The 139,800-nt window shown below is 57.2% G+C and overlaps 5 protein-coding genes across 5 annotated transcripts in view; 3 read left to right on the forward strand and 2 right to left on the reverse strand.

Annotated features, from left to right (window-relative positions):
* The first annotated feature begins 17,071 nt into the window (after positions 1-17,071).
* On the forward strand, positions 17,072-42,046 carry STEAP3 (STEAP3 metalloreductase). The gene is made up of 6 exons (XM_029075780.2): positions 17,072-17,100; positions 30,900-30,950; positions 35,731-36,242; positions 38,356-38,883; positions 39,965-40,129; positions 41,684-42,046. The coding sequence occupies exons 2-6, from the start codon at positions 30,944-30,946 to the stop codon at positions 41,957-41,959; spliced, it is 1,488 nt and encodes a 495-aa protein (XP_028931613.1). The 5' UTR covers positions 17,072-17,100; positions 30,900-30,943; the 3' UTR covers positions 41,960-42,046.
* A 7,405-nt stretch (positions 42,047-49,451) lies between these two features.
* Positions 49,452-81,124, reverse strand: C1H2orf76 (chromosome 1 C2orf76 homolog). Its single transcript, XM_029076238.2, has 7 exons — positions 81,060-81,124; positions 79,449-79,604; positions 76,523-76,573; positions 60,489-60,526; positions 56,121-56,202; positions 51,436-51,545; positions 49,452-50,783 (listed from the first exon to the last, which is right to left on the reverse strand). Exons 2-6 carry the CDS (start codon positions 79,579-79,581, stop codon positions 51,469-51,471), a joined length of 381 nt encoding a protein of 126 aa, XP_028932071.1. The 5' UTR covers positions 79,582-79,604; positions 81,060-81,124; the 3' UTR covers positions 49,452-50,783; positions 51,436-51,468.
* A 293-nt stretch (positions 81,125-81,417) lies between these two features.
* Positions 81,418-90,849, forward strand: DBI (diazepam binding inhibitor, acyl-CoA binding protein). Its single transcript, XM_029080844.1, has 4 exons — positions 81,418-81,538; positions 85,531-85,648; positions 88,340-88,402; positions 90,673-90,849. The coding sequence occupies exons 1-4, from the start codon at positions 81,530-81,532 to the stop codon at positions 90,744-90,746; spliced, it is 264 nt and encodes an 87-aa protein (XP_028936677.1). The 5' UTR covers positions 81,418-81,529; the 3' UTR covers positions 90,747-90,849.
* A 15,426-nt stretch (positions 90,850-106,275) lies between these two features.
* Positions 106,276-109,201, forward strand: TMEM37 (transmembrane protein 37). The gene is made up of 2 exons (XM_029071243.1): positions 106,276-106,351; positions 108,466-109,201. The coding sequence occupies exons 1-2, from the start codon at positions 106,331-106,333 to the stop codon at positions 109,006-109,008; spliced, it is 564 nt and encodes a 187-aa protein (XP_028927076.1). The 5' UTR covers positions 106,276-106,330; the 3' UTR covers positions 109,009-109,201.
* A 1,384-nt stretch (positions 109,202-110,585) lies between these two features.
* Positions 110,586-139,800, reverse strand: part of SCTR (secretin receptor) — a 39,339-nt gene continuing 10,124 nt past the window's right edge. Inside the window, exons 3-13 of the mRNA XM_029063256.1 lie at positions 135,343-135,453; positions 133,598-133,704; positions 130,246-130,343; positions 128,781-128,913; positions 125,911-126,064; positions 124,685-124,745; positions 122,080-122,149; positions 120,044-120,135; positions 119,244-119,382; positions 112,292-112,333; positions 110,586-110,816 (exon numbers count right to left, since the gene is read on the reverse strand). Of these exons, the coding sequence (XP_028919089.1) occupies positions 110,586-110,816; positions 112,292-112,333; positions 119,244-119,382; positions 120,044-120,135; positions 122,080-122,149; positions 124,685-124,745; positions 125,911-126,064; positions 128,781-128,913; positions 130,246-130,343; positions 133,598-133,704; positions 135,343-135,453 (1,238 nt within the window). The remainder of the gene's footprint in view (positions 110,817-112,291; positions 112,334-119,243; positions 119,383-120,043; positions 120,136-122,079; positions 122,150-124,684; positions 124,746-125,910; positions 126,065-128,780; positions 128,914-130,245; positions 130,344-133,597; positions 133,705-135,342; positions 135,454-139,800) is intronic.

Consider the following 139,800-nt stretch of genomic DNA (forward strand, 5'->3'; position numbering starts at 1 on the left):
CCTCATCTGTCAAATGGGGATGAAGACTATGAGCCCCAAGTGGGACCACCTTATTACCTTGTATCGCCCCCCCCCCCCCAGCGCTTGCTTGGCACATAGTAAGCACTTAACAAATACCACCGTTGCAGAGCACTGTACTAAGCTCTTGGGAGAATACAATACAACAGAGTTGGTAGACATAATAATAATAATAATAACGCTGGTATTTGTTAAGTACCAACAAATACCAACATTATTATCAAGTGCTTACTATGTGCAGAGCACTGTTCTAAGCGCTGGGAGAGATACAGGGTCATCAGGTTGTCCCACGTGAGGCTCACAGTTAATCCCCATTTTCCAGATGAGGGAACTGAGGCCCGGAGAAGTGAACTGACGTGCCCACAGTCACACAGCTGACAAGTGGCACAGCGGGGATTCGAACCCATGACCTCTGACTCCCAAGCCCGGCCTCTTTCCACCGAGCCATGGACATCTTCCCTGTAAACAAGGAGCTGACAGTCTAGAGGGGGAGACAACTATTAAGGTAAATAATTGTAATAATTGATCATTGTGGTATTTGTTAAGTGCTTACTACGTCAGCGTAGCTCAGTGGAAAGAGCACGGGCTTTGGAGTCAGAGGTCATGAGTTCGAATCCCAGCTCTGCCACTTGTCAGCTGTGTGACCGTGGGCAAGTCACTTAACTTCTCTGTGCCTCAGTTACCTCCTCTGTAAAATGGGGATGAAGACTGTGAGCCCCACGTGGGACATCCTGATTCCCCTGTGTCTATCCCAGCGCTTAGAACAGTGCTCGGCACATAGTAAGCGCTTAACAGATACCAACATTATTACGTGCCAGGAACTTTACTGAGCGCTGGGGTAGGTACAAGGTAATCAGGTTGTTCCATGTGGGGCTCACACTCTCCATCCCCATTTTTTACAGACGAGGGAACTGAGGCCTAGAGAAGTGACTTCTCCAAGGTCACACGGCAGACAGGGAGCAGAGCTGGGATCGGAACCCAGGTCCTTTTTGCTCCATTCACTAGGCCATGCTCCTTCTCTCAATTCCGAATATGGACATAAAGAGCCAAGAGGCTGAGGGAGGGGTGAAAGAAAGCGAGCAAATCCAAGTGCTAAGAGGACACAGAAGGGAAAGAGAGAAGAAGAAATGAGGATTTAGCCGGGGAAGGCCTCTTGGAGGAGGTGAACCTTCAATAAGTTTCCACTGATCTGTCATCAGTGGACAAAGAGCAAACTCTTTTCACCCCATTCTGAGCTGCAGACACGAGTCGGGAAAGAAACCCGCGAATTCACTCCATCCTTCAGGACCGATAACCCGCCGTATCTGTCCCTTCGCCTCGGTCTGCTCTGCATATGATAAGTGCTCAGTACAGTGTTCTGCCTACACTAGATGATCAGGAGACTGCTCTGCCCAAAAGAAGCAGCGTGGCCTAATGGCCAGAGTCCGGGCCGGGGAGACCGAGGGACCTGGGTTCTAATCCCGGCTCCGCCACTTGTCTGCCGTGTGACGTTGGGCAAGTTCATTGATTCGTTCGTTCAGTTGTGTTCATTGAGCGCTTACTGTGTGCAGAGCGCTGTACTAAGTGCTTGGAAAGGACGGTTCGGCAACAGACAGAGACCATCCCTCGCCGGCAACGGGCTCACGGTCTAGAAGGGGGAGGCAGACAACAAAACAAAACAAGGAGACAGGCATCAATAAGTCACTTCACTTCTCGGGACCTCGATTTCTTTGTCTGTAAAATGGGGATTCAATCCCTGTTCTCCCTCCTGCTGAAACTATGAGCCCCAACCTATGATGCATCTACCCCAGTGCTTAGTACAGTGCTGGATATGTAGTAAGTGCTTAACAAATACCTTAGAAGAGTAGGAGGGGGAGAATAATAAAAATATACAAGGCATTTGTTAAACATTTATTATGGACCAGCCACCATTTCAAGTGCTGGGAAAGATATCCCGCCTCTGCCGCTCGTCAGCTGGGTGACTCTGGGCAAGTCACTTCACTTCTCTGTGCCTCAGTTCCCTCCTCTGTAAAATGGGGATGAAGCCTGCGAGCCTCACACGGGACAACCTGATGACCCTGTATCTACCCCAGCACTTAGAACAGTGCTCTGCACCTAGTGAGCACTTAACAGATACCAACATTATTATATAAGCTAATCGAGTTGGACACAGTCCCTGACCCACACGGGGCTCACACTCTTAATCCCAATTTTAGAGTTGAGGAGACTGAGGCACTGAGAGAAGTGAAGTGACTTGTCCAAGGTCACACAGCAGATAAGTGGCAGAGCTGGGTTAGCAACCCCCATTCCTTCTGACTCCCAGACCTGGGCTCTAGCCACTAGCCCACCCTGTTTATCCCTAGGCCCGTGTCCACCCCCACGAAATGATCCAGAGAAGAAATGTGTCTGCTTGTTGTTATACGGTGCTCCCCCAAGCGCTTAGTACAGTGCTCTGCCCACGGTCAGTGCTCAATAGATGCGATTGAATGAATGACCCACAGAAAAATCCAGATAACGAGGCAGACTGTATCTGCGGAGAGTGGCAGGGGGAGAATCACCCCAGAATTGTGTGCGCGTACAAGTGGATAGAGCTGGGTCCTGGGTCAGAAGATCCTGGGTTCTAATCCTGACTCTGCCACTTTTCTGCTGTGTGACCTTGAGCAAGTCACTTTACTTCTCTGTGCTTCAGTTCCCTCGTCTACCAAATGGCGATTGAGTCTGCGAGTCCCACATGGGACAGACACTGTGTCCAACCCGATTTGCTCGCATCCACCCCAGCGCTTAATACAGTGCCTGGCACATAGTAAGCACTTAACAAATACCACAATTACGATTCATTATTTTTATCCCTATTTCACTTACCACCCTCTCCCCGTCTCTCCCTCTCTGGGCCCCGCAGCCAGGCCGGAGCGAGGAGACGGCCTCTGGGGAGCAGCAGGGGCAGAGGCCGGGATGCCAGGGGCCCAGGACACCTGGGACCCAGGGGTGGCGGGGAAGGGGACCTCTCTCACGCCCCTTCCTCCTCAGGCCCCGTCAGGGGGATTAAGGGGCTCGATGGAGCACAACCGCTCAATACGGTTTTCCTCCTCCTCCAGTCAATGCGGCTCAGCTCTCCGGCTCCGCAAAAATCCCAAAATTCCCAGCCGGCCAGGAGGGAGGGAGGGGGGCTGGGTGGAGGGGAGCACAGGCAACCCACCCCCCACTCCTGCCTCCCTCCTTCTTCTCCCCTTCCTCTCCCATCCCTTCTTCTCTAGATAGAGCCCACGCCTGGGAGTCAGAAGGTCCTGGGTTCTCATTCCGACTCTGCCACTTTTCTGCTGTGTGACCTTGGACAAGTCACTTCACTTTTCTGGGCCTCGGTGTCCTCATCTGTAAAAATGGGGATTAAGACTGTGAGTCCCACGTGAGACAAGGACTGTGTCCCACCCGATTTGCTTGTATCCACCCCAGCACTTAGTAATAATAATGATAATTATGGTATTTGTTAAGTGCTTACTATGTGCAGAGCACTGTTCTAAGCCCTGGGGTAATCAGATTGTGCCACGTGGGCTCACATTTTTAAATCCCCATTTTTTACAGATGAGGTGACTGAGGCACAGAGAGGTTAAGTGACTTGCCCAAGCTCACATAGACAAGTGGAGGAGCAGGTCTTAGAACCCACGACTTCTGACTCCCAAGCCCATGCTCTTTCCATTGAGCCACACTGCTTCGCTGCTTCTAGTACAGCGCCCAGCACATAATAAGCTCTTAACAAATGCCTTTGTTATTATTATTCCCTCTCCTCTCCCCTCTCTTTCTCCTCCTTCTTCCCCTCCCCTTTTCTCCCTTACCTCCCCTCTTCTCCCGTCTCCTCCTCCCCTCCCTCCCCTCTCTCCCCTTTCCCCTCTCTTCCCCTCTTTTCCCTTTCCCTTCTCTCCCCTCTCTCCTCCCCCTCTCCCTACCCCTTTTCTCTCCCCATCTCCTCCCTTCCTCCCCTTTCTCTCCCCTCTCTCCCCCTCTCTTCCCTTCCCTCCCCTCTCTCCTTCTTCTCTCCCTACCCCTTTTCTCTCCCCCCCAACTCCCTCCCCCTTCTCTTCGCCTCCCTACTCCTTTTCTCCCCCTCTCCCCTTCCCTCTCTCCTCTTCTCTCTCCCTCTCCCCTTCTCTCTCCTCCTTCCCCTTCCCTCTCTCCTCTTCTCTCCCCTCTCTCCCCTTCCCTCTCTCCTCTTCTCTCCCCTCTCTCCCCTTCCCTCTCTCTTCTCTTTCCCTCTCTCTCCTTCCCCTTCCCTCTCTATTCCTCCTCTCCTCCTCTCCCCTTCCCTCTCTCCTCTTCTCTCCCCCTTTCCCTCCCTCCCCTTCTCTCTCCCTCTCCTCTTCTGTTCCCTCTCTCTCCCTTCCCTCTTTCCCCTCTCTCCCTCCTGCTTCTCTCCCCCTCCCCTTCTTCCCCTTCTCTCCCTTCTCTCCCTCTTTTCTCCTCCTCCCTCCTCTCCCCTCCACCTCTCCTCCTTTTTCCCCTCTCCTCCCTCCCCATCCTCTCCCCTTCCTCCCCCTCCTCTCTTTTTTGCTCCCTCTTCCCTTTCCCTTCTCTTTGCTCCCTTTCCTTTTCCTCCTCCTCCTTTTCCTGCTCCTCCTGCTCCTCCTCCTTCTCCTCCTCTCCTCCTCCTCTTCCTCCTTCTCCTCCTCCCTCCCTCTTTGTTCAGAGCAAGACGGGGTGGGAAAGGGAGAAAGGACTCTCCCACTTCCACCCGCCTCTCCTCTCTGCTTCCTGACTCTCCCCTCTCCACCCCCGACTCTCCTTGGGAGAGTATAACAGAGTTAACAGCGTGGCCTATTAGCTAGAGCCCGGGCCTGGGAGTCAGAAGGTCATGGATTCTAATTCTGACTCCACCACTTGTCTGCTGGGTGACCTTGGGCAAATCACTTCACTTCTCTGGTCCTCAGTTGTCTCGTCTGTAAAATGGGGACGGAGGCTGGTTGCCCTAAGTGGGACAGGGACTTTGTCCAACCGATTTGCTTGTATCCACCCCAGAGCTTAGCACAGTGTCTGGCGTATAGTATGCGCTTAACATACACCACAGTTATTATTATTTTTCTCTGTGCCTCAGTTCCCTCATCCGTAAAATGGGGATTAAGACTGTAGCCCCATGTGGGACAGGGACTGGATCCAACCTGATGACCTTGTATCTACCCCAGCACTAGTGCTTACTACAGTTTCTGGCACATAGTAATTACTTAATGAACACCACAGTTGTTATTACTACTACTATTATTATTATGTAGTGAATAGAGAATGACCCTGGGAGTCAGAAGGCCGCTTGTCAGCTGTGTGACTTTGGGCGAGTCACTTGACTTCTCTGGGCCTCAGTTCCCTCAACTGTAAAATGGGGATTAATGTTGGTATTTGTTAAGCGCTTACTATGTGCCGAGCACTGTTCTAAGCGCTGGGGTAGACATAGGGGAATCAGGTTGTCCCACGTGGGGCTCACAGTCTTCATCCCCATTTTACAGATGAGGGAACTGAGGCACAGAGAAGTGAAGTGACCTGCCCACAGTCACACAGCCGACAAGTGGCAGATCTGGGATTCGAACTCATGAGCCCTGACTCCGAAGCCCGTGCTCTTTCCACTGAGCCACGCTGATTAAGACTGAGAGCCCCACGTGGGACAACCTGATCACCTTGTATCCTCCCCGGTGCTTAGAACAGTGCTTGGCACATAGTGAGCGCTTAACAAATGTCATCATTCTTATGTTCTAATCCCAGCTCTGCCGCTTGTCTGCTGTGTGACCTAGGGCAAGTCACTTTGCTTCTCTGGGCCTCAATGACCTCATCTGTCAAATGGGGATTGAGACTGTGAGCCCCACATGGGACAGGGTCGGTATCCACCCCAGCGCTTAATACAGTGCCTGGCACACAGTAAGGGTTAACAAATACCAGAATTATTATTATTATTACTTAGCGGACACAATCCTTTCCCTCAAGGAGCTAACTGTGGAGACGTATACAAATAGTTCTCTGAGTCATTTAATTTCCATTCTACATATGAGGCCACTGGGGCCCAGAGAGGTGAAGTGACATGCCCAAGGTCACCCTGCAGGCAAATGGCAGAGCCGGGAGTAGAACCCGGGTCTCCCGGCTCCTCTTCCTCTGCTGTTTCTACTGGGACACGCTCCCTCTGAGTCCCCAAGAGAGGATGACGGGATTGAGGTGGACATTTTCTCTCCCCCTCAGCAGAAACTACTTCTCTGTGCCTCAGTTCCCTCACCTGTAAAATGGGGATGAAGGCTTTGAGCCCCACATGGGACAGGGACTGTGTCCAACCCGATTACCTCAGCGCTGAGTACAGTGCCTGGTACATAGTAAGTGCTGAATAAGTACCATAAAAAAGACACTATAAAAAGAAGATGAAAGATGGGTATCATTCCCACTGGACAAAACCAAAGCTCAGAAAGTCTCAGTGACTTACCCTAGGTCACACAGCACATCATTCGTGGAGCTGGTGGAGGGAGGGGACCCTAAAGTGTCTCTCCCTCACACATGTATGAAGGATCCAGGTAGCCCCACAGTGGTATCCGCGAAGCAGCGTGGCTCCGTGGAAAGAGCCGGGGCTTGGGAGTCAGAGGTCATGGGTTCGACTCCCCGCTCTGCCACTTGTCAGCTGTGTGACTGCGGGCAAGTCACTTCACTTCTCTGTGCCGCACTTACCTCATCTGTAAAATGGGGATTAACTGTGAGCCTCACGTGGGACAACCCCATTACCCTGAATCTACCCCAGCGCTTAGAACAGTGCAATGTACATAGTAAGCGCTTAACAAATAATTCTGGAGAAGCAGCTTGGCCCAGTGCCTAGAGCCCGGGGGTGGGACTCGGAAGGATCCGGGTTCATTCAATCGCATTTACTGAGTGTTTACTGGGTGCAGAGCGCTGTTCTAGCACCACCACTTGCCTGCCGTGTGGCCTTGGGCGAGTCGCTTTACTTCTCTGGTCCTCAGTTCCCTTGTCGTGAGCCCCACGGGGGACAGGGCCTGTGTCCGATCCCATTTGCTTGTATCCACTGCAGCGCTTAGTACAGTGTCTGGCACAAAGTAAGCACCCAACAAATACCAATTATTATTGTTATTATTCAGAGAGGACAAGAGTCGGTAGACACAATCCCTGGTCCTAAGGAGCTGACGGTAGCGATGTCGCTCGGTTGTGCCGGGGCACGCCGGGATCAGAACCTCCATCCGTTGCCACAGTGACCCCTTCAACTTCGGAAGCCCCCCGGTCCCATGTGGCACGTACGGGGGCGCCCGGACCCCCGGGTCCCTCGGGTCCCCCTTCCCTCACCCTCTGCTTGAGCGCGGGTCCCGGAGGCGGGTCGGTCTGGGCCCCGGGCTCCGAGCCGACCCCCTTCTGTCAGCCCGGGTTTGCGTCTCCTCGGGCCCGCGGCGGGCACAGGGCATCGGCACAGGGTCCCCGGTGCCCCCTGAGGTCGTCCCCTCTCCCTCGCCCCTCGGAAAAGCCGTCAGCCCCCCAGAGCGCTGGCCTGGATGGGGGGGACCCGGGCCCGGCCCTCTGCCCTGGGGGACTGGGGAGGACCAGTAGTAACCGGTTTGTTGTGCCCACCGCCCCCGGCCTTGCCTGGTCCTGGGACACCCAGCCCTGCCCAGCCAAACCTGACCAGGTGTCCAGACCCTACTCTGTCCCCCTGACCGGCCTCTGACCGACCCCCTGACTGGCCTCTCGCCTTCCCCCTCATTGCCACCTGACCTTCCCCTTGACCAGTCCTTGACCGACCCCTGACTGGCCCTGGACCTTCCCCCGACCTTCCCTCTGACCCACTCCAGACCAGGGCCCTGACCAGTCTCTGACCAATCTCACCTCTGACCGATCTCCTGACCAGCTCGGGACCAAAGCCCTTACTGGCCTCTGACCTTCCCCCTGATGAGCTCCTGATGGATCTCCTGACCGGCTTCTGACCGATCCCCTGACCAGGTTCTGAGCGACCCCCGGACCGGTCGCTGACAGACGCCCCCGCGACCGGCCCCTGACTGACCCCCCTGAGCAATCTCTGTCCGACCCTCTTGATCAGCCTCCGAATGATCCTCTGACCGACCCCCCGATTGACACCTGACCAAGCCCCTGACAGGCCTCTGACCGACCTCCTGACCAGGTCCTGACCGACCCCCTGACCGGCTCTTGACGGACCCTCCTGACCAGCTCCTGACCAACCCCTTGACTGGCCTCTGACTGACCCCCGACCAATCTGTCCAACTCCCTGACCAGCTCCTGACTGATTCCCTGACCAGACCCTGACTGACCCACTGTCCCTCCGCCGACCGTCCCCCTGACGGTGCCGGTTCTCCTCCGTCACGCTGTGGCCATGGGCCCGATGGACGGTCAGGAACAGCCGAATGTGTCTCCACACTCCTTGTATCCTTCTCACAGGGCCGGGCCCTCTGCCCGCTCTCCGTCACAGCCTGGAGACATCAGCGGTCACTATGTTAGAGGAGGAGCATGGTGTAGTGGGTAGTCAGAAGGACCTGGGTTCTAATCCCGGCTCTGCCGCTTGTCTGCTGTGTGACCTCGGGCAAGTCACTTTACTACTCTTTGCCTCAGTTCCCTCATCTGCAAAATGGGGATCGAGAGTGTCAGCCTCACGTGGGACAGGGACTGTGTCCAACCTGATTTGCTTGGATCCACCCCAGCACTTAGTACAGTGCCTGACATACAGTGAGCGCTTAAAAGATACCATAACTATTATTATTAATAATAATGTTAATAATCCCGACTCTGCCAGTTGCCTGCTGTGTGACCTTGGGCAAGTCACCGCTTAGTACAGTGCCTGGCACATAGTAAGCGCTTAACAAATACCATTAAAAAAAATAATCGTGAGCCCCATGTGCAACAGACTGTGTCCAGCCTGATTAGCTTCTATCTACTCCGGCGCTTAGTACAGTATCTGGCACTCAGTAAGCGCCCAACCAATATAATTAAATAAAACAAAATGAAACAAAAAAATGAGTGAGGAGATGAAGGACGTTAAAAATCTAGGTCACAGGGTGGGAGATTTCTCTCTCCATCCCTCAGGCTCTCGGCCTGCTCGGAACGAGGTGAAGAAGTTGGTCGTTGGTTCTCGGACCAACGAAGTCACGTGGGGAAACTCACGCCGCCGGGAAGACAGGACCGGATGTTGCTAAACTTTGGGGAAACCGAGGTTACGCGAAGGAACGAGACCGGACTCGGCTCAGCCGGGGGGTTAACCAGGATTTCGTCTTTTGAAGTCTCTATTGCCTCATGCTGGAAGCCGCCGAGGAGAAGGTTTTCCGGTTGAGGAATCGCTGTGTGTGGTGCCAGCCCTACCCGCCCCGTCTAATTGTTTTTACTGAGCGCTTACTGTGTGCAGAGCACTGTACTAAGCACCGGGGAGAATATCATAGAGTAAAACAGACACATTCCCCGCCCACAGTGAGCTTACAGTCTATATGGGGATTCGGACAAGAATAGAAATAAGTACATAAATGACAAGTTATGGACATAAGTGCTGTGGGTCTAGGAGGGGGGAGGCAGTGAGTCGTGTTCATTGAGCGCTTACTGTGTGCAGAGCACTATGCTAAGCGCCAGGAAGACCTGGGAGTCGGAAGGTCATGGGTTCCAATCCTGGCTCCACCACTTGCCTGCTGGGGGACCTTGGGAAAGTCACTTCACTTCTCTGCGCCTCGGTGACCTCACGGGGATGGAGACTGTGAGTCCGCAGTGGGACACAATGGGACAACCCAAGTTACTTGTATCCACCACAGAGCTTAGAAGGGGGCCTGGCACATAATAAGCACTTAATGAATACCATTATTATTATTATAAAATAATAAAACAGACACACTCCCTGCTCACAACGAGCTGACAGTCTAGAGGGGGAGACAGATATGAATATAAATAAATAAATCAGGGATGCGGACATATGTGGTGTGGGGCTGGGAATAGGGGGATGAAGAAAGGGAGTAAGTCAGGGTTTAGTCAGGGAAGACCTCTCTTGGCCTCTTGACCTCTTGCCCACCACAGCCCCATCCGGCCCGCCTAACCCTGCCCAGCCCCGTCCACCCTCCCCTTCCGTACCCTGTCTGGCCCTGCCCTCTCTGCCCGCTCTTATCCACCCCTACCCGACTCTGCCCAGCCCTGCCCCGTCCCACCTGCCCGGCCCTGTCTCGTCTGCCCACCGGGACCCGCCCAGCATGGCTCTGTCCACCCTGCCCGGCCCTGTCTGCCCTTTCCCACCTGCCCAGTGTGGCCCCATCGACCCAGCCCAGTCCCCCCTGCCCTTCCTGCCTGCTCCTACCCCCCCCCCACGCGTCCCTGCTCAGCCCGGTCCACTCTGCCCACCACCCCCACCCTGTCGGCCCCTGCCCACCCGGCCCGCCACACCTGCCCCGACTGCCCCGCATGGTCCTGCTCCCCCCCACCCTGCCCTGCCCATCACCGCCCTGCCCCACCTGGTCCTGCCCGACCCTGCTCGGCCCTGCCTGACCCTGCCCATTCCGCCCACCTGGCCCGGCCCTGACGACCCTGCCTGACTCTGCCCGCCCTCGCCCGGCCCTGTCTACCCTGTCCAACCCTGCCCGCCTTGCCCTTCTCTGACCGACCCTGCCCGGCTCTGCTCGTCCCTACCCGGCCCTGTCCAGCCCTGCCCCACCTTGCCTAGCCCAGCCCACCTCTGTCTGGCCCTGTCCACCCTCCCTGAACCTACCCAGTCTTTCCCGCCCGGCTCTGCCACCCTGAACGGTCCTGCCCAGCCCTGTCTGCCCTGCTTCCAGATCCTGCCCCTGCCCAGCCCTGTCTGCCTTGTCCATCCCTGCCCGGCCCTGCCCGGCCCTGTCATTCATTCAATCATATCTATTGAGCGCTGACTGTGTGCAGAGCGCTGTACTAAGCGCTTGGAATATACAATTAGGCAACGGAGACGACCCCTGCCCAACAATAATAATTTTGGCATTTGTTAAGCGCTTACTATGTGCAGAGCACCGTTCTAAGCGCTGGGGGAGATACAGGGGAATCAGGTTGTCCCACGTGAGGCTCACAGTCTTCATCCCCATTTTCCAGGTGAGGGAACTGAGGCCCAGAGAAGTGAAGTGACTCGCCCACAGTCACCCAGCTGACAAGGGGCAGAGCCGGGAGTCGAACCCATGACCTCTGACTCCCAAGCCCAGGCTCTTTCCACTGAGCCACGCTGCACGGGCTCCCAGTCTAAAAGAGCAAATAATGTTGGTATTTGTTAAGCGCTTACTATGTGCCAAAAGCCCTGGGGTAGATACAAGGTAATCGGGTTGTCCCCCGTGGGGCTCACAGTCTTCAGCCCCATTTTCCAGATGAGGGAACTGAGGCATAGAGAAGGGAAGCGACTCGCCCAAGGTCACCCAGCAAAGTGGCGGAGGTGGGATTCGAACCCATGACCTCTGACTCCCAAGCCCGGGCTCTTACCACTGAGCCATGCTCCTGTCGAGCTCTGCCCGGCTCTGCCGGACCCATCTCTGGCCTCCCTGCCCTGGCCACCCAGCCCACCCTGTCCCGCCCGAACTGCCCAGCTCTGCCCGACAACGACCATCCAGAGAAGCAGTGTGGCTCAGTGGAAAGAGCCCGGGCTTGGGAGTCAGAGGTCGTGGGTTCAAATCCCGTCTCCGCCACTTGTCTGCTGTGTGACCGTGGGCAAGTCACTTAACTTCTCTGGGCCTCGGTTACCTCATCTGTAGAAATGGGGATTAAAAAATGTGAGCCCCACGTGGGACAGTCTGATGACCCTGTATCTCCCCCAGCGCTTAGAACAGTGCTCTGCACATAGTAAGCGCTTAACAAATACCATAAATATCCCTGCCCGCCCCTGCCAGCCCTGTCCGGGATCAGATTTTCCAGGAAAAGGAAGAAGGTGGAGCTGCCAGCGAGTCCTGGGAAAACCCCTTCCCTTTCCCCTCCTCTCCCTCTTCCCACTGCTGCCTCTTCCTCCAGCTGACGTTGACCCGGCAAGTGTGTTGGGACTCAGTCACGGAGGACTGGCTGGAGGAGGCCGAGCAAGTGGACTGAAGCGGGGAGGGCTTCCAGGGGCGCGGGGGGACTGTGAGCAAGAATTGGGGGGCAAGGGGAAGGTGCCAGATTCGGGGCAGGGGGGTAGAGAAGCAGCATGGCTCAGTGGCAAGAGCCCGGGCTTGGGAACCAGAGGTCATGGGTTCGAATCCCCGCTCTGGGTGACTGCGGGCAAGTCACTTTACTTCTCTGGGCCTCAGTTCCCTCACCTGTAAAATGGGGATGAAGACTGTGAGCCTCACGTGGGACAACCTCACTACCCTGTTTCTCCCCCAGAGCTTAGAACAGTGCTCTGCACATAGGAAGCGCTTAACAAATACCAACATTATTATTATTATTAGAGAAGCAACATGGATCAGTGGAAAGAGCCCAGGCTTGGGAGTCAGAGGCCATGGGTTCGACTCCCGGCTCTGCCACTTGTCAGCTGTGTTACTTTGGGCGAGTCACTTCGCTTCTCTGTGCCTCAGTGACCTCATCTGTAAAATGGGATGAAGACTGGGAGCCCCATGTGGGACAACCTGATTACCTTGTATCCACCCCCCCCCCCCCAGCGCTTAGAAAAGTGCTCGGCACATAGTAAGTGCTTAACAAATGCCATCATTATTATTATTATTATTATTGGTGCTCCAGTGTCCCGTGTCCAGTGCTCAGAGCAGACACCAGAGCCAGACATCAGCGAGAAAGAGAGAGAGAAAAGGGCAGAGACAGTCAGAAGAGAGAAGCAGTGTGATTTAGTGGAAGGAGTACAGGTTTGGGAGTCAGAGGTCATGGGTTCTAATTCCGCCTCCGCCACTTGTCAGCTGTGTGACCTTGGGCAAGTCACTTCACTTCTCTGGGCCTCAGTTACCTCATCTGTAAAATGGGAATGAAGGCTGTAAGCCCCGGGTGGGACAATCTGATGATCTTGTTTCTACCCCAGTGTTTAGAACTGAGCTTGGCACATAGTAAGCGCTTAACAAATACCAACATTATTATTAAGAGAGAAAAGGAGAGGCACAGAGAAAGGCACAAAGAGGCAGAGAAAGAGGGAGAGGGAAAAAGGGGGACATAATAATAATAATAACAATAGTGATAGTATCTATTAAGTGCTTACTATGTGCCAAGCACTGTTCTAAGCACGGGGGTAGATAGAGGGTAATCAGGTTGTCCCACTTGGGGTTCACACTTTTAATCCCCATTTGACAGATGAGGGAACTGAAGCACAGAGAAGTTAAATGACTTGCCCAAGGTCTTGCCCAAGTGGCGGAGGCAGGATTAGAACCCTGACTCCCAAGCCCGAGCTCTTTCCACTAAACCACACCGCTTCTCTTAATAATAGTGACATGTGTTAAGCGCTCCCGATGTGCCAGGCACTGTTCTAAGCGCTGCGGTAGATGCAAGATCATCAGGTTGGGCACAGTCCACATCCCACAAGGGGCTCCCAGTCTTCATCCCCATTTTACAGAGGAGGTAACTGAGGCACAGAGAAGTGAAGTGACTTGCCCACAGTCACACAGCTGACAAGTAGCAGGGCTGGGATTCGAACCCATGACCTCTGACTCCCAAGCCTGGGTTCTTTCCACTCAGCCATGCTGCTTGGAATTCCCATTTCACAGCTGAGGAAGTGGAGGCCCAGGGGAGTGAAGCGACTGGCCGACCCGAGACAGAACTGGGATCAGCACCCACGTGCCCAGACTCCCGGGTCTGAGTTCCTTGTGGGCAAGGAACATGTCTACCTACTCTAATAATAATAATAATAATGTTGGTATTTGTTAAGCGCCCACTGTGTGCCGAGCACTGTTCTAAGCGCTGGGGGAGATACAGGGTCATCAGGTTGTCTCACGTGGGGCTCACAGTCTTCATCCCCATTTTCCAGATGAGGTCACTGAGCCACAGAGAAGTGAAGTGACACTAATAATAATTATGGTATTTGTGAAGCGCTTACTGCGTGCCGAGCACTGTTCTAAGCGCTGGGGGAGATACAGGGTCATCGGATTGTCCCACGTGGGGCTCACGTTTTTTAATCCCCATTTTTCCAGATGAGGTCACCGAGGCCCAGAGAAGGGAAGTGACTTGCCCACCGTCACCCAGCTGCCGAGTGGCAGAGCCGGGATTCGAAGTATCGAACCTCCCCCGGTGCTCAGTACGGTGCTCTGACACAGGAAACTCCCAGGAAGGGCCATCGATCACGCCGTGCTACTTCTCAGGGAGAGACAGAGAGACGAAGAGAGACTCTCTCGACCTCCCCCCACCCCCATCAACCTGGAAACCTTGCCCCCCACCCCCACCCCGCCACCCCTCCCCCACCGGCCTCTCTCGCGCCCCGATAAGACCCTCCGCTAGCTGCTCTGCCCGCTTCCTTATCTCCCAGAGACAGCAACCCCTTCCTCCGGCCCGGGCCCCAGCTGGAGTGGACAATCCCAGGGACCCAGAGCTGGAGGGGCCGGAGGGGCCGAGGGGTCACCGCGTCCAACACCCTGCCTCCGGCCAAGCAGCCGGGTGTGGGGTGGGAGGACGGGCCCTAACGTGGATACCGCCTGGAGCGAATATAATAATGTTGGTATTTGTTAAGCGCTGACTATGTGCAGAGCACTCTTCGAAGCGCTGGAGTAGAGACAGGGTCAGGTTGTCCCACGTGAGGCTCAGGGAACTGAGGCCCAGAGAAGTGAAGTGACTTGCCCACCGTCACACAGCTGACAAGCGGCAGAGCTGGGATTCGAACTCATGACCTCTGACTCCCAAGCCCGGGCTCTTGCCACTTCTCTGTGGGAAGCACTTAACAAATACCACCTATATTATTATTATTATTAATAGGAAAGGCCTGGGTTGGGGGGCTGGGGCAGGGGAGTACCAGGATATGGGGAAGCCTAAGAGTGGGGGTGCAGGCCAGGGTGTGGGGAGGCCCGGGGGGGCAGGTTGGGATGTGGGGGGGCGGGGGGGCAAGGGGGAAGAGGGGAGACCCCGCCTCTCGTTTCCCAAGCATTTAGTGTCTTGCTCTGCGCACAGAAAGGGCTCAATAAATACCATCGATAACTGATTGATTTCGAGATCAATTGGACTTGGACCAGCCCGGAGTAAGCGGGGGGGGGGGGGGGGGGACCCATCCGGAGCTGGAGGCGGGGAGGGGATGGGGAACCCTTCGGGGGTCGGGGGGTCGAGGGGGAGGGAGGGAGCTAAGGGGCCCCAAGCTCCAGCCCCGACAGCTTGGGCGGAAAACTCCCTTCCCTTCCCGTGCCTCAGTTTCCTCATCTGGAATGTCGGGATTCAAAATTGCCCGGCAGCGTGGCTTAGTGGAAAGAGCCCGGGCTTGGAAGTCAGAGGACGTGGGTTCGAATCCCGGCTCTGCCACTTGTCTGCTGGGTGACCTTAGGCAAGTCACTTCACTTCTCTGGGCCTCAGTGACCTCATCTGGAAAAGGGGGGATGAAGACTGGGAGCCTCACGTGGGACAACCTGATCACCTTGTATCTACCCCTGTGCTTAGAACAGCGCTTGGCACATAGTAAGCACTTAATAAATACCAACATTATTATTATTACTATTACAAGCAGATCAAGTTGGGCCCAGTCCCTGTCCCGTGTGGGGCTCCCAGACTCCCTCCCCATTTTCCAGGTGAGGGAACTGAGGCCCAGGGAAGCGACGTGGCCAAAGTCACGCAGCCCGGAGGCGGGATTAGAACCCACGACCTCTGACTCCCAATAATGTTGGTATTGGTTAAGCGCTTACTATGTGCCGAGCACTGTTCTAAGAGCCGGGGTAGATACAGGGTCATCAGTTCGTCCCTCGAGAGGCTCACAGTCTTAATCCCCATTTTACAGATGAGGTAACCGAGGCACCGAGAAGTTAAGTGACTTGCCCACGGTCACACAGCTGACAGGTGGCAGAGCCGGGATTAGAACCCGTGACCTCTGACTCCCAAGCCTGGCCTCTTTCCACCGGGCCACGCTGTTTCTCTATATGGCGGTAATAATAATAATAATAATGATGATGATGGGATTTGCTGAGCGCTTACTATGTGTGCAGCACTGTTCTAAGCGCTGGGGGGAAGCGAGGTGATCAGGTTGTCCCACGTGGGGCTCACAGTCTTCATCCCCATTTTCCAGATGAGGGAACTGAGGCTCAGAGAAGTGAAGTGGCTTGTCCAAGGTCACCCGGCAGACACGTGGTGGAGGCGGGATTAGAACCCACGACCTCTGACTCCCAAGCGCGGCCTCTTTCCACTGAGCCACGCCGCTTCTCCTACCGTCCTCTCATTCGTTCCATCGTATTTACGGAGCGCCCACTGGGGTGCAGAGGACTGTACTGAGCGCTTGGCACGGACAGAGTGGGCCACAGAGAGAGACGATGGCTGCCCAGGCGTTTGGTCCAGCGTTGTGCCCGCAGTGAGGGTCCAATAGGTGGGCTGGAATGAAAGTGGTGGGGACGGGGAGGAAGAGGCGGCGAGCGGGAGGCCCAGCGTGGCTCAGTGGAAAGAGCCCAGGCTTGGGAGTCAGAGGTCACGGGTTCGAATCCCGGCTCTGCCCCTTGTCAGCTGGGTGACTGTGGGCGAGTCACTTCACGTCTCTGGGCCTCAGTTCCCTCATCTGTCAAATGGGGATTAACTGGGAGCCTCACGTGGGACGACCCGATGACCCCCTATCTACCCCAGCGTTTAGAACAGTGCCCTGCACATAGTAAGCGATTAACAATAACTATTATCATTATTAAAGAGCCCGGGGTTGGGGAGTCCGAGGTCATGGGTTCGAATCCCGACCCTGCCACTTAGCTGTGTGACTGTGGGCCAGTCTGGTCACTTCTCTGGGCCTCAGTCATCTGTCAGAGGGGGATGAAGGCCGGGAGCCCCACGTGGGACAACCTGATGACCTTGTATCTCCCCCCAGCGCTTAGAACAGTGCCCCGCACATAGTAAGCGCTCAACAAATAGGAAGAGCAGGCCCGGGGGCGGAGGGCCGGGGGGGCGGAGCGGGGCCTGCCCGTTGTCGATTAGGGCGGGAGGGGCTCCGGGAGCCACGTGGTCCCCGCCGACCTCCCCCCGCCCCCCCCAGGCTCCGCCCGGGCCCGGCCCGGCCCGACCCTCCCCGCGGGACCCCAGGACAAGGTGAGAGGGGCTCCCGGAGCCCCCCGGGGAGCTCCCCCTGACTTCCTCCGGGCAGCCCCCCGGACTGACCCCTGCCCCCTCCCCAGGGATCCCCCCCGGACAGACCGCCCCCCTTTCCCCCGGACTTGTCCCTGTGACCCCCGGACTGCCCCCTGCCCCCTCCCCAGAGATCCCTCCCGGACAGACCCCCCTCTTTCCTCCGGACAGGCCCCTGTGACCCCCGGACAGACCCCTGCCCCCTTCCCAGAGATCCCCCCCTGGACAGACCACCCCTTTCCCCCGGACTTGTCCCCGTGACCCTCGGACAGACCCCTGCTCCCTCCCCAGAGATCCCCCCGGACAGACCCCCCCCCCGTCTTTCCTCCGGACAGACCCCTGTGACCCCCGGACAGACCGCCCCCCTTTCCCCCGGACTTGTCCCTGTGGCCCCCGGACAGACCCCTGGCCCCTCGCCAGAGATCCCCCCCGGACAGGCTCCCCTCTTTCCTCCGGACAGGCCCCTGTGACGCCCGGATAGACCCCTGCCCCCTTCCCAGAGATCTCCCCGGACAGACCGCCCCCCTTTCCCCCGGACTTGTCCCGGTGACCCCCGGACAGACCCCTGCCCCCTCCCCAGAGATCTCCCCCGGACAGACCCCGCCCCCCGTCTTTCCTTCGGACAGACCCCTGTGGCCCCCGGACAGACCCCTGGCCCCTCGCCAGAGATCCCCCCCGGACAGACTCCCCTCTTTCCCCCGGACTTGTCCCTGTGACCGCCGGACAGACCGCCCCCCTTTCCCCCGGACTTGTCCCTGTGACTCCCGGATAGACCCCTGCCCCCTTCCCAGAGATCCCCCCGGACAGACCCCCCACCTTTCCCCCGGATTTGTCCCTGTGACCCCCGAACAGCCCCCCCCACCTGACCCCTGTGACCCCCGGACAGACCCCCTCTTTCCCCCGGACTTGTCCCCGTGACCCCCAGGACCCCCCCCTTCCTCCGGACAGATCCCTCCCCCCTCCCCAGAGACCCCCCCCCCCCGCCCCCGCCAGACCCCCGGGACCCCCGGGACAGTGGGGAGGGGGGGACCTGGCGGGGGGACGGGGCCACGTGCGGCCCGAGGGGCCCGGGGCGACCCCCGCCCCTGTTCCGGGACCCTGAGAGGCAGAAGCCCCCGGGCTCTCACCCCGGCTCCGTCTGCCGGGTGACCCTGGGCAAGTCACTTCCCTGGGCCTCAGTTCCCCCATCCGTAAAGTGGGGGTTGAGACCGCGCTGCCCACGTGGGCCGGGGACCGGCCCCAACCCGATTAGCTTCTGTCTCCCCGAGCGCTCAGTACAGCGCCTGGCACACAGTGAAGCACTCAACAAATACCGTTATTATTATCATAATGTTGGTATTTGTTAAGCGCTTACTATGTGCAGAGCACTGGGGTAGATGCAGGGTAGTCAGGTTGTCCCACGTGGGCTCACAGTCTTCATCCCCATTTTCCAGATGAGGGAACTGAGGCCCAGAGAAGTGAAGTGACTTGCCCATTATGATGATTGGGGGGGCCCCCCTCCCTAGAGAAGCCATGGGACTCCCCCAGGTTTATGGGTGGGGGGGGCTCCCAGCTGTGATAATAATAATAATAATGGTATTTGTTAAGCGCTTACTCTGTGCCAAGCACTGTTCTTAGCACGGGGGAAGATCCGAGGTGATCAGCTTGTCCCACGTGGGGCTCACAGCCTTCATCCCCACTTTCCAGATGAGCTCACCGAGACCCAGAGAAGGGAAATAATGTTGGTATTTGTTAAGCGCTTACTAGGTGTACTATGTTCTAAGCGCTGGGGTAGATACAGGGGAATCAGGTTGTCTCATGTGAGGCTCACAGTTAATCCCCATTTTACAGATGATAATAATAATGTTGGTATTTGTTAAGCGCTTACTTGTGCCCAGCACTGTTCTAAGCGCTGGGGTAGACACAGGGGAATTGGGTTGTCCCACGTGGGGCTCACAGTCTTAATCCCCATTTTACAGACGAGGGAACTGAGGCACCGAGAAGTGAAGTGACTTGCCCAAAGTCACCCAGCTGGCAAGTGGCAGAGCTGGGGTTCGAACCCATGACCTCTGACTCCCCAACCCGTGCTCTTTCCAAAAGTCATAGAGCTGACAAGTGGGAGAGTCGGGATTAGAACCCACAACCTCTGACCCCCAAGTCCGGGCTCTTGCCACTAGTCAAGAGAAGCAGCGGGGCTCAGTGGAAAAAGCCTGGGCTTGGGAGTCAGAGGTCATGGGTTCGAATCCCAGCTCCGCCACTTGGCAGCTGTGTGACTTTGGGCCGAGTCACTTTGCTTCTCTGGGCCTCAGTTCCCTCCTCTGGAAAATGGGGATGAAGACCGGGAGCCCCACGAGGGACAACTCATCACCCTGTATCTGTCGCAGCGCTTAGAACGGTGCTTTGCACCTAGTAAGCGCTTAACAAATGCCAACATTATTATGAGGCCATGCTGCCTCCCTCTGGGGTCCGACCCCCGCCCCTCTCCATGGGGGTCTGCACCGGGGGCTTGGTGGGAGCGGGGAGGAAGCCCCCCCAGCCCTGGCTCTGAAAGCGACCCCCCCCCCGGGGGAGGCGAGGCCAGCGGGCGCCAGGAGGGAAGTTGCCCTGGCCGGACGACCCCTCCCCTTCCTTCCCACCCCACCCCATCCTGGACGGCAGCTCCGGGACCCCCTCCCTTCCCCCCCAATTCCCTCACGCCTCCCCCACTGCCCCCCGCTCCCCCCCTCCTCTCCCAGCCCCCCAAAAGCCCGGGGTCCCGCGGGGGCGAGGGGAGCGGTCCTCTCCCAGAGGACCAACCCGACCCCCTCCGCTCAGTCACTGATTTAGAGAAGCAGCGTGGCTTAGTGGAAAGAGCACGGGCTTGAGAGTCGGAGGTGGTGGGTTCGAATCCCGGCTCCACCACTTGTCAGCTGTGTGACCTTGGGCAAGTCACTTCACTTCTTTGTGCCTCAGTCACCTCATCTGTAAAAATGGGGATTAAAAACTGTGAGCCTCACGTGGGACAATCTGATGACCCTGTAGCTACCCCAGCGCTTAGAACAGTGCTCTGCACATAGAAAGCGCTTAACAAATACCATAATTATTATTATTATGAATTATAGTATTTGTTAAGCGCTTACTAGCGAAGCAGCGCGGCTCAGTGGAAAGGGCCCGGGCTGGGGAGTCAGAGGTCGTGGGTTCTAATGCCGGCTCCGCCGCTTGCCAGCTGGGTGACTCTGGGTAAGTCACTTTACTTCTCCGTGCCTCCGTGACCTCATCTGGAAAATGGGGATGAAGACTGGGAGCCCCACGTGGTTCATTCCAAGCGCTTAGTCCAGTGCTCTGCACATAGTAAGCGCTCAATAAATACTATTGAATGAATGACAACCTGATGACCTTGAATCCCCCACAGCGCTTAGAACAGTGCTTTGCACAGAGTAAGCGCTTAACAAATGCCAACACTATTATTAGAACAGTGCTCTGCACGGAGTAAGTGCTTAACAAATACCAACTTCATTATTATTATCTACCCCGGTGCTTAGTACAGTGCTAGGATAGAGCACTTAACAAATACGTTCTTTAAAAAAAAGAGGACCTGGGTTCTGATGCCGCCTCCCCCACTGGTCAGACAAGTCACTTCACTTAGAGAAGCAGCATGGCTGAGTGGAAAGAGCCCAGTCTTTGGAGTCAGAGGACGTGGGTTCGAATCCCGGCTCCACCGTTTGTCTGTTGTTTGACTTGGAGCACGTCACTTCACCTCTCTGTGCCTCAGTGACCTTATCTGTAAAATGGGGGTGAAGACTGTGAGTCCCACGTGGGACAACCTGATCACCTTGTATCTACCCCAGCGCACAGAACAGTGCTCTGCACATAGTAAGCGCTTAACACATACCGTTATTATTATTTTTCGGGAACTCAGTTCCCTCATCTGTAAAATGGGGATTGGGACTGTGAGCCCCACATGGGACAGGGACTGGGTCCCACCCGATTGGCTTGTACCCATCTCAGTGTTTAGTACAGTGCCCTGCACGTAGTAAATGCTTCACAGATACAACAATTATTATTATTTGTGCGACAGGGACTGTATGTGACTCGCTTATCTCGTCTTTATTCCCAGTGCTTAGCGCAGTGCTTGGGGCGCTATAAATGATTAACAAATGCCACAGTTATTACTATCTGATGAGTTCCTTGTGGGCAGGAAATGTGTCTGTCTGTGGGGCCAAGTGCTCAGTACAGTGCTTTGCACACAGTAAGTGCTCAATAAATACAATTGAATGAAGGAATTATCCTCCATCTACCTCAGCGGTGAACACAGTGCTCTGCACAGGATCTGCACTTAAAGCAGCTGGTAGGTGTATGTGATGGTGTTCTAGACGGTGAGCCCGGGGTGGGCAGGGATTGTCTCGATTTGTTGCTGAATTGTACTTCCCAAGCGCTCAGTACAGTGCTCCGCACGCAGTAAGCGTTCAGTAAATACGGTTGAATGAACCGTGTGCCGAGCCCCGTTCTAAGCGCTGGCATAGATACAGGGTCATCGGGTTGTCCCACGTGGGGCTCACGGCCTTACAGATTTTACAGATGAGGTAACCGAGGCCCAGAGAAATGGAGTGGCTTCCCAAGGTCACTGAGCCGACCAGCGGCTGGGGCGCGATTAGAACCCACGTCCTCTGCCTCCCCGGCCCGGGCTCTTGCCAGTAAGCCACGCCGTTTCTTGGAGTTGGCTTCCTAGCTCCGTGCGGGTGCGTGTTTGTGTATTTTTGGGTGTGTGTATAGCTGGGGAGGGGGGTGGCCGGGGCAGAGGGGCAGGATCGTAGCGGGCCCAGGGCGGGCGGGCATTGGGCTCGAGGCCCAGCGCACGGGGGTGCCAATGCCCGCCTAAACTGACGCGCTTGGGGAAATTAGAGAAGCAGCGTGGCTCGGTGGCAAGAGCCCGGGCTTTGGAGTCACAGTTCATGAGTTCGCATCCCAACCCTGCCACTCGTCAGCTGGGTGACTGTGGGCGAGTCACTTCACTTCTCTGGGCCTCAGTGACCTCATCTGGAAAATGGGGATTAAGACCGTGAGCCCCAGGTGGGCCATCCTGATTCCCGTGTCTACCCCAGCGCTTAGAACAGTGCTCGGCACCTAGTAAGCGCTTAACAAATACTTTCGTTGTTCAAATTGCTGGCGGGCGGAGGAGGAGGAGCAGGAGGAGGAAGAGGAAGACGTGGGCGGCGTTGACCCTCCTCATTGCTGGGGGACAAGGTTGAGGCGGCCCGGCCCTGCCCCGGCCCGGCCCTGCCTCTGCCCGCCAAGAAAGGAAGGTGGTTTCCCTCAGGCGGATCCACCCTCACCGGCCCGCTTTCTTGCGGGCACGCTGTGAGAAGCAGCGTGGCTCAGTGGCAAGAGCCCGGGCTGGGGAGTCAGAGGTCGTGGGTTCTAATCCCAGCTCTGCCACTTAGCTGGGTGACCGTGGGCGAGTCACTTCACTTCTCTGGGCTTCAGTGACCTCATCTGGAAAATGGGGATTAGCCGTGAGCCCCACTTGGGACAACCTTGATGACTCTGTATCTCCCCCAGTGCTCAGGACAGTGCTCGGCACATAGTCAGCGCTTAACAAATACCAACGTTATTATTATTATCGGCTGTGTGCCTTTGGGCAAGTCATTTGGCTTAGTGAAGAGAGCCCGGGCTTGGGAGTCAGAGGACGCGGGTTCTAATGCCGCCTCAGCCACCCGTCTGCTGTGTGACCTTGGGCAAGTCGCTTCGCTTCTTTGTGCCTCAGTTCCCTCATCTGTGGGGATTAAAACCGGGACAACATGTGGGGCAACCCGATGACCTTGTAGCCACCCCAGCACTTAGAACAGTGCTCAGCACATAGTAACCGCTTAATAAATACCATAATTTTTAATGATCATTACTATTATTAGAGAAGCAGCGTGGCTCGGTGGCAAGAGCCCGGGCTGGGAAGTCAGAGGTCGTGGGTTCTAATCCCGGCTCCGCCACTTATCAGCTGTGTGCCTTTGGGCATGTCGTTTGGCTTAGTGAAAAGAGCCCGGGTTTGGGAGTCAGAGATCAGGGGTTCTAATCCCGGCACCGCCACTTGTCCACTGGGTGACCTGGGGCGAGAAGTCACTTAACGTCTCTATGCCTCAGTTACCTCATCTGCAAAATGGAGATTAAAAATGTGAGCCCCATGAGGGACAACCTGATGACCTGGTATCTACTCCAGTGCTTAGAACAGTGCTTGGCACATAGTAAGCACTTAACAAATACCATCATCATTATTATTATTATTATCATTATTAATAACTTCTCTGCACCTCAGTTACCTCATCTGTAAAATGGGGATTAAATATTAACAATAATAATAATAATGAAGGTATTTGTTAAGCACTTAACTATGTGCCAGGCATTGCACTAAGACTGTGAGCCCCACGTGGGGCAACCTGATGACCTTGACCTGTTGACGTGGGACAACCTGATCTACCCCAGTGCTTAGAACATTGCTTGGCAGATAGTCAGCGCTGAACAACTCCCATCATCATTATTATTATCAGCTGTGTGACCTCGGGCAAGTCACTTCACAGCGTGGCTCAGTGGAAAGAGCCCGGGCTTTGGAGTCAGAGGTCACGAGTTCAAATCCCAGCTCTGCCACTTGTCAGCTGGGTGACTGTGGGCAAGTCACTTCACTTCTCTGTGCCTCAGTTAACTCATCTGTAAAATGGGGATGAAGACTGGGAGCCCCACGTGGGACCACCTGATTCCCCTGTGTCTACCCCAGCGCTTAGAACAGTGCTCTGCACATAGTAAGCGCTTAACAAATACCAACATTATTATTACTTCACTTCTCTGGGCCTCAGTCTCCTCATCTGTAAAATGGGGTTGAAGACCGCGAGCCCCCCCGTGGGACAACCTGATGACCTGTATCTACCCCAGCGTTTAGAATAGTGCTTGGTACATAGTCAGCGCTTAACAAATACCATCAGTATTATAACTGCGGGAAAAGAGAGAGGAGGAGGCGGGGATCGTTGACTCTCCTAGAGAGAAAAGGTTCATTAGACTGTAAGCCCGTCGATTAGACCGTAAGCCCGTCAAAGGGCAGGGACTGTCTCTATCTGTTACCGATTTGTCCTTTCCAAGCGCTTAGTACAGTGCTCTGCACATGGTAAGCGCTCAATAAATACTATTGAATGAATGAGGGCAGGGTGGTTTACCTCAGCCGGTGCCACGCTCTCGGGCCCGCTGTCCTGGGGAGCAGAGAGCGGGAGAAGAGAGAGGGAGAGGGAGGAAGAGGCGGGTGTCGGTGACTCTCCTCGTTGCTAGGGGTAAAAGGGTGATCTTGCCCTGCCCGTCCCCGAGCGAGGGTGGGTCACCTCGGCCGGCTCAAGGCTCCCGGGCCCGCTGTCCTGGGGAGCGGGGATGGGGAGAAAGGAGAGAGACAAAGGAGAGGAAAGAAGAAGTGGGACTCATTGACTCTGCTCACTCCTAGGGGGATAAGGTTATTATTTTTATGGTTATGGTATTTAAGTGCTTACTATGTGCCGCGCACCGTTCTAAGCGCTGGGGGAGATACCAGGTCATCAGGTTGTCCCACGTGGGGCTCACAATCTTCATCCCCGTTTTACAGATGAGGGAACTGAGGCTCAGACAATAATAATAATAATAATGCTGGTATTTGTTAATGCACTGTTCTAAGCACTGGGGGGAAACAAGGTGATCAGGTTGTCTCACGTGGGGCTCACAGTCTTAATCCCCATTTTACAGATGAGGTCACTGAGGATCAGAGAAGCTAAGTGGCTTGCCCAAGGTCACACAGCAGACAAGCGGCGGAGCCGGGATTAGAACCCACGTCCTCTGACTCCCGAGCCTGGACTCTTGCCACTGAGCCCCGCTGCCTCTCAGGTTGCTGTGGCCTTGCCCGGCCCTGCCCGCCATGAAGGGAGGACGGGTCACTTCAGCCCGGGTCCGTGCACCCAGGCCCGGGAAGAGGAGGCGGGAGCTGACGGTCCACTCTGTGCCGAGCACTGTGCCGAGTGCTTGAGAAAGTCCAGTGGACTTAGTAGACATAATCCCTGCTCTTAAATGCTTGGTACATAGTAGGTGCTAAACAAATGCCGTAATTATTATTAATAGTAATTACGGCATTTGAAAAGTGCTCACTATGTGCCAGGCACTGTACTCGATGCTGGGGTGGATCCAAGCAAATCAGGTTGGACGCAGTCCCCGTCCCACATGGGGCCGTCTCAGTCCCCATTTCACAGATGAGGTAAAAGAAGTAAAATGCGCAGGTCACACGGCAGACAAGTGGCAGAGGCAGAATTAGAACCCATGACCTTCTGACTCCCAGGCCTGGGCTCTACCCACTAGGCCGTGCCGCTTTCCTATAATAATCATGATAATACTAATGATGAGCTGACAATCTACCGTGTTACGAGGACTGCCCAGGGACTTGGGAGAGTCCGAAAGAGTTATCCGACCCAATCCCTGCGTGGTCTAATGGGTAGAGCCCGGGCCTGCGAGTCAGAAGGTCATGAGTTCTAATCCTGGCTCCACCCCTTGTCTGCTGGGTGACCTTGGGCTAGTCACTTCACTTCTCTGGGCCTCCGTTCCCTCATCTGGAAAATGAGGATTAAGACCGTGAGCCTGACGGGGACTGTATCCCACCCAACTCATATTTACCCCAGTGCTTAGAACAATGCCTAGCACAAAGCATTATTATTAATCCCTGTCATCAAGGAGTTGACAGTCTAGGGCGGGGAAGGGGAGCTCTAACAATAATAATAATAATATTTGTGGTTTTTGTTAAGCGCTTACTATGCGCCAAGCACTGTACTAAGCACTGGGATGGATCCAAGCAAATCGGGTTGGATACAGTCCCTGTCCCACGTGGGGCTCGCGGCCTAAATCCCCATTTTCCAGATGAGGGAACTGAGGCTCAGAGAAGTGAAGCGGCTGGTCCAAGGCCACACGGCAGACAAGTAAGTGGCGGAGCCGGGATTGGAACCCGTGACCTTCTGGCTCCCAGTAATTTCCAGACGGGAGGAAGTAATAGAGTTTAGGAGTTAAGTACACATGTTGCAAGGGTTTGTGTACGTAGGAGTGTGAAAGTCCTTAAGTGCTCAGAAGAAGAGGAAGTGCCGAAGCGCCGGCCGTTGGAAAGATCAAATGGGGAGAGGAGGAAACCACTTGGGAAAATCCCCTAGTCCCTCTAGGGAGAGGGGTGAATTGCCCGATCAATCAGTGGTATTTATTCATTCAATAGTATTTATTGAGCGCTTACCATGTGCAGAGCACTGTACTAAGCGCTTGGAATGTACAGTTCAGCAATGGATAGAGACAATCCCTGCCCAATGACGAATTGAGCACCTACTAATAATAATAATGTTGGTATTTGTTAAGCGCTTACTATGTGCCGAGCACTGTTCTAAGCGCTGGGGTAAACACAGGGGAATCAGGTTGTCCCACGTGGGGCTCACACTTAATCCCCATTTTACAGATGAGGGAACTGAGGCACAGAGAAGTGAAGTGACTTGCCCACAGTCACACAGCTGACAAGTGGCAGAGCTGGGATTCGAACTCATGAGCCCTGACTCCAAAGCCCGTGCTCTTCCCACTGCGCCACGCTGCTTCTTCAGCTACTAGGCGCAGAGCACTGTCCTAAGCGCTTGGGAGAATCCAACACCTCAGAATCAGCAGCCATGTTCCCCGCCCGTAACGAGTTTACAGTGGGTCAGTCGATTGTATTTATTGGGCGCTTACTCTGTGCAGAGCACTGTAGTAAGGGCCTGGGAGAGGCCAACAGAACAAGAAACAGATTCCTTGCCCACAGTGAGCTGACAGTCTAGGGGGATGGGAAGAAGAAGGGAGCACCCATCTGGAAGGAGCAGCAGATGGGAAGAGGGAGGGAGCAGCGGATGGGACGAGAGTGGGAGCACCAGATGTCAAAAAGGAGGGAGCAGCAGATGGGAAGAGAGTGGGAGCACCAGAGGGGAAACAAGTGGGAGCATCAGAGGGGAAGAAAGTGGGAGCACCAGATGGGAAGAAAATGGGAGCACCAGAGGGGAAGAAAGTGGGAGCATCAGAGGGGAAGAAAGTGGGAGCATCAGAGGGGAAGAGGGAGGGAGGGGGCCCCCTCCTCCCTCCCCGGCCGCCCTCCTCCTCCAGCCCGGCCCGCACGCTCCGTTCCTCTAACGCCAACCTTCCCGCTGTCCCTCGATCTCGCCCGTCCCGCCGCCGACCTCTTGCCTACGTCCTGCCTCTGGCCTGGAACCCCCTCCCTCCTCATATCGGACAGATCACTACTCTCTCCCTCTTCAAAGCCCTTCTGAAGACTCGCCTCCTCCAGGAGGCCTTCCCTAAGCCCCCCTTTTCCTCTTCTCCCGCTCCCTTCTGCTTCGCCCCGACTTGCTCCCTTTATCCATCCTCCCTCCCGGCCTAAACCCCACATGGTAGTTATCTGTAATTTATTAACTTACGTATATTAATGTCCGTTTCCCCCGCTAGACTGTGAGCTCATTGTAGACAGGGAAATGTGTCTGTGTGTTGATATAGTGAACCCTCCCAAGCGCTTAGTACAGTGCTTTGCACACGTTAAGCTCTCAATAAATACGATTGAATGAATGAAAGAGGGAGGGAGGACCAGGCCAGGGGGAGGATGGGGGTGAGTGGCCAGCGGTGGCTGGAGAGGAGCGAAGAGTGCAAGCTGGGGGGGTATGCGAGAAGGGTGCCTCGATCCATCTATCAGTGGTATTCGTTCATTCATTCAATCGCATTTATTGAGTGCTTTCCGTGTGCAGAGCACTGTACTAAGCGCTTGGGCGGGGACAAGAGAACAATAATCAGATCCATTCCCTGCCCACCACGATCTGACAGTCTAGAGATGAGCTGACTGAGCGCTTACTGTCCACAGAGCACTGTACTGAGCACTTGGAGAGTACATCAGAGTTAATAGACAAGATCCCTGCTCTCAAGGACCTGATAGTCTCCTATGTGGCGAACCACTGTACTGAACGCTTGGGAGAGGACAATAGCGTTAGTAGATATGATCCCTGCCCCTAATGAGCTGGACATCTATTTTTTTTTTTTTTAATGGGATTTTTTTTAAGGACTTACTATGTGCCAGGCACTGAACTAAAACTAACTCGCTTCCCCTCTTCAAAGCCCTCCTGACAGGTCACCTCCTCCAGGAGGCCTTCCCACACTGAGCCCTCCCATTCCCTCCGCTCCTCCTCCCCTCCCCATTCCCCCTCCTCCCGCCCTCTGCTCTTCCCCCTTCCCCTCCCCTCAGCACTGGGCATATTTGTATATATTATTTATTACTCTATTTATTTTGTTAATGATGTGTCTATCTCTATGATTCTATTTATCTTGATGATACTGACGCCGGACTAATGTTTTGTCTTGTTGTGTCTCCCCCGTTTAGACTGTGAGCCCGTTGTTGGGCAGGGATTGTCTCTATCTGTTGCGGGATTGTCCATTCCAAGCACTTAGTATAGTGCTCTGCACACAGTAAGCGCTCAATAAATACGATTGAATGAATGAATACTAAGTGCTGATGTAGATACAAGAGAATCCAGTTGGACACAGTCCCTCTCATTCATTCATTCAATCGTATTTATTGAGTGTTTACCGTGTGCTTACAGTCTTCATCCCCGTTTTACAGATGAGGGAACTGAGGCCCAGAGAAGTGAAGTGACTTGCCCAAGGTCACACAGCAGACAAATGGCGGAGCCGGGATTAGAACCCAGGTCCTTCTGGCTCCCAGGCTCCGTCTTTAGCCACCAGGCCATTCGGCTTATTGGGAGAGGACAGTAGAGTTGGTAGACATTCATTCATTCAGTAGTATTTATTGAGCGCTTACTATGTGCAGAGCACTCTACTAAGCGCTTGGAATGGACAATTCGGCAACAGATAGAGACAATCCCTGCCCACTGATGGTCTTACAGTCTAGTTGGGGGAGACAGGCAGACAAAAACAATAGCAATAAATAGAATCAAGGGGATGTACATGTCATTAACAAAATAAATAGGGTAATAAAAATCTATACAAATGAGCGGAGGAGCACCGGGCTGAGGGGAGGGGAAGGGAGAGGGGGAGGAGCAGAGGGAAAGGAGGGGAAAATGATCCTTGCCCTCAAGGAGCTCACAGTCTTGAGGGGGAGACAGACATAAATATAAACTACCAAAAGTCAGTCAATCAGTAGTTTTTTATCGAGCGCTTACTCTGTGCAGAGGACTGTACTAAGCGCTTGGGAGAGTCCAATAGAACAATATATCAGACCCATTCCCTGTCCACAGAGAGCTCACAGTCTTGATGGGGAGACAGACGTGAATAGAAATAAATAAAATGACAGAGATAATAATAATAATCTTGGTACTTGTTAAGCGCTTACTATGTGCAGAGCACTGTTCTAAGCGCTGGGGGAGACACAGGGGAATCAGGTTGTCCCACGTGGGGCTCCCAGTCTTCATCCCCATTTTACAGATGAGGTCACTGAGGCACAGAGAAGTTAAGTGACCTGCCCAGAGTCACACAGAGATGGACATAAGTGGTGTGGGGCCGGGATGGGGGGAATGAAGGGGGCAAGTCAGGGCGACGCAGAAGGGAGTGGGAGAAGAGGAAAGGCGGGCGCAGTCTGGGAAGGCAGCTTGGAGGAGATGGGCCTTCAGGAAGGCTTTGAAGGCGGGGAGAGTCATCGTCTGTGGGATTTGAGGAGGGAGGGCGTCCCGGGCCAGAGGCGGGATGTGGGCGAGAGGTCGGCACGGAGATAGACGAGACAGAGGCCCACTGAGAAGGTGACCAGTAGAGGAGAGGAGCGGAGCGTGCGGGCCGGGAGGAGGAGGAGAGCGGCCAGGGGAGGGAGGAGGGGCGACCTGACGTCCGGCTTGAAAGCCGACGGTGACCGGTTTTTGTTTGATGCGGAGGTGATCGGGCAACCCCTGCAGGGTCTTAAGGAGTGGGGACACTGAATGGTTTTGTAGAAAAGTGATCGGGGCGGCTGAGTGAAGTATGGAGCGGGGAGAGACAGGAGGCAGGGAGGTCGGCGAGGAGGCCGATACGGTCATCACGGCGGGGAGAGGAGAAGTGAGTGGATTAACGTGAGAGCAGTTTGGAGGGAGAGGAAAGGCGGATTTTAGCCACGTTGTGGAGGTCCTTATTGAAGGCCCATCTCCTCCAAAAGGCCTAAGCTCTCCTTTCCTCTTCTCCTGTCTTCTCCTGCTGAGTCCCATTCATGTCCATAGCTGTCATTTTATTTATCTGTATTGATGTCTGTCATCCCTTCATTCAGTCGTCTTTCTTGAGCGCTTACCGTGTGCGGAGCACTGTACTAAGCGCTTGGAATGGACAATTGGGCAACAGAGACAGTCCCTGCCCAATGACGGGCTCAAAGTCGAAAAAGAGGAGACAGCAAAACAAAACAAGTAGTCAGGCCTCCATACCATCAATACCATGTCTACCCGCTCACAACCGAAAGCGCGCTCTAGGCAAGGAATGCCACTTTTTATTGTTGTATCGTATTTTCCCAAGCGCTTAGTCCAGTGCTCTGCACCCAGTAAGCGCTCAGTAAACACGACTGAATGAATGAATGAGGTGGAACCGACAGGATTTACCGATTCGAGCCGGCAGCACCTTCTCATCGGCTCCTGCTTCAGGATCCGGGGTCCGGGCCGGGGCTCCTCTAGACGGTCAGCTCCTTGTGGGCAGGGAATGTGTCTGTTTATCGTTCTGTCGTCCTCTCCCAGATGCTTAGTACAGTGCTTTGAACACAGTAAGCGCTCGATAAAATGACCGGGGTCCCTGATGTGCCGCTTCCTCTGTTCCAGGTTTCCAGGCCCACCCCGGGACCTCCGTGAGCGTCGCAGCGGCCATGACAGGTGGGTGTCACCTCCCCCGGAGGACGCTAGGCCCGGCTTGCCCCCCGAGCCGGCCGCGTCGCCGGACAGTCGGACGGACGGACGGCTGCCGCCCGCCCCCACAAAGTCGGGGTACCCCACCCCCCGGCTCCCATCCCCCTCGGGCGCTCCGGACCTGCTTCTCCTCAAGTCCTGCCTTCCTCTCTTCTCTCCTTTCCTTTCTCCTCTCCATTTCCCCTCTCCCCTCCCTCCCCTTTACTTTTCTCCTCCTTCCCCTCTCCTTTTCCCCTTCCTACCCTCCTCGTCCTCTCTCCTCCTTGTAGCTCAGTGAGAAAATCATAGCCGTGGGAGTCAGGTCATGGGTTCTAATCCCGGCTCCGCCACATACCTGCTGTGTGACCTTTGGCAAGTCACTTCACTTCTCTGGGCCTCAGTTCCTTCACCTGTAAAATGGGATTAAGACCCATTTGAAGAGCCCTATGTGGGACAGGAACTGGCACATAGAACAGTGCTTGGCACACAGTAAGTGCTTAGAGAAGCGGCACGGCTTACTGGAAAGAGCACGGGCTTGGGAGTCAGAGGTCATGGGTTCGAATCCCAGCTCCGCCACTTGCCAGTTGCGTGACCTAGGGCAAGTTTACTTCACTTCTCTGTGTCTCAGTTACCTCATCTGTAAAAAAAAAAAAAAAAAGGGGATTAAAAAACGTGAGCCCCACGTGGGACAATCTGATTAGTTTAGAACAGTGCTCTGCACATAGTAAGCGCTTAACAAATACCATAATTATTATTATTAAGAAGTGCCATTATCATTATTCTCCCCTCCCCCCCGTTTTCTCTTCTCTCCTTCCTCTTCCCGCTCCTCATCCTCTCTTCTCTCCTTCCTCTTTCTCTGCTTCCTCTTTCTCCCCTCCTTGTGTCCTCTCCTCTTCCTCATTCTCTCTTCTCATTCATTCTTTCATTCAATCGTCTTTATTGAGCACCGACTGCGCAGTACTCTTGGGAAAGTCCATTACGGCAATAAAAAGAGACAATCCCTGCCCACATCAAGCTCACAGTCTGGGGGGCCCGGGGGAGACAGACATCAATACAAGTAAATAGACATCGATATAAATAAAACGACATATAGAGACATAAGTTCTGTGGTGGGAAGAGGAGGGAAGAGCAAAGGGAGCGAGTCAGGGGGACGCAGAAGGGAGGGGGAGATGAGGAAAAGGGGGGCTTAGTCTGGGAAGGCCTCTCGGAGGAGGTGGGCCTTCAGTAGGGCTTTGAAGGGCGGGGAGAGTCATCATCTGTGGGATTTGAGGAGGGAGGGGGTTCCGGGCCGGAGGCGGGACGTGGGCCGGGGGTCAGCGTCCGGACAGGCGAGCCGGAGGCCCGGGGAGGAGGTGAGCGGCGGCAGAGGAGCGGAGTGTGCGGCCCAGGATGGAGAAAGAGAGAAAGGAGGGGAGGGAGGAGGCGGCCAGGGGATGTAATTTCCTTGCTTCTGACTGAAAAACTAAAGGACATGTGTTTTGGGGGGCAAATGGTTGGAATAACTACAGAAAAGAAACATCCAAAACCATCAACCGCTAAGACTCACAGTACTTCTCCCCTTCCCCTTTCTCCCATCCTCATCCTCTCTTCTCCCCTTCTCTTTTCTCAGTCAGTCATTTGTATTTGAGCCCTTACTGTGTGCAGAGCACTGTACTAAGCGCTTGGGAAAGTGCAGTCTAAGAGGTACATTCCTTCCCTCCTTCTCCTCCTTCCCCTCCCTTGTCCTCTCCCCTTGCTACTCCCTTTTCCTCTCATCTCCTCCCCCGGCCCCGTTTTCCTCTCTGGGCCCCCCGGACACCTCCGATCGGTCACCCAGGTCCCCAGTCACCGCGCCTCGGTGGTCCCCCTGACCTGGCTGGGCCAGGGAGCCCCCCTGGGTGGAGTGGGAATTTCTCCTCTGAGCTTTGCCAGTTTCCCGTCGTGCCCCCCCTCTCCGGCGCGCTTATGTACACACGTGCACACACACGAGTACGCACCACCCACCCCACCCCCGCCTTTGGAAAGCCCCCAGTGTAGATGGGGCAGACAAGGTCCTGCCTCAAACCACCCCCTGGCAGAGAGGCGATGTCACCGTGCCCTGGCATGGGCCAGCCTCCAGTCCGACGCCCGGGCCCATGACCCTTGACCCCTACCCTCCCCGGTCCAACTGCGGCCGCTCTCATCGATCTCCGGGGTTTGTGGGGCATGGGTGAACTCCTTCCAGCCGGACGCCTGCCCGGCCCCAGCTCATGGCAGGCGGATGGTTGCCGGGGGGGTGGGCAGAGATCATTCGGTCAGTCGGTCGTATTTATTGAGCGCTTACTGTTTGCGAAGCACTGTGCTAAACACTTGGGAGAGGACAGTACAACAACAGACACATTCCCTGGCCACAGTAACGTACAGTACAGATGACGGTAATAACTGGAAATCATTTACAGTGCCCCCAAGCACTGGGAACAGAGACAAGATAAGCAGCGTGGCTCAGTGGAAAGAACCCTGGCTTGGGAGTCAGAGGACGTGGGTTCTAATCCCGGCTCCGCCGCTTGTAAGCCCGTCGATTAGGCCGTAAGCCCGTCAAACGGCAGGGACCGTCTCTATCTGTTGCCGACTTGTTCATTCCAAGCGCTTAGTACAGTGTTCTGCACATAGTAAGCGCTCAATAAATACTATTGAATAAATACTATTGCATGTCAGCTGTGTGACTTTGGGCGAGCCGCTTCACTTCTCTGGGCCTCAGTTCCCTCATCTATGAAATGGGGATTAAGACAGTGAACCCCACATGGGACAACCTGATTACTTTGTATCCACCCCGGCGCTTAGAACGGTGCTTGGCACATAATAAGCGCTTAACAAATACCATAATAATAATAATGATAAAAGTCAGACACAGTCCTGTCCCCCAAATGATAATCATTGTGGTGGTCTTTGTTAAGTACTTCCAAAGTGCAGGGCACTGTACTAATGTTGGTATTTGTTAAGCGCTTACTATGTGCAGAACACTGTTCTAAGCGCTGGGGTAGATACAGGGGAATCAGGTCGTCCCATGTGAGGCTCACAGTTAATCCCCATTTTACAGATGAGGTAACTGAGGCCCAGAGAAGTTAAGTGACTTGCCCACAGTCACCCAGCTGACAAGTGGCAGAGCTGGGATTCGAACCCATGACCTCTGACTCCCCAGCCCAGGCTCTATCCATTGAGCCACGCTGCTTCTCCAAGCACTGAGAGAGGTACAAGTCAGTCGGGTTGGACCCAGTCCCCGTCCCACGTGGGGCTCTCAGTCTCGATCCCCATTTTAGAGAGGAGGGAAATGAGGCCCAGAGAAGTCAAGTGACTTGCCCAGGGTCACCCAGCCCAGTGACGATCAGGTGGTGGAAGCAGCGGGGTTTTGAGGGGTGGGGGGCGGGTCCACAGCGTCTCCCCTGTTCCCGGCGGCGGGGCCCCTGGCCCAGCGGAGGAGAGGGGGACGGACACGGGGCCCACCCGCTGCCCGCCCCCTGGCATGGCCCGGGCCTGCTGAGGGGAGATGGGGGCGTTGGCTGGACTGGCGTTCCCGGGAGCGCAGATCAATCAAAGCCTCAGGCGGGGGCGGCGGCAGGGTCATTCATTCATTCAATCCTATTTATTGAGCGCTTACTGTGTGCAGAACACTGTACTAAGTGCTTGGAATGGACAATTCGGCAACAGATAAGAGACAATCCCTGCCCAACCACGGGTCTAAAAGGGTCCCTCACCCCTCCGGGGTCGTGGGGTTAGGGGGGCATGGAGAACCTCACCATTCACTTTATTTATATTGGTCTGTCTTTCTCCCCCTCTAGACTGTGAGCTCGTTATAATAATAATAACGTTGGTATTTGTTAAGCGATTACTATGTGCCGAGCACTGTTCTGAGCGCTGGGGTAGACACAGGGGAATCAGGTCGTCCCACGTGGGGCTCACAGTCTTCATCCCCATTTGACAGATGAGGTCACTGAGGCCCAGAGAAGTGAAGTGACTTGCCCACAGTCACACAGCTGACAAGTGGCCGAGCCGTTACGGATAGAGAATGTGCCCATTGATAGAGTGTACTCTCCCAAGCGCTTAGTATAGTGTTCCGCACACAATAAACGCTCAATAAATACAATTTGAATGAATGAAATAACCCCATTCCCTCGCCCCCTCCGACCTCACCTCGCTGCTGTCCTCCACCCGGCCCGCACGCTTGGCTCCTCAAGCGCCAACCTGCTCACTGTCCGTCTCGCCTATCATTCATTCAATAGTATTCATTGAGCGCTTACTCTGTGCAGAGCACTGTACTAAGCGCTAGGAATGGACAAATGGGTACCAGATAGAGACAGTCCCTGCCCTTTGACGGGCTCACGGTCTAATCGGGGGAGACGAGAACAATAGCAATAATAGCCTATCTCGCCGCTAACCTCTGGCCCGCGTCCTGCCTCTGGCCTGGAACGCCCTCCTTCCTCATAGCCGACAGACGAGGACTCTCCCTCACCCATCAAAGCCTTATCGAAGGCCCATCTCCTCCAAGAAGCCTTCCCTGACTGCACCCCCCCTTCTCTCGCTCCCTTTCTTCATCCCCCCTCCCAGCCCCGCTTATGTCCACGTCCCTCATTCATTTATTCATATTCCACGTCCGTCTCCCCCTCAAGACTGGAAGCTCATCGTGGGCGGGAGATGCGTCCGCCGATTTTTCTGTCGTGCTCTCCCAAGCGCCTAGTCCGGTGCCGTGCACGTAGCAAGCGCTCGATAAATCCGATCCGATGGCCACTGACCGCACGCCCGCTTCTCTCCGCAGCCGACGGGATGTCCGGAGACATGGCCAAGCCCCTGATCGGCCCGCCGGGCGAGGAGAGCGAGGCCGTCCTCCCGCCCCCCCGGTCCCCGCCCCCGGGCCGGGCGGTGGCCATCCTGGGCAGCGGGGACTTCGCCCGCTCGCTGGCCTCCCGCCTGGTGGGCTCGGGGTTCCGGGTGCTGGTGGGCAGCAGGAACCCCAAGCGCGTGGCGGGCCTCTTCCCGGAGGCGGCCTCGGTGGTCCCCCAGGCGGAGGCGGTGGGGCCGGCGGACGTGGTCTTCGTGGCCGTCTTCCGGGAGCATTACCGCACGCTGGGGCCCCTGGCCGCCCGGCTGGCCGGAAAGATCCTGGTGGACGTCAGCAACGCCGGCGAGCCGGGCGGGCCGGCGCCGGGCCCCGGCCAGTCCAACGCCGAGCACCTGGCCTCCCTCTTCCCCGCCAGCTTCGTCGTCAAGGGCTTCAACGGGCTGTCCGCCTGGACCCTGCAGCAGGGACCCCGGGACGGCAACAGGCAGGTACGTGACAGCCGTGGGACTGTACGCACTTCGTACGGTGCCCTGCGCCCCGTAAGCGCTCGATAAATACGACCCAACGGATGGGGTGGGGGGGTGTATTCGTGCGCCTGTGCTCCGGGGGCGGCTCCGCCACTTGTCTGCTGTGTCGGACTCTGGGAACGTCACTTGATTCATTCGTTCGTATTTACTGAGCGCTTACTGTGTGCACAGCACTGGTCTAAGCCCTTGGAAAGTACAGTTGGGCAACCGATGGAGACCATCCCCACCCAACGACGGGCTCACGGTCTAGAAGGGGGAGACAGACAACACTTCTCTGGGCCTCGGTTCCCTCATCTGGAAAATGGCGATTAAGACCGTGAGCCCCGCGTGGCCGATGACCTTTTCATGAATTCAGTCATTCGGTCGCATTTATTGAGCGCTTACTGTGTGCAGAGCACCGTACTAAGCGCTTGGAACGGACAATCCGGCCACAGAGAGAGACAATCCCTGCCCAGCGAGGGGCTCACAGTCTAAAAGGGGGAAACAGACAACAAAACAAAAGAAGCAGACAGGCATCAACACCAACAGAATAAATAGAGTCATCGATACATACATATCATTAATAAAATAGAGTCATAAATAATATATACACATAAAAACAAGTGCTGAGGGGACGGGAAGGGGGTAGAGCAGAGGGAGGGAGTCGGGGGAATGGGGAGGGGAGGAGGAGCGGAGGGAGAGGGAGGGCTCAGTGTGGGAAGGCCTCCCGGAGGAGGCGAGCTCTCGGGGGGGCTTTGAAGAGGGGAAGAGAGGGAGTCTGGCGGAGGTGAGGAGGGAGGGCGTCCCGGGACGGCGGGAGGACGCGGGCCGGGGGTCGGCGGCGGGACGGGCGAGAAGGAGGGAGGCCCGGGGGGGAGGCGAGCGGCGGCGGAGGAGCGGAGTGTGCCGGCTGGGACGGAGAAGGAGAGAAGAGAGGTGAGGTAGGAGGGAGCGAGGGGATGGACGGCTTTGAAGCCAAGAGTGAGGAGTTTTTGCTTCGTGTGAAGGTTGATAGGCAACCCCTGGAGGCTTTGGAGGAGGGGAGTGACAGGCCCGAGCGCTTCTGCAGACAGAAGATCCGGGCAGCGGGGAGAAGAAGTCGGGACTGGAGCGGGGAGAGGAAGGAGGATGGGAGATCAGAAAGGAGGCTTCCTTTCGCTATCTTGTACCTTCTATCTACCCCAGTGCTTTGGACAGTGCTTTGGAATATAGCCCTTAACAAATACCATAATAACAATAGGCATTCATTCAATAGTATTTATTGAGCGCTTACTCTGTGCAGAGCACTGTACTAAGCGCTTGAAATGGACAATTTGGCAACGGAGCAAGGGGGCTGCTAGCGGGAGGGGGGTCCGGGATATCCCCGGGAGGAGGGTCACCGGGAAGGGGGCCGGGAGGGGGAGAAGGGATGCCAGGGTGAGGGGTTGCTGGGGTGGGGGGGTCACCAGAGGGAGGGATCGCTGGGAGGGGGGATGCCAGGGGAAGGAGGTTCCCTGGGGCAGGGGTCACCGGGAGGGGAACCGCCAGGGGAAGGGGTCATGGTGGGAGGTGGTCCGCCAGGAGGAAGGGTCATCGGGAGGGGGGGATTATTATTATTATTATTGTTATTATTTGTATTTGTATTTGTTAAGCACTTACTATTTGCCAAGCACTGTTCTAATCGCTGGGGGGGGTTACAAGGTCATCGGGTTGTCCCACGTGGGGCTCGCGGTCTTCATCCCCATTTTACTCATGGGGTCGCTGAGGCCCAGAGAAGTGACGCGGCTCGCCCGAGGTCACGCAGCGGACAAGTGGCGGAGCCGGGATCGGAGCCCACGTCCTCTGCCTCCCAAGCCCGTGCCGGGGGGAGGGGGACCGCCAGGAGGAGGGCGCGCTGCCGGGGAGCGGTCCTCGAGAGAGGGGGTCACCAGGAGGGGGGCCGCCAGGGGGTGGGGCGCAGAGAGGCTCTCGGCCGGGGGGAGGCCGAGGGGACGGACCAAGCGCTGAGTCGGGCGCTCCGCGCGCAGTCAGCGCGCGACAAATACCATCGAATGACCCAACGGGTGGCCCGGCGTGACCGTCCGCCTTCCGGCCCCCCGGGCCGCCCCCCCCCCAGGTGCCGCTGTGCGGCGACCAGCCCGAGGCCAGGGCCCGCGTGGGCGAGCTGGCGAGGGCCATGGGGTTCTGGCCGGCGGAGGCGGGGCCGCTGTCGTCGGCCTGGGAGCTGGAGGCCCGCCCGCTGAGGCTGCTGCCCTCCTGGAGGCTGCCGGCCCGCCTGGCCCTGCTCCTCTTCCTCGCCTTCTACGCCTACAACGCGGTCCGCGACGTGCTGCATCCCTACCTGCGCCGGGGCCGCGACCGCCTCTACCTGCTGCCCCTGGCCCTGGTCAACACGTCGCTGCCCTGCGCGGCCCTGGTGCTGCTGGCGCTGGTCTACGCGCCCGGCCCGCTGGCGGCCGGCCTGCAGCTGCGGCGCGGCACCAAGTACCGGCCCTTCCCCGCCCCGCTGGACCGCTGGATGCGCCACCGCAAGCAGCTGGGCCTGCTGGCCTTCCTGGCCGCCGCCCTGCACGGCCTCTACAGCGCCTGCCTGCCCCTGCGCCGGGCCCACCGCTATCGCCTCATCGACGACGCCGTCCTGCAGGTGCCCGCCGGGCCGGGGGAAGGTGGGAGGGTCGCCTCGGGCCGGGGCCGCCCGGCCTCCGCGGCGCCCGTCCGCCCCCGCCTCGTCGTGCCGCCGTCCGACAGACCCGGCCCGATGGGCCCGGCCCTCCCGTAGGGGCCGGTGTCCCAGCTCCGGGAACGGCAGGCGTTCGGGCCTAGTTCTCGTGTGACGTTTGGCATTCCGGGCCCGGTCCTCCCATAATGAGAAGCAGCGGGGCTCGGTGGAAAGAGCCTGGCCTTGGGAACCAGAGGTCATGGGTTCTAGTCCCGGCTTCCCCACCCGTCAGCTGTGTGACCGTGGGCGAGTCACTTCACTTCTCTGGGCCTCAGTGACCTCATCTGGAAAATGGGGATGAAGACCGGGAGCCCCACGGGGGACAACCTGATGAGCCTGTATCTCCCCCGGCGCTTACAACGGTGCTCTGCACGTAGTAAGCGCTTAACAAATACCAACATTATTATTATCATTATTATTATTATTATTATTATTAATGGCCGGCGTGCCCAGCCCGGTCCTGCAATATCGGCTGGTACTGTGGGCCCGATCCTCCCATAACAGCCGGCATTTCCCCCCCGGTCCTCCCATAACAGTTGGCATTTCCAGCCCGGTCCTACCCTAGCGACTGGCATTCCCAGCCCGGGCCTCCGGTAACGGCCGGCGTTGCAGGCCCAATCCTCCCCAAATTGCCAATTTCCCCGGCCCGCCCCTCCCGTAACGGTTGGCGTTCCCGGCCCGTTCCGGGGTTCCTGGCCCGTTCCTCCCCAGTGGCCGGCGTTCCCGGCCCGGTCCTCCAGTAACGACCAGCGTTCCGGGCCCGGACCTCCCATGACGGTTGGCGTTCCCGACGGGGTCGTCCGGGCGTGAGGGCCGTCGTCATCTTCGTGTCATTCGTTCGATAGTATTTATTGAGCGTTTGCTATGTGCGGAGCGCTGTACTAAGCGCTCGGAATGGACGATTCAAGCGTCCAGTGGTCTGCGGCGCGGGCGGGCGGGTGGGCGGCCCCCGGTGGGGTGACCGTGTGCCCCCTGCCCACCCCCGCCCGCCTTCCCGTCCCCGCAGGTGGCATCCAACGTGAGCTCGGCCTGGAAGGAGGAGGAGGTGTGGCGGATGGAGATCTACCTGTCGCTGGGCATCCTGGCCCTCGGCCTGCTGTCGGTGCTGGCCGTCGCCTCGCTGCCCTCCGTCGCCGACTCCCTCAACTGGACCGAGTTCAGCTTCGTGCAGGTCGGGGGGCCCTGGGGGGCCGCGGGGGCCGGTCGAGGGGTTGAGCGCTCGGGACAGGGTCCCGCGCGCTTTATTCGTTCGCTGTCGGGTTTATCGAGCGCTTACCGGGTGCAGAGCACCGTACTGAGCGCTTGGGAGAGTCCAATCCAACGATAAAAGGACGCATTCCCCGCCCACAACCGGCCCACGGTCTAGACGCGGGGGAGGACCGGGGTGGACTCCCCTTTTTCCAAGGAGGAAACTGAGTCCCCAGAGGCCCGAAGGGACGTGCCCCCTGGAGGCCCCCGGCAGGCAAGTGGCAGGGGGCGGGATAATAATAATAATAATAATAATGTTGGTATTCGTTAAGGGCTTGTGCAGAGCACCGTTCTAAGCGCTGGGGGAGATACAGGGTCATCAGGTTGTCCCACGTGAGGCTCCCGGTCTTCATCCCCATTTTATAGAAGAGGGAACTGAGGCCCAGAGAAGTGAGGTGACTCGCCCACAGTCACCCAGCTGCCAAGTGGCAGAGCCGGGATTCGAACCCATGACCTCTGACTCCCAAGCCCGGGCTCTTTCCACTGAGCCACGCTGCTTCTGAGAATGAGAATGGGATGCGAAGCAGGGTGGCCTAGTGGGTAGTACCCGGGCCTGGGAGTCAGAAGGACCTGGGTTCTCATCCCGGCTCTGTCACTGGTCTGCCGTGTGTGACCCGGGGCCAGTCGCGTCACTTCCCTGGGCCTCAGTGATCTTATCTGTAAAATGGAGATTGAGCCCGGGTTTGGGAGTCAGAGGTCATGGATTCTAATCCCGGCTCCACCACTTGTCAGTCGTGGGACTTTGGGCAAGTCACTTCCCTTCTCTGAGCCTCAGTGGCCTCATCTGTCAAATGGGGATGAAGACCGTGAGCCCCACGAGGGACAGGGACCGTGTCCAACCCGATTTGCTTCGATCCGCCCTAGTGCTTAGCACAGTGCCCGGCTCATAGTAAGCACTTAGCAAATACCACAATTATTACTATTATTATTATCGATCCTACGTATTGAGAGTTTACCGTGGGCAGAGCTTTGGGGCAAGAGCCCGGGTTTGGGAGTCAGAGGTCATGGGTTCTAATCCCGGCTCCGCCACTTGTCAGTCGTGTGACGTTGGGCAGGTCGCTTCACTTCTCTGAGCCTCAGTTGCCTCAAATGGGGATGAAGACCGTGAGCCCCACGTGGAACAGCCCGATGACCTTGCATCTCCCCCCGCCCTTGGGACAATGCTCGGCACGTAGAATGCGCTTAACAAATAATAATAAATGATGTCGGTATTTGTTAAGCGCTTACTATGTGCCGAGCGCTGCTCTAAGCGCTGGGGTAGACACCGGGTCGTCCCACGTGGGGCTCACGGTCTTCACCCCCTACCGACATGATTATTATTACTGTGCCTGGCACATAGTAAGCGCTTAAGAAATACTATAATAATAAGTGGCGGGGGGCGGGAGGGGAACCCAGGAGCCCGGACGCTCCTCCCCCGGGGCCCCGGCCCGGCGGGAGCGGAGTCCGCAGAGCGCCCCCCCGTGTTTGCCCCCCGCAGTCGACGCTGGGCCTGGCGGCCCTGACGCTGGCCACGCTGCACACGCTGACCTACGGGTGGACGCGGGCCTGGGACGCCGCCCGCTACAAGTTCTACCTGCCGCCCACCTTCACGCTGGCCCTGGTCCCGCCCTGCGGCGTCCTGGCGGGCCGGGCCCTGCTGCTCCTGCCCTGGCCGGCGCGCAGGCTGGCCCGCATCCGCAGGGGCTGGGAACGCACCCGCGCCAACCCCGGCCTGCGCTTCGCCCCGCCCGACCGCTGCACCAGCCACGTGTAGCTGCCCCCCGGGCCCCCCCGGGGACCCCGGGCCCGGCCCTCCGGGAGCGCGGACCCGGCCCTCGGGAAGCACAGATCCTACTCTCGGGGAGCGCAGACCCGGCCCTCGGGGAGCACACGCCCGGCTCTCGGGGAGCACAGACCCGGCCTTTGGGGGGAGCACACACCCGGCTCTCGGGGAGCAGAGATCCGGCTCTCTGGGAACACAGGCCCTCCGGGAGCACAGATCCGGCTCTCGGGGAGCGCGGACCCGGCCCTCGGGGAGCACTGACCCGGCTCTCGGGGAGCACAGATCCGGTCCTCGGGGAGCACGGATCCGGCCCTCGGGGAGCACTGACCCGGCTCTCGGGGAGCACAGATCCAGTCCTCGGGGAGCACGGATCCGGCCCTCGGGAAGCACAGACCCTACTCTCGGGGAGCACAGATCCGGCCCTCGGGGAGCACAGACCCGGCTCTCGGGGAGCACACACCTGGCCGTCGGGGAGCACGGGTCGCGCCCTCCGGGAGCCCGGACCTTCGGTCGGCCGGTACCACCCCCGGGGCTAGCGAGGAGGTTCGTCCCGTGTGCTGGGGAGTTTAGACAACTGCCTTTTTCCGCCGCACGGTCGATCGCTGCTGTTTATGGAGTGTCTACTGTGTGCAGAGCACTGAGCTGAGCGCCGGGGAGAGGACAACAGGGTGAGTAGTCCGGATCCCTGCCCTGAAGGCGCCGAGCGTCAGGCCGGAAACGGGGAGCTCACCGCGGGCCGGGAACGTGTCTGTTTATTGTTGTGTTGTCCTTCTTCCCAGCGCTCAGTACGGTGCCCTGCTCACGGTAAGCGCCCAATAAATACGGCTGAATGAATGATTGGAGGTTGGCACTTATTTGAAAAGGGCGGGGGAAAGGATCGGGGACGCGGACTGTTCCCCAGACAGGCGGGTCCATCCGGGCCGACCGGGCCGGGTCAGCGAGCTTCCCCTCGTCGGTGCCCCGCGAGGGCCTGGGGCGTCCAACCGGATTTGTCTGTATCCATCCCAGCGCTCAGTACAGCGTCTGGATAGTACGGTGCCGTGCGCACAGTAAGCGCTCAGTAAATACTATTGAATAAACTTAACCAATGCCATGATGATGATGATTAGGAATAATCCTCACGTCTACTAAGTCTGTCATCCTTTCTCTGGGCTGGGAGCAGGGAATGTATCTGTCACACTGCTCGGTCGTTCGCTCCCAAGCGCTCAGTACAGGGCCCCGCACGCAGTAAGCGCTCCGTACGTACGATCGACTGATGGAGAGATCGATCTCTCCCCCCGGAGGGATCGAGAGGTCCCCCGACTTTCCCGACCGCTCGGAAACAGGCCGCCGGGCCCCGAGCCCGGCCGGCTGACCCTCTCGGGTTCCCCTCCCGCCCCCCGGCCGGTCCTGGAGGGCGGGGGAGAACAGCGGATCATCTTACCTCCTTGCGCTGGAGAAGCACCGGTCACCGTGGCCGTCCTCTACGGCCCGGGTCACCGCCGGTCGCCGTAGCCGGCGGCCCCGGCCCGGATCACCGCCGGTCCCCGCAGCCATCGGCGTCGGTCCGGCTCGATCGCCGCCGGTCGCCGTAGCCTCGGCCCCGGCCTGGATCGCCGCCCGGAGCCGTCGGCCGGCCCGGCCACACCGGTGGTCACCTACCCGTCACCGTGGCCGCCGGCCCGGCCCCGGTCACCGCCGGTCACCGTAACCGGCGGCCGCGGCCCGGATCGCCACCGCTCACCGGAGCCGGCGACCCAGGCCCGGTCCCGGAGGGAGAGGCCCCGAGCTCGGCCCCGGCGTCTCTGGGTCGCGCTCGATAAATAGCGCCGATCCATCGATCACCTGTGGGCTACACGAGCCAGAGCCCCCGGTGCGGAGGAGGAGGCCGGAGGCCGGGATCGGACGGCGAAGCCCCAAGCTGCGGGCGGCCGGAGGGCGGAGGGCGGGCGGGAGAGCTCGGCCGCGGGCTCCCGGGGCGGCATCTGAAGAACAGGGTCTCCCCGTCGGTGCCCGGCCCAGCTCGGCCCTGCCCTGCCCACCGGCCCCCGGCTCACCCCCTTGACCTCCTTCTGCCTGTCAGACGATGCCCGGCCGGGAATTCGTTCGATCGTACCTATGGAGCGCTCACAGCGTGCCACGCGTGAACACACAGAGGAGCAGCGTGGCTCAGTGGCAAGAGCCCGGGCTTGGGAGTCAGAGGTCACGGGTTCGAATCCCGGCTCTGCCACACGGCAGCTGGGTGACTGCGGGCGAGTCACTTCACTTCTCTGGGCCTCAGTGACCTCATCTGGAAAATGGGGATTAACCGGGAGCCTCACCTGGGGCAACCTGATGACCCCGTATCTCCCCCGGCGCTCAGAACAGTGCTCTGCACATAGTGAGCGCTTCACAGATGCCAACATCGTTATTATTACAGACCGTGAGCCCGTCGTTGGGCGGGGCTGTCTCTATCTGGTGCCAAACTGTCCTTTCCAAGCGCTTAGTTCAGCGCTCTGCACGCAGTAAGTGCTCAGTAAATACGACTGAATTGAATGAATGAATTCATACAGGAATACGTTCACACCACGGCGTGGTGGAGAGAGCCCAGGCCTAGGAGTCAGAAGGACCTGGGTTCTAATCCCACCTCTGCCACTTATCGGCCGTGGGGCCTTGGATACATGGGTTCACCTCTCTGTGCCTCAGTTCCCTCATCTGTAAAATGGGAATTAAGACCGTGAGGCCTAAGCGGGACAGGGAACGCGTCCAAGCCGATTTGCCTGTATCCACCCCAGCGCTTAGTACGGTGCCTGGCACATAGTAAGCGCTCAACGAATGCCACAATTATTTGGCTGCCCATTCTCACGTATTGGACTCTCCCAAGGGCTTCATAGAGTGCTCGAGGCGTACAGTGAGCGCTCAATAAATAATAATGATAATGATGACGGTATTTGTTAAGTGCTTACTGTGTGTCAGCCACTCTAAGCCCCGGGGTGGATCCAGGCAAATGGGGTTGGCCACCGTCCCTGTCCCCCGTGGGGCTCAGTCTCCATCCCCATTTTCCAGATGAGGGAACTGAGGCCCAGAGGAGTGAAGTGACTCACCCAAGGTCACCCGGCGGACCGTGGAAAGCCGGGGTTAGAACCCATGACCTCCTGACTCCAGGCTCCATCCACCGGGCCATGCCGCCTTCCCCCGTTGACTGTAAACTGACTGTGGCCAGGGAATGTGTCTGCTTATTCTATTGTCCTCTCCCAAGCGCTCAGTCCAGTGCTCGGCACACAGTAAGCGCTCAATAAATACGATTGAATGAATGAATGAAGAAAGCAGGGCCGCCCGCGCTGCCCCCTCCTAGTGAGAGGCACAAAATCCGCCTGGGTCTAGGCCTCACCTTTGAAAAATAATTATTATTAATGATATTACTATGTATTTTTTAAGCGCTTACTATGAGCCAGACACTGTTCTACGGTAGACGCGAGGCAATCAGGTTGTCCCACACGGGGCTCACGGTCGTGGGTTCGACTCCCGGCTCTGCCACTTTTCAGCTGTGTGACTTCGGGCGAGTCACTTCACTTCTCTGGGCCTCAGTGACCCCCCCGTCTGAAAAATGGGGATGAAGACTGTCAGCCCCACGGGGGACCACCTGATCACCTTGTATCTACCCAGCGCTTAGCACAGTGCTCGGCACATAGTAAGCACTTAACAAATACCAAAATTATTATTATTATTATTATGAATCCCCATTTTACAGATGAGGTAAATCAGGCCCAGAGAAGTGAAATGACCTCCCCAAGGTCACTCAGCAGACAAGAAGGAGGAGCGGGGATTAGAATCCACATCCTCTGACTCCCAAGCCCGGGTTCTTGTCGCGAGGCACTTACTCTGCGCCAAGCATTGTTACCAGAGAAGCAGCGTGGCTCAGTGGAAAGAGCACGGGCCCTGGAAGCAGGACTCATGAGTTCGAACCCCAGCTCTGCCACTTGTCGGCTGTGTGACTGTGGGCGAGTCACTTAACTTCTCTGTGCCTCAGTTCCCTCATCTGTAAAATGGGGATTAAGACTGTGAGCCCCACGTGGGACAACCTGCTTCCCCTATGTCTACCCAGCGCTTAGAACAGTGCTCGGCACATAGTAAGCGCTTAACAAATACCAACATTATTGTACCTCCCCCCAGCGCTTAGAACAGTGCTCGGCACGTAGTAAGCGCTTAACAAATACCAAAATTATGATTATGAATCCCCATTTTACAGATGAGGTAAATCAAGCCCAGAGAAGTGAAATGACTTCCCCAAGGTCACACAGCAGACAAGAGGAGGAGCGGGGATTAGAATCCACATCCTCTGACTCCCAAGCCCGGGCTCTTGCCACGAGGCACTTACTCTGCGCCAAGCACTGTTACCTAGTCCCCCGTCCCCCCCAGGGCTTAGAACAGTGCTCGGCACATAGTAAGCGCTTACCAAATGCCATCGTGATGATTAACAAATACCGTCATTATGATCATCGTTCTATTTTCCTCTCCCAAGCGCTCAGCGCAGTGCTGTGCACCCAGTAAGCGCTCAATAAATCCGGCTGAGTGAATGAATCCCGGGAGGCAGGCAGTGAGCGGGGGGTAATGAGGTCTGGGGGTTTCTATGAGGGGCGCCTCTCCCCCCCTCTAGACTGATTAGACTGGGACCCCGTCGTCGGGCGGGGACGGTCTCTATCTGTTGCCGAATTGTCCATTCCAAGCGCTTAGTACAGTGCTCTGCACATAGTAAGCGCTCAATAAATACGATTGAATGAATGAATGAATGGAAGCTCCCTGGGGGCCGGCAACGTGTCTTCTGTATCGTTCTCCTGGACGCTCCCAAGCGCTTAGAGCCCGGGCCTGGGAGACGGAAGGTCGTGGGTTCTAATCCCGACTCCACCACACGTCTGCTGGGTGACCTCGGGCAAGTCACTTCACCTCTCTGGGCCTCAGTTCCCTCATCTGGAAAATGGGGATTAAAGCCCGTGAGCCCCATGGGGGACTGGGACTGCGGCCAACCTGGTTAGCTTAATAATAATAATAATGTAGGTATTGGTTAAGCGCTTACTATGTGCTGAGCACCGTTCTAAGCGCCGGGGGAGATGCAGGGTCATCGGGTGGTCCCCCGTGAGGCTCACAGTCTTCATCCCCATAGATGAGGTCACAGAGGCCCAGAGAAGTGAAGGGACTCGCCCACGGTCCCACAGCTGACAAGTGGCAGAGCCGGGATGATAATGCCGGTATTTGTTAAGCGTTTACTATGAGCCGAGCGCTGTTCTAAGCGCTGGGGTAGAGATGAGGTCATCATGTTGTCCCACGAGGGGCTCACAGTTAATCCCCATTTTACAGACGAGGTAACCGAGGCACAGAGAAGTGAAGGGCTCACAGTCTCCATCCCCATTTTACAGCTGAGGTAACCGAGGCCCAGAGAAGTGAAGTGACTTGCCCAGCGTCACACACCTGACAAGCGGCGGGGGCGGGATTAGAACCCATGACCACCTGATTTCCCAGCCCGGGCTCTCGCCCCTAAGCCATGCTACTTCTAGCTTGTATCTGCCCCAGCCCTTAGAACAGTGCTCGGCACGTAGTAAGCGCTTAACAAATACTATTATTATGATGATGATTACAAAGCCCTGCACACAGTAAGCGCTCAGTAAATACCACCGACTGACCGGAAATGGCGAAACAGAGAAAATCTCGCCAATCTCACTGCCGACCTCTCGCCCACATCCTGCCTCTGGCCTGGAAGGCCTTCCCTCCTCATGGCCGGCCGACAATCGATCAGTCGTATTTACTGAGCGCTTACTATGTGCAGGGCACTGTACTAAGCGCCTGACAGTGACTCTCCCCCTTAGTCTCCCCGGCTTCAAAGCCTTCCCGAGGCCCCACCTCTTCCAGGAGGCCTTCCCAGACTAAGCCCCGCTTTTCCTCTCCTCCCGCTCCCTTCCGCGTCGCCCCGACTCGCTCCCTTTCTTCATCCCCCCCCCTCCCGGCCCCATAGCGGCGCGGCTGAGCGGCGAGAGGCCGGGCCGGGGAGTCAGAGGTCGAGGGTTCGAATTCCGGTTCCGCCACTTGTCAGCTGTGGGACTCTGGGCGAGTCGGTTCACTTCTCTGGGCCTCAGTGACCTCATCTGGAAAATGGGGATGAAAACTGGGAGCCCCACGTGGGACAACCTGATCACCACTCCGCGTGGGACTGAGCGGTGCGTGGCCCGGTGGAAAGAGGCCGGGCTCGGGAGTCAGAGGTCGTGGGTTCTAATTCCGGCTCCGCCACATCAGCTGGGTGACTTCGGGCAAGTCACGTCGCTTCTCTGGGCCTCAGTGACCTCATCTGTCAAATGGGGATGAAGGCCGTGAGCCCCACGTGGGACAACCTGATCACCCTGTATCCCCCCCAGCGCTTAGAACAGTGCTCCACACATAGTAAGTGCTCAACAAATGCCATTATTATTCTTCTTTGGGCCTCAGTGACCTCATCCGTAAAATGGGGATGAAGATTGTGAGCCCCACGTGGGACAACCTGGTTACCTTGTATCTCCCCCAGCGCTTAGAACAGTGCTTGGCACATAGTCAGGGCTCATGAGTTCGAATCCCAGCTCGGCCACTTGTCAGCTGTGTGACTGTGGGCAAGTCACTTAACTTCTCTGTGCCTCAGTTCCCTCATCTGTAAAATGGGGATTAAGACTGTGAGCCCCACGTGGGACAACCTGATTCCCCTGTGTCTACCCCAGCGCTTAGAACAGTGCTCAGCACATAGTAAGCGCTTAACAAATACCAACATTATTATTATAGTAAGCGCTTAACAAATACCATCAGCATCAGCATCATCATCAAATGCCATCATTATTATTATTATTATTATTATTATTCTCTGTGCCTCAGTTACCTCATTTGTAAAATGGGGATTGAGACTGTGAGCCCCAGGTGGGACAACCTGATAACCTTGTATCTCCCCCAGCGCTTAGAACAGTGCTTGGCACAGAGTAAGCGCTTAACCAACACCATCATCATCATCATCAAATGCCATCATTATTATTATTATTATTATTCTCTGTGCCTCAGTTACCTCCTCTGGGAAATGGGGATGAAGACTGGGAGCCCCACATGGGACAACCTGATGACCCTGTATCTCCCCCAGTGCTTTGAACAGTGCTTGGCACAAAGTAAACCCCTAACAAATACCATCATCATCATCATCATCATCGACAAAAGCCGTCATTATTATTATTAGTATTCTCGGTGCCTCAGTCACCTCATCTGTAACATGGGGATTGAGACTGTGAGCCCCACGTGGGTCAACCTGATGACCTTCTATCTCCCCCAGCGCCTGGAACAGTGCTCGGCACATAGCGAGCGCTTAACGAACGCCATCATCGTCACCACTCAGGATCCCATCTGTCATAGATGTCTTTGTATTGATGCCCGTCTCCCCGCTCTAAGCCCGTTGTGGGCAGCGAATGCGTCCGCTGCACCGTCCTCACCCGAGCGCTTAGGACAGCACTCAGCACGTAGTAAGCGCTCGATAAATGCGACCCAACGCAGCTCTTTATTTCTTCCCGACAGGATTTCGGTTACGTCTCCCACCGGGCACCGCGTCCCACCCACCAGCCCGCGGCCCCGGGATTCCCGGCGAGAGTTTTCCAGGCGGGAGGCCCCGAGAGGTTCCCGAATCGGCCCGTCCGAGTCCGGGCTCCCGTCACGGCGCCGACGTCCCCGACACCGGGTGGACTGGAAACTCCTTGAGGGCAGGGCTCTCCCCAGCGCTCGGCACAGTGCTCCGCACACAGCAGTGGACCCTCAGCTCCCCGAGGACAGGGAGCTTGTCTACTCGCTCTATTGCCCTCTCCCAAGCGTCCGGCACAGTGCTCCGCACACGGCAGTCACGAGGTTTTCCGAGGGCAGCGGGGGTCACGTCTGCTCGCTCTACTGTCCTCTCCCCAGCGCTCGGCACAGTGCTCTGCACACTGTCGGCTCCTTGATGGCAGGGACCTTGTCTACTGCCTATTGTCCTCTCCCCAGTGCTCTGCACACAGTAGAGCCTCAGCTCCTTGAGGGCAGGGATCTTATTTACTCGCTCTATCGCCCTCTCCCAATCAATCTATGATATTTATTGATTGCTTACTGTGTGCAGGCCACTGTACTGAGCTCTTGGAAGAATACAGCGCTCAGTACCCTATCCTGCACCCTGTAAGTACTCGATAAATACCACGGATCGATCGCCCGGTCTGATCGCTTCAGCCGCCGAGATTCCTCGGAGCCGCTCCGCCCGTCGTAGTCCGTCCCCCGGTCCCCGGTTCGAGTGAGGCCGGACTGGGCCATCCCTTCTCTCTGCCGCCGCCGGCTGGGGGACGGTTCCCCCTCGTGCCGAGGTTCTGCAAGCGGGGCCTTTCTGGGCTCTGCAGGGGGATAAGGATTAGCGGAAGCCCGGACAAAACACGGGCTCAGCAGCGGTCAGCAGGGGTCCGGCAGAAGCCCGGACCAAGGTCGAGCTCTTCAGAGGTCAACGGAGGCCCGGGGAGCGGCCTGGAACAACCCTGGGCTCGACGATGGTCAACGGAGATCTAGAAGAAGTTCGGCAATGGTCCACAAAGGTCTAGGGGAAGCCCGGACCAAAGATGGACTCGCCAACGGTCAGCAGAGGCCCCCAAACAAGTTTGGGCTCCGTCACGGTCACCGGAGGCCTAGAGGAAGGCCGGACCGATCTTGGGCTCCGGAGGCCGGCGGGAGGACTTCGACGTGGACGGCGTCTTCTTCGGGGCCGGGGCCGGCGGACGCCCATCGGGTACTTGCCCGGAGGATCGGGCCGCGGGCCGCCGTTCGGACGGGCCGAGGGGAGAGGGGAAGGCGCAGCCTGAAAGAGGAACGGCTTCGTTCAGTCAATCGTACTGATTGAGCGCTTACTGGGTGCAGAGGACCGTACTAAGCGCTTGGGAGAGTCCAACAGAACAACAGACGGACACATCCCCAGCCCGCGCCGAGTTTACGGTCCAGGGGGTAAAGAGACGTGAACAGAAATAAATGAACTCAGAAGGTCACGGGTTCTAATCCCGGCTCTGCCGCTTGTCTCTGTGGGACTCCGGGTGAGTCACTTTACCTTTCTGGGTCTCAGTTCCCTCATAATAATGATGGTATCGGTTAAGCGCTTACTACGTGCCAAGCACCGTTCTAAGCGCTGGGGGAGATAGAAGGCGATCAGGTTGTCCCGCGTGGGGCTCCCGGTCTTCATCCCCATTTTCCAGATGCGGGAACTGAGGCCCAGAGAAGTGAAGTGACTAGTTCGAAGTCACACAGCCGACCAGTGGCGGAGCCGGCATTCGAACCCACGGCCTCTGACTCCCAGGCCCGGGCTCGTGTCACGAACGGCGTCCCAAGCTGGAGGCGGCCTGAATTCTCCCCGCCCGGCGCCGATCCCGAGAGGCAGTGGCCTCGCTCCGCTGCCTCCTCTCCGGGGATTCACCTCTCCATTAAAAAACGGATTCGCCGAGCGGAATAAAGGAGCTTACTCGGGGTTCGGAGGGAGGCGAGCCTGGGAATCTTCACCACGATGAAACGGGATTAGCTTTGTAGTTCTTGTAATCTTCGTCACGGAAGAATGCTATTTCGGTTTCGTGGGCTGGAAAGGGAGAGACGGGAGTTGGAAAAGTTTCATCCGGAAGCGGCGGGCGGGGCGGGGCGGGGGGGGGGGGGGGTAAAAAAATAAGCCCCCCAGGTGGTCGCCGATGGGACCTGGAATTATGAGGAATCCAGAAGGGGAGTAGACTTTCTGTTCAGAGGAGGTTGTTCATTCATTCATTCATTCAATAGTACCTATTGAGCGCTTACTGTGTGCAGAGCACTGGACTAAGCGCTTGGAATGGACAACCGGCCAACAGATAGAGACCGTCCCCGCCCCTCGACGGGCTCACGGTCCGATCGGGGGAGACGGACGGACGAAAACAAGACAACAGCATCACCGTAAATAGTCATATTCGTGCCTTTCGATCAGTCAATCCATAATAACGATAATAATGACGGCGGGGTGTCCGTTGAGTGGTTATTAGGTGCCGTGCACTGTTCTAAGCGCTGGGGTGGATAGAAGGTAATCCGCTTGCCCCACGTGGGGCTCGCAGTCTCAATCCCCATTTTAGGGATGAGGTCACTGAGGCCCGGTGAAGTGAGAAGCGGCAAGGAGCAGCGGATTGCGTCCGGGCTTGGGAGTCGTGGGTTCTAATCCCGGCTCCACCACTTGTCTGCTGTGGGACCGTGGGCGAGTCACTTCACTTCTCTGGGCCTCAGTGACCTCATCTGGAAAATGGGGATTAACACCGGGAGCCCCACGGGGGCCAACCCGATCACCCTGTATCCCGCCCAGTGCTTAGAACAGTGCTTTGCATATAGTGAGCGCTTAACAAATACCACCATTATTATTCTTCTTCTTCTTCTCTGGGCCTCTGTGACCTCATCTGGAAAATGGGGATGGAGGCCGTGAGCCCCTCGTGGGAGAGGGACCGTGTCCAATCCCATTTGCTTGGCTGACATATAGTAAGCGCTGACCAAATACAATAATTATTGCTATTATTAAGTGACTCGCCCAAGGTCACAGGAGACAAACGGCTCGGATTGAGTGCTTGCTGTGTGCAGAGCACTGTGCCGAGCACTTAGGAGAGCAGGAATATAACAGGGTTGGTAGATACGGGCCAATCGGTGTGGATTAGTGGATAGAGCACGGGCTTGGGAATGAGAAAGACCTGGGTTCCAATCCTGCTCTTCCACGTCCGCCGTGTGACTTTAGGCACGTCACTTCACTTCTCTGGGCCTCAGTTCCCTCCTCTGGAAAATGGGGATTCATTCAATAGTATTTATTGAGCGCTTACTATGTGCAGAGCACTGGACTAAGCGCTTGGAATGGACAAATCGGCTACAGATAGAGACGGTCCCTGCCCTTTGACGGGCGCACGGTCTAATCAGCGTGGCTCAGTGGAAAGAGCCCGGGCTTCGGAGTCAGAGGTCATGGGTTCGACTCCCGGCTCTGCCACTTGTCAGCTGTGTGACTGTGGGCCAGTCGCTTCACTTCTCTGTGCTTCAGTTACCTCATCTGTAAAATGTGAGCCTCACGTGGGACAACCTGATGACCCTGTATCTCCCCCAGCGCTTACAACAGTGCTCTGCACATAGTAAGCGCTTAACAAATACCAACATTATTATTATTATTATTATTATTATTATTAATCGGGGGAGACGGACAGACAAGAACAATAGCAATAAATAGAATCAAGGATGAAGCCTGTGAGCCTCACGTTGGGACAACCTGATGACCCCGTATCTACCCCAGCGCTCAGAACAGTGCTCGGCACACGGTAAGTGCTTAACAAACACCATAATGATAATGAACCGATCAGCAGGAGAAGCGGCTTAGTGGAGACAGCTCAGGTCTGGGAGTCTGAAGGACCTGGGTTCTAATTCCAGCTCCGCCGCTTCCCTGCTGTGTGACCTCGGGCAAGTCACTTCACTTCCCTCGTCCGTCCGTAATACGGGGATTAAGACCGTCAGCCCCACACGGGACGGGGCCAGCGCCCGACCCAATTACACCCCAGCGCCCGGAACAGCGTCCGGCGCGCACGGCCCGCCCTTAAGACATATCGCCAAGGTGATCGGTTCCCTCAGAAACCTCCCGGCAACGTAGACGGCGTTGAGGATATTCCCAAATCCCTCCTCTGCCTCCTGTGTTCTCTTTGTCAAGGCCCCGGAATGAGGCCCGGGGATTTTTCGAGTCGGCTCGGGAAAGAAAAGGGAAAAAAAGATCCTTTCTTTTCCCCCCGCCCCCCCCCCCCCCCCCCCCCGGAATTAGCCCGTAGGTACGATCATTCCACACTTAGAGGATCAGTGGAATATTTTCCCCATCTCTTTACATTCTCCCTCATGACCCATCAGAGCGTGCGTCTCCAGAAGTTAATTTCGGGCCCGCGCCGATGGTTAATTCATGAGTCTGGGATGTGAGGGCCCTGCAGATGGGCTTCCTCGACACCGCCTTCAAAGGCCCCCAATTATTCAGCGGGGGTCCGGCTTGGGGAGGGCGGGCCCGGCCCTCGGACCCCGCGGGTCAAGGATTCATTCTCGGGAGCCCACCCCGGCAGGAGCCCCGGGTCGGCGGGGGCGGGGGGTGCCGGAGAGGGGCCGTCACGGGCCGATGGTAACGACGACGGCAATCGTTAAGCGCTTACTGTGTGCCGAGCGCCGTTCGGAGCTCTGGCGGGGGGACGGGCGGGTGTTGGAGGTCATCGGGTTGTCCCAGGTGGGGCTGGCGGTCTTCGTCCCCCTTTTCCAGAGGAGGTCACTGAGGCCCCGAGAAGTGAAGTGGCTCGCCCGAAGTCACCCAGCTGACAGGTGGCGGGATTAGAACGATGATAATAACAACGCCGGTACTCGTTCAGCGCTTACTATGTGCCGAGCACTGTTCTAAGCGCTGGGGGAGACACAGGGGAATCAGGCTGTCCCCCGTGGGCTCACAGTCTTCATCCCCATTTGACGGATGAGGTAACTGAGGCCCAGAGACGTGAAGTGACTGGCCCGAAGTCACACAGATGCCAAGTGGCGGAGCGGGGATTCGAACCCATGACCGCGGACTCCAAAGCCCGTGCTTTTTCCACACCGCTTCTCAAACAGGCTCTACCCACTAGGCCGCGCTGCTTCTCGTGCCTCAGACGAGTGACTCGCCCGAGGTCCCCCCAGCAGGCCGGTGGCGGAGCGGGGACGACAACGTGGCTTCTCTGCTCCGGACCGAGGCCGGGGTGAGGGCCGGGGACGAGCGGGGCGTCGGGTGGTCCGCGATGAGAAGCGGCCTCCCCGGGGGACCGAACGTCCGGTCTGGGCGGGCAGCAGCTCGTGGCACAGTGGAAAGAGCCCGGGCTTGGGAGTCAGAGGTCGTGGGTTCGAATCCCGGCTCGGCCACTCGGCAGCTGGGTGACCGTGGGCGAGTCGCTTCACTTCTCTGGGCCTCAGTTCCCTCATCTGTAAAACGGGGAGGAAGACTGTGAGCCTGACAAGGGACAACCTGATGACCCTGTATCTCCCCCGGCGCTTAGAACAGTGGCTGGCCACTCCCAGTTCCCTCATCTGGAAAATGAGACGAATAGGAGACTAACAGGAGAAGCAGCAGCGTGGCTCAGTGGAAAGAGCCTGGGCTTGGGAGTCAGAGGTCGTGGGTTCGAATCCCGGCTCTGCCAGCTGTCAGCTGGGTGACTGTGGGCAAGTGGCTTCACTTCTCTGGGCCTCAGTGACCTCATCTGGAAAATGGGGATGAAGACTGGGAGCCCCACATGGGACCACCTGATGACCCTGTATCTCCCCCAGCGCTTCAGAACAGTGCTCTGCACACAGTAAGCGCTTAACGAATACCAACATTATTATTATTACTGTTATTATTATTAAAATGGGGATGGAGACCGTGAGCCCCACGTGGGACAACCTTGATGACCTTGTATCCCCCCCCCACTGCTTCGAACGGTGCCTGGCATTCATTCATTAGTGTTTACTGAGCGCTTACTGTGTGCAGAGCACTGGACTAAGCGCTTGGAACGTCCAGTTGGGCAACAGACAGAGACCGTCCCTGCCCAGTGACGGGCTCACGGTCTAATCGGGGGAAATGGATGGACAAAAACAAGACAACTTGATCACGATAAATAGAATGAAGGGGATGGACACCTCATTCACAAAATAAATAGGGGAATAAAAATATCTACAAACGAGCACAGTGTTGACGGGAGGGGAAGGGGAGGAGCAGGGGGAAAGGGGGCTCAGCTGAGGGGAGGGGAAGGGGGAGCAGGGGGAAAAGGGGAAGCTCAGTCCGGGAAGGCCTCCCGGAGGAGGTGACCTCTCAGTAGGGCTTGGAAGAGGGGAAGAGAGCGAGTTTGGCGGAGGTGAGGAGGGAGGGCCTTCCGGGGCGGCGGGAGGACGTGAGCCGGGGGTCGACGGCGGGACGGGGGAGAACGGGGGACGGTGAGGAGGTGGGCGGCAGAGGAGCATTCATTCAAAAGTAGTTACCGAGCGCTTACTACGTGCAGAGCACTGTACTAATCACTTGGAGGGGACAGTGGATAGGATCACATAGTAAGCGCTTACCAAATACCGTCATCGGGCTTTCAAACGGCCAGGCCCCCCCCCCCCCAACCTCCCACCCCCCGGGGATGGTCCCGGGCCCGCGGTCGCTCACCCACTCCGGCCGCCTCCAGCGTGCTGTCCTCGCTCAGCACCAGCCGGTCATCGTCGTCCAGGCTCAGCACCAGCTCGTTGGTCTGAGGGGACAAGGGCGGGGAGACCGACGGTCGAGAAGCAGCGCGGCCCGGCGGCTGCAGCCCGGGCCTGGGAGTCGGACGGTCCCGGGTTCTGATCCCGCCTCCGCCACCTGTCTGCTTGGGTGACCGTGGGCAAGTCGCTTCACTGGGCCTCAGGGACCTCATCTGGAAAATGGGGATTATCCGCGAGCCCCACGTGGGACAACCCGATGACCCTGGATCTCCCCCAGCGCTTAGAACAGCGCTGCGCACGTAGTAAGCGCTTCACGGATACCCACGTTACTATTATTACTACATCGGTGCCGGTGAGGTGACGAGGAAGGGCAGGAGGGGCGGTTTGGGGAAATGTAGGGCGGGGAGAGGAGCGGTTAGGGAGGGAAGGCCTCTTGGAAGAGGTGTGATCTTCGGAAGGTTTCGAAGGTGAGGAGAGCGGTGGTCGCTCAGATAGGAAGGGGGACGGCGTTCCAGGCCAGAGGGAGGAGGTGGGCGAGGGGTCGGAGGTGAGAGGGACGAGACGGGGGGCAGGGAGGAGGTCGGCACGAGAGGAGCGGAGCGTGCGGGCCGGAGGAGGAGGAGGAGGAGGGCGGCCGGGGGAGGGAGGACGGGGCCTCCCCACGGACGCCTTTAAAGCCGACGGTGCCGGGTTTCTATTTGCTGCGGAGGGGGGGGCCGGGCGACCGCCGGAGGGTCTCGAGGAGCGGGGGGACGTGGACCGGACGGTTTTGTAGAAAAACGATCCGGGCAGCAGAGTGAAGCCCGGCCCGGAGCCGGGGAGAGACGGGAGGCAGGGAGGTGGACGTCGGTATCAAGCCGGGGTAGGGTAAGGGCTTGGGTCAACGGGGTTGGCAGTTCGGATGAAGAGGAAAGGGTGGATTTTAGCGATGTGGTGAAGGAAAAGTCACGGGATCTGGCGACAGGCTGAATGTGTAGATGGAAAGAAAGAAGGGGAAAGGGTAACGCCAAAGTCATTCATTCATTCAACGGTATTTATTGAGCGCTTACTATGTGCAGAGCACCGGACTAAGCGCTTGGAACGGACGTGGGACGGCGGCGTTGTCCCCGGTGATGGGAAGGCCGGGAAGCGGATACAATTTGGGTCGGAAGATGAGGAGTTCTGTTTGGGATAGATTGAGTTTGAGGTGTCGGCGCGACATCCGAGTGGAGACGTCCCGAAGGCAGGAGATGCGAGACTGGAGAGAGGGAGAGGGATCGGGGCCGGAGAGGGAGATTTGGGAATCGTCCGCGGAGAGGTAATAATAATAATAATCATGTTGGTATCTGTTAAGCGCTTACTATGTGCAGAGCACCGTTCTAAGCGCCGGGGGAGATACGGGGGTCATCGGGTTGTCCCACGGGAGGCTCACGGTCTTCATCCCCATTTGACAGATGAGGTCACTGAGGCCCAGAGAAGTGAAGTGACTCGCCCACGGTCACCCAGCTGACGAGTGGCGGAGCCGGGATTCGAACCCATGACTTCGGACTCCCAAGCCCGGGCTCTTTCCACTGAGCCACGCCGCGGGAGCGGATGAGTTCTCCGAGACGGAGATGGAGACTAGAAGGGGACCCAGAACTGAGCCGTGAGGGACCCCCACAGCGAGGGGGCGGGAGGAGGAGCCCGCCGAGGAGACGGAGGAGGAGCGGCCGGAGAGGCAGGAGGAGAACCGGGAGAGGACGGCGTCCGGGAAGCCGGGGTCGGATAACGTTTCCAGGAGAAGGAGGTGGCCCAGGGTGCCGAAGGCAGAATCTGTAATTTCATTTCTTTCTATCGATGCCCGTTTACTTGTATCGATGCTTTCTCCCCGCCTGTAGGCTGTGAGCTCACTGGGGGCGGGGATTGTCCCTCTTTATTGCTGTACTGGACTTTCCCAACCCCTTAGTATTGGTGTTCATTAAGCACTTACTGTGTGCCAGGCACCGTACTAAGCGCCGAGGCGGATCCAAGCAAATCGGGTTGGACCCAGTCCCCGTCCCGCCTGGGGCTCACGGTCCTAATCCCCCTTTTGCAGGTGAGGGAACTGAGGCACAGAGAAGCGAAGTGCTCGGCACACAGTTTGTGCTCAATGAATAGCGTGGCTCAGTGGAAAGAGCGTGGGCTCGGGAGCCAGAGGTCATGGGTTCGAATCCCGGCTCTGCCACTTGTCGGCTGTGTGTGACCGTGGGCGAGTCGCTTCACTTCTCTGGGCCTCAGTTCCCTCCTCTGGAAAATGGGGAGGAAGACTCTGAGCCTCCCGTGGGACGACCCGATGACCCTGTATCTCCCCCAGCGCTTAGAACGGTGCTCTGTACATAGTAAGCGCTTAACAGACACCAACATGATTATTATTATTATTATTATTATTATTAATAAATACGTCTGAATGAAGGCAGTTGAGAGGTCAAGGAGGATTAGGATGGAGTAGACTCTTTCAGACTGGAGAAGGAAGAGGTCGTCGGTGACCTCGGGGACCGTGAGCTCGTTGTGAGCGGGGAATGTCACCGTTGACTGCTGTATTGTACTTTCCCAACCGCTTAGTACAGTGCTCTGCACACAGTCAGTACGATTCAATTGAATGACCGAATGGCAGGAGGTTTTTTTTTAAATGGTATTTGTTGAGTGCTTCCTGATAACAACAGCTGCAGTATTTGTTAAGAGCTTACTATGCGCCAAGCGCTGTGCTAAGCCCCGGGGTGGATGTGAGCAAATCAGATCGGACCCAGTCCCTGCTTCACCCCCGTCCTTGGATTTTCACCCTTTATTCACCCCTCCATCAGACCCACAGCACTGACGTCCAAATTTACTTATATTAACGTCCGCCTCCCCCTCTAATAATAATAACGATGATGACATTTGTTAAGCGTTTACTATGTGCCAAGCACTGTTCTAAGCCCTGGGGGGGGGGGGGGGGATACAAGGTGATCAGGTTGTCCCATGTGGGGCTCACAGTTTTAATCCGCATTTCATAGAGAACGGAAGCTCGCCGTGGACAGGGCACGTATCTCCCGACTCTGTTATACTCCCCTCTCCCAGGTGCTTCGCGCAGTGCTCCGCACACAGTGAGCACTCACTAATTGGCAGGGACGGTCTCTATCCGTTGCCGAATTGTCCATTCCAAACGCTCAGTACGGGGCTCTGCCCACAGTAAGCGCTCGATAGATACTATTGAATAAATCCCGGGAATCGACTGACCTTTTCATTTTCCAGCCCTCCGTTCGTTCAGAAGTATTTATTGAGCGCTTACGATGTGCAGAGCACTGGACTGAGCGCTTGGAATGGACAATTCGGCAACAGGGAGAGACCGTCCCTGCCCACTGACGGGCTCACTGTCTAGACCGTCTGCTCGTTACAGGCAGGGAAGGCGCCTCCCAAATCGGTTATATCGTCCTCTCCCGAGTGCTTCGCCTAGTGCTCCGCGCACTGAAAGCGCTCAATAGATATTATGAATTGAGCGACCTTCTTTTCGTATTCAGTCGCATTCACTAAGCGCTTACTGTGTGCAGAGCACCGTACTAAGCGCTTGGGAGAGGACAACAGAACGATCCGCCGACACGTTCCCTGCCCACGTCGAGTTTAAAATCTAGAGAGGGAGCCGGACAATGGACAGAACCCGGGCCTGGGAGTCTGACGGTCGTGGGTTCTAATCCCGCCTCCGCCGCCTGCCTGCTGTGTGACCTTGGGCAAGTCCTTTCGCTTCTCTGAGCCTCAGTTGCCTCACCTGGAAAATGGGGATCGAGACCGTGAGCCCCACGGGGGACAGGGACAGCCGCTTCGCTTGCGCCCACCCCCGGCACCTAGGACGCGCTTAACCAACAGCGGCATTAGTATGAGAAGCAGCGTGGCTCAGTGGAAAGAGCCCGGGCTTCGGAGTCCGAGGTCATGGGTTCGAATCCCGGCTCCGCCACCCGTCAGCTGTGTGACCGTGGGCGAGTCACTTCACTTCTCTGGGCCTCAGTGACCTCATCTGGAAAATGGGGATGAAGACCGGGAGTCCCACGTGGGACGACCTGATTCCCTTGTGTCGCCCCCAGCGCTTAGAACGGTGCCCTGCACGTAGTAAGCGCTTGACAGATACCAACACGATTATTAACATTATTATTCCTAAAAAGAAATAAAATCACAGCTCTGTACTCCCTGATTTTCAACCCCTCTCGACGGTCAGCCCCTCGCGGGCAGGGAGCGAGTCTCCCGACTCCCCCGGGCCGCCCCCTCCCCAGCCCCCCGCCCCGGCGCTCCGCGCGGGGGAGGCGGTCGATAAATCCGACGGCTCGATCGGCCCGCGGTGACGGGGGGAGGCCCGCGCCGGACGTACCTTCGCTCTATGGGCCTGATGGACGATCTTCATCGTGTCTGAAAGACAGAGGAGTCGTCTCAATCCACTCCGCGGCCGTCGAACGGCTCGGGCGGGCGGGAAGGGGTCAGAAAGTGACAGGGCACGGCGTAGGCGCTCGCCGAATACTATCGGCTGGATGAGCGACGGGGCCGATCCCCAAAACCGACAGAGCGAGGGGCGGCGGGCGGCTTCCTCCGACTGCCCCGGCGAAGGATCCCGCCGGACCCGCCGTCTTGGAGGTCGGCGGTCGGTCCCCGTTGCGCCCCCTCCCTGGCCGCCCCCCCGATTTCCGCGCGGGAGGAGAGGGAAGGGACGGGAGGCGAGGATCCACGCCGGCGGCTGGGAAGGGGGGAGTTAGCGGGTGACCTCCGGCGTGAGGGGCGGACAGGGAAGAGAAGCAGCGGGGCCTAGTGGGTAGAGCCCGGGCCCGGGCGTCAGAAGGACCTGGGTTCTCAGAAGCAGCGCGGCTCGGTGGCAAGAGCCCGGGCTTTGGGGTCAGGGGTCATGGGTTCGAATCCCGCCTCCGCCACTTGGCAGCTGGGTGACTGTGGGCCAGTCGCTTCACTTCGCTGGGCCTCAGGTACCTCATCTGGAACATGGGGATGGAGACCGGGAGCCCCACGTGGGACGACCCGATTGCCCTGTGTCTCCCCCAGCGCTTAGAACGGTGCTCTGCGCATAGTGAGCGCTTAACAAATACCAACGTTATGAGTATCCCTGCCCCACCGCTTGTCCGCTGCGTGACCTTGGACCAGAAGTCGCTTCACTTCTCTGCGCCTCGGTTTCCTCATCTGGAAAAGGGGGATGGAGACTGTGAGCTCCACGTGGGACAACCCGATGACCCTGTATCTACCCCAGCGCTTACAACGGTGCTCGGCACAATAAGCACTTCGCAAATACCATTTAAGAAAAAAAGAAAAGGAGGGAGAACGGCCCAAAGCAGACACGACCGACGATGATGATCTGAGCAGCGTGGCTCAGTGGAAAGAGCCCGGACTTGGGAGTCAGAGGTCATGGGTTCGATTCCCGGCTCCGCCACTTGTCGGCTGTGTGACCGTGGGCGAGTCGCCTCACTTCCCTGGGCCTCAGTTCCCTCATCTGTCAGATGGGGCTGAAGACTGGGAGCCTCACGTGGGACGACCTCATTCCCCTGGATCTCCCCCAGCGCTCAGAACGGTGCTCTGCACCGAGGAAGCGCTTAACAGATACCGACGTTATTATTATTTTCCAGATGGGGGAACTGAGGCCGAGAGAGGCGAAGCGACTTGCCCGGGGTCACACAGCCGACGGGTGGCGGAGCCAGGGTTTGAACCCAGGTCCTCCTGCCTCCCGGGCCCGGGAGGGACTAGGCTTTAGAGAAGCAGCGTGGCTCAGTGGAAAAGAGCGCGGGCTTTGGAGCCGGGGGTCATGGGTTCAGATCCCGGCTCCGCCACTTGTCGGCTGTGTGACCGTGGGCGAGTCGCTTCTCTGGGCCTCAGTGACCTCATCTGTCAAATGGGGATGAAGACCGGGAGCCCCACAGGGGACGACCTGATTCCCCTGTGTCTCCCCCAGCGCTCAGAACAGTGCTCTGCACAGAGTAAGCGCTTAACAAATACCCACATTATCATTATCAATAGGCCGCACCACCTCACGCCGTTTCAGCTGGAAGTCCCCATCCGAAGAAGTTTCCTATTTACCGGAACATTGTGTTCCCCGTTCGCTCCTCCTCCCGCCCCCGCCCCCCCCCCCGGGCTTTTATTTCCCGTTTATTATGTAAATTCTCCAAGTACATAAATCGCGCCATCCTCCACCCTGGGCTTCCACCCCACCTCCCGCGACCTCGCAATTAGTCGCTGCCGATTAAAATGCATGAGCGAGCCGGGCTGCCGTTTCAAAAGATTCTGGGTCAGGAATTGCCCCGCGCACAGGGAACGGAGTTAAAAGCCACTCGACAAAGCGATTTAAGGCGATGAAAAATTAATGCCCGAAAAGGCCTTTGCCAATTAAGAGCTGAATCTGTTCTGGAACTCTTCAACTTTTTTTTTTTCCTTTTTTTAAAACGGTATCTGGGAAGCGCTCGTCGGGCGTCGAGCAGTGTTCTAAGCGCTGGGGTACGGGCAACTTAATCAGGCGGGACACGGACCCCGTCCCCCGTGGGGCTCCCCGTCTGAGCGGGGCCCAGTGTCACCGGCCTGGGAGTCAAAGGCCCCGGGTTCTAATCCCGGCTCCGCCACGTGTCTGCCGTGTGACCCCGGGCAGGTCACGTCGTTTTTCTCCCCCGATTAGACCGGGAGCCCGTCAGTGGGCGGGGACCGTCTCGATCTGTTGTCGAATTGGACGTTCCAAGTGCTCAGCACAGTGCTCTGCACGGATTCGTTCATTCAGTAGTGTTTACTTGAGCGCTTACTATGTGCGGAGCGCTGCACTAAGCGCTTGGAATATACAATTCGGCAACGGATAGAGACCATCCCTGTCAACGACGGGCTCACTCAGTGGCAAGAGCTGGGGCTTTGGAGTCAGAGGTCATGGGTTCGAATCCCGGCTCCGCCACTCGTCAGCCGGGTGACCGTGGGCGAGTCACTTCCACTTCTCTGGGCCTCAGTGGCCTCATCTGTCAAATGGGGATGAAGACCGCGAGCCCCACGTGGGACGACCCGATTCCCCTGCGTCTACCCCGGCGCTTAGAACGGTGCTCTGCACGTAGTAAGCGCTTAACAAATGCCGACGTTATTAATCGGGGGACCTGGGCAGCAGCCGCCCTCCTCCCCCTCGCCTCGAGAAGCAGCGGGGCTCAGTGGAAAGAGCCCGGCCTTAGGAGTCGGAGGTCATGGGTTCTAATCCTACCTCCGCCACCTAATAACAACAACGATGATGGCTGTTGAGCGCTTATTCCGTGCAAAGCATCGGTCTACGCGCCGGGGGGCGGGAGGGGGAATACAAGGGTGATCAGGCTGTCCCCCGTGGGGCTCACAGTCTCCATCCCCATTCTCCGGAGGAGGCCACTGAGGCCCAGAGAAGCGAAGAGATCTTCAGCGGAGATCTCTGAGGCCCAAGGTCACCCAGAGCGGACAAGGGGCGGAGCCGGGATTAGAACCCACCACCTCCCAGGCCCGGGCTCTACCCCCTGAGCCACGCTGCTTCTGTCAGCTGGGTGACGGTGGGGCCAGTCCCTTGCTGGTGCCTCGGCACATAGTAAGCGCTCGATAATAATGATAATAATAATGTTGGTATTTGTTAAGCGCTTACTATGTGCAGAGCACTGTTCTAAGCGCTGGGGTAGACACAGGGGAAATACTATTGAATGAATAAGGAGAAGGGAGGAAAGGCCTCCCCTTTCGACAGGGGAGGCAATGGAGGCCCAGAGAATAATAATAATCGTGGCATTTGTTAAGCGCTTTCTAGGTGCCAGGAACTGTACTAAGCGCTGGGGCGCATCCAAGCGAATTGGCTGGGACACGGTCCCCGTCCCACGTGGGGCTCGCGGTCTCCATCCCCGTTTAACAGATGAGGGAGCTGGGGCCCGGAGAAGTGAAGCGACTTGCGCAGGGTCACACGGCTGACAGGAGGCAGGATTCGAACCCAGTCCTTCTGACTCCCAGGCCCGGGCTCTACCCACTGGGCCGTGCTGCTTCTCACACACAAGGTGGGGTGGTCCTTTAATAATAATAATAATAACGTTGGTATTTGTTAAGCGCTTACTATGTGCAGAGCGCTGTTCTAAGCGCTCGGGGAGATACAGGGTCATCGGGTCGTCCCACCGTCCCCCTGGGGCGTCGCGGCTCTTGGCTCTCTAAATCTGATTCTGAATCCAAGCATCCTACAATCACAATGAGCCACGCGGTCTAATGGAAAGAGTCCGGGCCTGGGCGTCGGGAAGGCACCGGGTTCTAATCCTGGCTCTGCCACTTAAGAATGTTGATATTTGTTAAGCGCTTACTATGTGCCGGGCACTGTTCTAAGCGCTGGGGGAGATACAGGGTCATCAGGTTGTCCCACGTGGGGCTCACGGTTAATCCCCATTTTACAGATGAGGGAACCGAGGTCCAGAGAAGTGAAGTGACGTGCCCACAGTCACTCAGCTGACAAGTGAGACGTTCTTCCCCTCGACCCTATCTATCGCCATCGTTCTCGTCCGTCCGTCTCCCCCGATCAGCCCGTGCGCCCGTCAGAGGGCAGGGACCGTCTCTATCTGTGGCCGACTTGTCCGTTCCGAGCGCTTAGTCCAGTGCTCTGCACATCGTAAGCGCTCAATAAATACTATTGAATGAATGAATGAAAGTGGCGGAGCCGGGATTCGAACTCATGACCTCTGACTCCCAAGCCCGGGCTCTTTCCACTAGGTCACGCCGCTTCGCCTGTCTGCTGTGTGGCCTTGGGAGAGTCACTTCGCTTCTCTGGGCCTCAGGTCTCTCCCCTGGAAAATGGGGATGAACGCCCTCCCTCCTCAAATCCCACTCAAATCCCAGAGACGATCGCTCTCCCAATCAATCCATCAATCGTATCGAGCGCTTACTGCGTGCAAAGCGCTGTACTAAGCGGATGATCAAAGCCCTCTTAAAATCCCGTCTCCTCCGAGAGGCCTTCCCCGACTAGGCCCTCATTTCCTCTTCATTCAGTCATTCCATCGTATTTACCGAGCGCTTACTGTGCGCAGAAACTGAACTAAGCGCTTGGAATGGACAACTGGGCAACAGATAGAGCCCATCCCTGCCCAACGACGGGCTCACGGTCTAGAAGGAGGAGACAGGACAACAAAAGAAGTAGACGGGCATCAATATAAATAAAGAGAACTATAGATACGTACACGTTCATAAAAGAAATAGAATAATAAATATGTACAACTACAGACAAGCGGTGTGGGGCGGGGAGGGGGGTAATAATAATGTTAATTATAATGTTGGTATTTGTTAAGCGCTCACTAGGTGCAGAGCACTGTTCTAAGCGCTGGGGGAGATCCAGGGCCATCGGGTCGTCCCACGGGAGGCTCCCAGTTAATCCCCATTTGACAGATGAGGGAACTGAGGCCCAGAGAAGTGAAGTGACTCGCCCACGGTCACACAGCTGACAAGCAGCGGGGCTCAGTGGAAAGAGCCCGGGCTTTGGAGTCAGGGGTCACGGGTTCGAATCCCGGCTCGGCCACTCGTCAGCTGTGTGACCGTGGGCGAGTCACTTCACTTCTCGGTGCCTCAGTGACCTCCTCTGTAAAATGGGGATTAAGACTGGGAGCCCCACGTGGGACGACCTGATTCCCCTCTGTCTACCCCAGCGCTTAGGAGAGGGCTCGGCCCACAGTAAGCGCTTAACAAATACCGACATTATTATTATTATTAAGTGGCAGAGCCCGGGAGCCGAACCCATGACCTCTGACTCCGAAGCCCAGGGGAGCAGAGGGAGGGAGTCGGGGCGATGGGGAGGGGAGGAGGAGCAGAGGGAAAAGGGGGCTCAGTCTGGGAAGGCCTCCTGGAGGAGGTGAGGCCCCTTCCGAGCCAGCCTCGCGCTTGGATTTACTCTCTTCATTCGCCCTCCCTCAGCCCCACAGCACTTATTTTATTTTATTTTTTTTTAAAGGGTTTTTGGTCAACGCTATGTGCCCGGCACTGTTGTCGGCGCTGGAGTAGATACGAGGTCATCGGGTTGGACCCGGTCCCTGTCCCCCGTGGGGCTCCCGGTCTCCATCCCCATTTGACAGACGGGGAAACTGAGGCCCAGAGACGTGAGGCGACTCGCCCCAGGTCGGCCAGCAGACAAGCGGCGGAGCCGGGATTAGAACCCAGGCCCTTCTGCCTCCCAGACCCGGGCTCTAGCCGCTAGGCCATGCTGCTTCTCCTCAGGTCCACATTCTCATTCTCTGCCATTTTCCTTCTCTGTAACGGAACTTTCTACCAACCCTGTTGAATTATAATTACGATAATAACGACGATGATGATCGGTATTTGTTAAGCGCTCACTACGTGCCAGGCACCGTTCTAAGCCCCGGGGTAGACACAAGATAATCAGGTGGGACCCCGTCCCTGTCCCCCGTGGGGCTCACAGTCCCAATCCCCTTTTTCCCGATGAGGTCGCTGAGGCCCAGAGAAGTGAAGCGACTTGCCCCGAGGTCACGCAGCAGACGGGCGGTAGAGCCAGGATTAGCCGGGACCCACAAGCGCTCGGTACGATTAACGATGGCATTTCTCAGGCGCTTACTATGTGCCGGGCACCGTTCAAAGCGCTGGGGTAGATGGAAGGTAATGAGGTTGTCCCCCGTGGGGCTCCCAGTCTTCATCGCCATTTGACAGAGGAGGTCACTGAGGCCCAGAGAGGCGAAATGACTCGCCCAAAGTCACCCAGCTGACAAGCGGCAGAGCCGGAATTAGAACCCACGACCTCGGACTCCCCAGCCCGGGCTCTTTCCCCTGAGCCCCGCTGCTTCTCCCCAGGACTACTGATGAACCCCAGGACCCCAAACCGACTGGACTGCAGCTCTCCCCGTCTTCACCGCCTCCCGAAACCCGCCTCCTCCGGGAGCCCTCCCTGATTAACCCCAAACCCCCCAACCCCGCCAGCCCCCAGCTCTCCTCCACTTCACCGCCTCCTGAAACCCGCCTCCTCCGGAGGCCTTCCCCGATTAACGCCCCCAAACCCACCAGCCCCAGCTCTCCCCGCTTCACCGCCTCCGGAAACCCGCCTCCTCCAGGAGCCTTCCCTGATTAACCCCAACATCCCAAACCGACTACACCTCAGCTCTCCCTCTTTTCGCCACCTCCTCCGGGAACATTCCCTGATTCACCTCCGAACTCCCAAACCCACCAGCCCCCAGCTCGCCCCGCTTCACCGCCTCCTGAAATCCACCTCCTCCAGGAGCCGTGATAATAATATTAGTATTTGTTAATAATAATAATGATGATGGTATTTGTTAAGCGCTTACTATGTGCCAAGCACTGTTCTGAGCTGGGGGAGTCACAGGGTCATCAGGTTGTCCCAGGTGGGGCTCGCGGGCTTCATCCCCATTTTCCAGGTGAGGGAACTGAGGGCCAGAGAAGTGAAGTGACGCGTTCAAAGTCACACGGCTGACCAGTGGCGGAGCCGGGATTAGAACCCACGACCTCTGACTCCCAGGCCCGGCCTCTTTCTACTAAACTGCTTCTCTGAGCCACGCCTTAAAGCGCTTACTATTTGCAAGGCACTGTAGTAAGTGGTGGGGTGGATACAATAATAATGTTGGTATTTGCTAAGCGCTTACTCTGTGCAGAGCACTGTTCTAAGCGCTGGGGGAGAGACGGGGTCATCGGGTCGTCCCACGTGAGGCTCACAGGCTTCACCCCCATTTGACAGATGAGGGAACTGAGGCCCAGAGAAGTGAAGTGACTCGTCCACAGTCACCCGGCTGACAAGTGGCCGAGCCGGGATTCGAACCCGTGACCTCTGACTCCCAAGCCCGGGCGCTTTCCGCTGAGCCGCGCTGCTTCTCGATGTCCGTTTGCTTGTACTGATGTCTGTCTCCCCTCCCCTAGAGCGTGAGCCCGCCGTGGGCAGGGACTGTCTCTCTTTATTGCTGAATTGTACTTTCCAAGCGCTCGGTCCAGTGCTCTGCACACAGTAAGCGCTCAATAAATACGCTTGAATGAATGAATACAAGCCCATCAAGCTGGACACGGTCCCTTGTCCCCCGTGGGGCTCCCGGTCCTCATCCCCATTTTCCAGATGAGGTCTCTGAGGCCCAGAGAAGAGAAGTGACTTGCCCAGGGGCCCACAGCAGACAAGTGGCAGGGTCGGAATTAGAACCCATGTCCTTCTGACTCTCAGGCCTAGGCTCTATCTCCCATGCGGCTTGGGAGTCAGAGGTCACGGGTTCTAATCCCGGCTTCGCCGCTTATCAGCTGTGTGATTTGGGGCGAGTCACTTCACTTCTCTGGGTCTCAGTTCCCTCATCTGTCAAATGGGGATGAAGACCGGGAGACAATCGGATGACCTTGTATCCCCCCAGTGCTTAGAACAGTGCTTGGCACATAGTAAGCGCTTAACAAATGCCATCATCATTGTTATTATTATTATTATTATTATGCCATGCTGCTAACCCCAACCCCCCAAACCGACTAGCCCTTAGCTCTCCCTGTCCGCCTCCTCCAGGAGCCTTCCCTGATTAGCCCCCCCAAACCCGCCACATCCCAACTCTCCCCGCTTTCACCACCTCCTGAATCCCACCTCCTCCAGGAGGCCTTCCCTGATTCTGCCCCTTGTCAGCTGTGTGACTGTGGGCGAGTCGCTTCACGTCTCTGTGCCTCAGTGCCCTCATCTGTAAAATGGGGGTGAAGACTGGGAGCCTCACGTGGGACCACCTCATTCCCCTGGATCTCCCCCAGCGCTTGGAACGGTGCTCTGCACGTGGTAAGCGCTTAACAAATACCAACATTATTATTATTATTATTATTATTAACCCCAGCACCCCCAAACCCACCCGACCCCCCCCCAGCTCTCCCTGCCTCCCAGTCAGATCAAATTTACCCCTTTCCAAATTCCCGGAAAACGAGAGGAGGGATGGGCCATCTAGTCGATATTCCCAGAACCGCCGTGTACCCCTGGATCGTGTGCACCGCACACTTAAAAAGGTCTCAGCGTGACTTAGTGGAAAGAGCCCGGGCTTGGGAGTCAGAGGACACGGGTTCTAATCCCGTCTCCGCCACCGGTCTGCTGTGTGACCTCGGGCAAGCCGCTTAACTTCTCTGTGCCTCAGTGACCTCATCTGGAAAATGGGGATGAAAACCGTGAGCCCGATGACCTCGTATCCGTCCCAGCGCTTAGAACGGTGCTCGGCACACAGTAAGCGCTTAACAGGTACCATCGTTCTTAATAATAACTGTATTATATCAGGGGAAGCAGCATGGCTTATTGGAAAGAGCCCGGGCTTGGAAGTCAGAAAACACGGGTTCTTATCCCGCCTCTGCCACTTGTCTGCTGCGTGACCTTGGGCAAGTCGCTTCGCTTCTCTGTGCTTCAGTTCCCTCATCTGTAAAATGGGGATGAAGACTGTGAGCCTCACGTGGGACGACCTGATGACCCTGGATCTCCCCCAGCGCTTAGAACAGTGCTCAGCACATAGTAAAGCACTTAATACCAACATTATTATTATTACTTTCCCCCAATTGGTCTCTGATTTTGGTATCTTCCACATACTCCCCCCCCAACTGGTTTCTGATTTGGTACATCCCACACCCCTTCCCATTGGTTTCTGATTTGGTATCTTCCACATACTTCTCCCCCAGTTGATTTCTAATTTGGTACATTCCACAGACTTCCTCGGCCCCCCCCGTTGGTTTCTTATTTGGTACATCCCACACCGCTTTCCAATTGGTTTCTAGTTTGGTACATTCCACACCCCCCCCTCCCCCCCCGCCCCCTTGGTTTCTGATTTACGTTCTACACAGTTTCCCCCCGTTGGTTTCTCTCTTGGTACATCCCACCCTCCTTCCCAATTGATTTCTGATTTGGCACATTCCACGCACTCCCCCCCCCCCCAGTTGGTTCCTAATTTGGCACCTTCCACACACTTCCCCCAATTGGTTTCTGATTTGGTACATCCCACACTGCTTCCCAATTGGTTTCTAGTTTGCTACATTCCACATGCTTCCTCCCAATTAGTTCCCTAATTTGGTAGCTTCCACAGCTCCCTATTTATTACCCTATTGATTTTGTTAATAATGTGTATAGCTCTATGATTCTATTTATCTTGATGATCTCGTTTTGTTCTGTTTTGCTTTGCTGTCTGTTCATTCATTCAATGGTCTTTTTTGAGCTCTTACTATGTGCAGATCACTGCTCTAAGCGCTTGGAAGGGACAATTCGGCAACAGATGGAGACCAACCCTGCCCAATGACGGGCTCACGGTCTAAACGGGGGAAACAGACAGCAAAGCAAAGCAAAAGAGAAAAAAACAAGACAACATCATCAAGATAAATAGAACCGAGGAGTTACATGCCTTATTAACAAAATAAATAGGGTAATAATTTTGTTAATGAGGCATACATCTCCTTGATTCTATTTATTGTGATGACGTTCTCTTGTTTTTGTCTGTCTCCCCCGATTAGACTGTGAGGCCATCATGGGTCAGGGATTGTCACTATCTGTTGCCAAATTGTATATTTGAAGCGCTTAGTCCAGTGCTCCGCACATAGTAAGCGCTCAATAAATACTATTGAATGAATGACTTTACACAAATGAGCACACAGTGCTGAGAGGAGGGGAAGGGGGAGAAGCTCATTCTGGGAAGGCCTCCTGGAGGAGGTGAGCTTTCAGGAGTCTGTCTCCCCCACTTAGACTGTGAGCCAGTTATTGGGTAGGGATTGCCTCTATCTGTTGCCGAATTGTACATTCCAAGTGCTTAGTACAGTGCTCTGCACATAGTAAGCGCTTAATAAATACGACTGTACGAATGAATTGTTTCCTAATGTGTTACCCTCCACATCCTTCCCCCCAATTGGTTTCTAATTTGGTACCTTCCACACACTTCCTCCCATTTGACTTCTGATTTGGTACATTCCAAATACTTCCTCCCCCATTGGTTTCTTATTTGGTACCTTCCACATACTCCCCCCCCCCACACTTGGTTTCTGATTTGGTACCTTCCACACGCTTCCCCCCAACTGGTTTCTGACTTGGTACATTCCACCCCCTTCCTCCCAGTTGGTTTCCGATTTGGTACCTTCCGCACACTTCCCCCCCCCCCACTTGGTTTCCGACTTGGTACATTCCACGCCTTCTCCCAATTCGTTTCTCTTTTGGCTCTTCATTCATTCATTCATTCAATCCTATTTACTGAGCGCTTACTGTGTGCAGAGCACTGGACTAAGAGCTTGGAATGCACAATTCGGCAACAGAGAGAGACAATCCCTGCCCATTGACGGGCTCACAGTCTAAACAGAACAAATTCATTCAGTAGTATTTATTGAGCGTTTACTACGTGCAGAGCACTGTACTAAGCGCTTGGAATGAACAAATCGGTAACAGATGCACAAATTACCCTAAACACTGTGATGGGATCTTGAACAACGTGAAGCACAATGCAAAAGTGCGCAGTAGGCCCGAATCCATTCATTCGATCGTATTTATTGAGCGCTTTCCTGTGTGCTGAGCGCTTCCACAATCTTCCTCCCAGTCGATTTCTGATTTGGTACCTTCCACATACAAGCACTTAATACAGTGCTCTGCACACAGGAAGCGCTCAATAAATATGACCGACTGAACAATTATGTTGGTATCTGTCAAGTGCTTACTTTGTGCAGAGCACTGTTCTAAGCGCTGGGGTAGATAAAGCGTAATCAGGTTGTCCCACCTGAGCCCTCACGGTCTCCATCCCCATTTTACAGATGAGATAACTGAGGCACAGAGAAGTGAAGTAATAATGTTGGTATTTGTTAAGCGCTTACCATGTGCCGAGCACCGTTCTAAGCGCTGGGGTAGAAGTGACTCGCCCACAGTGACGCAGCTGACGGGCGGCAGAGCCGGGATTCGAACCCGTGATCTCTGACTCCCAAACCCGGGCTCTTTCCACGGAGCCACGCTGCTTCTCTAAATATGAATACTCCCACTTGGTTTCCGGGAAGCAGTGTGGCTTAGTGGCAAGAGCCGGGGCTTGGGAGACAGGGGGCGTGGGTTAATAATAATAATAATAATGTTGGTATTTGTTAAGCGCTTACTATGTGCAGAGCACTGTTCTAAGCGCTGGGGTAGACACAGGGGAATCAGGTTGTCCCACGTGGGGCTCCCAGTCTTAATCCCCATTTTACAGAGGAGGGAACTGAGGCCCAGAGAAGTGAAGTGACTCGCCCACAGTCACCCAGCTGACAAGGGGCAGAGCTGGGATTCGAACTCATGAGCCCTGACTCCAAAGCCCGTGCTCTTTCCACTGCGCCACGCTGCTTCTAATTCCGCTCTGGTCCTTGTCTGCCGTGTGACCTTGGGCAAGTCCCTTGACTTCTCTGGGCCTCAGTGACCTCATCTGTAAAATGGGGATGAAGAGTGAAGGCCCCAGTGTCAGTCGCTCCCCTGCCCCTTCGTCGCTCTCGCGCCACTAACAGTGCTCTGCACACAGTAAGCGCTCAATAAAGACTACTGAACGAACGAACGAACGAACGAACGAACCCACAGCCCAGGACGGCCTCCACCGTCCGCCTCCTTCGCTCTTACGCCCGAGCCCCTGAACGCTGCCGGGGAAGGTCTAAGCGCCAGCCCGACCCTGTCCACTCTGTCTTTTCTTGCCTTAACTCTGCCCTCTCCCCCCCCCCCCCAAGCCGGGCGAAACGATTCGTCTTCCCTTCACGCCACCCGCGCCCATCACCCCCGTCAGCTGTTCCGGACATTCATCTCCCTCCTCGGGCCCCCCCGTCCCTCCCCCCCCCTCCCCCCCCCAACCATCTGGCCACCCACTTCATTAGGAAAATTAACACCATGAGGTCCGAGCTCCCCAAAGTCACCCCTCCGCCTCTTCCCTCCCCGCCAACAACCCCCTCCCCTACTTTCCCATCCTTCCCAGCGGTGTCCTCAGAGGAGACGTCCTCCCTCCTCGCAAGGGCCACCCCCTCCACCTGTGCTTCGGACCCCTTTCCCGCTCACCTTATAAAAACTCTCCCCCCTCCCCTCCCTGACGTCCGTCTATCAACCGCTCGCTCTCCCACGGCTTCTTCCCCTCTGCCTTCCGACAGGCCCACGTCTCGCCCATCCTACAAAAACCCTCCCTTGGCCCCACTGCCCCCTCCAGTTATGGTCCCGTCCCCCCCCCCCCCCCCCGCGCCCCCATCCTTCCTTTCCAAACTCCCGGAGCCAGTCGCCTACAGTCTCCGCCTCGGATTCCTCATCCCTCGACTCCGACTCTCTCCCGGACCCCCTCCGCCCTTGGCCTCGGTCCCCCTCCGTCCCCTCCACTCCACCGCAACTCAAAGGTCACCCGCGACCTCCTTCTGGCCAAATCCGACGGTTCCAACTCCACCCTCATCCTCCTCGACCTCTCAGCCGCCTGTGACACCGTCGACCAGCCCCTCCTCCCCGACGCCTCATCTCGCCTCGGCTTCACGGTCTCCGTCCCCTCCCGGTTCTCCTGTCCCCTCCCCGGCCGGTCATCCCCGGTCTCCTTCGCGGGCTCCTCCTCCCCCTCCTCCCACCCTCTGACCGTCGGGGCTCCTCGAGGGTCAGTTCTCGGTCCCCTTCTGTTCTCCACCTGCACCCCCTCCCTCGGTGAACCCAGTCGCTCCCACGGCTTCGACTCTCCTCTCTTCGCGGGTGACCCCCCAGGTCTCCGTCTCCTCCCCTGTCCTCTCCCCCTCCCCCCGGGGCTCGTACCTCCTCCCGCCTCCGGGACGTCTCCACCTCCAACTCGCCGTGTCCAAGACCGAGCTCCTCACCTTCCCTCCCGGACCCCGTCCTCTCTCCCCGACTTCCCCGTCACTGCGGACGGCACCGCCGTCCTTCCCGTCTCCCGAGCCCGCGACGTTGGCGTCGCCCTCGACTCGGCTCTCTCATCGCCCCCACGCATCCGGTCGGTCACCGAGGCCCGCCGGTCTCACCTTCACGACGTCGCCGAGATCCGCCCTTCCCCCTCCGTCCAGACGGCTACCTCTTCGGTCCAATCACTCGTCCCCTCCCGCCTGGATGACGGCATCGGCCTCCTTGCTGACCTCCCTGCCTCCTGCCTCTCCCCGCTTCGGTCCATATCTCCCTGTGCTGCCCGGATTCCCTTCCTACAGAAAGGCTCTGGGCCTGTGGCTCCCCTCCTCAAAACCCTCCCATGGTTGCCCAGCCACCTCTTTATCAAGCCAAGACTCCTCACTCTTGGCTTCCGATCCCCCCATCCCCTTGCCCTCTCCTCCCTTCCGTCCTCCTCCGTCCTCTGCCTCCGCCCGCCTCCTCCCCGGGCCTCCGGCTGGCCCGTCCCGCCGCCCACCCCGGGCCCCCGTCCCGCCTCCGGCCCGGACCGCAGCCCCCTCCCGCCCCCCGAATCCCACCGACGACGACTCTCTCCCCCTTCCAAGCCTTACTGTGGAAAGAGCCCGGGCTCGGGAATCAGAGTTCACGAGTTCGACTCCCGGCTCTGCCACTCGTCAGCTGCGGGACTGTGGGCGAGTCACTTCCCTTCTCTGGGCCTCAGTGACCTCATCTGTCAAATGGGGATTAACCGCGGGCCTCACGTGGGACGACCCGATTCCCCAGTGCTTAGAACGGTGCTCGGCACATAGTAAGCGCTTAATACCGACGTTATTATTATTACTGAAGGCCCGCCTCCTCCAGGAGGCCTTCCCAGACTAAGCCCCGCTTTTCCTCATCGCCCCCCCCGCCCCCTTCGGAGTCACCCTGACCCGCTCCCTTTGCTCTTCCCGCCGCCCCCGGCAGCCCCACTGCACTTATATACATATCTGTAATTTTATTTATCTCTATCCATGTCTGTCTCCCCGCCTCTAAACTGTGAGCTCGTTGTGGGCAGGGAATGTCGCTGTTCGTTGCTGCACTGTACTTTCCCAAGCACTCGGTACAGTGCTCCGCACACAGTAAGAGCTGAACAAATACCATCGAATGCCTGAATAATAATAATTATGGTACTTGTTAAGTGCTGACTGCTTACAAAGCGCCGTTCTAGGTCCCGGGGTACATACGGGTTTATCAGGTTGGAGGCAGTCCCCGTCCCGCATGGAGCTCACAGTCTTCATCCCCATTTTACAGTCGAGGCGACCGAGGCACAGAAGTGAACTGACCCGCCCAAGGTCACCCAGCAGACAAGCGGTGGGACCCGGATTAGAACCCGGGTCCTTGTGACTCCCTGGCCCGGGCTCTAACAACGAAGAAGTCAGACACAGTCCAGGTCCCATTGTGGGGCTCATGATAATATTAATGTTGGTATTTGTTAAGCGCTTACTATGCGCAGAGCACTGTTCTAAGCACTGCAAGGTCATCGGGTCATCCCGAGCAGGGCTCCCGGTCTTCCTCCCCATTTTACAGATGAGGTCACTGAGGCTCAGAGAAGTGAAGTGACTTGCCCAAGGTCACGCCGCCGAGAAGCGGCAGAGCCGGGATTAGAACCCATGACCTTTGACTCTTAGGCACGGGCTCTTTCCGTTCAGCCACACCGCTTGTCTGAAAAATGGTATTTGTAAAGCGCTTACTACGTGCCAAGCACCGTTCTAAGCGCTGGAGGGGGATACCTGGTCATCAGGTTGACCCACATGGGGCTCACCGTCTTAATCCCCATTTTCCAGATGAGGTCACTGAGGCCCCGAGGAGCGACGTGACTCGCCCAAGGCCACACAGCCGACAAGTGGCAGAGCCGAGATTAGAACCCATGACCTCTGACTCCCAAGCCCGGGCTCTTTCCACTGAGCCACGCTGCACAGTCTTCATCCCCATTTTACGGGTGAAGGAACCGAGGCCCAGAGAAGTGACGGGACTCGCCCCAGGTCGCACAGCAGACAAGTGGCGGAGCCGAGAGGAGGACCTGGGTTCCCCGGCTCCCAGGCCCGGAGAAGCCCCATTTAACAATAATAATAATAATAATCATGTTGGTATTTGCTAAGCGCTTCCTATGTGCCGAACACTGTTCTAAGCGCTGGGGGAGATACGGGGTCGTCGGGTCGGCCCACGGGAGGCTCCCGGTCTTCATCCCCATTTGACAGACGAGGTCACTGAGGCCCGGAGGAGTGAAGTGACTTGCCCCCGGTCACACAGCTGACAAGGGGCGGAGCTGGAATTCGAACCCATGACCTCTGACTCCCAAGCCCGGCCTCTTTCCACTGAGCCCCGCTGCAAATTCCTTAGAAAAGCACGCCGGGCCCCGCGGGACTCCCCGCCTTCGATATAACAATAATGTTGGTATTTGTTGAGCGCTTCCTATGTGCAGAGCCCTGTTCTAAGCGCTGGGGCAGATACAGGGGAATGAGGTGGTCCCACGTGAGGCTCACGGTTAATCCCCATTTTCCAGATGAGGGAACTGAGGCCCAGAGAAGTGAAGCGACTCGCCCACGGTCACCCAGCTGACAAGTGGCAGAGCGTTTCCACGGTGTTTAAGAACTTACCGTATTTATAACGCCGGAATGGAGGCGGGAGGCCCGGTCTCAAAGCGACGTCTGAAAGAGAAAGCGTCGTCCGTCTCTGTCACTGACTGATTTCTACTCCCGCCCGTCTCCCCCTCTAATAATAATAATAATGATGGCATTTGTTAATAATAATAATAATAATAATAATAATGATGGCATTTGTTAAGCGCCTACTATGTGCCGAGCACTGTTCTAAGCGCTGGGGGAGAGTCAAGGTCATCAGGCTGTCCCCTGTGGGACTCACACTTTTAATCCCCATTTTGCAGAAGAGGAAACTGAGGCACGGAGAAGTGAGGTGACTCGCCCCAAAGTCACACGGCGGACAAGTGGCGGAGCCGGGATTAGAACCCATGTCCTCTGACTCCCAAAGCCGGGCTCTTTCCGCTACGCCACGCTGTTGAGCGCTTACTATGTGCCAGGCACTGTTCTAAGCGCTGGGGGTGGGGGGTACAAGCTAATCAGGTTGTCCCACGTAGGGGGCTCGCGTTCTTCATCCCCGTTTTCCGGATGAGGTCGCTGAGGCCCAGAGAAGTGAAGCGACTGGCCCAAAGTCAGCCAGCTGACAAGCAGCGGTGCCGGGATTCGAACCCACGACCTCTGCCTCCCAAACCCGGCCTCTTCCCACTGAGCCACGCCGCTTCTCAACTCCCTGTGGGCAGGGAGCGTCTCCGCTTACTGTTCTCTCGTCCTCCCCCAAGCGCTCAGTACAGTGCCCCGCACACAGGAAGCGCTCGATCGGCACGACTGACTGACGGACCGAGCGAGCGTTCAGTTCAGCGGAACACCAGACCCTCCCGGGATCTCCGACAGTGCTCAGCAGGGCCGGAACACCCCGGCGCTTAGAACGGTGCTCGGCACATAGTAAGCGCTTAACAAATACCAACATTATCGTTATTAACACCAAACCCCTAAATCGACCAGCGCTATTTACTGAGCACCCCCGGGGTGCGGAGCACAGGACTGAGCACTTGGGAGAGTCCAATATTCATTCATTCCTCCGGATTTTTCGAGCGCTTACTAAGAGCGGCAGCCGTGGAAAGGGATGAGTTCGAGAGCTCGGGGTCGAGGGTTCTAAATCCGGCTCCGCCGCTTTCATTCATGCAATAGTATTTATTGAGCGCTCACTATGTGCCGAGCCCCGTACCGAGCGCTTGGAATGGACAAATCGGCACTTGTCAGCTGTGTGAGCTTGGACAAGTCACTTCGCTCAGCGCTTAGAACAGTGCTGGGCACATAATAAGCGCCTCAGTTCCCCCATCTGTCAAATGGGGATGAAGACCGTGAGCCCCACGCGGGACCACCTGATGACCTCGGATCTCCCCCGGCGCTTAGAACAGTGCTGGGCACAGAGGAAGCACTCAAATCATAATAATAATAATAATGTTGGCATTTGTTAAGCGCTTACTATGTGCAGAGCGCTGTTCTAAGCGCCGGGGGAGACACAAGGGAATCAGGTCGTCCCACGTGAGGCTCACAGTTAACCCCCATTTTACAGATGAGGTAACTGAGGCCCAGAGAAGGGAAGCGACTCGCCCACAGTCACACAGCTGACAAGGGGCCGAGCCGGGATTCGAACTCGGGACCTCGGACTCCCAAGCCCGGCCTCTTTCCACTGAGCCACGCCGCTTCTTCAATACCGTTATTATGATGGGCAGAGCACTGTACTAAGCACTTGGGAGAGGACAATATAACAATAAACAGACACATTTCCTTCCCACACCGAGCTGAGAGTCCTCAGGTAGACAAGTTCCCTGCCCGCAACGGGTTTACAGCCTCGAGGCCTTCAATCGACCGGTGCTATTTACTGAGCGCTTACTGGGTGAGGAGCAGTGTACCGAGTGCTGGCAACAGACTTGATAGACATGATCCCTGCCCGCAATGAGTTTATACGGACTAGCGCCCTTGAGAGGCCTTCGCTGGATTGACGCTATTATTATTATTATTATTATTTGTTGGTATTTGTTAAGCGCTTTCTCTGTGCAGAGCACTGTTCTAAGCCCTGGGGTAGACCCAGGGTCATCAGGTCGTCCCACGTGAGGCTCACGGTCTTCATCCCCATTTTCCAGATGAGGGAACTGAGGCCCAGAGAAGTGAAGTGACTCGCCCAGTCACCCAGCTGACGAGTGGCAGAGCCGGCATTCGAACTCATGACCTCTGACTCCCAGGCCCGGGCTCTTGCCACTGAGCCGCGCTGCCACTTACTGAATGCTTACTGGGGGAAGACCACTGTAATGAGTGCTTGGGAGAGTCCAACATCGAAAAGGAGAAGCGGCGTGGCTCAGCGGCAAGAGCCCGGGCTTGGGAGTCAGAGGTCGTGGGTTCTAATCCCGGCTCCGCCGCTTGTCAGCTGGGTGACCTGGGGCGAGTCATTTCACCTCCTCTGGGCCTCAGTGACCTCATCTGGAAAATGGGGATGAAGACCGGGAGCCCCACGTGGGGCGACCCGATGACCCCGGATCTCCCCCAACGCTTAGAACGGTGCTCAGCACAGAGTAAGCGCTTAACAAGCACCGACATTATTACTGCGAAGCAGCGTGGCTCAGTGGCAGCAGCCCGGGCTGGGGAGTCCGAGGTCACGGGTTCGACTCCCGGCTCTGCCACTCGTCACCTGCGTGACCGTGGGCGAGTCGCTTCGCTTCTCTGGGCCTCGGTTCCCTCATCTGTCAAATGGGGATGAAGACCGGGAGCCTCACGGGGGACGACCCGATGACCCCCGGCTCTCCCCCAGCGCTTAGAACGGCGCTCTGCACCTAGGAAGCGCTTCACAAATACCAACATCATCAGCGTCCTCTCCCAGGCGCTCAGTACAGCGCCCCGTCCGGCAGCCGCTCCGTCAACAGGACAGACCGCTTGCCCGCGGGCGGCCGCGGCCCTCCCCGTTCCGGGTGGGATTCGGGGCTCCCACCTCTCTTCAGGAAGACGATGAATTCCTTCACCGTCTGATCGAGGCGGACGCCGTGATAGACCACCGGCTTGAAGTTGCGGTGCTCGAAGGAGCGGACCAGGCGCACTGTCACCGTGGCTTCTCCGGGGGCCATGATCCAGCGACCCTACGGGGAAACTGAGGCAAAATTGCAACGTTAAGGGGGGTCACGGGGGGGGGGGGCAATCAAGAAGCCAGTGACCACAATGACGATGACGGGGGCGGTCGGTAGAGCCCGGGCTTGGGAGTCAGAAGGACCCGGCTTCTAATCCCATCTCTGCCGCTGGACCTCTAGAGAGGCGGCGTGGCTCGGTGGCAACGGCCCGGGCTTGGGAGTCGGCGGGCGTGGGTTCGCATCCCGCCTCCGCCGCTTGCCTGCTGGGTGACCTCGGGCCAGTCCCTTCACTTCTCTGGGCCTCGGTGGCCTCATCTGTCAAATGGGGATGAAGGCCGGGAGCCTCACGGGGGACGACCCGATCACCTTGTATCCTCCCCCGGCGCTTAGAACGGTGCTCGGCACGTAGTAAGCGCTTAACAAACACCCACGTTAGTATTATGATTATTAAATAGGATTGAATGAGTGAATACGATTGAATGAATACGAACGAATGAATGAGGAATGGGGGTGAAGCCTAGGAGCCCCAAGTGGGACAACCTGCTGAACCCCCGTATCTCCCCCAGCGCTTAGCACGGTGCTCCGCACCTAGGAAGCGCTTAACAGATACCAACATTATTATTATTATTACTATTATTATTAAATAGGAGTGGATGAATGAATAATGGGGGTGAAGCCTGCGAGCCCCACGTGGGCCAACCTGATGACCCTGGATCTCCCCAGCGCTTAGCACAGTGCTCTGCACCTAGGAAACGCTTAACAAAGACCAACAGTATTATTAATAGAGAAGCAGCGTGGCTCAGTGGACAGAGCACGGGCTTTGGAGTCAGAGGTCATGAGTTCGAATCCCGGCTCCGCCACTTGTCAGCTGTGGGACTGTGGGCGAGTCACTTCACTTCTCTGGGCCTCAGTGACCTCATCTGGAAAATGGGGATGAAGACTGGGAGCCCCACGGGGGACCACCTGATCACCCTGAATCTCCCCCAGCGCTTAGAACAGTGCTCGGCACATAGTAAGCGCTTAACAGATACCAACATTATTATTATTATTATTAATAAATAGGATGGATGAATGAATGAATACGAACGAATGAATGAGTAATGGGGGTGAAGCCCGGGAGCCCCACGGGGGGACCACCTTGGATCTCCCCCAGCGCTTAGGACAGCGCTCTGCACCTAGTGAGCGCTTAACAGATACTAACATTATTGTTGTTCTTCTTCTTCTTCTTCAATAGGGCTGAATGAATGAATAACGAACGAATGAATGAGTAATGGAGGGGAAGCCCGGGAGCCTCCCCGAGGACCTGCTGCCCCTGTGTCTCCCCCAGCGCTTAGAACAGCACTCTGCACCTAGGAAGCGCTTAACAAAGACCAACATTTTATTATTATTAATAAATAGGATGGAATGAATGACTAGGAGGGAAGGAATGAATGAATGATCGCCGCCGCCCCCCCCCCCACCCGGGCGCCCCTCCTTACGTCACTTCCGGGTCGGAGCCGCTTCCCGGCACCCCCCGCGGCGGGCCCTCGGCCGGAGGGGTGGGCGCGTCCCCGCGCGCAGGCGCGAGCGGAGCGAGGGAGGGGGCGGTGTCCCTGGCCCCGCCCACTCCGCCGGGCTCGGCTCCCGATTGGTCGGGCGGCGGTGGCCCCAGCCCGAGGGGGCGGGACTTGGCTCCCGGGAGGCCCCGCCCCCTTCCCCTCCAGGCCCCCGCCCCCCGGGCCTCCGCCCCGGCGCCCCATTGGTCGGGAGGCGCTCGCGCGAGCTCGGGGGCGGGGCTCGAAGGGGGCGGGGCTCGAATGGGGCGGGGCTCGAAGGGGGCGGGGCTCGAAGGGGGCGGGGCCTGCAGGGGGGCCGGGCTCGTCCTTCACTTTCCCGACCTGTCCGCTCCGCAGCGCTCCAGCTCGATCCCGTTCCCGATCCCGATCTCCTTCCCGAGCTCCCCGCCAGCATGTCTCAGGTCCCGCCGGCGGCGCGGGGGCGGGGGCGGGAGTTCCGGGAAGCCGCAGGGGGAAGAGGAGGAAGGCGGGGGGGGAAGAGGAGGAAGGCGGGGGGGGGGGGTCCTGGGGGGGGCTGGAGGAGGAGGGGAGGGGTCCCGGGGGGCTGGGGGGGAAAGGGGTCCTGGGGTTCTGGAAGAGGGGGAGGAAGGGGTCCCGGGGGGCTGGAAGAGGAGGGGAGGGGTCCCGGGGGCTGGAGGAGAAGGAGGGGGGGGCCCGGGAGCTGGAGGAGGAGGAGGAGGGAGGGGTCCCGGGGGGCTGGGGGAGGAGGAGGGGGTCCTGGGGGCTTGGAAGAGGAGGAGGAGGAGGAGGAGGGGGTCCTGGGGGGCTGGAAGGGGAGGACGAGGGTCCCGGGGGGCTGGTGGAGGAGGAGGAGGAGGAGGAGGAGGAGGAGGAGGAGGAAGGGGTCCTGGGGGGCTGGAAGAGGAGGAGGAAGGAGTCCTGGGGGACTGGAGGAGTAGGCCGTGGGGGGCGAGAGGAGGGGCTTCTGGGGGGCTGGAAGAGGAGGGGACCCCGGGGGTGTTGAGGAAGGACGCCAGAGGGCCCTGGAGGGCTGGGGGAAGAGGAGGTTGGGGGCGGGGGGCCGGGGTCTGGAGGAGCTCTCTTGGGGGCGCGGGGGGCCGGACGCAGGGAAGAAGTTCGGGGGGAGCCAGGGGTCTGGAGGAGGGGGCCCGGGACCAGCGACGGGCTAAGGGCAAGAGGAGTTGGAGGAGGAAGCCCGGGTCTGGGTGACCTTAGGCAAGTCACTTCTCTGGGCCTCAGTTCCCTCCCCTGCAAAATGGGGATTGAGACCGTGTGCCCCACGTGGGACAGGGACTGGGTCCAACTCCTTTTACTTGGATCCACCCCAGCGCTTAGTACAGCGCCCGGCACATACTAAGCGCTTGAAGAGCGGAATTATTATTAGAGAGGGAGGTCTGAAGGAGGGACAGGTAGAGAGAGGCTGGGAGGGGTCTCCGCAGGTTGAGGAAAAGAGGTGGAGGGGGGAAGGCCGGGGGTCTCCGGGAGGAGGGGGCGGGCCTGGAGTGCGAAGGAAGGGGGGTCGGTGGGAAACCCGGAGTCTGAATGAATGATGGCAATAATAATTGCGCTCTCTGCTAAGCGCTCACCGTGGGCCCAGGCACCGTCCTAAGCGCAGAGGCGGATCCCAGCGGAGCGGGTCGGACGCGGTCCCCGTCCCCGTTGGACAGAGGAGGGAACGGAGGCCCGGAGAAGTGAAGTGACGCGCCCGGGGTCTCACGGCGGACAGGTGGCGGAGCCGGAATTAGAACCCACATCCTTCTGACTCCCGGGCCCCGGGTTCCAGCCGCTACGCCCTGCTGCTGCGTCGAAGGAAGGAAGGAAGGAAGGAAGGAATGAAGGGTTTTTGTGAAGCGCTTACTGTGTGCCGGGCACTGGACTAAGACGGGGAGGGGGGGAGGCCGGGGGTTTTGAGGAGGAGCGGGGAGGGAAGCCCGGAGTCTGAAGGAACAGAGGCCGGGGGTCTCGAGGAGATGGCGGGGGGGGGAGAGGCCGGGGGTCTCGAGGAGGATGGGGGGGAGAGGCCGGGCGTCCCGAGGAGGATGGTGGGGAAAGACTGGGGGTCTCAAGGAGGCGGGGAGGCCCCGGGTCAAGCCCTGAGTCTGAAGGAAGGGGAGGAGGGGGGAAGGCCGGGGTCTTGGGGGGAAGGGGTGGTGGGGGAGGATGGGGGGGAGAGGTCGGGGGTCTCAAGGAGGATCGTGGGGGAGAGGCCGGGGGTCTCCAGGAGGCGGGGAAGCCCAGAGTCTGAGGACGAGAAGGCGGGGGGAGGCCGGAGGTCCGGAGAGGGAGAGGACAGAGGCCGGGTGGACAGCCGGCCTCCGGACCGGGAAGGGGCGGGAGGTGAGGCCGGAGCCCCTTGGGGAGGCTGGGGGCCGTTGGACGGGGGGCTCCCCGCCGCCCCCTCCACCCTGGGGCGGAGAAGCGGGGCAGAGGTCAGCGCCGCCAGGGCCCGGGCCTGCGCGTCAGGGGGCGGGCGGGCGGGCGGGCGGGCGGACGGACGGACGGACGGAAGGACGGGAGGACACGATTGACCCGGCCCAGTTGACACGGCTCCTCTGAGCTTTGACCTTTTACACACGCTCTCTCTGTGTCTCTCTCTGTCTCTCCCTATCTCTCGCCCCTAGTAGTTGCCCCCGCCCGGGGAGAACTCCCACTCTTTTTGCCCCAGCAGCTGCAAAACACCCCCCCTACACACACCCAGTCTCCCTCTTTCGATAGCAATCCCTCCAACCCACGCACACGCGCGCTCCCTCTCCCCTCCCCCCTCCCCAGTAGTTGGCAGAGCCCCCCGCCCCCGGGACGCAGCCCCCCTCCGTCTGCCCCGCTGGCTGCGAGACACGATCCCTCTGTCCGTGTCTCTCGAGGAGCTGCCGGCCTCGAACACGGGCCCCCTTCTTTGCCCCGGTAGCTGCACGATACCATCTCTCGGCTGCCAACCTCCTCCCCCGGCGCAGACACTCGCGCTCTCCGCCCACGGCAAGGCTGGCACCCACGCCCCGTCCTCCCCCAGTTCCGGACAGAGACGGGACGAAGAGAGGACCGGGGGTGGGCCGGGGTTGGGGTCCCCGGGCCCCCGGAGGGGGCGGGAAGAGGGCACAGGGCGGTGGGCAGCGGCCGCTTCCCTCCTCCACCGGCCCCGTGGGCTCCCTCCCCTCCCGCTCCTTAATAATCATAATCGTTATGATCACGGTATGGATTAAGCGCCTACTAGGTGCCGGGCACTGCACTCAGCGCCGGGGTGGATCCAAGCAGATCCGGTCCCCGTCTCCCCATTTTCCCGATGAGGGCCCTGAGGCCCAGAGAAGTGACGTGACCCGCCCAGGGTCGCCCGGCGGACGAGTGGAGGAGCCGGGATTCGAACTCACGACCTTCTGACTCGCAGGCCTGTGTTCCAGCCGGTGCGCCGGGCCGCTTTTCCTTCCCGCCCCCTCCGAGCGGGAAGGGTCTTCAGCTTCCCACCCCCCCACCCTACCCTTTGGGGTCCACCCCAGCTGGGGGGGTGCGGTCACGGGTTCCAGTCCCGGCTCTGCCCCTTGTCTGCGGCGTGACCTCGGGCGAGTCACTTCACTTCTCTGAGCCTCAGCCCCCTCATCTGGAAAATGGGGAATGGAGACCGTGAGCCCCGTGGGTCCAACCCAGTCTGCTCAGATCCACCCCCGCGCTTATTCATTCATTCAGTCGTATTTATTGAGCGCTCACTGTGTGCAGAGCACTGTACTAAGCGCTTGGAGTGGACAATTCGGCAGCAGATAGAGACCATCCTGGCCCAACAACGGCCAATTATTCATTCATTTAGCCGTATTTATTGAGCGCTTACTATGTGCAGAGCACTGGACTAAGCGCTCGGAGTGTACAGTTCGGCAACAGATAGGGACAATCCCTGCCCGACGACGGGCTGTTACAGTGCCTGGCCCACTTTAAATGCTTCACATACCCCATTCGATAGTATTTATTGAGCGCTACTATGCATTACTGTTGTTCATTAGGGTCGTCAATCCTTTACGTCCACATCCAGAACCTAAATCATCCTCCCCCTCTAGACTCTGAGCTCGTCGTAGGCGGGAATGTGTCTATTATATTCTGTTCTCCCCAGCGCTTAGCACAGTGCTCTGCACCCAGGAGGTGTGCAGTAAACCGGGCTAAGCAGCGTGGCTCAGTGGAAAGAGCCCGGGGTTGGCAGTCAGAGATCATGGGTTCGAATCCCGGCTCCGTTGCTTGTCCTCTCTGGGACTTAGGGCAAATCACCTCTCTGGGCCTCAGTTCCCTCATCTGTAAAATGGGGATGAAGACTGTGAGCCTCAAGTGGGACAACCTGATCACCTTGTACCCCCCCCAGTGCTTAGAACAGTGTTTTGCACATAGTAAGCGCTTAACAAATACCACCGTTTATTATTTATTTTTATTTTAAACCCCGTCGATGGATCGTCTCTCCCAGGCTGACTTCGACCAAGCGGCCAAGGAGGTGAAGGAGCTGAAAACTCAGCCCGAAGACCAGGAGATGCTGTTTATCTACAGTCACTTCAAGCAAGTCACGGTCGGAGACGTAAACACGGGTAATGATAATAATAATAATGGTGGTATTCGGTAGGCGCTTAACTATGTGCAAAGCACTGTTCTGAGCGCTGGGGAGATACAAGCTGATCAGATCGCCCCATGCGGGGCTCACGGTTTTAATCCCCATTTAACAGATGAGGTAACCGAGGCACAGAGGCGGGGCGGGGGGCCTGCGCCCCCTCCCCGACTTCAAACCCACCCCCCTCGAATGGACAACACCCTGATTTCTGCTCCCTTTGAAGAGCTGACTCTGTTTTCTCCATGAAACGCAATAATAGTGATGATAATGTGGTATGAGAAGCAGCGTGGGTGGAAAGAGCCCGGGCTGGGGAGTCAGAGGTCATGGGTTCGGATCCCGGCTCTGCCACCTGTCAGCTGGGTGACTGCGGGCGAGCCGCTTCGCTTCCCTGGGCCTCAGTCACCTCATCTGGAAAATGGGGATGAAGACTGGGAGCCCCACGAGGGACAATCCGATGACCCTGTGTCTCCCCCAGCGCTTAGAACGGTGCTGTGCACATAGTGAGCGCTTAACAAATACCGTTATTATTACGATTGCGATTATTATCGAAAGACGGCCTCCGTCCTCATCTCTCCGGGGGTCTTGGGGCTCGCGAGCCGAGCCCCGCGATGGTCCCCGGGAGCCGGGAGCGAGGCCGGGTGGCCGGGCGCGCCGCTCCCCGTGGGCCGCGCCCCGCGCCCCCGCCTCCGACGCGGCTTTCCCGGCAGCCCCCCGGGGGAGACGCCACCGCCCGCCCGCCCCACCGACCCGGTGTTCGTTTCCGCTTCTCGTTTCCGGGGCCGTTGGGGTCTGGGGAGCGGGAGACGGGGCCCCGGGGAGGCCAGGCGGGGAGCGGGGCGGGCCGGGAGCAGGGCAAGTTGGGAGCGGGGCAATTTGGGAGCGAGGCAGGCTGGGAGAAGGGCAACAAGCTGGGAGCAGGGCAAGTTGGAAGCAAGGCAAGCTGGGAGCAGGGCAACAAGCTGGGAGCAGGGCAAGTTGGGAGCAGGGTGGGAGCGGGGGGGGGGGGTGGATCAGGCAGTGTCCTGCCCCCATTTCCCCCTCCCCCCAGGGTGGGGGCCCTGGGACTTGGTGGCGTCACAGTGGGCGGGGGAGGGGGCTTCTGCCCCCCCTCCTGCCCCCCCCCCCCGCCGCTCCATGGGGGTCTCGGCCTATGGCGGGCTCACCTTGCGCTTGGAGAGAGCGGACACCGTTAATCAGTCGATGGCATTTATTGAGCGCTTCCTGTGTGCAGAGCACTGGACTGAGCACTTGGGAAAGTGAGCGCTCAATAAATAATAATCATGTTGGTGTTAAGCGCGTACTATGTGCCGAGCACTGTTCTAAGCGCCGGGGTAGATACAGGGCCATCAGGTCGTCCCACGGGAGGCTCACGGGCTTCGTCCCATTTGACGGATGAGGGAACTGAGGCCCAGAGAAGTGAAGCGACTCGCCCGCGGTCACCCGGCTGACGGGTGGCAGAGCCGGGATTCGAACCCATGACCTCTGACTCCCAAGCCCGGGCTCTTGCCACTGAGCCGCGCTGCTTCTATAAACACGATTGAATGAATGAATGAATGAATGAAAAATACAATATAATACAGTATATTACAATACAATGCAAGTACAATATAACGATGTGACATGAAAAAAAATTGCTGTTAAGCGCTTACCAAGTGCCAGGCACTGTACTAAGCGTTGGGGTGGTCACAAGCGACTCAGTTGGACCCGGTCCCTGTGCCCCGTGGGGCTCCCAGTGTTCATCCCCTTTTGACAGATGAGGAAACTGAGGCCCAGAGAAGTGAAGCGGCTTGCCCGAGGTCACAGACGGAAGACAGGCGTGGGGAGGAGGGAGAAGAGCTTCCCGTTGCCCCCTCCCCAGCGATCAATAAAGCAATGATATCTACTGAGCGCTTACTGTGTGCAGACAGAGCTCTGCGCACGCTAAGCCCTAAAGCGGCGTGGCTCAGCGGCAAGAGCCCGGGCTTGGGAGTCGGAGGTCACGGGTCCGCATCCCGGCTCCGCCGCTTGTCAGCTGGGTGACCTTGGACGAGTCACTTCACTTCTCTGGGCCTCAGTTCCCTCATCTGGAAAATGGGGATGAAGACCGGGAGCCCCTTGGGGGACAACCCCCGTGTAATAATAATGATAACGTTGGTATTCGTTAAGCGCTTACTATGGGCAGAGCACCGCTCTAAGCGCTGGGGGAGACACAGGGCAATCAGGTTGTCCCCCGTGGGGCTCCCGGTCTTCATCCCCATTTGACAGATGAGGTCACTGAGGCCCAGAGGAGGGAAGTGACTCGCCCACGGTCACCCAGCTGCCGAGTGGCGGAGCCGGGATTCGAACCCGTGACCTCCGACGCCCAAGCCCGGGCTCTTTCCACCGAGCCCCGTGTATCCTCCCCGGCGCTCGGCACAGCGCTCGGCACATAGCAGGCGCTCAGCAAATGCCCTCGTCATCGACCCGGGGCCTTCCGGCTCCCCGGGCCGGGCTCCGTCCGCTTAGGCCCCGCCGCTCACTCATACGGAGGGGGAGGGGGTCCCAGGCCGGGGGGGGGGGGGGGTCGGGGAGGGGCCGGACGTCTGGCCCGGGCGGTGGCAAGGGTGGGGGCGGTCCGAGGGGGAGACGTAGGAGCGATGGTGGGGGGCGGGGACCCCCCGGGTCGAGCGCCCCGTCTCTCTTTCCGGTCTAGAGCGCCCCGGCATGCTGGACTTCAAGGGCAAGGCCAAGTGGGACGCCTGGAACTCACTGAAAGGTGCGTGGGCACGGGCAGGGGGTGGGCAGGCCGCGTCCCCTCTCCCCCTCCCCTCGCCCAGCAGCCCCCCGGGCCGGTCTCCCCCTCCCCAGAGGGACAAACACCGGCCGCGGTGTCGTTCTGCCCCCCGCGCCCCCTCTGGGGCGCAAAAGCTGCCGGGAGGGGACGGAGCATCGGTCGCAGGGTCGTTCTCATCATCATCTTGGTATTTGTTAAGCGCTTACTGGGTGCCGAGCACCGTTCGAAGCGCTGGGGGAGATACAGGGGAATTAAGTCGTCCCACGTGAGGCTCACAGCTAATCCCCATTTTCCAGATGAGGGAACCGAGGCCCAGAGAAGCGAAGCGACTCGCCCACGGTCACCCAGCTGACAAGCGGCGGAGCCGGGAGTCGAACCCGTGACCTCTGACTCCCGAGCCCGGCCTCTTTCCACTGAGCGATGCCCCCAGGCCCTCTGGGGAGCAAAGCCCGCTGGGATTCATTCAATAGTATTTATTGAGCGCTTACTCCGTGCAGAGCACTGGACTCAGCGCTCGGAATGGATAATTCGGCAACAGATAGAGACGGTCCCTGCCCTCTGATGGGCTCACGGACTGATCGGGGGAGACGGACAAAAACAGTAGCAATAAATTCATGCATTCGATAGTATTTACTGAGCGCTTACTCTGTGCGGAGCACTGGCCTAAGCGCTCGGAATGGACAAGTGGGTAACAGAGAGAGACCGTCCCCGCCCTCCGACGGGCTCACGGTCTAATCGGGGGAGACGGACGGACGAGAACGAGGGCGATAAAGAGAACCGAGGGGATGAACGTCTCATTAAAACGATAGCAAATAAATAGAATCGGGGTGATGTACATCTCATTAACAAAATAAATAGGGGAATAAATAATCCATCCGAACGAGCAGAGTGCCGAGGGGAGGGGAAGGGAGGGGGGAGGAGCAGAGGGAAAAGGGGGAAAAGAGGGCTCGGCTGAGGGGAGGCGAAGGGGGCGTAGAGGGAGAGGGGAAGCTCAATCTGGGAAGGCCTCTCGGAGGAGGCGACCTCTCCGCTCGGAGGCGGCCCCTCACTGGGGGGGACCTGGAGCCTCTGGGAAGACGGAGTGGGACGGGGGGACCGGGCCGGGAGGGTCCGGTCCTGACCGAATCGTCCGTTCCAAGCGCTTAGTCCGGTGCTCGGCACATCGTAGGCGCTCAGTAAATACTATCGAATGCACCAGTGACCCCCGGCCGGCGGGGAGGGGGAGCACTTCATTCAGTAGTATTTACTGAGCGCTCACGATGTGCAGAGCACCGGACTAGGCGCCCGGAACGGACAAGTCGGCAACAGACAGAGACGGTCCCCGCCGTCCGACGGGCGCGCGGTCCGATCGGGGGAGACGGACGGACGAGAACGACGGCGACGGATGGAGTCGAGGGGAAGGACGTCGCGTGAAAACCGAGGGCGACTAAATAGAATCGAGGCGATGTACGTTTCATTAACAGAATAAATAGGGTGATGAAAATATATACGGTTGAGAGTGCAGGTGTGGACCCCCGACCCGTCTCTTAGTCGAATTTATCGAGCACTTACTGCGTGCGGAGCACGGGACTGAGCCTCGGGGAGAAGACGACGCAATAATACATCTTTTACGAGACGTCCTTCCCCTCGACTCTATCCGTCGCCGGCGTTCTCGTCCGTCCGTCTCCCCCGATCGGACCGCGAGCCCGTCGGACGGCGGGGACCGTCTCTGTCTGTTGCCGACTTGTCCGTTCCGGGCGCTTGGTCCGGTGCTCTGCACATAGTGAGCGCTCAATAGATACGATTGAATGAATGAATGAGCAATAAACAGATGTATCCGCCGCCCCCAGGGAGCTTCCAATCTAGAGGGGCAGACGGACACGAACAGAAATCAATGAACGACAGATACGGACATAAAGCGGCGCGGGGCTGAGGGAGGGGCGATGAAGAAAGGGAGCCAGTCGGGGCGACGCAGAAGGGAGCGGGAGATGAGGAAGCGGGGGGGGGGGCGTAGTCTGGGAAGGCTTCCGGGAGGAGACGGACCGTCGATGAAGCTTTGGAGACAGAGTCGTTGCCGAGTTTGAGGAGGGAGGGTGTTCTAGACACTTGGGTGAGGACGGTAGGACAATAAACAGACGCGTTCCCTGCCCACAGAGAGCTGAAAGTCTAGAGGGGGAGGCTGGATAATAGAAATAAATGAAGGATAATAAATAAAATAGAAATAAATAAAATTAGAGATGGACATAAGTGCCGTTTCTCTCCGTCGCCCACAGGCATGTCCAAGGAGGACGCCATCAAGGCCTACGTGGACAAGGTGGCCGAGCTGAAGGCCAAATACGGCGTGTGAGAGGCCCCCTGCGTCCGACCGCCCTGCGGACCCCCGCCCGGCCTCCGAGAGCCCCCGGGGCCCCGGCCCGGCACTCGATAATAAACACGTTGGTTCCGTTGGCCCTCGTCCGCCTGTTCTGCGTGCGAGGCGGCGCGGGAGCGCGCTCCCTCCCACCTCGGAGAGCGGGCAGCGGGCCTTCCTGGCCCACCGGAAGCCGGGCGTCGGTCCGGGCGAGGAGGAGAGCCCCCGCTGTGGGGGCCGTTGATTCGGTCGTATCGATGAAGCACTTCCGCCGTGCAGAGCGCTGTACTGAGCGCTGGGGAAAGCATAACACAGCAGTAAAGAGTGACGATCCCCGCCCGCAACAAGGTCGCAGTCTCGGGATGACACCGCACTGAGCACCGGGGACACAGAGCTTCCGGTCTAGAGGGGCGGGCGGGCCGACGTTCGTTCATTCAATAGTATTTATTGAGCGCTTACCGCGTGCGGAGCGCCGGGCTAAGCGCTCGGAATGGACAAATCGGCAACAGAGAGGGACGGTCCCTGCCCTGTGACGGGCTCACGGTCTAAGCGGGCACGTGTTCATCTGTCGGTCATTTATCGAGCGCTGATTGCGCGCAGAGCACTGTCCTAAGCAAGTGAGAGACGACGCTATAACAGACACATTCCCTGCCCACACGGAGCCGACGGTCTAATCACTGTGGTATTTGTTAAGCGCTTACTCCGGGCCGAGCACTGTTCTAAGCGCTGCGGGAGATACAGGGTCCTCAGGTGGTCCCACGTGAGGCTCACGTTTTTTAATCCCCCTTTTTCCAGATGAGGGAACCGAGGCCCAGAGAAGTGAAGTGACCGGCCCAAGGTCACCCAGCAGACAAGTGGCGGAGGCGGGAGTCGCACCCATGACCTCTGACTCCCAAGCCCGGGCTCTTTCCGTTGAGCCGCGCTGCTTCTCGGGGGGGAGTCTCGGGGGGGAGACAGCGTGAATAGAATAAAGGAGGGAGGTGAACGTAAGCGAGGCGGGGCTGGGACGGGGGGGATGAATGAAGGGAGCGGGAAAAGAGGAAAGGAGGAGGGCTTAGTCTGGGAAGGCCTCTTGGAGGAGGTGGGCCTTCAGTTAAAAAAAAAAAAAGCGGGCATTTGTTAAGCGCTTTCTATTCATTCAATAGTATTTATTGAGCGCTTACGATGTGCCGAGCACTGTTCTGAGCGCTGGCGTAGAGACAGGGTCATCAGGTTGTCCCACATGAGGCTCCCAGTCTTCATCCCCATTTTCCAGATAATAATAATGTTGGCATTGGTTAAGCGCATACTACGTGCAGAGCGCCGTTCTGAGCGCTGGGGGAGATACAGGGTCATCGGGTCGTCCCACGGGAGGCTCCCGGTCTTCATCCCCATTTTCCAGATGAGGTCACTGAGGCCCAGAGAAGTGAAGTGACTCGCCCGCGGTCACCCAGCTGACAAGTGGCAGAGCCGGGAGTCGAACCCACGACCTCTGGCTCCCAAGCCCGGGCTCTTTCCGCTGAGCCACGCCGCTTCCCTCTCATATCTATTCCAGCGCTTGGCACAGCACCCGGCAGGTAGTAAGCAGGTGTAATAGAGTGGACAGCGCCCGGGCCTGGGAGTCAGAAGGCCCTGGGTTCTAATCCCGGCTCCGCCACTTGTCTGCTGGGTGACTTTGGGCAAGTCACTTCTCTGGGCCTCAGTTCCCTCATCTGGAAAATGGGGATGGAGACCGGGAGCCCCCCGGGGGACGGGGACTGGGTCCGAGCCGATTTGGTCGGATCCACCGCGGCGTTTAGGACGGGGCCTGGCCCCCGTCGCCCTTCCAGGGACGACCTTGTCCCTGGGCCTCCGGCTCGCCTGCCCGGCCGCCGACCCCTCACCCACCTCCCGCCTCCAGCCGGGAACGCCTTCCCTTCTCACTCAGAGGGCGTGGCCTTCGAGAAGGCTTTGAAAGTGGGGAGAGTCGGAGGGCGTGGGTTCGAATCCCGGCTCCGCCACCTGTCAGCGGCGTGTCCTTGGACCAGTCACTTCACTTCTCCGGGCCTCAGCGACTTCATCTGGAAAATGGGGGTGAAGACGGTGAGCCCCACGGGGGACGACCTGATTCCCCTGTGTCTACCCAGCGCTTAGAACAGGGCTCGGCGCATAGCGGTTAGCAGATGCCAAAATTATGAGAAGCGGCGCGGCTCGGTGGCAAGAGCCCGGGCTTAGGAGTCAGAGGTCATGGGTTCTAATTCCGGCTCCCCCACCTTTCAGCCGTGTGACTGTGGGCAAGTCACTTCACTTCTCTGGCCCTCGGTTACCTCATCTGTAAAATGGGGATGAAGACCGTGAGCCTCCCGTGGGACCACCTGATGACCCTGTATCTCCCCCAGCGCTTAGAACAGGGCTCTGCACATAGCAAGTGCTTAACAAATGCCAACATTATTATTATTATTATTGTTCTCGGGGCCTCAGTGACCTCATCTGTAAAACGGGGATGAAGACCGTGAGCCTCACGTGGGGCGACCTGATGACCCTGAATCTCCCCCAGCGCTTAGAACAGTGCTCTGCACGTAGTAAGTGCTTAACAAATACCAACAATATTCCCTGCTCTCAGCCCCACCCCATTTATGTCTATATCTGTCATTTTGTTTATTTGTATTAATAATAATAATGTTGATATCTGTTAAGCGCTTACTATGTGCAGAGCCCTGTTCTAAGCGCTGGGTAGATACAGGGGAATCAGGTTGTCCCACGTGGGGCTCCCGGTCTTCATCCCCATTTGACAGATGAGGTCACTGAGGCCCAGAGAAGTGAAGTGACTCACAGTCACCCAGCTGCCAAGTGGCAGAGCCGGGAGTCGAACCCGTGACCTCTGACTCCGAAGCCCGGGCTCTTTCCACTGAGCCACGCTGATTAGACCGTAAGCCCGTCAAGGGCAGGGACTGTCTCTATCTGTTACCGATTAGTCCATTCCAAGCGCTCAGTCCAGTGCTCAGCGCATAGTAAGCGCTCAATAAATACGATCGAAGGAATGAACGAATCTCTGACCCCCAAGCCCGGGCTCTTTCCACTGAGCCCCGCTGCTCCTCGCGTCTGTCTCCCCGGCCCTAGACTGTCAGCCCGTGGTGGGCAGGGCGTGTGTCCGTTTATCGCTCTACCGTCGTCTCCCAAGCGCTCAGTACGGTGCTCTGCACCCAATGGGTGCTCAATCGATACGATCGAATGAATGAGTAAATGAAATACCACAAGAATCACAATTGGGATCGATGGGCGTCTCAAAGGTGCGTTTTCGGGGCAATGCCGGGGTGCGGAGCTGAGCCCTCCAGAAGGGTGGGGAGGGGGCCGGTCGATGGGGCCACCGGGCACAACTCGCACTCGCCTCTCCCCCGGCAGCCGCTCTCGCGGAGAGCTCCTTGTGGGCAGGGAATGTCCCCTCTTGATTGCGGTAGAGTTTGCTCCCGGGCGCCTAGGCCCAGGAAGCGCTCAGTAAAGGCGATCGAATAAATGAACGCGGGGAGCCGGCCGGGCCGGCTCCGCCGGAGCCAGGGCCTCGTGCCAGGGCATCGCGCCGGGGCAGGGCACCGGGCCCGGCCGGGCCCGCGAGGCCCCTGACCTACTTTAGCACAGAGGGAGAAGGCCCTGGGAAGATGAAGGGAGAGCGGGCGCCATCCGGAATCTTAATGAGCACCTCTCCCGCCCCCGGTCCCTGCCCCCGGCCCGGGAGAGAAAGCTGGAGGCGGGAAACCCAGGCTGGGGTGGAAACTGAGGCAACGGGCGGAGAGTCGGCGTTCCCACGCTGAGGGCCCGGCCTGCCCCGCCTGGGGCATCGTCTCCAACCCGAAGGGGGTGTGAGGGAGTTGCCCGTTTAATACCTGTGGAAGGACAGCGTTTGTTAAGCGCTTACTATGTGCCAAGCGCTTCATTCATTCATTCAATAGTAGCTATTGAGCGCTCACTGTGTGCAGAGCACCGGACTAAGCGCTCGGAACGGACAGATCGGCGACAGAGAGAGACGGTCCCCGCCCGACGACGGGCTCGCGGTCTAAGCCGGGGAGACGGACGGGCGAGGACGATGGCGATAAATAGAATCGAGGCGATAGATAGAATCAAGCGCTGTTCTAAGCGCTGGAGAAGCTACGAGGTGATGGGGTCGACCCCCGTGGGGCTCCCAGTCTTCATCCCCATTTTCCAGATGAGGTCACCGAGGCCCAGAGAAGCGAAGCGACTTGGCCGAAGTCTCACGGCTGACAAGCGGCGGAGCTGGAATTTGAACCCGTGACCCGCGACTCCCTAGCCCGGGCCCTTTCCACTGAGCCGTCGAAGGGCAGGGACCGTCTCTCTCTGTTACCGATTTGTCCATTCCGAGCGCTTAGTCCGGTGCTCTGCACAGAGTAAGCGCTCAATAAATACTATTGAATGAATTGAATACGCTGCTTTGTAAGGCGCTTACTATGTGCCAAACACTGATCGTCCCCATTGGCCCAGCGTGGACTCGATCAGACCGTAAGCCCGTCAAAGGGCAGGGACTGCCTCTCTCTGTTACCCATTTGTCCATTCCAAGCGCTCAGTACAGTGCGCCGCACGTAGTAAGCGCTCAATAAATACTATCGAATGAAATAAATACTACTGAATTACTCTCCCACCCCCCGACTCTCACCTGTGACCCGGCACGGACCCTCCCGCGCCCCTCACTGTCCCCTCTCCGTCCCTGACTCTCCCCAGTGACCCGGCAGAGGAAGCAGCGAGGCTTAGTGGCCAGAGCCCGGGCTTGGGACTCCGAGGTCGTGGGTTCTAATTCCTTCCTTCATTCATTCAATAGTATTTATTGAGCGCTTACTCGGTGCAGAGCACTGGTCTAAGCGCTTGGGATGGACAATCCGGCAACAGCTAGAGACCGTCCCTGCCCATTGACGGGCTCGCGGTCTAATCACGGGAAACAGATGGACAAAAACAATAGCGATAAATATTCATTCATTCATTCAATAGTATTTATTGAGCGCTTACTCTGTGCAGAGCACTGGACTAAACGCTTGGAATGGACAAATGGGTAACAGATAGAGACTGTCCCTGCCCACTGACGGGCTCGCGGTCCAATCACGGGAAACAGATGGACAAAAACAATAGCGATAAATATTCATTCATTCATTCAATAGTATTTATTGGGCGCTTACTCTGTGCAGAGCACTGGACTAAACGCTTGGAATGGACAAATGGGTAACAGATAGAGACCGTCCCTGCCCATTGACGGGCTCGCGGTCCAATCACGGGAAACAGATGGACAAAAACAATAGCGATAAATATTCATTCATTCATTCAATAGTATTTATTGGGCGCTTACTCTGTGCAGAGCACTGGACTAAGCGGTTGGAATGGACAATCGGGCAACAGATAGAGACCAGCCCTGCCCGATGACGGGCTCACGGTCTAATCGGGGGAGACGGACGGACAAAAACAAGACGACATCATCGCGATAAGTAGAATGAAGGGGATGGGCACCTCATTGATCAAATAAATAGGGGAATAAATAATCTATACTAATGAGCAGAGTGCTGAGGGGAGGGGAAGGGAGAGGGGGAGGAGCAGAGGGAAAGGGGGGAAGAGGGGGCTTAGCGGAGGGGAGGGGAAGGGGGGGCGGAGAGGGAGCAGAGGGAAAAGGGGAGGCTCAGTGTGGGAAGGCCTCCTGGAGGAGGTGAGCTCTCAGTAGGGCTTGGAAGAGGGGAAGAGAGGGAGTTTAGCGTCTAATCCCGGCTCCGCCACTTGTCAGCTGTGTGACTTGGGGCAAGTCACTTCACTTCTCTGGGCCTCATCCGGAAAATGGGGATTACGATCGTGAGCCCCACGTGGGACGGCCCGATGACCTTGTATCTCCCCCAGCGCTTAGAACAGTACTTGATAATAATAATGTTGGTATCTGTTCAGCGCTTACTATGTGCCGAGCACCGTTCTAAGCGCCGGGGTAGACACAGGGGAATCGGGTCGTCCCACGTGGGGCTCACGGTCTTAATCCCCATTTTACAGATGAGGGAACTGAGGCACCGAGAAGTTAAGTTTGGCCCATAGTAAGCGCTTAACAAATAATGTTGGTATTTGTTAAGCGCCTACTACGTGCAGAGCACTGTTCTAAGCCACGGATAGAGGGTCATCAGGTCGTCCCACGTGAGGCTCCCAGTCTTCATCCCCATTTGACGGGCGAGGGAACTGAGGCCCGGAGAAGTGACGTGCCCACAGTCACCCAGCTGCCGAGGGGCGGAGCCGGGATTCGAACCCGTGACCTCCGACTCCCAAGCCCGGGCTCTTTCCACTGAGCCACACCGGAGGGGGTCGGTGGTGAGATAGACGAGGCCGGGGTACGGCGATTAGGGTGGCAAGAGAGGAGCGGAGCGTGCGGGCCGGGCCCGGGGAGGAGACCGGCCCGGTGGGGTAGGAGGGGGCGACCTGATGGACGCCTTGAAAGACGAGTTTCTGTTGGATGTGGAGGTGGATGGGCAACACCCCCGGAGGATCTCGAGGAGTGGGAAGGCGCCAACCTATAATTTTATATTATAAATCACTTATTCGTTCACATAAATGTCCGTCCCCCCTTCCAGACTCTGAGCTTGTTATGTGTCGGCTAATCCTGCTCGTTCATTCATTCCTTCACTCATTCATCCCATAGGATTTATTGAGCGCTGACCAGGTGCAGAGCACTGGACTAAGCGGTCCAACGTGGGAAGCAGCGTGGCTCGGTGGAAGTAGCCCGGGCTTCGGAGTCCGAGGTCATGGGTTCGACTCCCGGCTCCGCCACTCGGCAGCTGGGTGACTGTGGGCGAGTCGCTTCGCTTCGCTGGGCCTCAGTGACCGCATCTGGAAAATGGGGATGAAGACTGGGAGCCTCACGGGGGACCACCTCATGACCCTGGATCTCCCCCAGCACTTAAAACAGTGCTCTGCACGGAGTAAGCGCTTAGCAAATAGCAACATTATTATTATTGTCCTCCCTCCTCACCTCCGCCAAACTGTCTTCCCCTCTTCCAAGCCCTACTGAGAGCTCACCTCCTCCAAGAGGCCTTCCCAGACCGAGCTTCCCCTTTTCCCTCTGCTCCCTCTCCGCCCCCCTTTTCCCTCCCCTCCGCTAAGCCCCCTTCTCCCCCCCCCCCTTCCCCTCTGCTCCTCCCCCTCTCCCTTCCCCTCAGCGGTCTGCTCATTTTTAGATATTTTTATTCCCCTATTTATTTTGTGAATGAGGTGTCCATCCCCTTCATTCTATTTATCGTCATTAAGTTGTCTTGTTTTTGCCATTCATTCCTTCAATACTATTTATTGAGCGCTTACTAGGTGCAGAGCACTGGACTGAGCGCTTGGAATGGACAAGTCGGCAACGGATAGAGACGGTCCCTGCCGCTTGACGGGCGCACAGTTGGGGGAGACAGACAAGAACAATAAGCGCTCAGTGCAGTAGTATAGCATATAATAATATAATATAATAATAATGTTGGTATTTGTTAAGCGCTTACGATGTGCTGAGCACTGTTCTAAGCGCTGGGGGAGATACAGGGTAATCAGGTTGTCCCACGTGAGGCTCACATTTTTTAATCTCCATTTTTACGGATGAGGTCACTGAGGCAGAGAGAAGCTAAGTGACCCGCCCAAGGTCACGCAGCTGGTGAGCGGCGGAGCCGAGATTCGAACCCATGACCTCTGACTCCCAAGCCCGGGCTCTTGCCACGGAGCCACGCTGCCTCTCTATAGAGTAGAGGAGAAGCAACGTGGTCCAGTGGATAGAGCAGGGCCCGGGAGTCACAAGGTCCTGGGTTCTGATCCTGGCTCTGCCACATGTCTACGATGTGGCCTTGGGCGAGTCATTTAGCTTCTCTCTGCCTCAGTCACCTCGTCTGTAAAATGGGGATGAAGACTGGGAGCCCCCCGTGGGACAGGGACTGTGTCCAACCTGATTTGCTTGTGTCCTCCCCAGCGTTTAGTACAGTCCCTGGCACGAGAAGCAGCGTGGCTCAGTGGAAAGAGCCCGGGCTGTGGAGTCAGAGGTCATGGGTTCGAATCCCGGCTCCGCCACTCGTCAGCTGGGTGACTGCGGGCAAGTCACGTCACTTCTCTGTGCCTCAGTGACCTCATCTGTAAAATGGGGATGAAGACCGGGAGCCCCACGAGGGACAACCTGATTCCCTTGTGTCTCCCCCAGCGCTTAGAACAGTGCTCGGCACCTAGTAAGCGCTTAATAAATACCAACATCATTATTATTATTATTACATAGAAAGCTCTTAAAAATACTATTTAAAAAAAGTCACTTCACTTCTCTGGGCCTCAGTTCCCTCATCTGTAAACTGGGGATGAAGACTGTGAGCCCCACGGGGGACGGGGACTGGGTCCAACCTGATCTCCTTGTATCTTCCCCAGTGCATAGAACAGTGCTTGGCACATAGTAAGCGCTTGACAAATGCCATCATTATTATTATGATAGTGCTCTGCACACAGTAAGCACTCAAAAAATACAATGGGTTGTTTGAACAGATTGCATGTGTGGGTGGAAGGCGGGAGCTGAGTCGAGGTTAATGTCAAGGTTATGGATTTGTGAGGCGAGAAAATAATAGTGGTGTTGTCTACAGTGATGGGAAAGTCAGGGGGAGGAGAGGGTTTGGGTGCGAAGAGGAGGAGCTCTGTTTTGGACCTGTTAAGTTAGAGGCTTCGGCGGGACATTTAGGTAATAACAATAATAATGTTGGTATCTGTTAAGCGCTTACTATGTGCCGAGCACTGTTCTAAGCGCTGGCGGAGATACAGGGTCATCGGGTCGTCCCACGTGAGGCGCACGGTCTTCATCCCCCTTTGACAGACGAGGTCACTGAGGCCCAGAGAAGTGAAGTGACTTGCCCACAGTCACCCAGCTGACAAGCGGCGAAGGCGGGGATTCGAACCCATGACCCCGGACTCCCGGGCCCGGGCTCTTTCCACTGAGCCGCGCCGCTTCTCTGGTAGAGACATCCTGAAGGTAGGAGGAGAGGCCAGACTGCAGAGAGGGAGAGAAGTCAGGGCTGGGGAGGGAATCATCCGCAGAGAGGTGGGAGTTGAAGCCGTGGGAGGAAAAGAGTTCTCCAAAGTAGAATGAATGAATGAATGAATGAATGAATGAATGAATTATGGCTTTTGTTAAGCGCTTACTGTGTGCCGAGCACTGTTCTAAGCGCTGGGGGAGATACAAGGTCATCAGGTGGTCCCACGTGAGGCTCGCGGTCTTCATCCCCATTTGACAGATGAGGCCACTGAGGCCCAGAGAAGTGAAGTGACTCTGCCAAAGTCACACAGCTGACAAGTGGCGGAGTCGGGATTAGAACCCGTGACCTCGGGCTCCCAAGGCCGGGCTCTCTCCACTGAGCCAAGCTGCTTCTCCAAGGGGACCCACCCTGGCCTAGTGAGCCCCCCCTGCCCAGACAGAGCCCCCCTTTTTCCTCTGCTCCCCCTCCACCCTCTGCTCCTCCCCCCTCCCTTCCCCTCCCCTCATCACTCTGCTCATTAGTATATATTATTTATTCCCCTATTTATTTTGTTAATAAGGTGTCCATCCCCTTCATTCTACTTATCGTGATTAAGATGTCTCGTTTTTGTCCGTCCGTCTCCCCCGATTAGACCGTGAGCCCGTCAATGGGCAGGGATTATCTCTATCTGTTGCCCAATTGTCCATTCCAACCGCTTAGTCCAGTGCTCTGCACCTAGGAAGCGCTCAATAAATACTATTGAATGAATGAATGAACGAGGGGGAGAGCTCTGTACAGGGCAAGTCACTTAACTGCTCTGTGCCTCAGTGACCTCGTCTGTAAAATGGGGAGTAAGAGTGTGAGCCTCACGTGGGATAACCTGATGACCCTGTGTCTCTCCCAGTGCTCTGCACCTAGTAAGCGCTCAATAAATACTATTGAATGAATGAAAGAATAGTAAGCGCTTAACAAATACCAACATTATTATTATAGTAAGCGCTCAATAAATACTATTGAATGAATGAAAGAATAGTAAGCGCCTAACAAATACCAAGATTATTATTATAGTAAGCGCTCAATAAATACTATTGAATGAATGAATGAATAGTAAGCGCCTAACAAATACCAACCTTATTATTATAGTAAGCGCTCAATAAATACTATTGAATGAATGAAAGAATAGTAAGCGCTTAACAAATACCAACATTATTATTATAGTAAGCGCTCAATAAATACTATTGAATGAATGAATGAATAGTAAGCGCTTAACAAATACCAAGATTATTATTATAGTAAGCGCTCAATAAATACTATCGATTGAATGAATGAAAGAATAGTAAGCGCTTAACAAATACCAACATTATTATTATTATAGTAAGCGCTCAATAAATACTATTGAATGAATGAATGTAGAAGCAGCGTGGCCTAGTGGGTAGACCCCAGGTCAGAACGAAGGTGGGTTCTCATCCCGGCTCCGCCACTGGTCTTTTGGGTGACCTTGGGCGAGTCCTTTCACTTCTTTGGGCCTCAGTACCCTCATCTGCAGCGTGGCTCAGTGGAAAGAGCACAGGCTTTGGAGTCAGAGGTCATGGGTTCGAATCCCGGCTCTGCCACTTGGCAAGCTGGGTGACTGCGGGCGAGTCGCTTCACTTCTCTGGGCCTCAGTGACCTCATCTGGAAAATGGGGATGAAGACCGGGAGCCCCACGTGGGACGACCTGATTCCGTTGTGTCTCCCCCAGCGCTTAGAACAGTGCTCGGCACATAGTAAGCGCTTAACAAATACCAACATTATTATAATCTGCAAACAACAGGGTTGCAGAGTGTGAGCCTCCTGCGGGACAGGGTTTGGGTCCAACCCGATTAGCTTGTGTCTACCGCAGTGCTTTGAACAATGTTTGGCACTTAGTAAGTGCTGAACACCGCCTGTCGGCCGTGTGACTGTGGGCAAGTCACTTCACTTCTCTGGGCCTCAGTGACCTCATCTGGAAAATGGGGATGAAGCCTGGGAGCCTCCCGTGGGACCACCTGATGACCCTGGATCTCCCCCAGCGCTTAGAACGGTGCTCGGTACGTAGTAAGCGCTTAACAAATGCCAACATGATTCTTATCATAATCATCATCATTATTATTATGAAGTCCTTGCCTGTTCTGCGGCCCCTCCCTCCCGGCCCCCGCCCCCAGGGCCCTGCCCCCCAAGTCCTTGCCCGTCCCCCTGCCCCTGCCCCCAAAGCCCCCCAGGGTTGGAGCTGCACCTCGGACCCCTGTGCATCCCCCCCCCCCCGACCCCCTACCCATTCCCTGGTCTCTGGCCCCCCATGGGACGCCCTGCCCGCTGGGACCACCGCTCCCTGGGAGAGATCCCGGGCTTGGGAGTCAGAGGTCATGGGTTCAAATCCCAACTCTGCCACTTGTCAGCTGGGTGACTGTGAGCGAGTCACTTCACTTCTCGGGACCTCAGTGACCTCCTCTGTCAAATGGGGATGAAGACCGTGAGCCTCACGTGGGACAACCTGATGACCCTGGATCTCCCCCAGCGCTTAGAACAGTGCTTGGCACATTAAGTGCTTAACAAATACTAACATTATTATGATTATTACCCCCTACCCCCCTGAGACCCCTCCCTCCCAGGCCCCTGTGCCTCTTGTGGTTTGGAGGGGAGCCCCCAGACCTTATGTCACCCCCCCCCGACCCCCTACCCGTTCCCTTGCCCCCTGCCCGCCCTTCCCCTCCCCCCCGGGCCCCCTGCCCTCTGGGCCCCCTGCCCCCCCCCCCCCAGGACCCCCGCGATGGGAGAGACGCCCCCACCAACCCCCCCAACGCCGGCCAGAACCGCTCCTGCTCCGCCCCCTCGTGGCCGCTCCCGGAAACGCCCGGGATTACTCTACCCCAACCTCAGCCTCCTCAACCCCCTCAACCCCCTCAGCCCCCTCAGCCCCCTCAGCCTCCTCAGCCCCCTCAGCCTCCTCAACCCCCTCAGCCCCCTCAGCCTCCTCAGCCCCCTCAGCCTCCTCAACCCCCTCAGCCTCCTCAGCCTCCTCAGCCCCCTCAGCCTCCTCAACCCCCTCAGCCTCCTCAACCCCCTCAGCCCCCTCAGCCCCCTCAACCCCCTCAGCCTCCTCAACCCCCTCAGCCTCCTCAGCCCCCTCAGCCCCCTCAACCCCCTCAACCCCCTCAGCCTCCTCAGCCTCCTCAACCCCCTCAGCCTCCTCAACCCCCTCAGCCTCCTCAGCCTCCTCAACCCCCTCAGCCTCCTCAACCCCCTCAGCCTCCTCAGCCTCCTCAGCCCCCTCAGCCTCCTCAGCCTCCTCAACCTCCTCAACCCCTTCAACCTTCTCAGCCTCCTCAGCCTCCTCAGCATCCTCATTCCCCCAGCCTCCTCACCTCCTCATTCCCCTCAGCTCCTCATCCCCCTCAGCCTCCTTACCCCTTCATCCTCCTCAGCTCCTCATCCCCCTCAGCTCCTCAACTTCCTCATCCTCCTCATCCCCCTCAGCCTCCTTACCCCCTCATCCTTCTCAGATCTTCATCCTCCTCATCCCCCTCATCCCCCTCAGCTCTCCATCCCCCTCATCCCCCTCACCTCCTCAGTCACCTCACCCCCTTCATCGTCCTCAGTCATTCGTTCAATACTCATTCAATAGTATTTATTGAGCGCTTACTTTGTGCAGAGCACTGGACTAAGCGCTTGGAACGGACAATTGGGCAACAGATAGAGATAATCCCTGCCCATTGACGGGCTCACAGTCTAATCGGGGGAGGCAGAGAGACAAAAACAATAGCAATAAATAGAATCAAGGGGATGGACATCTCATTAATAAAATAAATAGGGAAATAAAAAATATACAAATGAGCAGATGAGCACAGTGCTCAGTCCCTTCATCTCCCTCAGCTCTTCATCCCCCTCATCCCCCTCAGTCCCCTCATCCCCTCAGCTCTTCAGCCTCTTCAGAGGCAGCGTGGCTCAGTGGCCAGAGCCCGGGCTTTGGAGTCGGAGGTCATGGGTTCGAACCCCGCCTCGGCCGCTCGTCGGCTGTGTGACTCTGGGCGAGTCACTTCACTTCTCGGTGCCTCAGTTCCCTCATCTGTCAAATGGGGGTGAAGACTGCGAGCCCCACGTGGGACAACCTGATTCCCCTGTGTCTACCGCAGAGCTTAGAACAGTGCTTGGCACATAGTAAGCGCTTAACAAATACCCACATTATTATTATTATTCATCCCCCTCAGCCTCCTCATCCTCCTCAGGCCCCTCAGCCCCCTCAGGTCCCTCATCCTCTTCGGCCTCCTCGACCCCCCAGCTGCCTTGGACCCTGCAGGCCACCCCCTCCTCCTGGAAACCTTATCCGACCTCGGCCCCAAGGAGACTCTCCTCCTCTCTCTCCACCAGCTCATACTCTGTCTCTTTGGCGGGCTCCTCCTCTGCCTCCCACCCCTCTCCAGGCCCAGCGCGGCGCTGGTGTCCAGTGAGGCAGCCAAGGTGTCCAACGGATTATCATTAATATCACTGTTAATAATAATCGTATTTATTGAGCGATTACCGGGGGCCAGGCACTGTACTAAGTGCTAGGGTGCCATTTGGCGTGGCGCCGGTGTCCAGGGCGGCTATGGTGTCCGGCGTGTTCTCCCCTCCCTCAGCCCCACAGCACTCATTTCCATCGGGGCCTAGTGGCCAGGACCTGAGCCTGGGAGTCAGAACGTCACGGGTTCTAATCCTAGGCCGCCACTTGTCTGCTGGGGGACCCTGGGCAAGTCACTTCACTTCCCTGTGCCTCAGTTCCCTCATCTGTCAAATGGGGATGGAGACTGAGGCTCCCCACTTGAGATCGGAGAAGCGGCGCGGCTCAGTGGAAAGAGCCCGGGCTTGGGAGTCAGAGGTCATGAGTTCGAATTCCGGCTCTGTCCCTTGTCAGCTGTGTGACTGTGGGTGAGTCACTTCACTTCTCTGTGCCTCCGTTCCCTCATCTGGAAAATGGGCATTAACTGTGAGCCTCACGTGGGACAACCTGATGACCCCAGAGCTTAGAACAGTGCTCTGCACATAGTAAGCACTTAACAAATACCAACATTATTATTATTATTATCGGGACTGTGTCCAACCCAGTGTGGTTGGGTCCACCCCAGCGCTTAGTACAGGGCCTGACACATAGTTGAGCACTTAGAAGAAGCAGCATGTCTCAGTGGAAAAAGCCTGGCTTTTCATCAGAGGTCATGAGTTCTAATCCCGGCTCCTCCACTTGTCAACTGTGTGACTCTGGGCAAGTCACTTCACTTCTCTGGGCCTCAATGACCTCATCTGTAAAATGGGAATTAAGACTGGAAGCCCCATGTGGGATGACCTGATGACCCTGTATCTCCCCAGCGCTTAGAACAGTGCTCGGCACCTAGTAAGCGCTTAACAAATACCAACAAATACCATGTGGGACAACCTGATGACCCTGTATCTCCCCAGCGCTTAGAACAGTGCTCTGCACCTAGTAAGCGCTTAACAAGTACCAACAAATACCATGTGGGACAACCTGATGACCCTGTATCTCCCCCAGCGCTTAGAACAGTGCTCTGCACCTAGTAAGCGCTTAACAAATACCAACATCATTATTACTATTCCTAGAGAAGCAGCGTGGCTGAGTGGAAAGAGCCTGGGCTTTGGAGGCAGAGGTCATGAGTTTGAATCCCGGCTCTGCCCCTTGTCAGCTGTGTGACTGTGGGCAAGTCACTTCACGTCTCTGCGCCTCAGTTCCCTCATCTGTAAAATGGGGCTGAAGACTGGGAGCCTCACGTGGGACACCCTGATTCCCCCGTGTCTCCCCCAGCGTTTAGAACAGTGCTCGGCACATAGTAAGCGCAAAACAAATACCAACATTATTATTATTAGGTCCCGCCCTCTCCCCAGGGTCTCCTCAGACACGCCCCACTCGCAGGCCCCGCCGGCAAAAAATCGAGGCCACGCCCCCTTTAGGCCACTCGCAGGCCCCGCCCCCTTTAGACCACACTCCTTCGGACCACGCCCCCTTCGGACCGCGCCCCTTTAGGCCACACCCCCTTCTAGCCCCCCCCCCCGGTCTCCCCAGACCCGCCCCCACCCGCAGGCCCCGCCTCCTTTCTATCACGCCCCTCTAGACCCCGCCCCTTTAGACCCATCCTCCTTCAGACCCCGCCCCCTTTAGCCCCGCCCCTTTAGAGCGCATCCCTCTAGGCCCCGCCCCCCTTAGACCCCTCCCCCTTTAGCCCCACCCCTTTATGCCCCCGCCCCTTCGAACCCGCCCCTTTTAACCCCCCAGTCTCCCCAGACCCACCCCCGCAGGCCCCGCCTCCTTTCGACCCCGCCCCTTTAGGCCCATCCTCCTTCGAGCCCCGCCCCTTTAGTCCCGCCCCCTTTCGGTCCCTCCCCCTGTAGGCCCCACCCCCTGTAGGCCCCACCCCTGGCCTCCCCAGACCCGCCCCCATTCGCAGACCCCGCCCTCCCCAAGCCCCGCCCCCTCTGCACTAGTAGCAGCAGGTGCGAGCGGCAGAGAGGAGGAGCAGGAGGAGCAGGAGGAGCAGGAGGAGCAGGAGGTGGTCGGGGAGACCCCCTGCCCCCACACCACGTGACCCTCCCCCCCCCCAAAGCGTCGCTCCCACGCGGGACCCCCCGAGCCCCCCGGCCGGCAGCATGGCTTCCCTCCCGCTCCAGGTAACGGGGACGGGGCGGGCAAAGCCTCGGGGAGGGGGCGTCCGCCTTCCCTTCCCCTTCTCAGCCCCGGGGTGGTGGGGGCGAAGCCCCCCGCCGCCCTCCCGCCGCCTGGGGTCGGATCCTTCCGTCGGGCCGGAGGGGTCTGGGCGTGGGGAGGGGCCCCGGGGGGCGTGGGGGGCGTGGGGAGGGGGCCTTGGGGGCGCGGAGCTCCAAATCATCTCCGCCCCAATTATCCGCCTCCAAATTCTCCGGAGGGGAAGGCAGGCGGGGGCTCGGACTCCCTCCTCCGGGCCCCGCCGCCCGAGGTCTTTCCATCCGGCGGAGGGGAGAGGTGGGGGGTCGGGGGGGGGGGGCCGCCCCAGGAGCCCCCTCCTCCCTCCAGGTCTCCCCCAGCGGACCGGACCTCCCGCCGGCCAGATGGACGACTGCCCCCCACCCCCACTGATCATCTCAACACCCCCCTTCCTCCCACCTAGGGCTCACGATGCCCCCCGAAATATTGGGGACCCCCAACGGCCCCCCCCGGATAATGGGGGACTGCCAGCTCCCGTGGGAGAGGCCCCGGGAGGCCCGGAGCCTGGGGATGCGTTTTAGGGCCGTCTCGGTGGGCGTGCGGGCCTCCCCAGAGGCAGGGGACTGGCCCGGTTGACCCCTTGGGCGTCCCCCCCGCTCCCCGCGGCCTCCCGAGCGGGCCGAACCCTTTTTCTCCCGGCCCCCGACCTCCCCGACCTCCACGGAGGCCCTGGCTCCGGAGGCCCGGGGCCCAGCCTCCTGGGGGGTAAAGTCCAGGCCAGCGGGGCGGATGCCCGGCCGCTGCCCTGCCCCCACCTCGGGCGGGCCGGGGACCTCGGCGGAATTCAGCCCGAGCCCCCCGACCCATCCCGTACCCCCGTCCCGTCCGGAGCTTCCTCTTCCTCAGGTGCCCTAGGGACCTGCGAGGAATTATCGGTCCCTGTTAAATGAGACTTTTCTCATTGGCAGAAGACATTCCCAGATAATGTTGGCATTTGTTAAGCGCTTACTATGTGCAGAGCACCGTTCTGAGCGCTGGAGGAGCTACGGGGTCATCAGGTCGTTCCCCGTGAGGCTCAGTCTTAATCCCCCTTTTTCCAGATGAGGTCACTGAGGCCCAGAGGAGCGAAGTGACTCGCCCACGGTCACCCAGCTGCCAAGGGGCAGAGCTGGGAGTCGAACCCATGACCTCTGACTCCCAAGCCCGGGCTCTTTCCCCGGAGCCACGCTGCTTCCTTCCCAGATCCCTGAACCGGTCCCCACTGTCCCCTCTCCGACCCCGAGTCTCCCCAGTGACCCGGCGTGGACCGCCCCACACCCTTGACTCTCCCGTCTCCATCCCTGACTCTCCCCGGTGACCTGTTATATTGATGGCATTTGTTAAGCGCTTACTCTGTGCAAAGCGCTGTTCTGAGCGCTGCCTGACCATCCAATCCCGGCTCTGCCCCTTGGCAGCTGTGTGACTGTGGGCAAGTCGCTTACCTTCTCTGTGCCTCGGTTACCCCATCTGTAAAATGGCGATTGAGACCGGGAGCCCCACGTGGGACGACCTGATCGCCTTGCATCCTCCCCAGTGCTTAGAACGGTGCTTTGCACGTAGTGAGCGCTTAACAGATGCCATCGTTATCATCCCACACCTCTGACCCTCCCCAGTGACCCAGCCTGGACCATCCCGCCCCCCCCCCCGACTCTCCCCCGCCCATCCCCGACTCTCCCCCAGTGACCCGGCACTGACCGCCCCACGCCCCGACTCTCCCCCTCCAATCGATCGGGCAATCAGTGGTATTTATTGAGCACTTAGAGTGTGCGGAATCAGCGGTATTTATTGAGCACTTACAGTGTGCAGAGCACTGTTCGAAACACTTGGGAGAGTTCATACAGCAGAATTCCCAAACACCTTGCCCCTAACAAGCCGGCAATCAAGAGGGGAGACCGACAGTGACCTGTCTCTCCCCCGGTGACCGGGACGGACCGTCCCCCACCCCGGACTCTCCCCTCTCCGTCCCTGCCTCTCCCCTGTGACCCGGCACGGACGTCCCCTCCCCGTCCGGACTGTCCCCCGAGGCGGCGTCCCCGCCAAGCTCCCGGCCGATGTCTTGCAGGCCCGGAGGCTCCTGGGTCGGCAGACGCGGCGGCAGCAGCGGCCGTCGTTCCTGGAATCCTGGGTGCGAGCCCTGGTCACCCTGTGCTCCGCCCTGACCGTGGTCCTCTCCTCCGTGTCCGTCTGCGACGGCCGCTGGGTCTTCCTGCGGGGCCAGCGGCTCCTGGGCCTGTGGCCCGCGTGCCCTGCGGGCCCCGGGCCCCTCTGCGTCCCCGGGGCGGGCTCGGCCGGCCCCCCGCCGGCCCTCCTGGGGTCCCTGGCCGTGGCGGTGGCCATCCTGGGCCTGGCGCTGCTCATGGCGGCTCAGGTGTGCGGGGAGGCCCGCGCCCGGGGCAGGTGGGCCCTGGGGTGCGGCCTGGTCCTCTCGGCGTCCGTCCCGTCGGCCGCGGGGCTGCTGGTCTTCGCCGCGCCCGTCCTGGAGGCCCGCGCCCGCTTCACGCTGACCTTCTGGTGTCAGGTCACGGCTTCCTCCCTCTTCCTCCTCAACGGGCTCAGCGGCCTCTACGTCCACCGCCTGACCCGCCCGCGGCCCGCCACCCGCTGAGGACCCTCCCCACTGCCTCACGGACCAGCCGCCGGGACCCCGAGGGGCACTCGGGGCCTCTGGACCGGACCGCCGACCCCCACGGCCCCCGTCCGGACCGGTTAACGATAATGACAGCGATATGTGTTAAGCTCTTAACTCTGTGCCAGGCACTGTACTAAGCAGAGGGGGACACTGGGTTGGACGCAGTCCCTGCCCCACGTGGGGCTCGCCATCCCGATCCCCGTTTTCCAGATGAGGGAACTAGAGAGGTGAAGTGACTTGTCCAAGGTCACCCAACAGACAAGTGCACAGACAGCTTTAGTGGAAAGATCCCGGGCTTGGGAGTCGGAGGACGCGGGTTCTGATCCCGGCCCTGCCACCTCTCAGCTGTGTGACTTTGGGCAAGTCACTTCACTTCTCTGGGCCTCAGCGACCTCATCTGTAAAATGGGGATGAAGACCGGGAGCCCCACGTTGGACAACCCGATGATCTTGTATCTACCGGCACACAGTTAGCGCTTAACAAATACCGCGATGATCATTAAGTGGCAGAGCGGGGATTAGAACCCACGACCTTCTGACTCCCAGGCCTGTGCCCTACCCGCTAGGGACCTCCCCGCCTCCAGGCGTTCATTCCGGGGGTGTCAGGGACCACCCGGGGGGTGTCGATCGGTCCCTGGAGCCGGGTGGCGGGGAGGGCTTGGGGGAAGATCACCAGCAGGGTCCGCGACCCCGGACGCGGGGGCCGGCGTACGCCGGAAAACCGGCCACCCCAAACCTGCCCCTCGCTCACTCGCTCCGGGACGGCGTAATCATTGCCGCGTTCCTTTAGGGCTCACTGTGTGCCAAGCGCTGTGCCGAGACAGAGGATAATCAGGGCGGACCCAGAGAGGCCCGCATAGGGCTCACGGGCTAATGGGGAGGGAGAATGGGAAATAAATCCCCATTGTACAGATGAGGAAACTGAGGCCGGTTTATTCTGGGATGGGGCAGGGGGAGCGCGGGCAGGGGCCTGGGGGGAAGCTTTGGTCCCTGGAGCTGGAGGGGAGCCGACCAGGCCGGGGGGCGGGAGGGGCTTGTGGTCTAAGCAGCTTTGGGGGTACCCCTTCCCCCCCCCCCCACGCGATTCATTCATTCAGTCGTATTTATTGAGTGCTTAACTGTGTGCAGAGCACTGTACTAAGCGGTTGGAAAGTACAACGCGGCAATAAAGCGCTTGGGAGAGTGCAATATAACAACAAATAGACACATTCCTGCCCCCGACGAGCTCACAGTCCCCTCCGGTCCCCTCGGTCGTGCCGGGGCGGGGGATGGGACCCCTGCACCCTGGCCCCCTGTTCTGCCCCTGCTGTGTGACCTTGGATGGGTCACTTCACCTCTCTCTGACCCTGCCCGCGCAGGGCACGGGGACTGGAGGAGCGGGCCAGGGAAGACACGCGGGGGCTGCGGAGGTGAGGGGTGGCCGAGCGTCCCCGGCGTCCCCCACCTTTGACCTGGGGCCCACTGGGATCCAGGCTAAAGGAGGGGGAGGGGGCCGCCCCCCAAATCAGGGCTGGGAGGGAGGAGGGGGGACCCCGAACTTCCGCCGGCCCCCGCTCAGATGATGCCGTGCACGCTTCTGCCAAGCCGGCCTCCCGGCCTCCAGGGTCCCGGCCTCCAGGGTCCCGGCCTCCGGGGCCCCGTCTTCGAGGGTCTCGGCCCCGGGGGGCCGTGGGCGAGGGCGAAGGAGCCGGTGTCGGTGGCGAGCGACGAGCCGAGGGGCTGGGGCGGCCGCACGCGCCGGGCCGGGACCCGCTGAGACCACCAGCGCCCCATCTCCAGCTGCACCTGGACACCGACGCCCCCCAAACCCCTTCGTCGTCACGCGGCCCCCCCCCCCCCGGTCCCCGGCACCTCCCCCAGAGCCCTGCTCCCCCTCTAATAATAATAATTACAATAACGATCGTATCTGTTAAGCGCTTATTCTGTGCCAAGCACCGTTCGAAGCGCTGGGGGAGATACCAGGTCATCGGGTCATCCCCCGTCTTGTTCCCCATTTGACGGATGAGGTCACTGAGGCCCGGGGAAGTGAAGCGGCTTGCCCGAGGTCACACAGCAGACAAGTGGCGGAGGCGGGATTAGAACCCACGACCTCTGACTCCCAAGCCCGGGCTTTTCCCACTGAGCCACGAGACCCTCCCTCCATCTACAGCACCCCCACTTCCCTCAGCACCCCCCTCAACACTCCAATCCCTGGGACCTCCCTCAGTTTCCCCTCTAGAGAAGCAGCGTGGCCTAGTGGCGAGAGCCTGGGCCTGGGAGTCAGAGGGCGTGGGTTCTAATCCCGCCTCCTCCACGGGTCTGCTGGGAGACCTTGGGCCAGTCACTTCACTTCTCTGGGCTTCAGTTCCCTCCTCTGTCAAATGGGGAATAAAACTGTGAGCCCCAGGAAGTAGCATGATGTAATGGACAGAAATCAGAAGGGAGGTAGAATAATAATGATAATGGTGGTATTTGTTAAGTGCTTACTACTGATGATGATAATGTTGGTGTTTAAGCGCTTACTATGTGCAAAGCACTGTTCTAAGCGCTGAGGGGATACAAGGTGATCAGGTTGTCCCACGTGGGGCTCCCGGTTTGAATCCCCATTTTCCAGATGAGGTCACTGAGGCCCAGAGAAGTGAAATGACTTGCCCAGAGTCACCCAGCTGGCAAGCGGCGGAGCCGGGATTCGAACCCATGACCTCCGACTCCCAAGCCCGGGCTCTCTCTCTCCTTCTCTAAGGTAGAAAGTCACGGGTTCTAACCCCGGCTCTGCCGCTTGTCTGCTGGGAGACCCCGGGCAGGTCGCTTCACTTCTCTGGGCCTCATCCGGCAAATGGGGGACTGACCCTGGGAGCCCCACGGGGGACAACCCGATGACCTTGTATCTCCCCCAGTGCTTAGAACGGTGCTCGGCACATAGTAAGCGCTTAACAAATACCCTAATTATAATTATTGTTAATTATAGGGCTGGCACCATCCACAGCACCCCGCTCCCCCCAACCCTGCTCTCCCCCAGACGACCTACACCCCTTCCCTCCGCTGCCCTAGCACCCCAAAAGCAGCCCGCTTCTCCCCCCGGCGCACCCGGGTTTCTCCCCCACGGCGTCCTGCTCTCCTCTCCCCCCTGTCCTGCCCCCCAAGATGCCCCCTGCCCCACTCACCTCCCCCCGCCCCAGGCCCACCCCTCACCCCCATCTTCCCAGGCCCCCCAAACTATTCCCAGGCCCCCCACCTCCGCCGTTCCAGGGAAGGGGATGATGTGGGGAGGGGGGACTCACCTCTCCATTGAGGAAGCAGTAAAGCACGGCCACCAGGAACCCCTGCTGGGGGAGGGGGAGGAGACAGAAAAAGAGAAAGCCCCCCACCCCTTCAGCCGCCGCTCGGAGACCCCGCCATGCCTGCAAGTGGGGGGCATCGCCTCCTCCTTTCATTCATTCGATTCAATAGTATTTACTGAGCGCTTCCTAGGTGCAGAGCACTGGACTAAGCGGTTGGAATGGACAATTGGGCAACAGATAGAGACCGTCCCTGCCCATGGACGGGCTCACGGTCTAATCGGGGGAGACGGACAAAAACGAGACAACTTAATCACGATAAATAGAACGAAGGGGATGGACACCTCATTAACAAAATAAATAGGGGAATAAAAATCTCTCCAAATGAGCAGAGTGCTGAGGGGAGAGGGGGAGGAGCAGAGGGAAAGGGGGGAAACGGGGCTTAGCGGAGGGGAGGGGAGGGCGGGGGCAGAGAGGGAGCAGAGGCAAAGGGGGGTAAAATAATGTTGGTATTTGTTAAGCGCTTACTATGTGCCCAGCACTGTTTGAAGCGCTGGGGGAGACACAGGGTCATCAGGTTGTGCCACGTGAGGCTCACAGTCTTCATCCCCATTTTACAGATAGTGACCCCACCTCCAGGGAGTCCTCCCTGACTGCCCCTCTCACCCCCTACCCAACCTATCAACAGCGGCACCTTCCCTAGCCCCCTCGGGTCCTTCTTGGCCTGGCCGTTTCCCTCCACCTGTCCTTTTTTTTTATTTTTAATGCCATTTGTTAGGCATCTACGCTGGGCCAGACACTGTACTAAGCGCTGGGGTGGATACACGAGAAGCAGCCTGGCTCGGTGGAAAGAGCCCGGGTTTGGGAGTCAGAGTCCGCCTCTTAGCTGCGTGACTTTGGGCAAGTCACTTCACTTCTCTGGGCCTCAGTGACCTCATCTGGAAAATGGGGGTGAAGACTGTGAGCCCCAAGTGGGATAACCTGATGACTTTGTATCTACCGAGCGCTTAGAACGGTGCTTGGCACATAGTAAGCGCTTAACAAATACCAACATTATTATTATTATACGATTGAATACGATTGAAAGAATATAATCAAATCAGGACCCAGCCCATGTCCCACACGGGGCTCATTGTCTTAATCCCCATTTTAATGGCTTAGTACAGTGCCTAGCGCATAGTCAGCACTTAACAAATACCGTTGTTATTATTATTTTGAAGAAACTGAGGCCCGGAGCCATGAAGTGACTGGCCCAAGGTCACACAGCAGCCAGATGGCAGAGCCGGGATTAGAACCCAGATCTCCGACTCCCAGACCCAGGGTCTATCCATTAGGCCACACTGCTTCCCTGTCCTCCACCTGTCCCTCCCTGGTTGCAGTTTAGATGGAGAGGAAAGGGTGGATTTTAGCGTTGTCCTGAAGGTCCAACGGACAGGATTAGCGATGGATCGAATGTACGGGTGGAAGGAGAGGGATCAGTCGAGGATAAGGCCGAGGTCACGGACCTTTGAGACAGGAAGGGTGGTGGTGCTGTCTACAGGGATGGGAAAGTCAGGGGGACGGCAGGGTTCGGGTGGGAAGATGAGGAGCTCCGTTTTGGACGTGTTAAGTCTGAGGTGTCGGGAGGGCAGCCAGCTAGAGACGTCCTGAAGGAGGGAGGAGAGGCGAGAACGGAGAGAGGGAGAGAGATCGGGACTGGAGAGGAAGATTTGGGGATCGTCCGCGGAGAGGCGGGAGTTGAAGCCGTGGAGAGAACGAGTTCTCCGAGGGAGGGGGTGGAGACGGAGACTAGAAGGGGACCCAGAACTGAGCCTCGAGGGACCCCCCAGAGTGAGGGGGTGGGAGGCGGAGGAGGAGCCCACGAAGGAGACGGAGAAGGAGCGGCCGGAGAGGTAGGAGGAGAACCGGGAGAGGACAGTGGCCCGGAAGCCGAGGTCGGATAACGTTTCCAGGAGAGGGGGTGGCCCACAGTGTCCAAGGCGGCCCAGAGGTGGAGGAGGATGAGGATGGAGTAGAGGACAGTGGATTTGGCAAGAAGGAGGTCACTGGTGGCCTCTGAGAAGACGGTTTCGGTGGATTGAAGGGGACGAAAGCCAGATTGGAGGGGGTCCTGGAGAGAATCGGAGGAGATGAAGTGGAGAGAGCGGGTGTGGACGACTCGCTCAAGGAGTTTGGAGAGGAAGGGTAGGAGAAAGATCGGGCGGTAATTGGAGGGAGCCATGGGGTCCAGGTAGGGGGTTTTTTAAGGATAGGGGAGACGTGGACGTGTTTGAAAGCAGTGGGGAAGAAGCCCTTGGAGAGCCAACAGTTGAAGATGGTGGTCAAGGAGGGGAGAAGGGAGGGGCCGAGTGCCTTGATAAGGTGCGAAGGGATGGAGTCAGATGTGCCGGGGGAGGAGGTGGATTCTGAGAGACGGCGGAAGATCTCTTGAAAATCCTGCTGGGAAAGATGGGAGAGTCGAAGAAGGGGCAGGAGGAGGGAGGGACGGGGGAGATTTCAGGGAGATGACGCCCGATGGTGTCCATTTTCTCAATCAAGTAGGTGGCCGGGACATTAGGGCCGAGAGATGGGGGACTTGGGGGGGACAGGGGTTTGAAGATGGAGTTGAACATCTGGAACATCTGATTACCTTGTAGCTACTCTAGCACTTAGAACAGTGCTTGGCACCTAGTAAGCACTTAATAAATGCCATCACTGTTATTATTATTATTATAGAACAGCTGCCAAAAGCAGTGGGAATGGGAGTCTTTTAGACTGTGAGCCCGATGTTGGGCAGCAATTGTCTCTATCAGTTGCCGAATTGTAATGATGATAATGTTGGCATTTGTTAAGCACGTACTATGTGCAAAGCACTGTTCTGAGCACTGGGGAGGATACAAAGTGATTAGGTTGTCCCATGTGGGGCTCATAGTCTTAATGCCCATTTTACAGATGAGGAAACTGAGGCCCAGAGAAGTGAAGTGACTTGCCCAAAGTCACACAGCTGACATGTGGCAAAGCCGGGATGCATACCAAGCGCTTAGTACAGTGCTCTGCAAACAGTAAGCGCTCAATAAATACCACTAAATGGATGAATGAGTCAGTAAAGATGGAGAAATGACGTTGCCCAGCGGCATGAGAAAGGTCAGAGGTGGATGAGCAGGTGATCAAAATGTTGATCGAAGCCAAAGGCAGAGATTTAAGTTTTTACTGCACGGAAGAAGAAAATTCATTCATTCAATAGTATTTATTGAGCGCTTACTATGTGCAGAGCACTGTACTAAGCGCTTTGGATGAACAAGTCGGCAACAGATAGAGACGGTCCCTGCCGTCTGACGGGCTCACGGTCTAATCGGGGGAGACGGACAGACGAGAACGATGGCGATAGATAGAGTCGAGGGGAAGAACGTCTCGTAAAAACCGATGGCGACTAAATAGAATCGAGGCGATGTACAATTCATTAACAAAATAAATAGGATAACGAAAATATATACAGTCGAGCGGACGAGTACGGTGCTGTGGGGATGGGAAGGGAGAGGTGGAGGAGCGGAGGGAAAAGGGGAAAAAGAGGGTTTAGCTGCGGAGAGGTAAAGGGGGGATGGCAGAGGGAGTAGAGGGAGAAGAGGAGCTCGGTCTGGGAACGCCTCTCGGAGGAGGTGAGTTTTAAGTAGGGTTTCGAAGAGGGAAAGAGAATCACTTTGGCGGAGGTGAGGAGGGAGGGCCTTCCGGGACCGCGGGAGGACGCGACCCGGGGGTCGACGGCGGGATGGGCGAGACCGAGGGACGGTGAGGAGGTGGGCGGCGGAGGAGCGGAGCGTGCGGGGTGGGCGGTAGAAAGAGAGAAGGGAGGAGAGGTAGGAAGGGGCCAGGTGACGGAGAGCCTCGAAGCCTAGAGTGAGGAGTTTTTGTTTGGAGCGGAGGTCGATAGGCAACCACTGGAGTTGTTTAAGAAGGGGAGTGACGGGCCCAGATCGTCTCTGCGGGAAGATGAGCCGGGCGGCGGAGTGAAGAATAGACCGGAGCGGGGCGAGAGAGGAGGAAGGGAGGTCGGAGAGAAGGCCGACACGGTAGTCTAGCCGGGATATAACGAGAGCCCGTAACGGTAAGGTAGCCGTCCGGGTGGAGAGGAGAGGGCGGATCTCGGCGATATCGTAGAGGTGAAACCGGCGGGTCTCGGTAACGGATCGGATGCGTGGGGTGAACGAGAGAGACGAGTCAAGGATGACACCGAGATCGCGGGCCTGAGAGACGGGAAGGATGGTCGTGCCATCAACGGTAAAATGGTAAACTGCTTCTGGATTTTTTTTTTACCAAGAAAATTCTATGGAGACACATCCCGGAATGACTACAGACAGGGCAGAAGGCGGGATGTTCTGGAAAAAATACGACCATAGAGTCGTTATGGACCGGAAACGACTCGACGGCATATGATAATGATAATAATAATGGTATTTATTAAGCGCTTACTATGTGCCAAGCACCGTAAAATGGGGATCGAGACTGTGAGCCATTTGACAGATGAGGTAACTGAGGCACAGGGAAGTGAAGTGACTTGCTCAGGGTCATGTAGCAATAATAATGATGGCATTTATAATGATAATAATTTGGTATTTGTTAAGCGCTTACTAGTGCCAAGCACTGTTCTAAGCTCTGGGTAGATACAAGGTAAACAGGTTGACCCACGTGGGGCTCATAGTTTTAATCCTCATTTTCCAGATGAGGTAACTGAGGCACAGAGAAGTGACTTGCCCAAAGTCACACAGCTGACGAGTGGCGGAGTCGGGATTAGAACCCACGACCTCTGACTCCCAAGGCTGGGCTCTTGCCACTGAGCCACACGGTTACTCTGTGCCTGGAACAGTAATGAGCACTGAGGTGGATACAAGCACAGCAGACAGGCGGCAGAGCCGGAATTAGAATCCGGGTCCTTCTGACTCCCAGAGTGGGGGTCTAATAATAATAATAATAAAAATAACTGTGGTATTTGTTACATGCTTACTTTGTGCCAGGCACAGTTCTAAGCCCCGGGTTGGATCGAGTCGGACGCAGTCCCCGTCCCCCGTGGGGCTCACAGTCTCGATCCCCATTTGACAGATGAGGGAACCGAGGCCCAGAGAACTGAAGTGACTGGCCCAAGGTCACCCAGCAGACAAGTGGCAGAGCCGGGATTAGAACCCAGGACTCTGTCCACTACGTCACGCTCTAACCGCTAGGCCATGCTTCTTCCCTCTGCCCTGGATCCCCCCCAGCTGGGTGGGGGAGTACGGCTGACGCCGGGTGGGCGAGGGTTAAGAGCCTGGGAAGGGAGTCAGAAGGTCCTGGGTTCCAATGCCGGATCTGCCACTTGCTTGCTGTGTGACTGTGGGCAAGTCACTTCACTTCTCTGGGCCTCAGTGACCTCATCTGGAAAATGGGGATTAACAGGGAGCCTCACGTGGGACAACCCGATGACCCTGGATCTCCCCCAGCGCTTAGAACAGTGTTCGGCACGTAGTAAGCGCTTAACAAATACCAACATTATTATTATTATTAACTGTGAGCCTCACGTGGGACAACCCGATTCCCCTGGATCTCCCCCAGCGCTTAGAACAGTGCTCGGCACATAGTAAGCGCTTAACAAATACCAACATTTTTATTCTCCGAACCTCCGTTTCCTCGACTGTAAAGTTGGGGGTTCAGGGTCTTGTCTCCCTCCTGCTTGGACCGTGAGCCCCAGGTCCCGCGGAGACTGTATCCCACCTGGTCAATTTGCATCCACCCCAGTGCTTAGAACATTCATTCATTCATTCACTCACTCATTCATTCATTCATTCCATCGTATTTATTGAGTGCTTACTATGTGCAGAGCACTGAGTGCTTGGGAGACAGCACGGCCTAGGGGCGAGAGCCCGGGCTTGGGAGTCAGAGGACGTGGGTTATAATAACGATGTTGGTATTTGATAAGCGCTTCCTATGTGCCGAGCACTGTTCTAAGCGCAGGGGGAGATACAAGGTGATCAGGTGGTCCCTCTTGAGGCTCCCAGTCTTCATCCCCATTTTCCAGATGAGGTCACTGAGGCACGGAGAAGCGAAGTGACTCGCCCACAGTCACCCAGCTGCCAAGGGGCAGAGCCGGCATTCGAACCCATGACCTCTGACTCCCAAGCCCGGGCTCTGTGCCACTGAGCCACGCTGCTTCGCTGGTTCTGCCACTTGTCCAGTATGTGGCAGGTCACTTCACTTCTCTGGGTCTCAGTTCCCTCATCCGTCAAATGGGGATGAAGACGGGGAGCCCCACGTAGGACAAGGCGAAGCGGTAGGGCGCCGGTCTAGAAGCCGGAGGGCTTGGGTTTGAGTCCGACCCATTCCGTTAGTCCGCCGCGTGACCGGGGGCGAGTCACTTCTCTTCTCTGTACCTCAGTTTCTCCGTCTGTAAAATGGGGGGCAATGATACCTGCCTTGTTTTCCCTACCTCGCAGGGGTGTGGTGAGGGTTTGAAATGAACTGATTAATCAAGCGCTTAGTACGGTGTTCTGCACACAGTAAGCACTCAATAGTAAGATTGAACGAATGAATACCCAAGCGCTTAGAACGGTGCTTGGCACAGAGTAAGCGCTTCACAAATACCATTATTATCATCGTCATTATTATTAACGATGCAACAGTAAACGGACACCTTCTCTGCATTAAGGAGCGTGCTCAAGTGCTTGACGTGTGACTTGGTGGAAAGTCATGAGTTCTAATCCCGGCTCCGCCGCTTGTCAGCTGGGTGACTTTGGGCAAGTCACTTCACTTCTCTGGGCCTCAGTTACCTCAAATGGGGATGAAGCCCGCGAGCCCCACGTGGGACAGCCGGATGACCTTGGATCTACCCCAGGGCTTAGAAGAGTGCTTGGCCCACAGTAAGCGCTTAACAAATACCATAATTATTATAAACACAAAGGAAAACGCAGAGGGGACGGGGAGGGGGCCGGGGCCGAGGGGGACGGGCCGTTACCTGGAAGGACCCCGCGGCCAGCTCCAGGGAGAACTGTATCTCCAGGGTGAGACTGTCGGACTGCTCGGGGGAGAAGGCGAAGATGACGTAGAGGACCCCGAAGAGGGGCATGAGCAGGAGGCTGGATTTCGCCAGGCGCCTGCACCCGGCGGGGAGAGAGTCGGGGGGTCACCGCTCGGGGGAAAGGGGGGACGGGCTCAGCGGGGGGAGGTGGGAGTCGGGGGTCAGCGGATGGGTGGGAGCGGATCAGGGGCCTCGGCCAGTGTCGGGCCCGGGTCGGCGGGCCGTCGGCGGAGGCACTGAGGGCTTGGGGGTTGGCAGGAGGAGTGGGGGTCGGTAGTGGGGTTCAGCGGGGGATTAGCGGGGGGGGGTCAGCAGGGGACGGTGGTGTTTCAGCAGGGTCGGTTCAGCGGCGAGGGATCGGCGGAGGATCAGTAGGGGATGGCGGTGTCTCCACAGGGGTCGGCGGGGGTTCCGTGGGGGGGTCGGCGGGGATCAGCAGGGGACAGCGGTGTTTCCAGTGGGGTCAGCAAGGGGTCAGCTGGGTAGTGGGGGTCGGTAGCGGGGAGCCACCGGGACGTCCGCGGGGGACAGCGGTGTTTCAGCGGGGTCGGCAGGGGTTCGGCGGAGGACGGCGGGGGTCAGCGGGGGGTCAACGGGGGTGTTAGCGGGGAGGGGAGAGGGGTCAGCTGGGGACAGCGGTGATTCAGCGGGGTCAGCAGGGGGTCACTGGAGGTCAGCGGGGAACTGAGGGTCAGCGGGGGTCAGCGGGGTTCGGCCGAGGTCAGCGGGGTAAGCACCTATACTGGGCGGCATCCCTCCTGCACGTCTCTGGGGTCTGGAGTTTCTTGGTGAGGATGCGGAGCGTGTTCACAAAGAGGACGAAATTCACCTGGAAAGATGAGGCGGGGAGACTTGGTTCATTCATTCCTTCATTCCGTCGTATTTAATGAGCCCTTACTATGTGCGAAACACCTTCCTAAGCGCTTGGGAGAGCGCAGTACAGTCGGGAGGGGTCTCGGGGGCCATCCGATGTCCGGTCCCCGGCCGACGCGGGTCCCGGATAATGGGTGGGGGGGACACCGTTCTTGGGGTGCCTCCAGACTGAAAGCCCACTGTGGGCGGGGAATGTGTCCGTTCTATTGTTCTCTCCCAAGCGTTTAGTACAGCGCTCTGCAGACAGGAAGCGCTCAATAAACTCGACCGACCGTCTCAGGGCCGATGAGCCGGGGCCGGACGGGGGGCTTGGGCAGTTGGGGGGGAGTGGGGAGGCAGGAAGGCTCGAGGGGTCTCGACCCCGGGAACGTGGGGGGGGGGGTCCCGATCAATCAGTTGTACTTATTGAGCACTTACTATGTGCAAAGCAGTCGGCCAGTCGTATTTATTGAGCGCTCACTGTGTGCAGAGCACTCTACTAAGCACTTGGGAGAGTACGCCATAATAAAAAAAGGACACATTCCCTGCCCACAGTGAGCTGACCGTCTAGAGAGGTCAACACCAGGAATGATAATAATTATAATTAGGGTATTTGTTAAGCCCTTACTATGTGCCAAGCACTGTTCAAAGCGCTGGGGGAGATCCAAGATCATCAGGTTGTCCCACGTGGGGCTCACAGTCTTCATCCCCATTTTACAGATGAGGGAACTGAGGCATAGAGAAGTGAGGCGGCTTGCCCAAAGTCACCCAGCTGACCAACGGAGGAGCTAGGATTTGAACCCACGTCCTCGGACTCCCAAGCCCGAGCTCTTTCCCCTGAGCCACGCTGAGAGTGGGGGTGGGTGGGTGGGTCATAGAGCCACCCTTGTTGTCCCTCCCCCACCCCACTTGCCCCTTCCCCCCCCCCCCCCCGCCAGATCCTCCCACCCTTTCCCCCCCGGCCCGGCTCGTTCTGCTTCAAGAGGTCAGGGTGACCTGAATTAATTATTATTATGTTGGTATGTGTTAAGCGCTTACTATGTGCAGAGCACTGTTCTAAACGCTGGGGTAGACACAGGGCAATCAGCTTGTCCCACACGAGGCTCACAGTCTTAATCTCCATTTTCCAGATGAGGTAACTGAGGCCCAGAGAAGTGAAGTGACTCCCCCGCAGTCCCACAGCTGACGAGCGGCAGAGCAGGGATTCGAACCCATGACCTCTGACTCCCAAGCCCGGGCTCTTTCCACTGACCCACGCTGCTTCTGATAAGGTCAGGAAGCTGCCCCTTCCCCGAGCAGGACTCCAGGGTGGGGGGGCAAGAGGAAGGGTGTGGGAGCAGGTTGGGGGGGGGCCGTAAGGTCTCAGGCCCAGGATGGTCTCATGGCCTGTCTCCCCCGATTAGACTGTAAGCCCCTCAGAGGGCAGGGACTGTCAGAGAAGCAGCGTGGCTCAGTGGAAAGAGCCCGGGCTTTGGAGTCAGAGGTCACGAGTTCGAATCCCGGCTCTGCCTCTTGTCGGCTGTGTGACTGGGGGCGAGTCACTTCACTTCTCTGGGCCTCGGTGACCTCATCTGGAAAATGGGGATTAAGACTGGGAGCCCCACGTGGGACGACCTCATTCCCGTGTCTACCCCAGCGCTTAGAACAGTGCTCGGCACCTAGTAGGCGCTTAACGAATACCGACCTTATTATCTGTTGCCGACTTGTCCCTTCCAAGCGCTTAGTCCAGTGCTCTGCGCATAGTAAGCGCTCAATAAATACTATTGAATGAATGAATGAATGAATGGCCTCCTTGGGTCAGAGGCAGGTGCCCACCCGCCCTCCCCGGTGGGGCAACGCAGCCCAGCGGAGGCTCCTGAGCCCCCAGACCCCCTCCCCGCCCAGGCCCCCCGGCCTCCCCCGGCCCCCCGGAGCCACTCACCAGGATGGAGAGGATGATGGGGCCCCGGATGATCCACCAAATGCCCGTCTCCGAGTTAATGAACCAGCACCTGCAACGGCAACCGCTCAGGCCCAGCGGGACTGGAGACCCACCCACCCGGACCCCCGAGCCCCCGTCCCTGCCCTCGGGGGGGCGGCCGGCCTGGCCGGGGGGACTGGACGGTGAACAGAGGGGAGATTTTGTTAATGAATTGTACATCGCCTCGATTCTATTTAGTTGTCATCGTTTTTACGAGATGTCCTTCCCCCTCGACTCTATTTATCGCCATCGTTCTCGTCTGTCCGTCTCCCCCGATTAGAATGTAAGCCCGTCAAACGGCAGGGACCGTCTCTATCTGTTGCTGACTTGTTCATTCCAAGCGCTCAGTACAGTGCTCTGCACCTAGTAAGCGCTCAATAAATACTATTGAATGAATTGAATGACACGTCCTTCCACAGAGATATTATTTGCTATTGTTTTAAGGAGATGTTCATCCCCTCGATTCTACTTATTGCTATTGTTCTCGTCCGTCCGTCTCCCCCGATTAGGCCGTAAGCCCGTCAGAGGGCAGGGACCGTCTCTATCTGTTACCGATCTGTCCATGCCGAGCGCTTAGTCCAGTGCCTGCACCTAGTAAGCGCTCAATAAATACTGTTGAATGAATGATTGAATATTGGGGCTGGGGGATGGTGACACTGCGGGGGTGGGCGGTCGCCCACCCGGAAGAGCCAAACGAGGCTGCAAGTGGGTCCAGAAAAAAGCGTGGCTCAGAGGAAAGAGCCCGGGCTTGGGAGTCAGAGGTCGTGGGTTCTAATCCCCGCTCCGCCCCTTCTTCATTCAATAGTATTTATTGAGCGCTTACTATGCACAGAGCACGGTACTAAGTGCTTATAATAATAATAATGTTGGTATTTGTTAAGCGCTTACTATGTGCAGAGCACTGTTCTAAGCGCTGGGGGAGATACAGGGTCATCGGGTTGTCCCACGTGAGGCTCACGGTCTTCATCCCCATTTTATTGATGAGGGAACTGCGGCACAGAGAAGTGAGGTGACTTGCCCACGGTCACCCAGCTGCCCAGCGGCAGAGCCGGGATTCGAACCCATGACCTCTGACTCCCAAGCCCGGGCTCTTTCCACTGAGCCACGCTGCTCCTCAGCTTATCAGCTGTGTGACCTCGGGCCAGTCACTTCACTTCTCTGGGCCTCAGTTCCCTCATCTGTAAAATGGGGATTAAGACCGCGAGCCCCATGTGGGGCAACCTGTTTACCTTGTATCTACCCAGCGCTTAGAAGAATGCTCGGCACATAGTAAGCACTTAAGAAATGCCAAAATTATTATTATTATTATTATTATTATTAAAGAGTCGGGAGACCTGAGTTCTAGTCCTGATTCTGCCCCCCAGGACTCTGCCCCGTGTACCTCAGCTGGGTTGCTTAATCACGCTGGGCCTCATAATAATAAAAATCGGTGGTTGTTTTTTGCCTTAATGGTATCTGTTAAACGCTTACTATGTGGCAGGCACTGTAATACTAATAATAATGTTGGTATTTGTTAAGCGCTTACTATGTTAGCGCTTACTAATATACTTACTATTAAGACTGTGAGCCCCACGTGGGACAACCCGATTCCCCTGTGTCTACCCCAGCGCTTAGAACGGTGCTCGGCACATAGTAAGCGCTTAACAGATACCAACATTATTATGATGTGCCGAGCACCGTTCTAAGCGCTGGGGTAGATCCAGGGTCATCGGGTCGTCCCACCTGAGGCTCACAGTTAATCCCCATTTTACAGATGAGGTCACTGAGGCCCAGAGAGGTGAAGTGACTCGCCCACAGTCACCCAGCTGACAAATGGCGGAGCCGGGAGTCGAACCCATGACCTCTGACTCCGAAGCCCGGGCTCTTTCCACTGAGCCGCGCTGCTTATCATCCCCTAAACGCTATGTGCCAAGCACTGGGCTGGATACAAGTTAATCAGGTCAGACACCGTCTCTGTCCCCTCCTGGGGCTCGTAGCCTTAGCGGGAGGGATCGATTCCCCATTTTACAGGTGAGGAAACTGAGGCCTCAGTGAAGTGACTTGCCCAGGGTCACACGCTGGCAACTGGCGGAGTCGGGATTAAAACCCAGGTCCCCCGTCTCCCAGGCCCGGCTCTACCCGCTAGGCCGTGTGGCCTCTCCCCTCTCGGTAGGGTGACGGTAACAGCGTTCACTTCTCCCTAGAGAAGCAGCGCGGCTCCGTGGAAAGAGGCCGGACTGGGGAGGCAGAGGTCGTGGGTTCGAATCCCGGCTCCGCCGTTTGTCAGCCGTGTGACTCTGGGCCAGTCACTTCACTTCTGTGCCTCAGTTCCCTCGTCTGTCAAATGGGGATGAAGACTGTGAGCCCCACGTGGGACAACCTGATGACCTTGAATCCTCCCCAGCGCTTAGAACGGTGCTCTGCACATAGAAAGCGCTGAGCAAATGCCGTCATTATTATTATTATTATTCTCCCTGCCCGTCGGGGTTGGCCTAGCAGGGTGGGGGACGGAGAGGGGTGAGAAAACGGGGGCCCGGACGCCATCGGGCAAGTTTTATCTCGTGGCCAAAGTCTCCCGGCCTCTTACCCTACGTTTTCCCAGAAGTGTCTGGCCAAGGCCCAGGCGGTGACGAACGCCGCCGGCGCTCCTGGGGACGAACCGCAACCGATCGATGAAACGATCCCGTAGTCCTTGGAGGGCCGGGTGTCTGAGGACCGCGACCCGAGGGGCCCGGGACCCCCCTCGCCCCCCGACCCCCGGACCCCAGAGAATCGGGGAGGGGGAGGGAGACAGGAGAAGGGGAGGAAGAGGCGGGTGGGGAGTGGGTAATAATAAAGGTGGCATTTGTTAAGCGCTTGCTGTGTGCAATCCTGTGTTCTAAGCGCTGGGGTAGACACAAGGTCATCAGGTTGTCCCATAGGGGGCTCACAGTCTTCATCCCCATTTGACAGATGAGGTCACTGAGGCCCAGAGAAGTGGACTCGCCCAAAGTCACCCAGCTGACAGGCGGCCGAGTCAGGATTTGAACCCATGACCTCTGACTCCCCAGCCCGGGCTCTTCCCACTGAGCCACGCTGCTTCTCTATATGTGGGTATTTGTTAAGCGTTTACTCTGTGCAGAGCACCGTTCTAAGCGCTGGGGGAGACGCAGGGTCATCAGGTTGCCCCACGTGAGGCTCACGGTCTTCACCCCCATTTTCCAGATGAGGGAACTGAGGCCCAGAGAAGTGAAGTGAGAAGCAGCGTGGTTCAGTGGAAAGAGCCCGGGCTTAGGAGCCAGAGGTCATGGGTTCTAATCCTGCCTCCGCCACCTGTCAGCTGTGTGACTTTGGGCAAGTCACTCCACTTCTCGGTGCCTCAGTGACCTCATCTGTCAAATGGGGCTGAAGACCGGGAGCCTCACGGGGGACAACCTGATGACCCTGTATCTTCCCCCAGCGCTCAGAAGGGTGCTCGGCACGTAGTAAGCGCGGAACAAATACCAACATGATTATTATTAAAGGCACGACGGGGTGGTTGGGGCGAGTAGAACACAGCGTGGCTCAGCGGAAAGAGCCCGGGCTTGGGAGTCAGAGGTCATGGGTTCGAATCCCAGCTCTGCCACTCGTCAGCCGGGTGACTGGGGGCAAGTCACTTCACTTCTCTGTGCCTCAGTGACCTCATCTGTCAAATGGAGATTAAGATACCCAGTATCTCTCCCAGCGCTTAGACCAGTGCTCTGCACATAGTAAGCGCTTAACAGATGCCAACATTATTATTATTAGAAGGGGAGAGGGGAGGGATGGAGGAGGCGGGGAGGGGGAGGCACAGACCCCAGCCCAGGATGATGAGCCAGTGCAGAAAGGCCCTCTGAGAGAAGAAGGGGGCCGTGAGGAGGGTGTGCAGGTAAAGACCCTCCCCCAGCAGCCAGCTGAAGTTGACCATGATGCAGTACTGGAAGAAGACCATCACCACTTTACAGCCGACCTGGGGGCAGGGCAGAAACACAGGGGTCAAGGGGGGGCACGGGCAGAGGGGGTCCCGCCCTCCCGTCCCCCACCCCAGCCCGCCCCTCCACAACCCGGATCGGACCAGGTGGGCGTCTCCGACTGTGCCATCCGCTCGGCACCTCCTGGGCAGGGATTGTCCTAATAATAATAATGTTGGTATCTGTTAAGCGCTTACTAGGTGCAGAGCGCTGTCCTAAGCGCTGGGGGAGATGCGGGGTCATCGGGTCGTCCCACGTGGGGCTCACGGTCTTCATCCCCATTTGACAGATGAGGTCACTGAGGCCCAGAGAAGCGAAGTGACTCGCCCACAGTCACCCAGCTGACAAGGGGCAGAGCTGGGATTCGAACCCATGACCTCGGACTCCCAAGCCCGGGCTCTTCCCACTGAGCCACGCTGCTTCTCACGATGGCATTTGTTAAGCGCTTACTATGTGCCAAGCACTGTTCTGGGGAGGATATAATAATAATAATAATGTTGGTATTTGTTAAGCGCTCACTATGTGCAGAGCACCGTTCTAAGCGCTGGGGGAGATACAGGATCATCAGGTTGTCCCACGTGGGGCTCACAGTTAATCTCCATTTGACAGATGAGGTAACTGAGGCACAGAGAAGTGAAGTGACTTGCCCACAGTCACCCGGCTGACGAGTGGCAGAGCCGGAATTCGAACCCGCGACCTCTGACTCCCAAGTCCGGGCTCTTTCCACTGAGCCACGCTGCTTCTCACAAAGGATATGAGGGATATGAGGCCATCAGGTTGTCCCCCGTGGGGCTCCCAGTCTTCATCCCCATTTGACAGATGAGGTCACTGAGGCCCTGAGAGGTGAAGCGACTTGCCCAAAGTCACACAGGTGATGAGCGGCAGAGCCTGGATTAGAACCCACGGCCTTTGACTCCCAAGACCGGGCTCTTTTCCTTAAGCCATGCTCTTGCCATTGCTGAATTGTACTTTCCAATCATTTAGGACAGTGCTCTGGACACAGGAAGCGCTCAATAAATACGATTGAATGGATGACTCTGTGGTTGCGGCTTTCCCAAGCGCTTAGTACAGTTCCCCGCACACAGTCCGCGCTCAATGAATAGCATTGATTGATTGATTGAGGTGCCAAGCACTGGGCGGAGCCCTGGGGCAAATCAGTGGATCAATAATGCAAATAATGGTATTTGTTAAGCGCTTACTATGTGGCAGGATCTCTGTGCCTGCTGTGTGACCTTGGGCAGGTCACTTCACTTCTCTGGGCCTCAGTGACCTCCTCTGTAAAATGGGGATGGAGACTGTGAGCCCCAAGTGGGACAGGGACTGTGTCCAACCCGATTTGCTTGGATCCACCCCAGCGCTTAGAACAGTGCTCGGCACATAGTAAGCGCTTAACAAATAATACTTATTATTACAAGCAAATCGGGTTGGATGCAATCCCTTGTCCCACGTGGAGCTCCATTCCCCATTTTACAGATGAGGTAACTGAGGCACAGCTCTTCCGGTGCGCAGAGCACTGAATTACTCGCCTGGGAGAGGAAAAGAGGACAGGGTTGGTAGAGACATTCCCTGCCCAAAAAGAGTTTCCAGTCTAGAGCAGTGTGGCTCGGTGACAAGAGCCCGGGCTTGGGGGTCAGAGGATGTGGGTTCTAATCCCACCTCTGCTATTTGTCTGCCGTGTGACCTTGGGCAAAGCACTTCACTTCTCTGGGCCTCAGTTCCCTCATCTGTCAAACGGGGATGAAGACTGTGAGCCCCACGTGGGATAACCTGATCACCTTGTATCCCCCCAGCGCTTAGAACAGTGCTTTCCAGATAGTAAGCGCTTAACAAATGCCACCATTATTATTATTATTATTATTATTATTATACCCAGCTCCGCCACTTGTCAGCTGTGTGACTTTGAGCAAGTCACTTCACTTCTCTGTGCCTCGGTTCCCTCATCTGGAAAATGGTGATGCCCCACGTGGGACAACCTGATTACCTTGAATCTATCCCAGTACTTAGAACAGTGTTTGGTACATAGTAAGCACTTAACAAATACCAATATTATTATTATTGTAAATTGATTACCTTGTATAACGTTGGTATTTGTATTTGTTAAGCGCTTACTCTGTGCAGAGCACCGTTCTAAGCGCTGGGGGGGATACAGGGTCAGCAGGTCGTCCCACGTGAGGCTCGCAGTCTTCATCCCCATTTGACAGATGAGGGAACCGAGGCCCAGAGAAGTGAAGTGACTCGCCCACAGTCACCCGGCTGACAAGTGGCAGAGCCGGGATTCGAACCCGTGACGTCTGACTCCCAAGCCCGGGCTCCTTCCATTGAGCCACGCTGCTTCTCTAAGCAGCTTCGTCTTCTGCCTCTTGTATCTACTTCTTGTATCTGCTTCTTGTATCTACCCCAGCGCTTAGAAGAGGGCTCGGCACATAGTAAGCGCTTAACAAATACCATTTTTTTTTTGAGAGGGGGAGTCAGGCATTAATAGAAATAAATTCCGGATCTGCACATAAATGCCGGGGGGACATCTGAGAATTAGAGAACCCTGAGGGTCCCGGTCTGAGAGGGAGGGAGAGTTGGGGGAGGGGGTTCTGATCCCCGTCGTTCCGAGGGGGAATCGGCGGCTCAGAGAGGGCCGGTGCCAGGCCCCAAGTCGCACAGCAGGAGCGCCGGGCCCGGCCGGTCTGACCCACCCGCCCGGGGGGGTCTGGGGCCCCTCACCCGGCCGGCGTCGCAGTGGGCCGGGTCGTTGTCGGAGAAGAGCATGGCGTCCCGGACGAAGTTGGACAGGGCGCGGAGGATGAACGAGGAGAACAGGTGCATGTGGATGTAATTCCTCGGGCAGTGGAGCCTCCTGTGGGGGTGGGGACGGGGTCGTCAGCCCCCCGGGGGACCCTCCCTTCCTCCCTCCCTGCCCCTCCGACTCGTCAACCCCTCGAGATCTTCCATTCCATCCTCGGGTTCCCCCAGCAGGGTCCAGAGCTGGAAACGGGGGCCCAGAGAGGGTCGGCACGAAGCCCGGGGTGACACAGCCCCGCCCCGGGGCGGTGGTGTCCCGGCCCCGGCCTCGACGCACAGGATTAATAAGGCACCAGGTGGGGGCTGGAGGGGAAGGGGGGATGGGGTCCCTAACGGGAACTGGAGCCCGTGGTTGGGGGGGGGGGGTCCCACCACCGCCCCCAACCACTGCCTTCCCCTCACCTCCCACCACTTCCCGGAAAACCACCTGCAGCTTCCCAGAAACGTCCCGGAATCATCCTGGAAACATCCCCGATCGATAATAATAATGACGATATTTGTTAATAATGTTGGTATCTGTTAAGCGCTCACTATGCGCCGAGCACTGTTCTAAGCGCTGGGGGAGACACAGGGGAATCAGGTGGTCCCACGTGGGGCTCACAGTCTTCATCCCCATTTTCCAGATGAGGTCACTGAGGCACCGAGAAGTTCAGTGACTCGCCCACAGTCACACAGCTAAGTGGCAGAGCTGGGATTCGAACTCATGACCTCTGACTCCAAAGCCCGTGTTCTTTCCACTGAGCCACACTGCTTAAGCGCTTACTATGTGCCAGGCACTGTTCTAAATGCTGGGGGAAGACAAGATGATCGGGTTGGACACAGTCCCTGCCCCACATGGGGCTCACAGCAGTGTGGCTCAGTGGAAAGAGCCCGGGCTTCGAGTCAGAGGTCATGGGTTCGAATCCCGACTCTGCCCCTTGGCAGCTGTGTGACGGTGGGCGAGTCACTTCACTTCTCTGGGCCTCAGTTCCCTCATCTGGAAAATGGGGATGACGACTGTGAGCCTGACGTGGGACAACCTCATTCCCCCGTATCTCCCCCAGCGCTCAGAACAGTGCTCTGCACGTAGTAAGCGCTTAACAAATACCAACATTATTATTCCATCCCCATTTTACAGATGAGGGAACCGAGGCCCAGAGAAGTGAAGCGACTCGCCCAAGGTCACGCAGCAGACAGGTGGCAGAGCCGGGATGAGAACCCGGCGCCTTCGGACTGACAGGCCCGGGTTCCGCCCACTGGACCACGCTCCTTCTCTCCCATCCCCAGCCATCCTGGAGTCATCCCAGAAATATCCCCGAACGATCCCGGAACGATACCGGAATCGAGCCAGCACCACCCCGGACCTATCCCGCGACTATCCCGGTACCGCTCCGGGAAAATCCCTCACCGGAAGGTCCCGAGGATGCCGAGGGCCACAGCCAGGGAGACGAGCGAGGTGGCATAGCCGGTCGTGTAGACGACCCTCAGCTTCTGGTAGAACGCCCGCTGTGGAGACAGAGACCGCGCAGAGACACTCCACCCGCTGCGGAGACAGAGACCGCGCAGAGATATCCATCCGCTGAGGGGGCAGAGACAGCGCAGAGAGACATCCACCTCCCGAGGGGGGAGAGAGACCCAGCCTGGGTCTCCTCTGGGGGACGGAGAGGGAAGAGGAGGCCAGTCCAGAGTAAGTGGGAGCACCTGCAAGAAGCAGCGTGGCTCAAGGGAAAGAGCCCGGGCTCGGGAGTCAGAGGTCATGGGTTCGACTCCCGGCTCTGCCACTTGGCGGCTGGGTGACTGTGGGCGAGTCGCTTCACTTCTCTGGGCCTCAGTTCCCTCATCTGTAAAATGGGGATTAAGACTGTGAGCCTCACGTGGGACAACCTGATTCCCCTGTGTCTACCCCAGCGCTTAGAACAGTGCTCTGCACATAGTAAGCGCTTAACAAATACCAACATGATTATTATTATTATTAATTCCCATTTTACAGATGAGGTGACTGACGTCCAGAGAAGTGAAGTGACTTGCCCAAGGTCACCCAGCAGACATATGGCAGAGCCGGGACTAGAACCCAGGTCCTTCTGACTCCCAGGCACGTGCTCTATCCACTAAGCCATGCTGCCTCCGTGCATAACTGTAATTTATTTATTTGTATTAATGTCTATCTCTCCCTCTAAACTGTCAGCTCATTATGGGCAGGGAATGTGTCTGTTATATTGTTATATTGTCTGCTCCTAAGTGTTCAGTACAGTGCTTGGCACCCCGGCTCTGCCAGGTGTCTGCTGTGTGACCTTGGATAAGTCACTTAACTTCTCTGGGCCTCAGTTCCCTCATCTGTAAAATGAGGATGAAGACGGGGAGCCCCACGGGGGGCAGGGATAGTGTCCCTCCCGATTAACTTCTATCTATTTCAGCGCTTAGAACAGTGCTTGGGACAGAGGAGCAGCACGGCCTAGTGCAGAGAGCCCGGGCCTGGGAGTCAGAAGGTCGTGGGTTCTAATCTCAGCTCCTCCACTTACCTGCTGTGTGATCTGGGGCAAATCACTTCACTTCTCGGCGCCTCAGTTCCCTCTCCCGTCAAATGGGGATGAAGACTGTGAGGCCCACTTGGGACAGGGACTGGGCCCAACCCGATTTGCTTGGCTCCACCCCAGCGCTTAGAACAGTGCCCGGCACATCGTAAGCGCTTAACAAATACCACAATTACTATTATTAAATACCGGTTGAATACAGATATAATAACTTAATAATTATTTAATGCTACTACTAATAATGGTATTCATTAAGCACCGATCACTGTTCTCAGCGCTGAGGCAGACACAAGGTAATCAAGCTGGACACAGTCCCAGTCCCAAATGAGGCTCACACTCTTAGTCCCCATTTTCCAGATGAGGTAACTGAGGCCCGGAGAACAATAATAATAATAATAATAATGTTGGTATTTGTTAAGCGCTTACTAGGTGCAGAGCGCTGTTCTAAGCGCTGGGGGAGATACAGGGTCATCGGGTCGTCCCACGGGAGGCGCACAGTCTTCATCCCCGATGTGAAGTGACTTGCCCACAGTCACACAGCAGACGAGTGACGGAGCCGGGATTAGAACCCACGACCTCTGAATCCCAAGGCCGGGCTCTTGCCACTAGGCCACGCTGCTTCCCATGGAGTGGTAAGTGCTCGGCAAAGGAATTACAGATAATATAAATAAATCACATATATAATAAATACGAATTATTAACATGAATATCGATCACACCTATAATAAATTAGATACTTATTATAGCTGTAATTTATGTATGTATATTCTTGTCTGTCTCCCCCTCTAATAATAATAATGATGGTATTTGTTAAGCGCTTACTATGTGCAAAGCCCTGTTCTAAGGGCTGGGGGAATACAACTTGACTAGACAAGGTGAGCTCGAGACTGTGAGCGCATCGTGGGCAGGGATTGTCACTGTTTATTGTCGTGCTGTTCTTTCCCAAGCGCTTAGTACAGTGCTCTGCGCCTAGGAAGTGCTTAATAAATACGCTTGAGTGAATGAATAGTGAGTGTGTAACCCCTTCATTAGCAATTAGGAAGACCCCTCCTTCCACAGGGAATGTGTCTGTTGTTGTATCGTCCTCTCCCAAGCGCTTAGTCTAGTGCTCTGCACACGGGAAGCGCTCAATAAATACGATTGAATAAATGAACGCGTGAATCACCCCTATAATAAATTAGATACTTATTATAGCTGTAATTCATGTATGTATGTATATTCAGGCCTTTCTCCTTCTCTAGACTGTGAGCTCGTCGCGGGCAGGGATTGTCACTATTTATTGTCATATTGTTCTTTCCCAAGCGCTTAGTACAGTGCTCTGTCCACAGGAAGTGCTTAATAAATACGCTTGAGTGAATGAACAGTGAGTGTGTAACCCCCTCATTAGCAATTAGGAAGAACCCTCCTTCCACAGGGAATGTGTCTGTTGTTGTATCGTCCTCTCCCAAGCGCTTAGTCCAGTGCTCTGCACACGGTAAGCGCTCAATAAATACTATTGAGTGAATGAATGAATGAATCACACCTATAATAAATTAGATACTTATTATAGCTGTAATTTATGTATGTATGTATGTGTATTCATGCCTGTCTCCCTCTCTAGACTGTGAGCTCGTCGTGGGCAGGGATTGTCACTATTTATTAATAATGTTGGTATCTGTTAAGCACTTCCTATGGGCAGAGCACTGTTCTAAGCGCTGGGGGAGATATGGGGTCATCAGGTTGTCCCATGGGAGGCTCACAGTTTTCATCCCCATTTTACAGATGAGGTAACTGAGGCACAGAGAAGTTATGCGACTTGCCCACAGTCACACAGCTGACAGGTGGCAGAGCTGGGATTCGAACTCACGACCTCTGACTCCCAAGCCCGGGCTCTTTCCACTAAGCCACGCTGCTTCTCTTATTGTTCTTTCCCAAGCGCTTAGTACAGTGCTCTGCGCACGGGAAGTGCTTAATAAATACGCTTGAGTGAATGAACAGTGAGTGTGTAACCCCCTCATTAGCAATTAGGAAGACCCCTCCTTCCACAGGGAATGTGTCTGTTGCTGTATCGTCCTCTCCCAAGCGCTTAGTCCAGTGCTCTGCGCACAGGAAGCGCTCAATAAATACGACTGAATGAATGATAAAGGCGGTGGACCGACGGCTAGAAAGTGCTTCGGGTGGTGCTGGCGCCCCGTGCCGGCCGCAGGCGGAGGAGGCCGCAGCCGCTCAGTAAGTAGCCAGGTGACTCACCCGCTCCTCGTTGGTGGTGTCGTTCACGTCGTCGTAGCCGCACGCCACGTCAACCCTGGGGAAGATCCTGGTCCAACCGTTCGGGGTGCAGGTTCTGAACACCGAGCCTGCCGGGAAGAGGGGGAACCCAAGAGCCGAGGCCCGTTGGCGGGAAGGGGCGCGAGGGGATGCTGATGGAGAAGCGGCGTGGCTCAGTGGGTAGAGCCCGGGCCTGGGAAGGACCTGGGTTCTAATTCCGGCTCCACCTCTGTGCCTCATTGACCTCATCTGGAAAATGGGGATTAACTGTGAGCCTCCCGTGGGACAACCTGACGACCCTGCATCTACCCCAGCGCTTAGAACAGTGCTCTGCACATAGTAAGCGCTTAATAAATATGATTATTATTATTTATTATTGTCTGCTGGGTGACCTCGGGCACGTGACTTCACTTCTCTGGGTCTCGGTTCCCTCTTCTGTAAAATGGGGGATTAAGACTGTGAGCCCCATGGGGGACAGGGACGGCGTCCAACTGGATTTACTTGTAATAATAAAAATAATACGATGATATTTATTAAGCACTTACTATGTGCCAAGCACTGTTCTAAGCCCTGGGGTAGATTCAAGATAATCAGGTGGGACACAGTCCCTGGCCCACATGGGGCTCACAGTCTCAATCCCCATAATAATAATAATGATGGCATTTGTTAAGCGCTTACTATGTGCCAAGCACTGTTCTAAGCGCTGTCGTAGATACGAGGTCATCGGGTTGTCGCACGTGGGACTCACAGTCTTAATCCCCATTTTACAGATGAGGTCACTGAGGCCCAGAGAAGTGAAGTGACTTGCCCAAAGTCACCCAGCTGATAAGTGGCAGGGTCAGGATTAGAACCCAGGACCCCTGACTCCCAAGCCCGGGCTCTTGCCACTAAGCCAGAGCGCTTACTCTGTGCCAGGCACTGTTCTAAGCACTGGGGTAGCTGCAAGATAAATGGTTCGGGCACAGTCCCTGTCCCACATGGGGCTCACGCTCTTAATCCCCATTTTGCAGATGAAGGAACTGAGACCTGGAGAAGGGAAGTGATTTTGCCCAAGGTCACAGAGAAGACAAGTGTCAGAGCCGGGATTAGAACCCAGGTCCTTCTGACTCCCAGTGTCTACCCACTAGGCTGTGCTGCTTCTCCTTGGTGGTATAATGGATCCGGGCAGCCTGGGAGTCAGAAGGTCACGGGTTCGAATCGCGACTCTGCCACTTGTCCGCTGTGTTACCTTGAGCAAGTCACTTCACTTCTCTGGGCCCCAGTTACCCCATCTGTCAAATGGGGACTGAGACTGTGAGCCGCACGTGGGACAAGGGACTGTGCCCCACCCGATTTGCTTGGATCCACCCCAGTGCTTAATACGGTGCCTGGCACATAGTAAGCGCTTCACAAATACCATCATTATTGTTAGTGTCAGCCCTGCCCCTCCCAAGCCGGGTATGGGGCGGGGGGGATCAACTCAGCGCGGCTCAGTGGAAAGAGCCCGGGCTTTGGAGTCAGAGGTCATGAGTTCGAATCCCAGCTCTGCCACCTGTCAGCTGTGTGACTGTGGGCGAGTCACTTCACTTCTCCGGGCCTCAGTGACCTCATCTGTCAAATGGGGATTAAGACTGTGAGCCCCACGTGGGACAACCTGATTCCCCTATGTCTACCCCAGCGCTTAGAACAGTGCTCTGCACATAGTAAGCGCTTAACAAACACCGACATTATTATTATTATCAACTCACCGTTCTTCCCCGTCAGGAGCTGGAAGAATCTTGGGCAGACGAGTTCCACGGTCTGACCCAGTGCGGCATGGGGCCAACAGCTGGCTTGCTCCCAGTGTCCAGCGCAGCCCCCTGACGACCCCCCCCCAGGACAAATAAATACAAGTCATCAGTGACCGACCTGCTTCCGGTGTCCAGCGCAGCCCCCTGACGACCCCCCCAGTCCGTCACCGAAACCTGCCGGTGTCACCTTCACGACATCGCCAGGATCCGCCCTTCCCTCTCCATCCCAACCGTTACCACCTTAGTACGATCATTTGTCCTCTCCCTCCTGGATTATTGCCTCAGCCTCCTTTCTGACCTCCCAATCTCCTGTGTCCCCCCACTTCAGTCCATACTTTGCTCTACTGCCTAGATTATCTTTCTACAGAAACTCTCTGGGCGTGTCACCCCCCTCCTCAAAAATCCCCACTAGTTGCCCATCCACCTCCGTGTGACCTAAAAACTCCTCACCGTTGGCTTCCAAGCCCCCCATTCCCCTCACCCCCCTCCTCCCTCCCCTCCCTTCCGTCCTCCTCCGGCCCGGGCCGCACACTCCGCTCCTCCGCCGCCGCTCGCCTCCTCCCCGGGCCTCCGGCCCGCCCGGCCCGCCGCCGACCCCCTGCCCGCGTCCCGCCTCCGGCCCGGAACGCCCTCCCTCCTCTAATCCGCCAAACAATGACCCGTCCCTCCTTCAAAGCCCTACTGAAGGCTCACCTCCTCCAGGAGGCCTTCCCAGACTAAGCCCCCCTTTCCCTCGGCTCCCCCTCCCTTCCACGTCACCTCGACCCTCTCCCTTTGCTCTCCCCCCTCGCTCCGCAGCCCTTATGTATATATATGTACATATCTAAAATGGGGATTAACTGTGAGCCTCACGTGGGACAATCTGATGACCCTGTATCTACCCCAGCGCTTAGAACGGTGCTCTGCACATAGTAAGCGCTTTACAGATACCAACATTATTATCATATCTATAATTCTATCTATATTGATGCCTTTTTTTGGGTTTTGATGTCTGTCTCCCCACCTCTAGACTGTAAGCCCGGCGTGGGCAGGGATTGTCTCTCTTTATTGCCGTATTGTACTTTCCAAGTGCTTAGTACAGTGCTCTGCACACAGTAAGCGCTCAATATATATGATTGAATGAATGAATGAATGAAGTCAACAGTAACCCACCTGCTCCAGGAGACCACCCCTATCACCCTGAGCCCCAACCACCATTTCATCCATTCATTCATTCGATCGTATTTATTGAGCGCTTATTTTAATAATAATGATGGCATTTGTTAAGCGCTTACTATGTGCAAAACACTGTTCTAAGCGCTGGGGAGGATACAAAGTGATCAGGTTGTCCCCTGTGGGGCTCACAGTCTTAATCCCCATTTTACAGATGACACAACTGAGGCCCAGAGAAGTTAAGTGACTCGCCCAGAGTCAGACAGCTGGCAAGTGACGGAGCCGGGATTTGAACCCATGATCTCTGACTCCCCAGTCCGGGCTCTTTCACTGAGCCACGCTGCTTCTCTAGGCAAAGCACTGTACTGAGCGCTTGGGAGAGTACCATACAAGGCCACACAGCCCGTGAGTGGCGGAGCCGGCATTAGAGCCCAGGTTTTCTCACCCTCGGGCCCAGGCTGTGCGTTTCCCACTAGGCTGTGCTCTTTCCACATCATGTCTTCTTTTTGTTGCACTCTCCACAGGGCTTAGTACAGAGCTAGGCACAAAGGATGCATTCGCAAATACCACTGACTGATGGAGGGACAGGATTGTTTCTCCGACGCCACCAGGATGTTGGGAGGGATTGTGTGTTGTTTGACTTTTGGTGGGAACGGATCATTCCACCCCCCCAACTCTCCCTTCTCCAACCCTGACACTCCCCAGTGTCCCAGCTCTGACCCTCCCAGACCCCTGACTCTCCCTCTCCGACTTTCCTCAGTCACCCAGCCTGGACTCTCCCCTCTTATTCATTCATTCAATAGTATTTATTGAGCACTTACTATGTGCAGAGCACTGTACTACCTGCTTGGGAAAGTACAATAAACAGTGACATTCCCTGCCCACAAGGAGCTCACAGTCTCGAGTGGGAGAGAGGCATCAGTACAAATAAATAAAATGAGAGACCTGGACATAAGTGGGGTGGGACTGGGAGGGGGGAAGAGGAAAGGGAGCAAGTCAGGGCGACACAGAAGGGAGTGGGAGAGGAGGAAAAGCGGGGCTTAGTCTGGGAAGGCCTCTTGGAGGAGGCGGGCCTTCAATAAGACTTTGAAAGGGGGGAGAGTCCATCGTCTGTGGGATTCGAGGAGGGAGGGCGTTCCGGGCCAGAGGCGGGACGTGGGTCAGGGGTCGGCGGCGAGACGGAAGAGCTGGAGGACCAGGGAGAAGGTTAGCGGCGGCAGAGGAGCGGAGTGTGCGGGCTGGGACGGAGAAGGACGGGAGGGAGGTGAGGGAGGAGGGGGCTAGGGGATGGACGGTTTTAAAGCCAATAGTGAGGAATTTTTGTCTGATATGGAGACGGATGGGCAGCCACTGGAGTTTTTTGAGGAGTGGGATGACGTATTCAGAACGTTTTTGTAGAAAAAGGATCCAGTCAGCAGAGCGAAGTACGGACTGGAGTGGGGAGAGACAGGAGGCAGGGAGGTCAACGAGGAGGCTGATGCAGTCATCCAGGCGGGAGAGGATGGGTGATTGTATTAACGTGGGAGCAGTTTGGATAGAGAGGAAAGGGCAGATTTTAGCAAAACTGTGAATTTGGGACCAACAGGATTTAGTGACGGATTGAATGTGTGGGTTGAATGAGAGAGAGGAGTCAAGGATAACGCCAAGGTCACTGGCCCGTAAGACGGGAAGGATGGTGGCGTGGTCTACAATGATGGGAAAGTCTGGGGGAGGACAGGGTTTGGGTGGGAAGATGAGGAACTCTGTTTTGTACATGTTAAGTTTGAGGTGAGGGGAGGACATCTAAGTAGAGAGGTCTTGAAGGCAGGAGGAGATGCCAGCCTGGAGAGAGGGAGAGAGATCAGGGCTGAAGAGGGAGATTTGGGGGTCATCCGCATAGAGATGGGAGTAGAAGCCGTGGGAGCGGATGAGTTCTCCAAGGATGTGAGTGTAGATGGAGAATAGAAGGGGACCCAGAACTGAGCCTCGAGGGACCTCACAGTTAGGGGGTGAGGGGCAGAGCAGGAGCCCATGAAAGAGACTGAGAACAAGCAGCCAGAGAGATAAGAGGAGAACCAGGTAACGACAGTGTAGTGTGCATGAAGCCAAGGTTGGATAACATTTCCAGGAGAAAGAGATGGTCCACAGTGTCAAAGGCAGCTGAGGTCGAGGAGGATCAGGATGGAGAGAGGCCATTGGGTTTGGCGACCTTTGAGAAAGGGGTTCCTGTGGAGGGAAGGAGATGGAAGCCAGATTGGAGGGCGTCAAGGAGAGAATCGGAGGAGAGGAATTTGAGACAGCGGGGTTTACTACTCGCTCAAGGAGTTTGGAGAAGAATGGTAGGAAGGAGATGGGGTGATAACTGGAGGGAGCCGCGGGATCGGGGGAGGGGTTTTTTAGGAGAGGAGAGACATATTTTAGGATAGGGAGGGAAGAAGTGAGGGGGTAAGGGTTTTGATTAGGCACAAAAGAATGGAGTCAGATGCGCAGGTGGAGATCTCCTCTAGAGATACTGCTGGGAAGGATGGGAAGAGGGGTCAGAGGGGGGAGGGACTGAGAAGGGGCAGGGGAGATTTTAAGGAGCTCACACCGAGCGAGTCCATTTTCTTAACAAAGTAAGTGGCCAGGTCTTTGGGAGGGCAAGGGATGGGGGACGTGGCAGGAGAGAGGGCCTGAGGAGGGAGTTAAATGTCTGGATCAACTGGTGAAGGCGATGGGCATTGGTGTCAATATGGACAGCCAAATAGTTTTGCCAGGCAGAGGTGAGGGCAGAGTTAAAACATGCAAGAACAAACTTAAAGTGGACAAAATTGGCCTGATATTTAGATTGCCTCCAGCAGCACTCTGTGGTTCAAGAGCAAGAGTGAAGCAGGCAAATTGTGGAGGTGATCCAGGGCTGCGGGTTAGTGGTACGAGGACGACGAAGGGGTTAGGGGAGCCAGTGAGTTGAGTTCGGTAGAGAGGGTGGTGTTGAGAACGTCCGTTTGGTCATCAAGGGTGGACAGTTTGGACACGGAGGCTAAGTGGGGCATGATGAGTTGAGAAAATTGGATGGGGTAAAGGGATCGGAGGTCTCTGTGGGGGAGTAGTACAGATTTAGGGGGAGGAGGGGTGTGGGAAAGAAAGCAAGTTGAGGGGGTTGTGGTCAGATAGAGGGATTTCAGAGTTGGTGAGGGTAGAGATCGTGCAGTGGCTAGAGATGATGAGATCGAGTGTGTGTCCAAGCTGGGGAGGTGGGGTGGTGCGGGCGGTCAACGGAGTTGAGGAGTCATAGAAGGCGGGAAG

The sequence above is a fragment of the Ornithorhynchus anatinus genome, chromosome 1, assembly GCF_004115215.2.
Source record: "Ornithorhynchus anatinus isolate Pmale09 chromosome 1, mOrnAna1.pri.v4, whole genome shotgun sequence".
Taxonomy (NCBI): Eukaryota; Metazoa; Chordata; class Mammalia; order Monotremata; family Ornithorhynchidae; genus Ornithorhynchus; species Ornithorhynchus anatinus.

What these genes read in the sequence shown, in the direction of transcription:
- STEAP3 (XM_029075780.2), top strand. An exon ending in CCCGGGACGGCAACAGGCAG is followed by an intron (nt 36,243 to 38,355) that starts GTACGTGACAGC and finishes CCCCCCCCCCAG; the next exon opens with GTGCCGCTGTGCGGCGACCA. An exon ending in TCGACGACGCCGTCCTGCAG is followed by an intron (nt 38,884 to 39,964) that starts GTGCCCGCCGGG and finishes CCGTCCCCGCAG; the next exon opens with GTGGCATCCAACGTGAGCTC.
- C1H2orf76 (XM_029076238.2), bottom strand. Translation starts at nt 79,581, where the DNA reads ATGGCCCCCGGAGAAGCCACGGTGACAGTGCGCCTGGTCCGCTCCTTC. An exon ending in ATTCCGGCGTTATAAATACG is followed by an intron (nt 60,527 to 76,522) that starts GTAAGTTCTTAA and finishes TCTGTCTTTCAG; the next exon opens with ACACGATGAAGATCGTCCAT. An exon ending in GCTGGAGGCGGCCGGAGTGG is followed by an intron (nt 51,546 to 56,120) that starts GTGAGCGACCGC and finishes CTCCCTTTCCAG; the next exon opens with CCCACGAAACCGAAATAGCA.
- DBI (XM_029080844.1), top strand. An exon ending in GGTCGGAGACGTAAACACGG is followed by an intron (nt 85,649 to 88,339) that starts GTAATGATAATA and finishes TTTCCGGTCTAG; the next exon opens with AGCGCCCCGGCATGCTGGAC. An exon ending in CGCCTGGAACTCACTGAAAG is followed by an intron (nt 88,403 to 90,672) that starts GTGCGTGGGCAC and finishes CGTCGCCCACAG; the next exon opens with GCATGTCCAAGGAGGACGCC.
- TMEM37 (XM_029071243.1), top strand. Translation starts at nt 106,331, where the DNA reads ATGGCTTCCCTCCCGCTCCAG. An exon ending in TGGCTTCCCTCCCGCTCCAG is followed by an intron (nt 106,352 to 108,465) that starts GTAACGGGGACG and finishes GATGTCTTGCAG; the next exon opens with GCCCGGAGGCTCCTGGGTCG.